General features: G+C 38.3%; 10 protein-coding genes across 35 annotated transcripts; 5 read left to right on the top strand and 5 right to left on the bottom strand.

The window, feature by feature from the left end:
* The first annotated feature begins 9,201 nt into the window (after positions 1 to 9,201).
* LOC112192775 (galactinol synthase 2) lies at positions 9,202 to 10,784 on the top strand. Its single transcript, XM_024332644.2, has 3 exons — positions 9,202 to 9,669; positions 9,768 to 10,223; positions 10,304 to 10,784. The coding sequence occupies exons 1-3, from the start codon at positions 9,340 to 9,342 to the stop codon at positions 10,541 to 10,543; spliced, it is 1,026 nt and encodes a 341-aa protein (XP_024188412.1). The 5' UTR covers positions 9,202 to 9,339; the 3' UTR covers positions 10,544 to 10,784.
* A 9,086-nt stretch (positions 10,785 to 19,870) lies between these two features.
* Positions 19,871 to 20,410, top strand: LOC112194470 (pectinesterase inhibitor 5). The gene has a single exon (XM_024334705.1). The coding sequence runs from the start codon at positions 19,871 to 19,873 to the stop codon at positions 20,408 to 20,410; it is 540 nt and encodes a 179-aa protein (XP_024190473.1).
* Positions 20,411 to 45,243: 24,833 nt separating this feature from the next.
* On the bottom strand, positions 45,244 to 47,412 carry LOC112192938 (ADP-ribosylation factor 2). Its single transcript, XM_024332883.2, has 7 exons — positions 47,255 to 47,412; positions 46,904 to 47,058; positions 46,733 to 46,803; positions 45,964 to 46,083; positions 45,754 to 45,872; positions 45,593 to 45,674; positions 45,244 to 45,507 (listed from the first exon to the last, which is right to left on the bottom strand). Exons 2-7 carry the CDS (start codon positions 47,049 to 47,051, stop codon positions 45,502 to 45,504), a joined length of 546 nt encoding a protein of 181 aa, XP_024188651.1. The 5' UTR covers positions 47,052 to 47,058; positions 47,255 to 47,412; the 3' UTR covers positions 45,244 to 45,501.
* Positions 47,413 to 53,309: 5,897 nt separating this feature from the next.
* LOC112192195 (anthranilate synthase beta subunit 2, chloroplastic) lies at positions 53,310 to 56,251 on the top strand. Its single transcript, XM_024331821.2, has 8 exons — positions 53,310 to 53,465; positions 53,552 to 53,709; positions 54,415 to 54,485; positions 54,642 to 54,679; positions 54,977 to 55,087; positions 55,257 to 55,356; positions 55,681 to 55,816; positions 55,946 to 56,251. The coding sequence occupies exons 1-8, from the start codon at positions 53,345 to 53,347 to the stop codon at positions 56,051 to 56,053; spliced, it is 843 nt and encodes a 280-aa protein (XP_024187589.1). The 5' UTR covers positions 53,310 to 53,344; the 3' UTR covers positions 56,054 to 56,251.
* A 1,769-nt stretch (positions 56,252 to 58,020) lies between these two features.
* Positions 58,021 to 60,074, bottom strand: LOC112192196 (probable xyloglucan endotransglucosylase/hydrolase protein 28). The gene is made up of 2 exons (XM_024331822.2): positions 59,851 to 60,074; positions 58,021 to 58,837 (listed from the first exon to the last, which is right to left on the bottom strand). The coding sequence occupies exons 1-2, from the start codon at positions 60,057 to 60,059 to the stop codon at positions 58,327 to 58,329; spliced, it is 720 nt and encodes a 239-aa protein (XP_024187590.2). The 5' UTR covers positions 60,060 to 60,074; the 3' UTR covers positions 58,021 to 58,326.
* A 1,735-nt stretch (positions 60,075 to 61,809) lies between these two features.
* LOC112192193 (anthranilate synthase beta subunit 2, chloroplastic) lies at positions 61,810 to 76,306 on the bottom strand. 24 transcript variants are annotated; one of them, XM_040516363.1, is made up of 18 exons: positions 76,145 to 76,306; positions 75,821 to 75,957; positions 75,671 to 75,728; positions 74,974 to 75,055; positions 72,730 to 72,813; positions 71,423 to 71,610; positions 70,558 to 70,613; positions 67,567 to 67,653; positions 67,246 to 67,344; positions 65,401 to 65,451; positions 64,502 to 64,672; positions 64,264 to 64,421; positions 63,574 to 63,644; positions 63,380 to 63,417; positions 62,972 to 63,082; positions 62,703 to 62,802; positions 62,245 to 62,380; positions 61,810 to 62,115 (listed from the first exon to the last, which is right to left on the bottom strand). In XM_040516363.1, the coding sequence occupies exons 11-18, from the start codon at positions 64,620 to 64,622 to the stop codon at positions 62,008 to 62,010; spliced, it is 843 nt and encodes a 280-aa protein (XP_040372297.1). In that variant the 5' UTR covers positions 64,623 to 64,672; positions 65,401 to 65,451; positions 67,246 to 67,344; positions 67,567 to 67,653; positions 70,558 to 70,613; positions 71,423 to 71,610; positions 72,730 to 72,813; positions 74,974 to 75,055; positions 75,671 to 75,728; positions 75,821 to 75,957; positions 76,145 to 76,306; the 3' UTR covers positions 61,810 to 62,007. The 24 variants fall into 24 exon arrangements, with proteins under 24 accessions (XP_040372297.1, XP_024187575.1, XP_024187576.1 ...); XM_024331807.2 differs by lacking the exon at positions 65,401 to 65,451 and adding an exon at positions 69,291 to 69,327 and having other exon boundaries at positions 64,502 to 64,715; positions 67,248 to 67,344; XM_024331808.2 differs by lacking the exon at positions 65,401 to 65,451 and adding an exon at positions 69,291 to 69,332 and having other exon boundaries at positions 64,502 to 64,715; positions 67,248 to 67,344.
* Positions 65,546 to 66,484, top strand: LOC121052172 (anthranilate synthase beta subunit 1, chloroplastic-like). Its single transcript, XM_040516367.1, has 2 exons — positions 65,546 to 65,761; positions 65,854 to 66,484. Exons 1-2 carry the CDS (start codon positions 65,641 to 65,643, stop codon positions 66,081 to 66,083), a joined length of 351 nt encoding a protein of 116 aa, XP_040372301.1. The 5' UTR covers positions 65,546 to 65,640; the 3' UTR covers positions 66,084 to 66,484.
* Positions 76,307 to 80,015: 3,709 nt separating the features above from the next.
* LOC112194471 lies at positions 80,016 to 80,741 on the bottom strand. The gene has a single exon (XM_024334706.1). The coding sequence runs from the start codon at positions 80,739 to 80,741 to the stop codon at positions 80,016 to 80,018; it is 726 nt and encodes a 241-aa protein (XP_024190474.1).
* An 8,309-nt stretch (positions 80,742 to 89,050) lies between these two features.
* Positions 89,051 to 92,108, bottom strand: LOC112193242 (nitrogen regulatory protein P-II homolog). Its single transcript, XM_024333313.2, has 8 exons — positions 91,878 to 92,108; positions 91,722 to 91,767; positions 91,541 to 91,568; positions 90,563 to 90,650; positions 90,336 to 90,403; positions 90,163 to 90,232; positions 89,509 to 89,544; positions 89,051 to 89,394 (listed from the first exon to the last, which is right to left on the bottom strand). The coding sequence occupies exons 1-8, from the start codon at positions 92,062 to 92,064 to the stop codon at positions 89,324 to 89,326; spliced, it is 594 nt and encodes a 197-aa protein (XP_024189081.1). The 5' UTR covers positions 92,065 to 92,108; the 3' UTR covers positions 89,051 to 89,323.
* A 128-nt stretch (positions 92,109 to 92,236) lies between these two features.
* Positions 92,237 to 96,141, top strand: LOC112193243. Of its 3 annotated transcripts, XR_002933813.2 has the most exons (5): positions 92,237 to 92,410; positions 92,619 to 92,693; positions 94,426 to 94,555; positions 95,053 to 95,320; positions 95,801 to 96,141. XR_002933813.2 is itself a non-coding variant. In XM_024333314.2 (4 exons), the coding sequence occupies exons 1-4, from the start codon at positions 92,270 to 92,272 to the stop codon at positions 95,085 to 95,087; spliced, it is 381 nt and encodes a 126-aa protein (XP_024189082.1). In that variant the 5' UTR covers positions 92,237 to 92,269; the 3' UTR covers positions 95,088 to 95,509. The 3 variants fall into 3 exon arrangements, 2 of the variants coding, with proteins under 2 accessions (XP_024189082.1, XP_024189083.1); XM_024333314.2 differs by lacking the exon at positions 95,801 to 96,141 and having other exon boundaries at positions 95,053 to 95,509; XM_024333315.2 differs by lacking the exon at positions 95,801 to 96,141 and having other exon boundaries at positions 92,238 to 92,410; positions 95,091 to 95,509.
* The last annotated feature ends 47,609 nt before the right edge of the window (positions 96,142 to 143,750 follow it).

Raw genomic sequence — 143,750 nt, forward strand, 5'->3', positions numbered from 1 at the left:
GAGCCCCGCCAGTACTACATTGAGTCCCGCAGGTTTTCGATCAGCTTGGGCGCTCCTTGCCGACGGCTGAGGTTTACTTGCCCTCTACAACCCTGGCGCTTCACGTACACCAGTTCATAGATATGCAACACCTCCGCCACGGTCGGTCCTTCGCAGCCAGAAAACCTCCACAATGAGTTCAGCGACAGCAGTAACCGCCACATGTTGGGGCACACTTGCCCAAAGGCGATGCCGAACTCGCACAGCAGAATCTGAAGGTTGGGCACCAGCGGGAGGGTCACTCCCTAGCGGAATATGGCCTCGTGCACCGCGGCATGGCCTACTGGCAGAATCGAAGCTTTCTCCTCTACCGACGGCGGACGCAGCTTCACCGCGCCGGGCAACCGGAACACCCGCTTCAGCCGGTTGATGGCAAACGCTGTCATCCCACCTCCCGACTCGTCAACGGGGGTGCCGTCCTCGAACACCCACGCAGACTCGGTATCCTCCCCCGTTCCACCTCCCCCACCAGCGGAACCGCTGGTGGCACTATTACTTTCTAGCCGCTCTTTGTGCAAGGTGTGCGTAGCGGCAGCCTCCCTCGCCCTAGAACTCTCCGGACGCGACGCACGACCCATATCTACGTCCCACGGAATGGTCTGTAGCGGCTCGACTTCTAGCGGTTCTGGTAGTGAGGTTCCTGCACGGGCAAACGGACGCAACGAGTCAATAAAATTCCTATCCGCCGCGCTGAACGACACTTCAGATCCGGAATCCTCACTGCTCGAGATCTCTATGACATCGGCCATCCCAAAACCCTAAAACCCAAATCAGTTAGCTCACACAGGATCTAACCTATCGCTATATCAGTTAGTGCCCAATAACATCAACAATACTCAACCCAGAAAATGCCAAAACAAGAACAAACCGACTAAAACCTAGATTCGACCATCTAGAAAAGCCCTAATTGTCAATCACAACCACCCTTCCCCAAACCCACTCACACCCTCACAGAACGTCGACAAAGAGCATATCACAGAAAAACCCAGAAATCCAACCACGCAGACACCCAATCAAACAGGAAAAAGGCCAGATTACCAACCTTGACAGTGGAGCCTCTGACAGCAATGTGCACACTACTCTTCGCAGTCGGAAATCGTCTGTTCGTCCACGAACAAGAACTCGCCGATATCGCCTTGCCTTTCTTCTCCGATCTCAAACACAGAACACTTGAAGACGACGAGGGTACAGTTCGAAGTTTAGAGCAGTGCCAAATATGCGCCCTTTAAAAAAAACGACATCGACTGCCAGCCGTACGCGTCCGTTTAAAAAAAACGACATCGACTGCCAGCCGTACGCGTGTCCAACAGCTGCAGTTACTCCCCGAATTAACCAAGGCGTCGCCTCGGTTACCAAATCCATCATTACTCGACATTAATGGCGAGGAGACGGCTCGACGAAGGAGACACGCCTCCGCACGCTAACCCTTTAGGGGCTTGCCACGTGTCCACCACCATCAGGCGAAGCGTCCGACAGAAGCCACAACTTTTGGGTAAAAGACTCCAAGTATCGAAGTCCGCTGAGCGAAACCCCGCTAGCGGAACTTCTCGTCATCATCCAAGTATCGAAGTCCGCCGAGCGAAACCCCGCTAGCGGAACTTCTCACTTGTCATCCTCCAAGTATCGAACTCCGCTGAGCGAAACCCCGCTAGCGGAACTTCTCACTTGTCATCCTCTAAGTATCGAAGTCCACTGAGCAAATTCCCGCTAGACTTCCACTTGACAAAAAACAGCCTCGGCTATACATGGCACTGCCGGCAGAGCCCTCTCCATCTTGCAAACCCCGTGCGTTGCTGAGCGCAGTTCCGCTCAGTAACCACGGCCGAACAAGTCTACCAGACGCTGTTTTCCTGCTGCATCCAGCAAGGGGTATCCGCCAGCGGCAGATCCCGAGGCTACGCCTCATTCTGACAACGACCGCCACGAGGCGTCACGGTCAGATCGTCCCTACGGGACACGGGGACCTGTCAACAGTCTACGACGACCCTGATCAGGTACGTTGACCCCCGCCACTTGGGTACTAAGATTGGGCTCGCTACCCAACACCTTCTGCTCCACGCAGCTTCCCCTCAACAAACAATTTGTCGACCATCCGGAGGTCCGTCTTGGCTAGGGAGTGGGGGACTCCCTGGCGGGCCTAGCAGGGGCCCACCCGAAAGGGAATAAAGCGTTTGCTCAGTAAATCCATGGTTGACAACGCACTGACGCTAATTATGCTGTTGCAAGTCTAGCGGAAGTAACGCTTCACACTGCCGATCAACTCCCCAACCAAGATTGCCCTCCTTGACTGGGGACTTGGGGGACTTGTACCTACATGTGCTAGAACGAGCATAATTAGCTATAATGAGCCACGCTCATTGTACCGACGAGGGTACCGAATCTCACCAAGGGGATGACCTGCGAAGTCAAGGCCAGGCGGGCTACCGCTCGAGCCCCGGACCGCCCCCAGATCACGGCTAACGCGCCGCCACGCGCCGCGTCAAGATAGCATCAGAAGCCCCTGACGTTGGGAATCGAAGCACATCAGTCCCACATCGGAAACAAGAGGAAGATCAACCCCTTCCTCTCCTATAAAAGGTTCTCTCCTCTCTCCTCATTAATTACGCAATTACTACTCATTTATTATTATGCTGCGCATATACAGTGACTGACTTAGGCATCGGATAAGTGAAGACCGCCCAACGCGGTCTCCCTCTGACGCCCTGTCTATCGTGTTGCAGTAACAGGAATCACCTAATCCTAGGAGTAGCGGTCCGCCCACCGGACCCGCGTTAAGCAAGAAATCAGCTACCGCCGGACTTGAGCATTAACAGACCAATTACATGACTTACCTCAAATAAAGTAGCTAGATAAGCATAGTGAGAGTGTCCATTTATGCCGTATCACCTAGAAGTAGTGCCACACCTCAAAGGATGTTAGACAATATTCAGTCCATACAACCTCGTCCAGAGGTTTAGGGGATTGATGTCCAAGGTAGTCACTATGCTCTTCTCACTCTCAAGCCATCAACAAACTCTTATGGAATGGTTAACATACACTACATTTTAATAAACTAAACCATGCAACTCAAACATGCATCAACATTTAATTAAATGCGGAAAACCACTAACTAAGTGAGTCCCAAATCCCCTACCTAGATTCTGACATATATTTTACGTCGTCCAAGCGATTTCGATACCTCCATTCCTCGGATAACTGGAGTCCTAATTCGTTAGTAATCCGCCGAATAATATTTAAGTTTCGACAATTAACTAATCATCCGACCAACTTTTCCTAGTTTGACAAGGATTGACCAATCACAATCAATACCCTCTTCGACCAATTACACACCATAACAAATTAATTTCCAACACCGACTTGGTTTGAATTCATCTTAGTTGCCCACACTACTGAGGAAACCCATCAAATTCCAGATTCATACCAAAGCTAATACGAATATTATTTGGTCAGTGTCAATACAAATCTAGTATTTACCAAGTAGTAACAATGCCAATTCTCTTAATTACGAAGTAAATCACTTCCTTAATTGAAACAAAAATCCAGTTTACCATTCCTAGTTGCACGGCTGTAAACATCCACATGAACAACCAACAGTTAAAACGTAAATTTTCATAGTATGATTCCCTAACATTTCCAGGAGAACCTACTGACATTAATGTCGAGCAAAAGCCAAGTAGGAAACCAACAAACTAGCTCCTTTGACGAAGAGCACGTTAAGCCAAGAAATAGAGGATTTGCTCATCTCCACTTCAAATCACCAATTCTGAATTTTTAGCATAACAACCACCAATTATCGTTCCAACCCATAAAATTAAACCAGAAACTACCAAGGAAACGCAGAACCACCACCACAGGCAGTGGTATCGACGGTGGCTGAAACACCTAATTTTCAGTCCGGGCTTTTACCAGGCTTGGGATTTCAAATACTCAAACCCGGTCCAAAGAAAAATAAAACTGGCCGGTCCCGGGCCTTGGAATCAATTGCGAGACGTCTGCTTTAAATCAATTGCGAGACGTCTATAAGGTAGTTCGATTTGTACCTTTGATTATCCTAATTAATTTCTTATATGATTCGTAATAGAGTTATTAGCATCTTCAATATTATAGAAACCTTCGATCCCAAACTCATACCTGAGGCAGTGCTCAACCGCTGATTCTTTATCGCCAGTCACCGAAGAAATTGTTTGAGGATTTGGATGTGTTCAAGCTTCTTTGCGACTTGATGCACAAGATTGATTATGTCACTGGTGGATGACATATTGGACAACGTAACATTGCAGCTTGTGATCGTCAACTATGGATCAGATTGGGAGACTGGAAATAGAAGATTGGGGTCAGAAGAGAAATTAGGGGAAAATGAAGGAGAAGATCGTGCTTTTAGTGTTTGATTGGGCTTGGGTTTATTCCCAGGCTTAAACTGTTTTACTCTTTCTGTCTCTTTTAGCAGACGTTAAAGTTCATAAGCATAATTGACTGCTTCAGCGGCTAGCTCTCGAACTGGTAAGTTAATAGGATTCTACTACTCTTGCTTTTACCTGGGCGTCAAGGATAAGGTACTAGTTTCAATGGAGTTTGCATGAGCTATTGTTTATCAAACTTTTCATCGTCTTGAATGCAATGTAATCAAACTTATGGAAGTTTCCTGAAGTCTTTCCTCAGGAGTCGATTGGGCAGACATCGATAATGGTTCTGTTTTGCTCCGGTAGTGACAAGTTGGAGGCATGGGTACCATGTTCAATGTTGGGTTGGCTCCTTTTATTTTAGTACCATGTTCAGTCGAGTATGGAGATTTTTTATTTTTTTAGTATCATTGTGTGCGGTTTTTCAAATTCTTACATAGGGCAGCCATGTCACGTGTCTGGTACGATTGTCCAATCAAAACTCAAAAATTAGGTGAGACCCAGTTTCTAAAATTTCGATACTATCATTCATTAATTATGTGAAATACCCAAACCACATTCATGCATGTGCACTGATCGGTCAGCCCTACAGACACGTAGCATAAGTGCCCTGCGAAAGAATCTCTCTACTTAAAAATGCTATGTGTACTAGGGCTTTGGGCGTCGAATTGTAAAATTATTTTCTGTCCGTGGTGAAACTTCTTTTTTTTTTTGAGAGAGCACACCCAACCCAAGACCGTGCTGAAATTTGTTATGCCGCTAGATCGACAAACAACCGCTGAGTTTGACAAGGGCAATAGCCATCAAGTTATTGGGAAAGTTTGTCGTAGATCGGAGATCAATGAGTGAACCCTAAAAGAGCGGCAGATCAGAGTTTGTGTTGTGTTTGTGATGGACTTCTTGTACGTTTCCTTGTTTTCTTCAATTATCAATGAAACTCTTGTTTCTTCTAAAAAAAAAAAAAAAAATTAATAATAACAATGGACCCTAATTTATGAAATCGTTTTCAATTTCATATACAACGATTAAGTTTGTGGCTTACATTTTAGTCTTTATAACATTTTTCATGACATACAAATTGTCTTTTCATAGGAACAAAGAAACTTTAAGATGCAAACAACTACAAACAGCATACATTAAATAATAAATAAATAAAAAGTTGTGAATGACTGAATGAAACTTAAACCAGTAGTGCGTAATTCCTAGATGTTCCTAGGGCTGGCATTTTCAGCCGAGACAAACCAACCAGCCGAGTTTGAGCCGAGCCAAGGAAGTCGGTAACCGACATTTTTGGTAGCTGAACTATTGGTACAGTAGTACCGAACCGAGAGAGAGTTGACGGTACGGTATTGGTTTTGATTTTTAGAAAAATACGGTATACGATACTGAACCGTATATAATATATATTATTTATTTTTTTATATATTTTTTATATATATTGATCTGAACCGTTGATTATTAATAGTTTTATTGCATATTAAATTATAACCGTTGGATTAAACTAAAACTTTCCAAACCCTAAGGGTGGAATTCAAAAACATCATTCAGTCCCTCACTCCCTCGAAGCCTTGAACTAAGCCGTCTGGAATCTCTCTCAGACTCAAACCCTCTCCACCTCTCATTGACTTGATCTCTCCTTTGAAGCCCAAACTATCCAAGAATCAAACACAGAAAGTGTTAATCTGTTCATTCAAATCGTGTCTACGGCCGGTGATCGAGTCTTCCCTTTTGGTTACTTTTTGTTTTAATTTTAGTTGGAAGCTCTTGGATTCATTCAATTCATGTTCTAAGTTGAGTGATTTCTAATGTTTTTGCTGTTTTGCATATTGCTTGCTAATGTTGAATCTTAAGTGGAATCGATCTCTGTTGCAGTGTTGCCATTAATCTCAAGTGAAATCGAATCGTTTTGTCAGAATCGATCTCTGCAGGGTCTATCAATTATGTGCTGTTCTAGGTTTTCAGGTTTTGGCGATTAACTAATTCTGGGCTTTGTTTTTTGTTAGGGTCTTTGCTTTTGGATATCAAGTCCCGATTGGCATTGCTCTTCATTATTATAGAGGTGAGGTGAGGTCCAGTTTGTGACTTTGTTACTTTGTTTGATTATTGATTGTTTCTGTCATTCTGTCATTTTTGTTTGATTGTTTCTGTGGTCCAGTTTGATTGTTTGATTAGGTTGCATTTATGTGGTCCATTTTTAATTTAATGTTTGATTACGTTGTAATGTAATTATTATGTGGTCTAGTTATGTGGTCTAGTTTTGATATGTAATGTTTTGTACTATTAATCAGGCATTTTCAAACTTAACATTTCATGCTTCCATCATCATTGATCGAAGGTTAGTCAAACTAAGGAAACTTATAAGTGATGTAGCCTTCTCTTGAGTGTTATTAGATTTTTGGTTCATTGCTGAGCTTCATTGACACCAAATTTCATGTGTTTGGCAGCATTGCAGTTTGGCATATTGCAGATTGCAGATTTTTGGTTCAACTGCTACTGTCTATTTGTTGTTTTGTTTAGAGTTATTATCACAAATGGTACCTGAACTTATCATCTATTTTATCAATGGTACCTGAACTTCAATTTTGATCACAACCAGTACCTGAACTTTTTGATTTCATTTTAAATGGTACCTAAGGCCACCTTCGATCACTATTCTGGCAAAAAAAGCCAAATCTAAAAAAACAAAAAACAAAAAAACAAGTTCAAGGCAAGTCTATTACCAAAAAATCATCACTATATATGATCGCAACTCTCGAAATCATCAAAAATCATCACTATGATCGCCTCTCATGCCGTTTTTAGTCGGAATAGTGATCGGAGGTGGCTCTAGGTACCATTTAAAATGAAATTGAAAAGTTCAGGTACTGGTTGTGATCAAAATTGAAGTTCAGGTACCATCGATAATATTGAGGTATAGTTTAGGTACCATTTGTGATAATAACCCTTTTGTTTAATTCCATTGTTTCTTCATATGAACTTTCAGTTTAGTTATTTAGATTATTGTACATTTGTATGAACTTTCAGTGAAGTGATTTTATGAACTATGAATTGGAATTTCTGAATTTGTATGAAGTATGAAGTATGAAGTATGAAGTATGAAGTATGAACAATTAAGTGATGAAATGAAGCAATGAAGTTGATGTATCATGAATGAGAGTTATATACTTATTTTTCTGATTTTTTTCATTTACTTATTGGTCTGGGCTTTTTAAAATTACAGATGGGTCACATTGGAATTTTGGCCCAATCATAAACTCAGTTAGAGGCCCAACCAACCGATACCAACCAAGTCTCTCATTATACCGATAAAGTTGGTATACCGACTTCGGTGGTCGGTAGTAGTTTGACATTTTATGTACCAAACTAGATCGGTACGGTACATGATTTTGGGCCTGTGACTCTGGTACCGAACCGAGCCCAGCCCTAGATGTTCCTAGAACAATCAAAAATACGAAAACATATGACCTATATGGAATAGACTACGTAGTCAAACGTGGAAACTCCTCAAAAAAAACAAAAGGTGGAAATTTGAAGAATCAAGGTATTCGTTTCAAGTGGAACAAGTGTCACTCCAAGTCTCCAACAACAGATGGCAAAGCCCTCCGGGATTACCAGCCACGAACTTGAACCAATGGGAACCTTTTAGAAGGCCCACAATAAATTTTTCCAATTTCTGACGTACGGGCTTGGGTTCGTAAAGAAGCCACTAGTAATTTCCATGCAAATTTATGAGTCGCATGCAACTGCCAACTAGCACCATTAGCTTCTCCATTTTTCTACTCTCTCTTTTTCTTTCTTTCTGTCTTTCTTTTACCATTCAGCTTTTCTACAACATTTTGTTTCTTTAGACCAAAGGAAGGAATTACTGAAAGCTAGAATTCAGGACTGTGTTACATAGACATTTTTTTTTTCTTTGATGAACCTTATCTTTCAAAAAGGCAGAAAATTGAAATTTATTTTGAAAAAAAAATTTTAAAAAAATTCAAGCATGGTACGTGATGATCAAGGAAGACCAACTTTAGCCTCTGTTGAAAACCTTGGCTACAGTGGATGTCTTGCTATCAAAAGCTCTACTCAAAGAGGCGAAGAGCTACACTGAATGCGACACTGATTTATGGCCATAATAACAGTCAAGTAGAAGAAGATTTTAAGATCTTAATTTACAGTATCAATGAGAAGTCTCTGTATCCTTGGAGAATCAAGTTCTTAATTAAACACAATAAAAAAAATTTAAAGAAAAATCAATCTTATAACAAATGTTCTAATGAATTTTTGACACTCTTTAAATTCGCCTAACTGGTTGCAAAGATTAGCTTCACAAACTCATACCTTAAATTTTTGATAGTTTCAGTGTTGGTTGCAGTAGATCAGTCACCCCTATAACCTTGTTTTATTTTATTGGTAAGTTTGTTTTGAAAAGGAAAATAAGTAAATAACAATTCTATAGCATCCACCCGCTTCCAGTTCTGGTTTCTTTGATTAAATTAGAACCCCACACTTGGCAATACAGCCAATCACATCGGATTTTATACATCTATATTTCTACCTCCTTCCCGAAAATAGACCTTCTAGCGTCTTCTATACCACGGGGCCCTCTCCAGAACTTTCCCTTGACGAGCTTTCCACCACCCGATTACTCATTCCGACACGCGTACGGCCTACATCTCAATTCTCAAGCTAGTGTATCTCCAAATTCCATGCATTTAGCAAGAATTTCGCAAATCTTGAATTTCATTTCTCGCTTATTTAACCCCCCACTTCGAACCAAACACCAAGCAAACCAGCCTGCCCAGTTCTCGGTCAGCTATATCATTCTCTTCCTCTCTTCCCTCTCAGCACCTCCATAGTCTCCCTCAGATAATCGCACCTTCATTAAGTCCTCTCTCTCAGATAATCACATATGGCTCCTGAGCTCGTTCCCTCCGTTCCGAAATCCACGGGCTTCACCCGACCCGCCACCCTTCCGAGGCGTGCGTACGTCACTTTCTTGGCCGGCAACGGCGACTACGTGAAAGGCGTAGTCGGATTGGCCAAGGGCTTGAGGAATGCTAAAACGGCGTACCCTTTAGTCGTTGCGGTCTTGCCCGACGTCCCTGAAGACCACCGCCGCATTCTTGAGTCGCAGGGTTGCATCGTCCGGGAAATCGAACCAGTTTACCCGCCAGAGAACCAGACCCAGTTCGCCATGGCCTATTACGTCATCAACTATTCCAAGCTCCGTATATGGGAGGTACGTCACTCATGTGTCCCTTGTTGTTTGGGTTCTTTGTGCTCCACGTAGGTCAAACTTTTCTTGCTTTGACGAAATAACCCTTGTGTCGTTTGCAGTTTGTGGAATACGACAAGATGGTATACCTGGACGGAGACATTCAGGTGTTCGACAATATAGACCACCTCTTTGACCTGCCGGACGGCAACTTCTACGCCGTGATGGACTGTTTCTGCGAGAAAACGTGGAGCCACACGCCGCAGTACAAGATCGGGTACTGCCAGCAGTGCCCGGAAAGAGTCAAGTGGGACTCCGAGCTGGGCCCACCTCCGTCGCTCTACTTCAACGCCGGGATGTTCGTGTTCGAGCCCAGCGTTTTGACCTACCAAGATCTCTTGAAGACCCTCAAGGTCGCCCCAACGACGCCGTTTGCTGAGCAGGACTTTTTGAACATGTATTTCAGGGATATTTACAAATCAATCCCTCCGGTTTACAATTTGGTCCTGGCCATGTTGTGGCGTCACCCCGAGAATGTTGAGCTCGACAAAGTGAAAGTCGTGCATTACTGTGCAGCAGTGCGTATTAATGTCATATATTTTTGTTAATTTTGTTAATTTTTAGTGTATTAATTTTGGAATGAATCTTTTTAATGCAGGGATCAAAGCCATGGAGGTATACTGGGAAGGAAGAGAACATGCAGAGGGAGGACATCAAGATGTTGGTGCAGAAATGGTGGGACATTTACAACGACGAGTCGTTGGACTACAAGAAGCAGCAGAGCAGTGCTGTGGTTGCGGCGGTTGAGGCTGAGCAAGCGGTGGACATGCAGCCTTTCATTGAGGCTCTATCCGAAGCCGGTGCTTTCCAGTATGTGACTGCCCCTTCTGCGGCTTAGTGAAAGGCAAAAGCGTAAATGTGAGAAGGGGAAGAAGTAGTAGTAAGAAAGTGAGCTTTTGCTTTTAGCTTAATTTGTTTTGGTTTTTAATTTGTACCATACTGGGAGTGCTTGGTTTGTGGAAAGTAAGCGCCGTTGATGTAATCATCTTCTTAATTTTGAAGCAATGGTGCTGAAATGTGAAATACATGGTCCAATAATTAGCTATGACTTGCAGTCTATTTTTGGGTTTGATTTGTTAGATGCATAGTCTGGTTTCCATCATTTTCAGTCAGCTAATTAGAGCTTTCATGCTCGATCACTAAGCATCACTTGCTTGGTGAGGTATTGGGTCTATAGACTGACCCAGTGGACGCACACCCACTAGCTAGAACGTTGCTTCACCGTTAAATCTAAAATAACCTTTTGTTTTGGTAATCGGTTGAATTCAAGCGGTTTGATATAGGGCTGTCTAAGATTTAAAAATAATTGCTTCAGGTTTTGCCAAAGCCTTTGCCATTCGCAGAATTCTGAGTCGTGCATCATCCATTACGTTCTTTCTTGAATTCTGAGAAAATATACGTACATTCCTCGTCCCCGGATTTAGAACCGTGATCATAAGTTTGATCCAAAAGACCAAAACTCTTGCTATCATTGAGCTCGAGTTGACTCATTCAAGCCTCTTGCAACCACATGCATCCAACTTATCGAGAAGACGGGAGATTTGGTGAAGATTGAAAGCTCTTGCACTCTGACCATTGCAAGTGGTCTAGTAGTTTTTGCCTAGTTAGGTGTGTTCTCCAACCTCGGTTCGAACTCCGAAGCTATCAAAGTGGCCAGACACTGTGCTACAATGCACAATTAGAGCATTTCACATTCGCTGAAGGGGTTTATTTTGGGTCTAGGAAGTTTTTGGGTTTCCCTTGACAAAGTTAAAAAAAAAAAAAAAAAAACTCTTGCACTCATATTACTGTAAATGTGAGTAAAATGATGACTCTTTCCACTCAAATACTCAGATAACTATAGGCGAAAATGAGTCATAATCCTAGTATAATTCGTGACTGGGGCCTTGACCTTTCCAATGCCACGTACGGCTGCTGGAGTCCACTTATCTCCAACTCACGGATTTAGTAGGTGCTGGATCTATGTGGTATGGTTCAACAACTACCCCGATTGAATTGTTTGGCCCCATGCACTATCAAGTTCCAAAGGATCTAGCTACAGGAGAACATGGAACGGATCGATCCTCAAGCTATCCGGGTAGCTTGAGGATTAGATCCAGTAACTAGAGGTCTATGGCAAAGTTTTAAATTTATTAGTTCTATGATTCCATTTTTTCTTAAGATATGAAAGAATAAAAAACCTCAATGTCGGTGTTAGCCCAATAGAGTGCTTTCGCCATTGGTGTTTTATGGGGAGATAAAGAAATAGATCGAACAAGTCACTTGTGTGTCAGTCTTCCATTCCAAGAACCCTTCAAGCTCATATCACATTGAGGTACCAAACTGTCTCACGACGTTTTGAATCCAACTCACGTACCGCTTTAATGGGTGATCACCATTATTTCATTTCATTCTTTTTACTAGGAATTTTTGGACTAGAGAAGCCCTTCTTCTACTCGAATTGTATTATTTAAGTGGTTATTACTTGCCAAGGATCCTACCTCTACAATTGGTAGGTCACCGAGTTATTCAAATAAGTTGTTAAAGGTCATATCTAGAATTCAGAGTTTGCCTCAATTTTTCCCACTTCTTGTTCCTGCCCAACCCGCTTTATTCTTCCCCTGGAAAAGTGCCCCATAAGGTATTAAGCAGTGATGTAGCATCAAATCCCAAAGATAGTAAGTCTTCAAACTACTGCTTAATCCATGTGTAGGCAAGAGACAACCTAGCGAACTGAAACATATGCCAAGGGCGGAGCCAGGGGCCGGATGGCTACCCTGTGTTATTATTATTTTTTTTGAAAAAGAGTTCACTAAATCAGTTAACGATTACAATCGTTCCGAATAACATTCCTTATAATTTTGGAAGCTGTGATAAACCCTAGAGCTAAGATAGAACAAACAAGAAGGTGTAATACACCAACAAGTTGTCCATGTACAATAGAACACTACTCTGAAACACTACCAGGGTAACTAGCAAAAACTGAAAGCAAATCTTTAGCCTCCTCAAGATAATTACCAACAACTGCAACATTGTCATGACCTTGAGATTTTTAGATCCAACTATCAGAATCTGCAATCTGGGTATGTAAGATTGGGGACCCAGCCTGTTGAACCAAACGCCGCATTGCAAACCCAAGATTGGGGACAAACCCCAACTCAGATCTACTCCATACCAACTAACGTTGTACAAGAACGCGATCAAAGATGCAATCAACGCCTTCATCATCGCATCTCTGGTACCAGCGGATCCTCAGAAGAGTGTCGTCGTCGCTCACACCCTAGAGTTTGCTTGTTCTGACATTGAGAGTTGTGAATAGTAAAAGAATTTGATAAAAAGAATTATGCTCAATCGGCTACCTTGTGCTATAGCTTAGGTGATATCATGAAATTTTTATATAAATTGTGTATAAAATTTATGAGTTTCTTATATATTTACATATCATGAAGCTTTCTAGTCCCCACGAGAGAAAATTATTCTGCTTCCGCCATTAATAGTTGTTATTGCTTTGTTTGATATGCTTAATTATGGATGCCTTAGACACATCTCTATTTAATTGTTTCCTAGTCTGGTACTAAATTCTTTTCTTATCACCAAAAAAAAAAAAAAAAAATCAAGAAATCACAAATGTAATTCCCCATTTGCAAGACTAAAAGTAAGCGGCTTGCAAACTTCCTGGCTGATAGTCTAGCGTCATTAGGTCATTTTGCTAGACTATCAGCCAAGAAGTTTTCTTATCAGCCGGGTATTGATGTTCCTAGCACTTTCCTGACTTCTTCTCCAAGCGACTGCATGCTTAGAATGGGATTAACTTTCGAGCCAAATCCACCGGTTTCCTTGAGAAATGACTTTATGCTCTCGACGACAGGTGTGGGAGCGACTGTTCAGTTCTACCTTCTCGTCAACAAGTGATGGTTGACCTAATCGATACTATATCAGCACCTATTGGTGTAATCTCGCCGGGTCTTGATGTTCCTGGCACTTTTCTAACTTCTTCTCCAAGCGACTGCATACGCAGAATGGGATTAACTCCGGGAGAAATCCACTAGTTGCCTTGAGAAATGACTTTATGCTCTCGATGACAGGCGTGGGGAGCGACTGTTCAGTTCTACCTTCTTGTCAACACTTGATGGCTGACCTAATCGATACTATATATGAGAGATATAGCAGAGCTTACAACGTAGGGTAAGGTGGCTCGTTTACCCGTGTGTCCAAATTGTGGTTAGCAGCTCCTTGCTTCGAGTTCCCAGGAGGGTGCCACTCTTTGATTCGAGTGGTAAGGGTTGACAGCTCGTTCCTTTGAGTTGTCCAGGAGAGAACTGCTTTGTCACAAGTTTCGGGCGAGGTTTAGACTTCGTAGAGTACTTCGAGGGAGATTCGGGTTTAGCAGTATGCTAAGGTTTTCAAGCACAAGTTTGTATGAGTTGGTTATGTGTATGTGTTGGAAGTTATGAATAATTTAGAATTATGAGAGTTTTATGATTTGAATAACTGTGACATAAAATGACCGTTACAATGGTTACAGGAGTTACAAAATTTGAGTTCTCAATTACTTATGTCTATTGTAATTATTGTAGTTATGGCATTGTCTAATGTAGGCCTATAAGTAGGCTAGTCTAGTTGAGTAAGGTGTAGAGGAGTATTTTGTAGAAGTTTTATTAGAGTAACTTTATTATCAGGTATTTTGAGAGTCTCCTCCATATCTCTCTCTATGAGCTTTGTACATCTCCCATATTGTGTGTCATTCATGCTGTATATCTCCCTACCCAAAATTAGTTTTCAACATTTGTGGTTCCGCTGATATCCAACAAAGTGGTATCAGAGCCGAAGGCTCGATCTTATAGCGTGTTTGGTTGTTGTGGTTATTGTTGCTAGGTGGTAGAAGAAATCTATGGTGTATGAATTATTGGTGATGGGCAACAAAATTGAAGAATGGGTAAAAAAACAGAGGGGAAGACACAAAGAGAGAAAGAGAAAATGAGTGTACGGATGAAAAAAAGAGAGGAGAAAGTGTGAGAGAGGGAGTAAAGAGAAAGGGTGAGAAGAAAGTGAAACATGGAGAAGAGTTTAAGAAGAAGTATCAAAAAGGATGAAAGACCAATGTGATCTTTATGAAAGGGTAAAAGTCTCTCAAAGAAGATGTAGGGTAAATGTCCCTAAAAGAATATGTAGGGTAAAAGTCTCTAAGAGAAGGAAATAAGGCTAGGGTTAAAGTCCCTAAATGAAGGAAGCACATAGGTGCCAAAATGAAATTACGTACTCCCTAGAGGCATAAAGATGCCTAGACGAATCACTTCCTTATGGCATAATGGTACTCAATGAAGAAATGCATCATCAATATTAATGCCCTCTTTGCATTCTCGTGAAGAAGCCAATGAATATTTTTGTTCCTCTCAAAAGAGTGTTTCAAGGATCGGTCAGGAAGCTAAGTTTGCCTGAACCTGCTTTCATAACAACCATTGATGGCTCCTCTTATGCTCCTAGATACAAGTGTGAAATTGACACCAAAGTTGTAAAGCATCCCATCTTCAAAGGACCATGGAAAGTCACCAAGAAAGAAGCTAAAAATGAAGTAGCCTTTGTTGCTTTACAATATCCACAGTTTGAGAAAGAAATCTACATAGTAGATTTTTTACTTTGATGAATTGATCGGCTCAAGGAAAAAGTGACAAAACTTATTGCAGAAAGAATTCTTACGAGAATATATTGACCACCTTGATGGAGTAATAACGAAAAGACAATTTGATATAGTTAAGCTAGAAGTAGAGAAAGAAGAAAGAATTCGCAACAACCAGAATGCAGAAGAAAGTGTGGATCAAAGAAAAGAATGAGTATCAATCGAAAGGAAGAAATTGTCCACATAACCGATGACTAGGATAGAAGAGTCACCTTAATAATTAGAGTGATTCTAAATTAAGGGAGGATGTTGGAAGTTATGAATAATTTAGAATTATGAGAGTTTTATGATTTGAATAATCATGGCACCGTTACAGTGGTTACAGGAGTTACAGAATTTGAGTTGTCTTTATGTATATTGTAATTGTCGTAGTTATGACATTGTCTAGTGTAGGCCTTTATAAGTAGACTAGTCTAGTTGATTAAGGTATACATGAGTATTTTGGAAGTTTTATTAGAGTAGCTTTATTATGAGGTATTTTGAGAGTCTCCTCCATATCTCTCTCTATGAGCTCTGTACATGCATGCCTTATTTTGGGCTATACATCTTCCATATTCAGTGTGATTCATGCAGTATATCTCCCTGCCCAAAATTAATTTTCAACATTTATGCTTCCGCTGATATCCAACAGTATGCTTGTTCGCCCTAGCCCTCTTTACATTGAGGCTGATTCCTTGACCTCCAAGCAAATAATCTCCTTATTTCACCCAAATTCTACTACCAAGAGATTCATTAGAATTCGGTTTCTTGGTAAGAAATCCATCATTGTCTTCTACTTAGAGCTTTAACTTTAATGCTTTCCCAATCAGCCTTGAATCCTTTCTTAAACGAGGAACCCCAGGTCGGCAAAATTCTAGGATTTTCCTCGTTAGACTTTTAATGGGCTTGAGGCAAAAAAATAAAAAGAGGCCTACATTAGAGGAAAAAAATGAAAAGAAAATTGCAAAAAAAATAAAACAAATAAACAACAGCAGGGGATTCAAACCTTTTTTGATCAAAAGAGATCAACCCATTATATAGATTCAACAAGTAGTACAAAAATGAAACACCCCTATGGGGTCGACAGAAAGAATCGTTCCTTAGAGCACCCTAAGATTCCTATTCTAAACAAGAACAAGAACCCAGTATACCCTCAGTACACCCACCTTTTAGAAAGTCGACGCACCATTATTTCAAACAAAGACCTAGGAACTCCAAACCAGTAAAGTAAAATGACCCTCAAAGCTATTGGTCTTTGCGACCAAGATCAAAAACAAATAATCTTTGGAGTAGAGGATGACGTATCACCATCCACTCCATCTTCATTCATCAGAATAGCCTAAGTTGAGGAGCCCCAATCAATCTCAGCCTAACAAGAGACCTAAGCATCCCACAGGGAGCCTACCATCCAAATTTGAGCCCAAAGACCCCAACTATGAGCAAAAGTCCACTCCAAGCCCAACAATCTTGGAACCCAATAACAAACCCTAGCCTCCCTAACAACCAAACAACCGCCCTCCTCTGTAGAACCACCGTCACCACTACTGTCGCAGCCTTTCCCATCACCATCGTAGAAGTCTTTGTCACCGCCACCGAGCTTTCCCATCACCACCGTACAATTCTGGCATGGGAGAGAGAGCTCCATCACCACTGTCACAGTCCAATTGTAACCCAGCAACAATCTTTCCTGTCGAAAAGGAAACCCATTTACCACTGACATCATCATCCTCGACCACTATAAGAGCCGATCGATCCCATTTGATCTGATCTGAACCCAAGTCGACCTAAGCAACATAGCCATCACCAAATCCCCATCCCACAGGATGAGGACGAGGAAACTCACTCTATTGCAGCCAAGATGACTGCCATTAGAGGCTTCCAGGCATAAGAAGACAAACTGATCCAGACATAAATTCAAGGGGCGTCGAAGCCAATCACCGTCGCTACCAAGGAGGGGAGGAGAAAGAGAGTTGTCGGCGCCCTTCCAAATCCAAGGTTCAGAACCACTACGTAGGTGGGAAGCCTCTCTGCCAAGAGTCAGAGAGTTTGTAGCTCCGCTGCCGCCAATCAAAGTCAGTTGCAACCTTAGGGTTGCTCTAGAGAGAAGAGAGAACTTCATTTTTTATTTATCAGGGGATTAGAACCTAAAGTAACACTGACAAAAAGAAATGCAGCTTGCCAACTACACTCATGCTATTTTTAAGTATAAAAGACTTATTTTTTATGCAATTTATAATTTTGCCAAACGACCCCCAATAAAAAGAGAAATAGGGCCGATGAGACATTAGGCTTGAGGTGGCTGCCTCACGGGCCTTACTTCAGATTCAAGTCTAAGAAAAATTTTCCTAAGAAATCCATTTCATTAACCAAATGAGCTGTAAGTTCACCTGCCAAATAACTGAGTATGAAAATTATGCTCATGCATCAATCTTTAGATCTAAGATCTAACGACAAAAAATTAAACAACTCAAACTTAATTTAGTTCTTTTCAACTGTTAGATTTAAGTCTTCATATGATTAAGCTTAATTTATTTGTTTAATTACCGAGCAAATAAACATTACTGCTCAAATGAAACAAGGTCAGTGAACTAGCAATCCAACAACGGGTGGATATGTCTCCAAGCCAAAAAAAAAAAACATTCAAAGAAGAGACCAATTAAAAGTGTGCCAATGGGCAGCTTTATTACATTTACCAAAGACATAATTAAATGTAGTGTTACATTTTCCCACATGATAAAAATTGATTGTGAAAAAAAAAATTCAGATTCTTTTTAAGGTATCTTAGCCAACCACCACATGTCGAGTTGATAAGAGCCTCTAGGTGTGGTACCCTCACATCCGGTTCAAATTCCTCCGATGCTAACAGGAGTTAAATCTCAATCTATTATTAGTGGCTAGGAGGAAGGAAGCGTTCTGACATGACCCTCCGGCATAGATTAGTCTCTAGACTCACAAAATCTTTGGAGATACAGTGTGATTTCGATAAAAAAAAATAAATCCATGCCTATTTAGAAATTTCCCCAATTGTAATAACTCATCCGCCCAGATCCCAAAAAATGGCTCTATCCATCAAGTGACTGGGTTTGAGATTGATAGTTAATAAATAAAAATCCTCATTTGATACCTCATTATCTCTATCTGATCAATTGTCAGGTTTTTGACTGGATCATTATGAGTCAATAGATTGATTCGTCTAATTTCATGGCATCTGACCAGAGTAAAGATTAAGGGCTAAATACTGGTTACTATCCTGTGGTTTAAGTCCAAAATCAATTCAGTCCCTCAATTTCTAATTTCATCAAAAACACCCCTACACTTTCAATTTTGATATAATAGGTCCAATTCATTAATATTCTCATTCATTGAAAAAGTATTTATTTGATAGATTTCTAAAAGTGGAACTCACTCCTAAATTGACTTTGACTATGCAAGTCACCTCAACACCACATCATAAAAAATAGGTTATATATGAGCCACGTCAGCCAGTTAAATGACTCAATTGTTGGAAGACTAACAAATTAGACTTATTAGATCAAAACTGAAAGTGCAGGAATGTTCTTGATGAAATTAGAAGTTCAGGGATTGAATTGATTTTAGACCTAAACTACAGGGTAGTAATCAATATTTAGCCCAAAGATTAATTACAATTGCATTGATAAATTGCTAAAATTATGTGCTAAGAGCATCTTTAGTAGACTCTCTATCTTAACTCCTTAGCTATTTTGGAGAGCATGTTTAGTTTTTTTATCAATTTTAATAGTTGTACCAGACTTCTAATTGGCTCTCTATTTTAACTTTTAGCTATCTCACTTCTAAATATACAGAGCGAGATGAGGCTCTCTATTATTTTTGTTAATTTAGAACGTTTCTTTTAAGTCATAATTCTATTTAATTTATAAATATATTTAATCTATTTTTTCTTCATTCAATAAATAATATAACTTCAAATCTAGCTCAAATAGAGAAAATTAATGCATACGTATTTCTAAATAGCCTAGGTAAAATGACTTTTGAATTACTTTGGCTAAAATTTAACAAAAAAATAGTTAGCATTGTTAAAGATGCTCTAATGAGAAGTTATATTAAGTAATTTGGACCGATGAGTATAGTATGTATAGTATACAGAAATTAAAGCCTCTCTCGGGTACGTACAGCATTTTTTACAATTTTTTTCTATGGTTTTGATATCGTCATCCTATGAAAAATGTTGGGTGTTGCTGATTTCTAACTAATTTTTTCTTGCAATTTTGGTTTTCTAATTGACTAGCTTGTACTCGAGTTCTTATGTAACACTTGATGTAATTAAATTCCAATGGAACGTTGTCCCATGGTAACGCTTCTGGTCATCATGATCAGCTTGCCTAGGCATCTTTTACAATAGAAATCTGAGCGTTTTTGTGCATTATTTACTGCTCCAAATTCTAACCTTGATAGTTTTCTAAACCTTTTCCATGAGAAATTAATTTATAGTAGTTGCTGCAACAATATAAATATCCAACGTACTCACTCTTCATCAGCACGTACGCTAAAATGGCTTCTGACAACCGCAGCTGGTCGATAGTACTGTTTCTTGCTCTCCTTTTGTACTATCACTCAATCGTCGTCACTGCAGCTGATCAAGCCTTGCTTGACAAAATATGCCAGCTGGCTCAGAGTTACGATTTTTGCCTCTCAACACTGCGCAACGACCCACGTACTGGTCAAGCTGACCTTCGTGGCCTTTCCCTAATCTCCATTGCAATAACCATTGATGAAGTACGAGATGTTTCCGATCGACTGCCTAACATTCCTGTACCTAATCATCCCGTCGATCAGCAACGGAAAAAGGCTTGTCAGACTGATTATAGTGACGCATTAACCAGTTTCCAGAAGGCTTACCAGACCTCAGCTAAAGGGGATTACTGGGGTGTGATCGACTTGGTGAGGGTTGGAGCAAACAAAGCTATAGATTGCGAAGACATATACAAGAGAGATCCGATAAGCGTGTCACCAGTCTCTACAGATAACCACAAAGTGATTCAGCTTGCAGAGATCACTTTAATTGTTATTGATTTTCTAACCAGACATTAAATCACTTATTAAGCAAAAAACGATCATGAATGTATTAAGGTCAGACCAGTTTAATGTTTCGTTGAACCTTTGATTTTGGTCCTTTAAGAACTTTTCAAATAAAAAGTGAAAAATTATACTTTTGTCGTTGTCCTATTTTGATCTATATATGCTATGGAAAATACTTGAGATTTCAAACGGCTATTGTCACTGTTGTGTTTTAAATGATTACTCGCAAGTGCACGAATCGATTGTAATATAGTTAGCGTAAGCACGAGGTCATTCCAACAGAGATTGAAATTTGAATTGATTCTAACTCAAATAACCAATTGAACACATAAATAAACAAATATTTAATTGGAAAGATTGTGATAATTGAAACTATAACTAAACAGCTAAGAATAGAAACAAAAGAGTTAAGAGAAGGGTTTTTCAGAAGGTTGAAAACTATGAAAATTGAATGCTAAGACTTTGAATCCACCACCTAGTACTTCTACTCTATTGCTAGCTGACAACCATTGAATTCCCTAGATTTCATGCGAATGATTCCCGTACATAAGCCTTATTGATCCTAGACATATGCCAAAGTTCTTCTAACCTATGAATTCCAACTTATTGATCATGTATAGAACTGCCAAACTATAATTCACTTCACTTAATGATCAGGTTCAAGCAAACATGTTCAACTCCATTAAGCACAAGAGAACAAGAAAATCATGCAAATAAAATATCGACAATGATCAAGCACTTGTATTCTTAATTCACAACTCTTTAATCACAAGATTGAATTATCTTTTGGCCTCCTAGAAAACACCTACTCTTTGATCAAGCCTCATGTTCTCCAACCAAATAACTAATAAACAAAACCTAGGTCTTATCACTACAAAAAAGAATTCAAATGGCCACGGCGCAACGCCGTCGCGGAAAGTCAAATTGCCGTCGCAAAAGACCAATGGCGACGGCTAGGCGACGGCAATTTTGCCGTTGTCGTTGAGGGCGTCGCCATTGCTATTTGCTACGGCAATTACGCCGTAGCTTGCAGTTTGACTACGGCAACTACGCCGTCGCAAAGGTCAATAGCGACGCCACCTACCGCAATGGAATTTTTGCGACGGAAACAATGCCGTCGCAAAATATGAATTATTAATTAAAAAAAAATCTTTTCTTTTTTAACAAAACGCATACAATTGACATTCTGTTCAATTACTTAATTATGCAAACAAGATAATCTATAAGTACAGAGCCAACAAAATTGAAATACAAAGCTTAGATAGATAATATTTGAGGTATGATTATACAGATACAAAAATGCACTAATATTTAAACCTTAGCTAAAACTAGGCAGCTCGCCCATGCGATGCTGCCAGTTTCTGTTTGATTTTCTTAAATTTTATACAGAATCTAAATTTACTAAAATTTCATATCACTCTGGTCTTTGTGCCGAAAGGACTTTCGGGATGGTTGATTTCCAGGATATCCTTTCCCTGAGAAAGTTGAAAAATGTAAATCAGATAACAAATTCAACCATATTATAGAAAACTCTTTAGCCTCTGAACCAGCATCAGAAAGGAAATATTAATTGTAAATTAGAACTCAGCTGAGCTACAATAACAACTTTCCAGATAAAGCAAGATCACACATTCACTTGCAAACAGATAGAAAAAGTAGAGAGTTCATACTAGAAGTGAAGCAAATGATCACAGCAGCCTTAGCTGCCCAATAGTAATCAAATGATGTTTCCTAATTGTTTCAGTTGCTAACACCAGCCAAACAAACAATGTAGACTAAGTATCACATCATATATCAAAACACAGGACCAACAAATCATTCTGCAATCAAATTAAAAAAAATTGTAAACTGAGCTGACCTTTAAGTGCGCAGCGGCTTTGTCCTTGTCAGTGAACACTGGCCAGTAGACTCCAACAACAATATCGGCACCAAACTGACCCCATGGGATCTCCTCTGGGTTTCTGTAACAAACAAATCCCATAATTTATGTAGTACTTGGATCTACAATCCCATACTTAACAGCAACTACAAAATCCACTCTATGTAAACTGTTAGTATAATATTATTGGCAATTCCAAAACACAAAACTATAATCATGTGAAGCCCAAGAAGAATTGTTTAATCATGGTGATTAACTAATTAAATGCAAGTATGGTTCCTATGGTGGTCTTGCTGTCAAGACTTAAGATAAGACTACAGTGGTCTTGCATGGATTATTAAAGTATGGGTTATGTTTTCTAAAGCAATAAAACGAAAAGAGAAGAGAATGTGGGAGACATGCTTTTTAAGCATGAACAACCTTTCTGTTACAAAACAAGGAAAAACAATTGCATTCTATTTTTTTCTCCTTCATGGAGAACTAGCTGTCCATACACAAAAGGTAGAAGAGGACAGTGGCTGTGAATCATTAGCAACAATAACACTTCAGAATGTTAACAACAGTTCCAGAACACTTCAGAATGTTAACAACAGTTCCAGAACACTTCAGAATGTTAACAACAGTTCCAGAACACTTCAGAATGTTAACAACAGTTCCAGGCATCTTATCTTCTGTTATACGAACTGCAAAAACCAATTACTCAAAATGCCAACAGAATGTTGAGACCCGTAATCCCATATTGGCAGCTGGAATATTGAGGGGGAGTGAATAATGTCAAAAGAGAAAGAAAAAAAAACACGCACACGCACATCAGCATTCTACAGTTGAAAGACATACTCTTTCAGCAAGCACAATTTCTCTCCCTTATTGGGGGGTAACAAAACCGATTAAAAGAAATATGTTTCCAAACTTCAAAACTGTATAGTACAATGCAAAACAGATTGATAAATTTGAATCCTACTTTTAGGAGGATCATCAAACACTTGGAGTCTAAGTCTTTCTGTTTTCTAGCTTTGGCTTCTTAAAATTGTACGAATCACCTACACCCAAGTTCTTGTTTCTAATTCAGTCTAGTCTGTAGACGAAATTCTTCTTCTTAGCATAGCCTATACGCCAAAGATTAAAAGCTTACTTTCTTTTTGTATCTATTGTTATCTCACCTACCAAACAAGACCTAAGTGACTCATGTAAACTAAACAATACCCTAAAGTTTATCTTGTGCATGGCCTCAGAACCTGTTGCCCTGAGGCATCAGCAGTGGATTTAAAGTCACCTTTTTTTTTCTTTTTCTTTTTCCTCCTGTACATGACAGAGAAACATTTACAAAACGTCCGTGAGATTTCAAAACATTGATTTATTTCATAGAGGTGCAGAAACGAACAACAAGAACAAAAAATCTATGTTTATTAGATTGTCAAGACCCATACTCCCATTGGCAGCTGTAACTTGTACGGGAAAGAAACTACATCAAGACAACACAAAGAACCACATTCTCCGAAAGCTATACAGGCAAGATTGTTTTGAAACTCTTCAAAAAGCATACTATTGTGGGAGAACGTAATGCCTGTCCCTTATTCAGGTCTAACAAAACCCAGTAAAAGCAAAATGTTTCCTAAATTCCAAGTTGTCTAGCAGAACCAAAACAGAATGACATTTTTATTGTACTTTTTGAAAGGAGCACCAAACACTTGGAGTCCTAGTGTGCTGTTTTCTAGCTTCGGCCTCTTCAGATGATACCTATATCAAACGAGACCTAACTTATCCATGCTTCACATCTGTAAATGCCTAAGCCTAACTAAATTAGTTCAAATCCAACACCAGGTAAATGCTAAACTATGAAAGACAACTAGAGGTGTAGATCTATGCCACACTTACTTACAAAACTGGTTTTCTTTCTTCGGGAATTTGAGAGGAATCAGATGTCCATTCCTTGAGCTGTGTAATCAACAACAATCCACAAGCCTTGCATCCAAATTAAACAAATCCACAGATTAAACCAATCCATAAGCCCCGCACCCAAATTAAGCCAAAATAGCAACCAAAAAAATAAATGAATTGAACTGTGAAGCAAAATAAGAATGAACTTACTATATAAATTTTATTATCTTGGCATTGATATGCAGAAAGAGAATGAAAAATAGGAAGGAGATGGAGTTTGAACAATCGCGGATTGGGTCATGAGAAGAAAATTAGGGAAATCGAGAGTAGGAGAGGGGAGAGTAAAAAGTAAGAGCTCCCCATTGCAGACCCATTTGAAATTGAAAATGGTTTTGATCGAGTAGAAGATGAGCAAAAGCAGTGCTAGCCTTCTTCGTCGGCTACTCGATTGGGATTGATAAATTAGATAGCAATCGAACAATCTGGTGAAGGAGCCAATGGAACGACAGAAACAAAGAACCCAGGTAGAACAATCCTAAAACCCAGGCCAGATTCCTTCTATTTCCCCAAACCAACCCAGATCTTAAACAAGTTTCCACCCCTAACTCAAAAGTTACAGATCTTGACCCCTTTGACCTCACCGAGTTCGATCTGCAACTCCACCAAGCACTCTCCTTTTCTCCTTACTGAATACCAATCCATTGAAAATAGTGGAATGAACGCGAAGCGAACTCAATGTTTCCCAACCCAAAAAACCTAAGAAGACATCTAATACGACGGAAAGAAAATATATAAAATAAAAATATACGACGGCATCAATTACGGTAGCTAAAAGAAGTAAATTTTGGCGACGGAAAGATATTGCCGTAGCAATTAAAGACATATTTATGCGACGGCAACGCCATGCCGTCGCAAATAATTTTTCTCTTTGCGACGCCGTATTTGCCGTAGCGAATTTCTGATCAATGGCGACGGCATTCTGATGTCGACGCTAACTGGTGAAGCCAAATGAATTATTTTTTGTAGTGTATTGATCCCGAGCAAAGATTTTGAATAAAAGTTCTATTGAAATGGTGATTAAGAGTTTAACATAGAAATCCAGAAATTCAATAGCAAACCAACTAAATAAATAGAATAGTCATACTAGGGGCTTCATCTCAGCCCTAGCTTAACAATTTAGCAAAAACAAACGATAAAAATAACTAAGAAAAACATAGTGCAGGAGGAATAAAGATGGAGGTGACTCATCTTGCTCTTATTGCATTCCAATCTGCTCTCCAGGCCACCTCTTGTGTCTCTAGACGTCCTTAGGTTTTCTGCCTTGTATGTCTCTTTTAATTCCTACTTGACTTGGGCTTCTTAGGTCTTCTAGTCCAACTTGGAATAAATTTCTTCTTTCCAAAGAAACACAAGGTTATTATAGTCAATGTAAGAAATTACTCCAAATATGTCAGACATGTTCATACTTGTTCCATTCGTGTGATAAGAACAACAAACTTGGGCCTCACAAGTTTGATTCTGAAAAGATATGCAAGATCAGTCAGATCCGAACTAGGTTAACTTAAATCATCACAACTTGCTCCGCAAGAATGCGAATCCACTTCCGTAAAATTCCTCAGAAAGCTAACATCCGTATCTTTCCAATGGTATATGGCTCTCTGCTAATGCCTTGTGAGAAGGTACAGTTTAATCCTCAAAGTTGACGCTCAACAGAGGAAATTCTGGAAGCTCAAAATAGCAAGCATGCTTTCAATCCTGCACTTGGCTTTAAGCTCGAAATTCTTCTTTTCTCCGATTTAACCTCCGAAACACAAAGACAAAGTAAATGACTTAAAAATGACAAAAACTAAGCCTAGAATCCTACATTTAAGGGTATAAAAATGTATGAAATTATGAACCTATCAAATACCCCCAAACTTAGATTTTGCTAGTCCTCGAGCAAACAAGAAAAGAAAAATAAATATAACTCAAAGCACGGACCTAATATCTCTCCAAAAACTCTAAGAACTTATATTGCCCATAAGTATGGTCAATCAAGATTCAAGCAATCAAAATATCAAATTCACAACTTCACTTAAAAGCTAATCTATTTTGGTAAGCGTCATGCTCAAAATTTAATGCAAGGATAATCAAACCAATGCAACAAAAGAAACCCAACCTCCTCATGTGTCGAACAAGTGTTAACTCAATTTCTCACAAGGATGCACTCAATTTCTTTTCTCTCATGATTTTCTGACTATAGCATAAGCTTATATTTTCACTCGTGTATATGTGAGAGGAGTGATGTATAAAGGCAAATAAATAGCTCACATATGACAACAAGAAAGAAAAGCTCTTTCTGAAATTTTTTTAATTATGATCTCATGAAAAGAATGCCAAAACTCAGATGAAAGGCCAGTGACACCATATGCTCACCCCTCTATAGAAGTCTCCACAAATCGAATGCACAACTTCAAAGATCAAAAAGGTCTTTATTTAGGGTTGTAATGGGGCCAAGGGTTAAGGTTTAAAAAAAGAAAGGATAGGAAATCACAAATATTCTAAAACCTAGTGGAGCATTGTAATGAAGTAAGAGATGAAAGTCTTTGAAGTCCTCAAGGTATAATGTCAAAATATTTGTGAAGTGGGACGAAGGCCGGATTCTTCATGTTGGGCCTTCACTTCTAAATAATCTCCTTTTTCACTTACGGAATCAGATCCAAATAAACTTTGTATTTCTGTTTTTTTTTTTTTCCCTTTCGATTTCAATTTTTTTCTTCACGGTATTTTTTTTTAAGATCATGAATATGATTCCCCTACACTTGCTCTTTATAACAATCACCTTGAACATATGAATCTCTTGAAATATAGCTCCACTAAATATTTAGAGTAAGGATAAATGAGAAACTATACTAGGCGCAAGGATAAGGAATTTGTGGTTGACGAAAGAAAAGGCTGAATATAGGCTCAAAAGGGTTTATCTAGAGGTTTGCACAACTTGTGTACATTTAGGGAAACAGGCTTAATTTGGCTATGGTGGTTAATCCTAGTGCCTTTATCCCTTCCCATCCATCATGCAATTCAACCATACGCTTCGAGAGGCTTTGGGGCAAGTTCTAGCATTTGTCCTTATATAATATGCACGTCAAATTCGAGTCTTAACCAAGATGAATAAAAGATGAGATCATGCAAAATCTACGTTAAGAAAATAGGATGGTCTATTCTAATTCACTCAGAAAGGAAAAACACATATATTGGCTCAAATTCTCACAAGGGTTAAAATCAAGTTTAACTCATCCTAGCATGCATCTATCAAATTTCAATCATTACACCAATCTAACCATCAATCCAAGACAAGCTGAGCACAATAGTCATAAAAATCTATTAGCAATTACTTAAAATCATGAATCAATACATGCTTGCTATCATCTCGTGACCGTAATATTATCCGTAAGAAGTTCATGCTCATCATAGTGTTTGGAAGAACCCTAAGACTTGGACTAACAAACAAAACTAAAAACCTAATGAAAAACATAAATTTTTTATTATTATTAACTTTTTTTTTGTTTTTGTTTTTTTTTTTTTTGGTATAAGGTAAAACAGAACACAAAACACAAACCTAAGAAAAATAAAAAATACGAAATCCCACCCCCAAACTTAAATTGAGCATTGTCCACAATGTGAAGAACAAATCAGTACCAGGATTGAAGTGCATATCGCAATCCCAGAATATAAAACAGTATAATAGCAATAAAAGTAAAGGGTAGAACACGACCAAAACAACTAATGGATGAAAAACAACTACTAAAATAGAAGAAAAGAGTTAGGAAACGTCCCTGGTACGAAGGTAGTAAATGCGAACACGATGGCAAATATGTTCTTCTTTCTATCGCTAAAGACACCTCCATATTCGTTTGAGCTTGCACTTGTTTCTTCCATCAATGTCACTTGATAGATCCAAAACAGCAGCTTCCTTGATATTCCAGCAACAAACAACCTACTCACATGTGAATTTCCAATCTTCCATTCACGTTTAACAATGATTCGCAGCCTCCTCTTTTTTAACTTCTTCCAGTGAGAAGGTCTATTAGTTTGTCTTGCATCATTCTTCAAATATACTGCTTTCAAATGGAAGACATTCTCTTGATAGACTAATCTTCTTTTGTTGGTGCATAAATCCTCCAAACCTTTTGCAAATGCTGGATCTTGCTGAAGTGCTTCTATCAAAGGAAGGCCAATTTGCACCTTTGGAAATAATTCCAAGATTTCAATCATAGGCCGATCTTTCTTTGAATTTTTAAGAAGCTCTTGGTATTGCTAAACATTTGGAAAGTCTCTAATAGGCTTTAAAGTCATTTTTGGATGCCAAGAAGTGTTTGCTTGTGAATCAATTCTTTGTCAGGATTGTTGTTGCAGCTTCGATCCTCCTGCTGAGTCTTTTTCTGCTGATTCATTAATTTTTGGGATAGCAACAGCTTCGTTAATCCCCTGTTCGAATTCTTCTTCATGAATATCTCCTACACTATGAACTTTATTCCCAACTTCTTTTCCACTTCTCAATGTGATCACAGCCATGACGTGCTTGTGCTTCTCAAATTTAACTATCCCGATTTCATCATCTTTTAAAGAATCTTTTGATTTATCCTTAGAGTCCACTTCAAATTGGTGATCCATTTGTGTAGTGCTCCTGAGGGTTATGATGGAGTTGACTTGCTCATGGTACTGAACATGATTTTGCGAAGAGTTGAATTCAAATTCTTCCATTGGATGAGCAATTGGTTGACTCGGAACTCGCCCTTCCTCTGCTTTATTCAAAGTAGCTGCAATGTGACCGAATTGTACCTCCAACTGGCTTATAGCTTTAGCAATTACTTCCTGCTCTTTGTTTGTCTCATAAATAGCTTGAAGCATTTGAACATTAGCCTTTTGAAAGTCCATCTAATTTTGTGCAAGTTGTTACATGGTTTCCTTAAGGGTTGGCTTGTTTGACTCACTGGGCATAGGTGGGCAAGTCGGTTGAATGTCATGAAGTATTTGTTAATTAATAGCATTAATTTGCATGGGTTCTTGTAATGTCTCTTCAAGTAATATCTTCTTTGGCTCGATTGAGATTTCATAGAATGGGGGAATGTTGCCAGCTTGGCGTGGCCATTGTGTAGCTTTGTAACTTTGAGTGTTGAACCATATGAAGTCACTGCAATTTCCCCATTGCAAACTGTAGGAATACAGGTTCTTCTTGTGGCCATGAAGGTACATCCCATGAGCATGGATTATCACCAAGCCTTGAATAGGTATTGTTATATGCTTGCTCGGAATAGTAAGCTGGAAATGCCATGAGTAGAAATTGTTTAGTAAAACAAATAGAAAAAACTGTAAATCTAAAACAAAACACTACGATTAACGAATTGGTAACTAAATTAAAATCAAATTAAATTTCGATCGCTGTCGATGGCGCCAAAAACTTGTTGTGTTTTAAATGATTACCTACAAGTGCACGAATCGATTGTAGTATAGTTAGCGCAAGCACAAGGTTGTTCCAACAAGGATTGAAACTCGAATTGATTCTAACTCAAATAACCAATTGAACACAATAAGCAAATATTTAATTGGAAAGATTGTGATGATTGAAACTATAACTAAACAGCTAAGAATAGAAACAAAAGAGTTAAGAGAAGGGTTTTTCAAAAGCTTGAAAACTATGAGAATTGAATGCTAAGACTTTGAATCCACCACCTAGTACTTCTACTCTATTGCTAGTTGACAACCATTGAATTCCCTAGATTTCATGCTAATGATTTCCGTACATAAGCCTTATTGATCCCGGACATATGCCAAAGTTCTTCTAACTTTTAAATTCCAACTTATTGATCATGTATAGAACTCAAGTAGCCAAACTATAATTTACTCTACTTAATGATCAGGTTCAAGCAAACATGTTCAACTCCATTAAGCACAAAAGAACTAGAAAGTCATGCAAATAAGAATATCGACTATGATCAAGCACTTGTATTCTTAATTCACAACTCTTTAATCACAAGATTGAATTATCTTTTGGCCTCCTAGAAAACACCTACTCTTTGATCAAGCCTCATGTTCTCCAACCAAATAACTAATAAACAAAACCTAGGTCTTATTGATCCCAAGCAAAGATTTTGAATAAAAGTTCTATTGAAACGGTGATTAAGAGTTTAACTTGGAAATCCAGAAATTTAATAGGAGACTAACTAAAAAAATAGACTAGTCATACTAGGGGCTTCATCTTAGCCCTAGCTTAAGAATTTAGCAAAAACAAATGATAAAAATAACTAAGAAAAACATAGTGCAGGAGGAATAAAGATGGAGGTGACTCCTCTTACTCTTACTGAGTCTCAATATGCTCTCCAGGCTGCCTCTTGTGTCTCTAGACATCCCTAGGTTTTCTGCCTTGTATGTCTCTTTAATTCCTACTTGACTTGGGGTTTCTTAAGTCTTCTAGTCCAAGTTGGAATAGATTTCTTCTTTCGAAAGAAACACAAGGTTATTATAGTCAAAGCAAGAAATTACTCCAAATATGTCAAACATGTTCAGTCTTGTTCCATTCGAATGCTAAGAACAACGGACTTGGGCCTCATAAGTTTGATTCCGAAAAGATATGCAATATCCGTCAAAATCTGCCTTACCAAACTAGGTTCACTTGAATCATCATAAATTGCTCCGCAAGAATGCGAATCCACTTCCGTAAAATTCCTCAGAAAGAATATCCATATCTTTCCAATGGTATATGGCTCGCCTGCTAATTCCTTGTGAGAAGGTACAATTTAATCCTCAAAGTTAACGCTCAACAGAGGCAATTCTGGAAGCTCAGGATAGCAAGCATGCTTTCAATCTTGCGTTTGACTTTATGTTCGAAATCCTTCTTTTCTCCAATTTAACCTACAAAACACAAAGACAAAGTAAATAACTCAAAAATGACAAGAACTAAGCCTAGAATACTACATTTAAGGGTATGAAAATGTATGAAATTATGAACTTATCAGTCACCGTACCATTTTCTTAGTTAACCCTACTAACATTTGAATTATTGAAAGACTATATTGCCTGAATGCAATATATTGACCATTTTCTTTGGTCAGTAACAATGCAGCTTGGTCAGCCCCCAACTCTACTAGCTTGGGTGTTTCAATCCGCGACCATATTGGGTCTGTAGTCGGTGTTCTTGCAACCCCGGCCGTCTGTAGCTTGGCTTCTATGGTTGAATCCGAGGCCATACTTACCGGAGTTAGGCTTGCAATCAATTTGAATATGAAAGAAGTAAGGTTTAAGTCAGATTCAAAAGAAGTCATCACATATTTGAAGAGTTCAGCAGCTTGCAGGGATTGGAAAACATTTCCGATCATTGATCAAATTAGAAGACGATGTTCTTACTTTGAATATTTCAGTTGGGACTAGGTTCCCCATAAAGCGAATTGTGCTACCCATTCTGCAGCCCCGCTTGCCATATGAACGGTGAGTCCTTTGAGATGGGCTAACCAGCCACTACCATCCCTTACACAATTGTTGAGAAGCGACGACCTCCCCTGCCCTCACAGGGGGTGGGTTCGGTTCCAAACGGTTTGGTTTTGGACAGAAATCGAGAACCAAACTTGGACTTCGGTTCGATTCGGTTTTGCATTTTTTAAAGTTGAAACTGGAAACCGAACCGACCGGTTCGGTTTGGTACGATCCAGTTCGGTTTTTTATTTTATTTTTTTAATGGCCAGATTCGATTTTTTATTTAATAAAAATTATTTAATATTGGTGTTTTTTTTTCCAAGGCCAATTTATTAGTTAGTTATTTTTCTCTTTGGCTAGACCAATTAGTTATTTTTCCACCTTTTGGCTGACCATTTATGCCCTTTGTTCACCAAAAAACAAAAAATGCATCTGCTAACTAAAATTACTCGAGAAACTAAGAATTAGGAACCAAGGCCATTGGAGCCTTTTCAATAGGAAATTTGGAATCAAGGCCATTAGAGCCTTTTCGATATGAAAAAAAAAAAAAAAAAACGGCAACTCCTGAATACATTATCTAGAAGTATCCTGAATCAGCTACAGATGGAATATAGGTTTTGATAATTGGTTCTTTTTGCCTACAAAGTGAGACAAAAAAGCCAAACACATTGGACAAAAGTGAAGTTGAGACCTAACAGGCTTTAAGAACTATAAGAGCTAGCTTGTTACAAAATTGCTTCTTGAAAAACCAGAACATAAATAATTATAAGAGGGAAAGATTACCTCAAAAACTTTATGATTTATATCACAAGACTTCCATGGTTGAGGTTCCAGCACAAGAATCCCACCTTGCTCTGAAGGAAAATAATAACTCTAACTGTTAGGGAAATTTATCCTCTTGCTGGCTTAATATAAACCACAACCTTCATTAGTGTGCTTCCACTACTCAAACAAATCAAAGTGTGGCCGAGACTTTCCATTCATAAGGTACAAGATTAGGTATTCACAATCAAAGCCCACAAAATGTCATTCAAGCTAGTAAAACAAAACCCATTACCAATCTAATTGAAAAGACAAGTAACAAATATACAATAGCCAATACAATCCAGCAAATAAAACAAGGGATAAAATCTGTTTAGTCCCTATAGTTTGCCTGTCTCATCGTTTCAGTCCTTGACATTCTAATTTAATCTAAAAACTCCCTGACCTCACAATTTCCCTCAAATAGGTCCCTTCCGCGTCAAATTAGGAGTTGGCCTTGGGTGAAATGTCCAATATACCCCTCTGTTATTTCTTTTTTCCTTTTTTTCCTTTTTAATTTCTTTTTTTTTCTTTTTCCTTTTTAATTTTTTTTCCTTTTTAATTTGTTTTTTGCTTTTTCTTCTTTTTTTCTTGTTCCTTTTTAAAAAGAAAAAATAAAAAAAGAAATTAAAAAGGAAAAAGAAAAAAAGGAAAAAAGAAATTAAAAAGGAAAAAAAAATAACATAGGGGTATATTGGACATTTCACCCAAGGCCAACTCCTAATTTGACGTGGAAGAGACCTATTAGAGGGAAATTGTGAGATCATGGAGTTTTTAGATTAAATTAGAATGTTAGGGACTGAAACGATGAGAGAGACAAAGTATAGGGACTAAACAGATTTTATCCCATAAAACAACTTAGAACATTCATGTCACCAATATAAAAACATAATCGTGCAGAGACAAAGAAGGAATCTCCATGAATATAAAAACATACATAACCATACTGATATTTGGAGATAAAAAGATAAAAGAAAAAGGTTGATTCATAAAGCATTTGTAAAAGATCAAGTACCAAGTCTCACACACCGGACCAAGGAATCTCCATGAATTTTCTTTGCAACTCTAAGATCATCATCTAGACATACAGATTAAAACGCACAGATAACTAAAAATGATGGTTTTCAAACCATGGGCAAGATCCTAAATAACAATATGTAGAGAATGCCAGTCTCGAACATGTTAAGGGTATTAGATCAACATCATGAGAAAAAGTTTAATTATTATAGGTATATCTTAAGGGAAAGGACATACCAAAATGCGATGCAACTCCTGCGACCAGTTCTGCCTTTGTTACCCTGCCCCTCATCTTCCTTCTTGCTGTTTCCACTGCTGCCAGAACCCAGAACCAAGCTCTTTGATTAAAGATCAACCACCAGCACATACCCAAACAAAAGATATAGTAAATCACAGATGCAATCACAATAGATCTAATCATAATTGGATTTGAAATTCAGAGAGAACAGATATTACAATCGAGTCATCAACATGCTTTGGAAGTATAATCAAAGTCATCAACATGCATGAAAACCCATGCCCAGAAGATCAAGTATGAGTCTTCATGCATCATCATACCAAATATCTCAGAAAAATAAATCGATCCGGTCCTTGTGGTGGTGGTGAAGGTCATGCTCAGACTTTAACCACCATGGCACCATACTCAAATTTCAAACGAAACCCGATGACCTAGAGAAGAGAATTGATGGAAACAACCGATTTGAACTTGGCCATCTATCTGGTCCTTCTTGATGACAAGAAATTGACAGAGAGGAGAAGAAAAGAAAGAGAGGCGGCCAGAGAAGAGAAGAGAAGAGAAGAGAAGATTGACGAAGAGGCGAGGGGTGAGAGGCGAGAGAGAAACTGAAATGAAGGAGAGAGAATAAAGAAAGGCGACACAGAAAAGTCGTGGAGGGTTTTGGATTTAAATTCAAAACGAAGTAAAACGATGTCGTTTTTGCAAGTTCGGTTTTTAACATACTAAAATTGAAAACCGAACCAAACCAGTTCAGTTTTTTTCACTTCAGTGCGGTGCTTTTCGACTTTGGTTCGGCTTTCGATTCGGTTTTTGGTTTGGCAAACCCACCCCCTACCTCACTGATACGCTAAAAGTAAGCGTATAATTTAACCCTGAAAATGTCATCGTTAGTATATGGTAAATAGAGATCATTCTAACTGGGGATTGAGGGTACACCTGTCATTGTAAAACAAATAAAAAATTAATAAAAGTATAAAGTATAATATTTACAAAAATAAAATAAAGGATATATACAAAATAACAAAATAAAGGGTTTTAACATTAGGGTTTCGAAAAATAAAATAAAGAAAATATAAAAACACATGTACAAGAATGGAACGTAAGAAACAAAGATCAAATCCACAATCATATGAATGAAATCCAATCACAATTCCTATAGTTGATCTTCTATGTCATGAGAAAGAAGTTGACCATGTGAAACGTTAGAAAGCAAACGATTTCCCATTTTTTACTTTCCTTGAATAATTAATCTAAGTGAAAGCACCTAAATCAATCCTATTGAACATGCAATCATAGTCTAGAAAGCTAGCTAATCAAGAACACATTCAACGCATGAAGCATAGAGAAAGGATGTCAAACAAAGTGCACAACCTAGTTATGAATAAGTTCACCTATTTGCAATCCTCCTTAACTGATTTTGACTTTTGTCCAAAGCCTTTACTACTTAAATCTAGCTCCAATTACATGCATATATCCTAAGTTGGCCACCAAACAACACATACATATAAAAGTTTTCTGTAATCCAAAATCAATCAAGCAATCTCACATAAGCAACATATAAATCAATATATAACAATCACAATTTTATTTCAAAACATATAAATGGGCTTTAAACTTTTCCCTTAACGTCATGTTAACTAGAATTCATAACTCTACGAAATCAAACAAAGGAAACAAAAGAAAGTATGAAATACACCGTGAAAGATGGATGACATGGCCTTGAGACGAAGAACTTGAAAATCCTTGAAAGCAAGCAATCTTCTAGGGACGACACAAGGGTGGATGGCGGTTAGGATCTTGATGTATTGCATGACTTCTTCTCCTCCTTGGTTGAGATGCAGAGCTTCTGAAGACTAGAGAATGGAGATAATTTTTCTGATGTTTATTTACTGAGGGAGAGAGGTGTTGTGTGTTGTGGTGTGGTGTATTGGTGTGTAGTGGTGTTTAAACTTCTAGAGAGGAGGCTATATATAGGGGAAGGCAAGGCTTCATGAATTTAATTTCCAAAGAATTTTCTGGGTGCACCACACAGCTTCGACCAATGAATTAATGCCACGTTAACTCTGTTGTGTCATCCAACCAATCAAAAAGCTCCAAAATCAATCCCTAATATTTTGTTGCTGATTTTCCTTTATTCACAATTTTCGGCCAAATATCTAGGCATGAACCTAGACAATGCATCTGGATGGATTTTGGACATTTTCTCCCTTAAATCTCTCCATGGCTTTATCCTTAATGTCCTCTCCTTGATTTCCTCTTGATTTTCACATTAATATTGCAGATTTTAATTCCTTAATTTCGGCCAACATATCTTGAGGGAATTGAGGGATGAATCTGGACTTGTTTTGAGCCTTTTCTTGTTGCACAACCCCTTGAAACTCTCCCTAGAATATCTCCAACGTTTTTCCTTGATTTCTTCTTGCAAAAATCAGATTTAATCTCCCATAATATCTCCCACGTCATCTTCAAGCCATGTGGTCTCCCAATGCCTTCAGGTTTCCTAGCCTCATCAGGATTCCTACGTTGACTGGGATTCCTAGTTGGACCAAGAGAACTCCATTTCTTCATTTCAGCTCATTTCCTTGTCATTTATTCCAATGTACCTAGAAAATAGAAACTAAATTAAAAATTTATTTATTTAAGGAAATAACTAAGTAAAATATGAGAAAATAACTATTAAAACGTTACATAAAAATGCTCCTATCACTCACGCAACACGGCTTTCATTTGAGGCAGCAGTTTTTTTTTTTTTTTGCTGTTTTGAGTTTTTTTCCTTATTCTTGCTAGGTTTGTTTCCTAGGCCTTGACCTTAATGAAGATTTTCACTCTAAAAAAAAAAAAAAAAATAATATCGCCCGAATGTAAGATAACTAATAAGTACATTAATTTTCAATGAAGAAAAGAGAGAAACCCTAGCTGAAGAAAAGAGAAACGCCGAGTGGGAGTTATCCCTGTCCGGCAGCGCGCCCTCCCAGCGTTGTTGCCGGATGAGACAGATGGGACCTTGAGTCGGGTGCAGGGTGGTCCAGTTGGAGTAGAGGTTGCGGAGTGCTGGCATTGCATACTGGAGAGCCTATATGGTTTGACGGAGAAGGGCAGAGGTGGGAAGATGGCAGAATGGCGGAGCCAATGTGGTCTTGGCCTTGGGAGGAGCACGGAGGATCTGCTCGGTGGTTCGAAGTGTTGACACGAGCTCGGAGGTCACCGAATGGTGACAATCGTGTGGGAGCAGCGCCGAGATCCACTGGGTTGAGATCGGATCGGTTGATCCCGATCTAGTTTGGGTGCTTTGGTTCCGACTTGAGGAAGGGCGGTGTGGCAAGTCGGCGGGCAGTAGGGGATGGTGACATGGCGAGATGGTGGGCGGTAGGAGTCTGCGACGTGGCTGGTGGTGGTCCGGCACCGGTAGGATGGGTGCGATGTGTTGGGCTCTGCAACTGTTTACTGAAGCTTGGGCCTGATGATCTTTGGGCTTGGGCTTTGACCCTTGACCCTGTTTTGTTGGTCTGGGCTTTCACCCTTGACCTAATTTTTTTTACTGCTTTGTTTTATTTACTTTTAGTACAACGTGGCTTTATGCCAACAATAAGTCCCTACCACTTTTGGATAGGGCGACGTGGGTTTTGTCCCGGTATGCACACTCAGTGTGCCTTGTCTGGCCTAGCGAGGCGGCGAGCTATTTGCTTGATCAAATGGTCGCAACCTCCTAGAGGCAGGATGAAATTGAGTGTCGCCGGATTTATTTCCGTGCGGCAACATAGTGGGAAAGCTGTGCTATTCGTAATGATGCTTCTTCGTAATAGAGTTATCTTTCCGGTATGTCACCGCTTTGTTAAAGCAAATAGAGTAGCCATTTGTGCACTCTTTGCTAATTGATGCTTGTTAGAATACATAGATTTTATAGAAAGTCTTGGTATTATTTCAGGATTATCTCTTTAAGCTTATTGTAATATGGGGTTTAGGCTTTACGTCCCCCCCTTGTATTATGCAATTTCATTAATTAAGACTTGAGGGCAGCCGCACCAGCCCCTTTAAAAAAAAATAATAATAAGTACATTAATTTTCTAAAATTTAAATCTGTAAAAAAAAATAGGAAGGAAAAAAACTTCCCACTATTTCATATCTCTACACACACATAGGATGTGGACCCTGATATTATCTATGAAAATAACTATTGTTGAAGTACAAAATGTTCCTGATCGAATTACCAACATTCCCACACCTGCTCCAATGGAAAGGCCAACAGAATGCGCTTTTACCCAACAAAAATTGATAACCATGGCATGTTCTATGCTTCAGGTTTGCTGCGTTCTATCAAGAAGCCATAACCATGACCCACATGCTGCGCTAGAACTGAACTGAAGGCAACCCGCTCAACTTCAAGGAAATTGTTAAAGCCCTTGTCGTAATATCCAATGTAGGGCTGTCACTCGGTCAGTTCGAATCCGTTATAGGTATTACCTGTAAAACCTAATTGGACTATCATACAATATCGAACTTCATTAATCACAATATGAGATCATCTTAGGAACAAGAATTAAGGATTACACAATATAATGCAATCCGGATAACTTGCAAATAAGGAAAGTGTGATTATACTCTTTGCAGGTTGAGGAAACCTAATCCTATGTGGACTATAATTAGTTTAATAAGACATGAGCTAAAGTATGCTTTGCAGAGGAGTTGAATCCATGATTCACAAGGAAATCTTTATGGGAAGGTTTAGGAATCATCAACTCCTATATAAAGCAAGGTCCTTGTTCTCACAATTAACCAAGCAATATTGTCTACCCCATTATAGACTGCTAAGGCATTGGAGAGAATAGAAGACTTGTGCTTTCGGCATTGCAATGCTTCTACATCATCAAGTTAGTAATTCTTCATCGAATTATGGTTTGTGTTTCTTGAATGTATATGATGGATGTTTGTTTGTTTGTGTTACTCTTACATTACCAACTTCAAAACCAAAGCTTTCGCCTTCAAAATTGAGATACCAATTACCAACCAAATTTTTTTATTTTTAATCATATCTACCAAATTCGGTATTTTGGTTTTCTGGTATTACCAACTTTAGAAAAACTAATTCTTTGTAGTATAAATTAGAATGAACAAAATTAGGTTTTTCAATTTTATAGCCGTAAACTTCGTATTCATCTACTAATCATAGCTTTCTTTTGTATATATGACATCAAATTTTAGCCATCTTCAATAAAACTAGGTTATTGAACATTTTTTGGCTAGGTTACTCAAAATACGTGTTATTAATGTAATATATTGAGTAATGTTCATACTATTATGAAAATTTTTATGTTTACTTCTTAATATACATGTATGTGTATTGAAAACCACAATATATAAAACAAATATTTAGATAATCGGTAGATTCGGTATTTACCAAAACCAAACTAACTTTTTTGATAATTTTCGAATTCGATTTTATCTGTCTTGGTTACCAAAAAGTTGGTTTACCAAACCTAAAGTATCCGTTGGTATTCGATTAGTTTGGTAATTACAAATTAATCCTAATTGAATTACAAACATTCTAATGCCTTCTCCAATCAATAAGCCAACGGATTCAAGTCTGTCAATTTGATTACCATGATGCATTCAACAAATTTTGAGCGCTTACAATTTTGGGAGAAAACCAAATGTGGGATTGCATAGACTCTTTCTGTTGCAAAAATGGTTGCGACTAATCCCTCATATAGAAATGGTCTTGTTTGGACGCTAAAATTTAAAAAATGACTTATTTTATTATTGAGAGAATTAGCTCCAAAATTCAGTTATCAGGTATGCAAAGTTTGTAGTTAAATAAAATAAAGTCAACACACTCAAATTTTTACTCTTCTGACATGATCGGTGCACAAGTCTCAAGATGCCTACCTACAAAATAATTCGACACTCTCTTCTTAACTTATGAATTTTTTTTTTTTTTTTGATCGGAATGAGAAACTTTCATTAATAAAACTATGGTCAATTACAACCATTGGGGTTAAGGTGGCCTCGTCAAAAACCCTGCTTGATCAGAGTAAGTAAAAAAGAGTACCACCCCCCATACATCAAGAAATTCTATCATTGTCTATGACTTCCTCCAACCATGGGGGTCCAGCTTCCTTCCAAAAACTCCAACCCGTTGCTCTTAGTGCCTGCCTTGCCAAAATGTGTGCAACCTGGTTACAACTTCTATTTATTTTCCTCCATTTCAAATCTTCAAATTCTGGCATCAACATACGTACTTCGTCAAAAATGGCTCCTTCAATACTTAAGTCCAATCCTGATTTGTTCAATGCGAAGATGACATTAGCCGCATCACTCTCCAATTCAACATTCCTACAACCTTCTTGCAAACAGAGCTTCAGACCATGTAAAACCGCTAATGCCTCAATCGCTAATACAGGAGGGTTACCTGGGATTACCTGGTGAGCCGCAAACTTGAGTTGCCCCACTTCATCTCTTAAAGCCATGCCTACCCCTGAGACACCACATTTTCCATCTGTAGCAGCGTCCACATTCAATTTCAAGAATGGTCTATTTGGTGGGGACCATTTTCCAACTTGAACAGGAGCCTTCATTTGACTAAGCGCTGAACAACTTTGAGTAGAAGTCCTTGCTTCCAAATAAATATCCAACCATTCTTTAGCATTCAGGATTACCTGCTGCCCTTCAATCCCTTTATTTTCATGTTTGAAGCTATTACGATTTCTCCAGATCAACCATGCCACCACAGCAAAGAATTGAAGCTCCTCTTTTGTGGACGTAAGAGCCACATGTTGGAACAAATCAATGAAAGCTGGTTCATGCCAACCTTTATAAACACCATTTAAAAAAGAGTGCTTCCATACTTTCTTCGCTGCTGCGCAAGACCATAAACAATGGACAGTTGTCTCATCATCTTTTCCACAACGAAAGCATATAGAGGAGTTTCCAATTCTGCGTTTAGTTAGATTCGCTGCACAGGGCAAAAAGTCATGGCAAGCACGCCATAAAAATAATTTAATCTTGTTTGCAACATTCACCCTCCAGATAGTATCCCAGACCAGACCGTTCGACGCTCTGCAATTACTGCTTCCAACCCCCCCAGTCTTGACCACCTTTAATTCAGAGGCTAGCCAACAACCTGATTTTACAGAGTAATGGCCATCCTTGTTGTAGTGCCAGATAATTGTATCAGTCTTTCTACCTCCCGCTAGGGGAATTGAGAGGATTGTTTCGGCCTCATGAGGTAGAAACAAATTCTTCACCAGCTGATCATTCCACATTCCAGGCTGCATCATTAGATCCTTCACTTTAATGTGTTGATGAGTATGGTGCGGAGGTGTAACGACCTTAAAAGTCCAAGGATTTGGCAGCCATTTATCCCCCCAAACACTAACTCCTTCACCAGTGCCCACTCTCCATCTGACTCCACTAATCAATAAATCACGGCCCCATATTAAGCTACTCCAGATCATGGAGTCACCAGTTCTTGAGAGTGCACCTGCCCAGTTTGTCAATGGGAAATATTTAGCTTTGAGGATCGAATGTACCAGAGAAGTTGGCTCCATGTTAATTCTCCAAACAGTCTTTGCTAATAGAGCTTGGTTGAAATCTTCAAGGTCTCTAAAACCCAGCCCGCCTTGCTTCTTACTCTTGCACAAAAGATTCCATTTGCTCCAATGTATACCTTTCCTGCCATTTGCATTACCCCACCAAAACTTCGCCACCTTTGATTGGAAAGTTTTGCAGATGCCCTTAGGAAGCCTGAAAACATTCATGGTATATGTGGGAATGGCCTGAGCAATAGCTTTAACCAAAACCATCTTCCCTGCTTTCGACAGAAACTTGCTTTGCCATCCACTAAGATGAAAATCCAATTTTTCATTCACCTTCTTGAACATCTCACGCTTATTTTTACCAGAAACTGTTGGGAGGCCCAAGTATCTTTCATGAAAAGGCATTGTTGGAACCCCTAGAAGCTCTTGAATTTCTATCTTGACCGACTCTTGGACTCCCGGACCAAAAGAAATTGCTGACTTTTGAAAGTTAACCTTTTGGCCAGCAGCAGCTTCGTAGAGTAATAAACACTGTTTGAGATTAAGAACTTCTTCAACATTGGCATTTGCAAAAATCAGGCTATCATCCGCAAACAGAAGATGGTTGATTGTTGGCGCTGAATCTGCCACCTGAACTCCATTTACAGAACCCTCTCTACAAGCTTTCTGAAATAGACCAGACAGCCCCTCAGAAACCATCAAGAAAAGATATGGTGATAATGGGTCGCCTTGCCGAATACCTCGAGTAGGCTTGAAGAAACCTACTGCTTGTCCTTGCCATAACACTGAAAAGCTCACCGATTTTACACATCTCATTATCAATTCAACCCATCTTGGAGCAAAACCCAATTTAAGCATTATCTCCTCTAGAAAACTCCATTCCACCCTGTCATAGGCTTTGCTAATGTCTAATTTCAAAACCAATTTAGGCTCATGCACATCAGCTTGAGAACGAATAGAATGAATGAGCTCAAAAGTAGTGATTATGTTATCATGGATATGCCGTCCCGGAACAAAAGCCGATTGGAAGGGGGATATCACCAAAGGCAGAATTCTCTTCATTCTATTGACCAAGGTTTTTGAGATCAACTTATAAAGAATTGTACACAAGCTTATTGGCCTGAAATCAGTAACATTGACTGGAATATCAACTTTAGGAATCAAAGCCAGCAGAGTGTGATTAACTGACGACACATCAGCTCCTTCATTTAGAACTTGAAGACAAAATGCAGTCACCTCATCTCCCACAATATGCCAATACTTCTGAAAAAATAGTGCCGAAAAACCGTCTACTCCTGGTGATTTGTTAGGAGCCATCTGTTTCAAAGTAGTCTCAATGTCTGCTTTACAAAAAGGACTCAACAAGTCATCATTCATCTGAGTAGTCACTACCGAAGAGATACCATTCAACACTAATTCAGAATGATGGCTAATTCCTGTTTGAAATTCTTGGTTGTAATTTTGTAGAATTATGAATTGGTGTCACTTGGTTGTAATTTTGTAGAATTATGAAATTCTTGGTTGTTCATTTTTTATGATTATGAAGTTTTTCCTTTCTAGGCTACACAAGTTTTGAAATAACTATCTTTGATTTGACTACGATTTATCGCATCATGCGGAGTTTTAGTTACAATTTAATGCAATTTGGCTATGATTTGGTACCATTTGATTAATCCAATGCAGCAAAAACATCAACTTAGCCCACTAGCCAAGGTGGCTCAGCCTCAGAAAGGCCCCAACCGTACCACCACCTTTGTCACCCCACCACCTCCGTCATACTACCACACCAACGCACCACTACCCTTTTCAAGCCAAACTCCCCTTGTCACAGTCACCCATTTACCAAGATCAGACTTGGGTCTAGCAACAAATCTAAACATTTCATCGATCCAAAGATCACGTACTCCTTATCTTGCCATCACTGACACACCTAGGAGCGGATCAACTTGAGAGGTTGGTTGGGCTATAACCCAACCCACCCAAAATCCTTCCTATATTTAACTATTATCAGTGCTAGTGTTTTAGAAGGCAACTTGGTTCAGTTGGCAAAATGATAAGTTATTTTTATGGATGATTTTGGTTCGAATCCTGTGAAACGCAATTCATGCCTGTTTTCTTTGCTATTTCCTCATTGGGTATGGCTATTTCCTCATTGGGTATGGCTATTTCCACCCTACAGTCTACTTTGTTCACCCTACATTTAATTTTTGCCACCAAAATTTCCAGTAATGTCCTTATTTGTTAAACTAAAACAGATAACAAAACAAAAACTGCAATGTTGTCTTCTACCATTGTAAAGAAACCATAACGCACCTCTATCGAACCAAACTGCAGCGCTGCCTCTCCTTCTTCTAAATAGATCTCTCTTTAGTTTTATCTAATAGCTAGTAAAGAACTCCGACGTGCTTGCATGACTCCTGATTGATGAAGCAAGAGAAAGGAGGAGGGGGGGGGGGGGGGGCGGAAAGGAAGAAAGGGGATGGAGCCTAGTGTGCAGCAAAGGCAGAAGTGCCACCTATAGAAATTTGGTACTTAGGTTTGGTAAATCATGCATGATGCATTATATGATGAAACACCATGGACCCATATCACCAATGAACATCACAGCTCTGCCCTTTTCTAGGGATCCCTTCTCTTCTGTTCTGATGCCATGGTTTTCTTAAAATCTCACTACCTAGTGTTCTCTTATCTATGTACTCTTTTCAACTTCGATAAGTTGACGACAAGTTGAATTGTGAGGTAGTAATTGGCTTCTTTTAAAGGACTGAATAGAGAATTGAAGGAGCTTGGCAGAGGTACCAGTGGTTGTTGCAATTTTTCATTTTTTTTATATATTAATTTTCTTAATTGGAAGGTTAAAGTTGGAATATTTGAGTGATATTTGTTTTGTAGGGTGAACAAAGTAGACTGTAGGGTGGTAATAGCTGCACCCCTTCTCCTTCTTGGCTTCTTTTGTTGTTTTTTGGTCTTTCCCCATTTTTTCTTTTGTTACTACATGTTCTATTAATTTTTTTTTCAATTTAGTCTCAAAATTATTGGAAGCATTATTGATAGGAAAGATAAGCAAGTCTTAAATTAGCCCACCAGAAATTTGCATCCTGGATCCGCCATTGGACATACCACCACAAAACGACCATTGGAAAAGAAGAGCCTGATCCCATTCCCAAAAATCTCATTCGTTGCATCCACCACACTTCTTAGATCCAACTTTGGTTGACCCAAGAACCACACCAACCCATAGTTCTTCCCACCTGACAGCTTCTCGATTTTGTTTCGATGTTTTGTGTTTTGGAAATGTAAAACCTACCCTTATGGGTTTAGTCCGATTTGTATTGAAATGGGACTTTGGTTGAGAGAGAAATTGAAATTTGATGGCTTATGGGAGTTTGGACCGAATTTTTTCATTTTTTCTCCAAAAAATGTAAGTCTGTGTATTTCCTACTTTATTTATATCTTATATCTTATTAAGAGCATCTCCAACAGTAATAGTTATCATCGTAGCTAAAAGTAGTTAAAAATGATATATATAACTAGTCAGTTTTTAAGTTATGCTCCAACAAGGAAAGTTAAATCTCAAGTTAAATTATTTCTAACATTCAAAATTTAGATAATTATTTAGCTAGAGAATTTAACAAAAGTTAAATTTAACTTTTAGATAATTCTTGTGGAGTACCAGAAAATTACCTAAATTTTAACTTCGTTGAATTAAGTAGTAGTAATTTAGACTTTCTCATATTTAAAAAATTGACCATATGTGGAAAGAAAAGTATGGGCAAAGCCCCCATTTGGTTGCTTCATGTAATGTTATTGGTTGCTGTGGAATGAAAAGACATAACCAAAGAACATATCAAAATAGCGTGTCACCTCTCATGAGATGACCACAACCAAGTGTTGCAGTACGAAGAAATCCCCTTGATTATAGTCGATTTACTTTGTTAATAATGACCACCATTCACAGACCATGCATGCATTATGATCAGACCAGTTTCATGCTTGACTGAATCTATGTTTGAGATCCTGATCTATGTATAAGAGACATGACGTTGTTCCCTTAAAAAAAAAAGAATAAATGATTATTTCCTTTCGCAAAATAAATTGGCAGAAACAAAGCTATTGAGTTAATACCATGACAAAAGATTGAGAATCTATGAATTATTGTTAAACTACAGGTAAAAGACGGGCACAGTTGCAAAAGGAAAACACAAACAAGGAACAAGCACTTTAAGATGGTAGCAAAGGCAGAACACCAAGAATCAAACGTCAACTTTGTGTTGCAGCACTTTCAAAACACAAAATTCAAGTAAGCCATCTAAGCCTGCAATTACAAAAGGAAACCACAATTAGGAAAGTGAAAACCATACCAGAAAATAGAGATATTCTAAATATGAGTATGTATCCACCTTGTTTGCAATGTTGTTTGAGAGCCAGTCTAGTCCCTCATACAGTCCTTCACCAGAAGTAGCACATGTGCTCTGGATATACCTGCAGAAAAAAAATTCATCTAGTCATACAGTGAGGGAGTTTTGTGTGAGCGTGAGTGTAAGAGAGAAGTTTGATTTACCAGTGGCGTTGACGGAGGGAGTGAAGGCCAAGCTTATCAGTTATTTCAGCAGCATTCATTGCATTTGGAAGATCTTGCTTGTTAGCAAATACAAGCAGCACAGCTTCCCTCAACTCATCCTGCCAATGCCACAAAAGTCCAAAAGCACAAGTTTTCAGTATGCTACAAGTTCTCAACATGTGCGTAAGGAACTTTAAAGCTTAAAGGTACCTCATTCAACATTCTGTGCAGCTCATCCCTAGCTTCAACTACACGGTCACGATCGTTGCTATCAACCACAAAAATAAGTCCTTGTGTGTTTTGGAAGTAGTGCCTCCACAAGGGTCGAATCTGGAAGGCAACAAAAAACATTAGTTCAAAAAGCCAGCAGCTATGAAAAGATTCAATTGTAGATGTACTAGATGTAACTAGTAAGAAACATATTGACTCTAGACTTTAGTGAAATTAATTAATAAAAACATCTAATAGGCACACATATTTTATTGCTTGTGATTAAGTACATACATCACACTGTCATCCAAAAATAAAACAAAAAGGAACAAGAAATAGACCACTGCAGTCCATAAGAATAGATAAATCAATTACTAGTAAATATCCAACTTGAGCTCCCACCAATGTGGAACTAGTGTTCACACAACCCCTAACAGGAATTCCTGTTCTACACAAATTCTCAATGCAGATAACGCGGTGTGGAACAATGATAAATCTGGATCATCACACTTTATTTCTTGGTTTAAGGGGCAATCTCATCTTTTTTCCTTCAAGCAGTCTCATATCTTATGTCTGTTAAGGGTAGCCCTATACTTGATACCTGTATGCCTCGTAGCAGCCTAAAAGCTTTACAAGTGAACTAAAGTAATTGGCCCAGTTTCAATTCTGTTTTATCGAACAAACTAAATCAAGAACAAGAATCATCATTTACCCGTAAAAATATATTATCAAAGGGAGTGACATTTTGAAAACAAAAAAAAGGCCATACCTTGTCCTGACCCCCAACATCCCAGACAGTAAAGCTGATGTTCTTATATTCCACAGTCTCCACATTGAATCCTGACCAAAGAATAATTGAAAAACAATTAATACGGAGGAGAAGAACAAGGAGCGGGGGATTAAGGTAGTGAACAAAAAGAGATGGGGGCATGAAAGTTACCAATGGTGGGAATGGTGGTGACGATCTCGCCGAGCTTGAGCTTGTAGAGAATGGTGGTCTTACCAGCGGCATCGAGACCCACCATGAGTATACGCATCTCTTTCTTGGCAAAGAGACGACTGAAAAGCTTGGTGAAAGACAGCCCCATTTTTCACCTAAGGATCCCAAACCAAACAACAACAACAAAAAATGAATCAGATCACAGCCAATTGCACAATCATTTTCATAGAGATCGGATCGCACACGGCAGTGGAATCGAGATCGGAGCGGAACATGAAAAATTGAGGCGAAAGTTGATTTGTGGTGCAGATCTGAGAGGGATTAAGAAGAAAAATGGAGAGGGGAAAGTACCTGAGGAAGAGAGGAATTTGAGATCTACGCCTCTTCCGCTCTGTGTGTGTGTGTCTAAGAAGAGAAGAGAGCTGTCCTTGACACCGATACGTACGCTTTATGAGTATCCCTGTATTTATAGAGCCACAGACACAGAGGGAGGAAGAGTCAGCGAACTAGAAAAACACGTTCCCCGACCCCCTTTTTTTTTTTTTTTAATTTTTTAAAATTTATCTCCACAATGAGTACAACTTTCGCCAACTGGTTAATGCCGTTCATTCGGTGTTTGCCTCAAAGCAACGCGTAGCATAAACAATTATCGATTTTGGTGTTTCAAGAGATTAGAGAAGGGCCGACCAAATTTTTAAAGGACTTGGGTTTTCAAATATAATTAATGATGGGTCTTTTTTGTTTTTTTTTTTTTTTTGTTTCAGAAGGGCAATCAGCCCAGAAAGAAAACTGGGCTACAAACACATTGCTGGCGCTGGCGCCAAAACTTCTAGCTCTAGGAGCTCCAACAATATCATCTAAGAGAGCTTCAGTGACTAAAGCAGGAGGATCATGGAGGGTGCTTTAGCAAGAAGAGTGTTAGAACAATTGGGAGGTTTCCTATAGTTCTCATGGAGCAAGGAATCATACTGAAGATATTTTGCCTTATAAATTTTGTTCCACAATCCCTGGTCATTCTAAGTCACTCTCCAACTAGCCTTTGCAAGCATTGCCTTGTTCATAGTAGTTGTCTTTTTAATCCCCAGACCACCATTACATTTAGGTCTACAAACAAGATCCCAGCTAGAAAGATGGACCTTCCTCTTCTGTTCAGTATCACCCCATAAGAAATCCCTATTTAATTTGTCAAGCTTGTCACATAATTTCATAGGAAGCTTAGTAGTCTGCATAGCATAAATGGGAATAGAAGAATTTACAGATTGAATGAGGGTCAGACGTCCAGCCATGTTTAAAACCTTTCCTTTCCAACTAGCCAGTCTGGACAGCTTTGATCGATCAGTTAACCCGATAATCTGGCTCAGCAAATATTACCGTAGACAGACGCCTCTCTCCGTGTAGATAGAGACTTCCAGATTTACAGAGGGAAGATCGAATCCGAATCGTAGACGCCAACAAACAGTACCACCTTCTTCGCTATCTCTCTCTCTCTCTTTCTCCACCTCTCTGTGCAGCGAAGTTAGCGAAGACACGATAGGACTGAGCAGCAGACCAGGTGTCGAGAAGAAAGACGCGGGAGTTTTGAGACGGTGGACAGGTGTCGGGCAGCAGAGATGAAGCAGGGACAAAATCATCTTTTCATCCATGACCGGCTCACCTGAAGCCGTCACTGTTCATAAGCCAATGAACAGTGCTTAGAAACAGTCCTATGAACAGTACTCCATCTTTAGTATATAGCTGTGAACAGTACTCCATCTTTAGTATATAGGGGGTGTATTGTATATGGAATTAGTGGAACTTTTAAAGAAATCTATGGAATTTAAAAGTCTGGGTATATTCAATATAGACTTTTAGAAGTACATGAAAGTTTTGAGGTATTCAATTAGGATTTTTAAAGACTTCATGAATTCCACCAAAATCTAGGGGTATTCAATTAGGACTTTTAAAAATGAATAAAAGTACAGAGGTATTCAAAATATCATTCATACTTATGGAATTAGAAAATCATGGATAATCATGGACTTTGTAGTGTTAACTATACATATCAAACTCCAATAATTTTCTAGCCTCCAGACCAAAGATTTGAAAAAGTCTATCAAAGTTCTCTCTGCAAAAAAAAAATAATAATATCTATCAAAGTTCTTCTCTCTGCGCACGAAGATGTTGGTCCTTCATCGTCTCTCTTTCTTGATTTTTTTGTCTTTTCTCTAATCTTTTATGCTATCAACGTTTTTTGATACCCAACAAGTTCATTGTAGTTGTTGAATGTGATTTTTTTGTCTTTTAATTGTGATACTTCGAACTCTAATAGCAATAAAAATGATTTATGAAACCCTAAAACCCAAATATTGTGGTCTACCCCTAAAATCTTGAACAGTGTTGCTATGACATACTAAATTCTATCTTATTAATTATTCTCATCGATTTGAATTTATATTATGGTTCAAAGAAAGGTTGAACAATTGAATTTCAATTGATTGATTATAGATCAAGACATTGACCAATATTGTTATGATATATGTTAATCGGCGAAATTAATCATAAACATCAAATGATCTATATTGTATCTTTATGTTGTTGGGAGATTAGGAATGAGAACAAACTAGCTAGACAGAGTAACAATCATTCATTTGAGTCAATTTCTATTAGAAAATACTTGAACATTGAAGAGGTAACGAGTTATTATCTGGTTTTGTATTTGGGCTACATTTGTTTTGTTTTTTGTTTTTATATTTTGTACATGCTAGGAAATCTGTAGAAGTCATTCATAATAAAGTATATAACTTTTCATGAATCAATAAAAGTCTTTTGCTAAAATCAATGATTTTAGGAAATCAATAACAATCAATCAACTTTTTAAAGAGTCTGTGGACTTTTCAAAAAGTCTGTCATTTAAAAAAAGTCTGCACAAATCTAAATACAATACACCCCCCATAGTAAATAGATGCTAAATCCCTCAGTCAATCTTCAGTCTCTCTCTCGAGAACTTCTCTTCAGCCACTCTCTCTCTTCTCTCGCTCTCTCATTCTTATCTTCGTCAATCCTTTCAATTTTTTCATCGCCATAGAAAATTCGAGATCCCCAAGGACTAGATCGATCAAGCTCACGAGGCTAAGGTCTCGGTTGGGTCATGAAGACCAAATCGATGGCCAGGGATCTGAGCGGGATAGTGAAGGAGATTCTCTTGGTCGAAGGCAAGGATCTGTAGGATTTTCATCGTAGATTATCCAAGAGATTTCCGACGGCGATGTTGAGGTGCTGGTATGATTTCAAGCTTTTTCAATTTCAAATCTTGCTGCTCTTGATGCTGGGTTTATATCTTTGTTTCATCGTAGTTTCGTCTTTTTGATAAACCCAGATATGATGAATATTTCTGTTCTTTCGCTTTTGATTAATAGTTCTCTGCTTTTTTAGTACCAATCTTTATATTCGTCAGTGATACATCTTCTGCACCTTGGTATCTCAATGTCGAAAGACCTGTAAGTTGTTCATTTTCTTTTATGATATTGAGTTGATAGTTATGACAAACAAGCCTCAGTGTGAGTTATGATACTGATACATGCTATATTGTTTTGCCTTTTTGTTTGTGGTTTGGTTTGATCCAAAGCTTGAAACATCAAAGGAAATGGAAATCAGATCCAGATTGCTGTTGAAACTGATGATGGTTGGAAAACTGTAAGTCTTCACTTGTGTACGCTTAGCTTTTTCTTTAGCTTTTTATTTTGACGTTTTCTTTAGTTCTTTTTTATTTTGGCAATGTTGTTGGAATGGGATAGAATGATAGATGAGTGTTGTGTGCAAATTGGATACATAATTGCTTTATTGATTGCATAATGGCACTTAACTTTCTTTTCATTTGCTTGGTTCTGGTAGCAATGTTGTTTAAATTGCAAATTTGGTACATAATAGATGGAAATGGCATTTGCTTGGTCTGTGTTTTGTCACTGATGAGTGTTGTCATTGCTTTGTGCAGTATCAAAATTGTCAGATTCTTTTATGTTGGTGGAAGGCTGGAAGCTGCTTTAGCAGAGCATGAAATTTCTGGGTATGGAATGCAAACTTTTGCTCTTACCATCTGGCAGTACAATTACATAATCAACTTAAGCTGGGGAACTTATCAATGGTTCAAAACTGATGCCAGTAAGTTCTACTTTGTTTCCTTTATGTTCTCTTTCTAGTTCAACAAATAAACCTTTGAATACTGCATCTTTGTTCTCTAATTCTAATTGTTTTTGGCAAAGAGCATGCTTATATATTTGTTAGTGCAAAGACATTAATTGTGTGTCTTTCTTCTTTGAATTTGATTTGGAGGCTTAGACTTATTTTTTTTTTTCCTGGTAGGTTAAATTTTCTCTCTATCAACCATTTTGAGATGAAAAAGAATATAGACTTGGCGATTTCAGCTTTTGCCATGCTTCGCACCCTTGAAGGAGATGTGCTTCATGGTCTTAATCTGGCTGAAGCTTCCTTGACAATTGCAGGTAAGTTCCTACTTATTTTCTGTCCAACTGATCTTATTGATCGAGACCTCATATTAACTAGTAGATAAATATTCAAAAGTAGGTTTTGTAGGGACATGTAATTAATTACTAGGTGCTCAATCACCAAGAAGTACGCTCTTACTTGATTCTGTGATTAAGCTTGCCCTTTAGGTCCATTGGTGTCTTGAATGATTCAAGTATTTTGCCAACAAGAACAATGCTTACTGTTCTTGATAACTAATGTGTCCATGAATATTAGTTACTGACCATGATGAACAAGGCTCTTGAATATCATTGCCTTTCTCTGACTCATAAGATCTTTGCTAATATATTTGTTCCTATATTGCGTGGGTCTTATACCTGTATGCATTTTGTCTAATTTTTTTTATGCTGCACTGTTACCTTTTGTCTAATATTTTTTGTGGCTCAGTTTAATCTATTGCTGCAAGCTGCTCTTGGTACGGAGATGTTGCCTTGGGAGAGAATCCACAAGCTCAAGTAGTGAAATTTGTGTTTACATGGTGGAAGAGTGATTTGCTCTGTTTATTTAATTTTTTTTTTTTGTGGTTCTTTCAGTTCTGTATATGGTTAATGGGTTGCTTTTTTTTTATAATAAATAAGGCTCCAATGGCCTTTATTATTGTTGAAAGGAAGGCTCCAATGGCCTTTATTCTTAATTTCTGGATTATAGATGGGATTGATTCGTGGCTCAAATGGATATATATAAATGATTAAAAAAATAAAAAATTAAGAATGAAATTTCTTTATTCAGCTTAAATTATTTATTAAAAAAAAAAACCGAACTTGACCCGACCCGAACCGAACCAAACCGAACAATTCGGTTTGGTTTTCGGTGTTAAATTTTCAAAAACGAAAAACCGAACCGAATTTAAGTTCGGTGCGGTTCTTGATTCTGGCCCAAAACCGAACCGAATAAAACCGACCCCACCCTAGCCTAAAGTCCTAAACTCATCACACTGACTCAAAAAACCCTAAATGAGAAAAAGACACAAACACCCCCAAATTCAAGAATATGCTATCTTGGTCCCCCTTCCCTTCCCTTCCCTCACCTTAAGTTAGAGAGAGAGAGAGAGAGAGAGAGAGGGTTTCACAGCCACCATTTAAGACCCTATAACAATACCAAATGCGTGCTCAATAAGCCAATTCTTCATCTTACACAAAATCACTCCACACACGCGCGCCCAGCACTATTTTCTTGCCAAACCCTAGATCTTACACTCTTCTTCTTATATATAGAAAACCCCACCCTAGTCTCTACGCCACTGAGACTTTCAAACCCCAACAAACGCAGACTCACCCTTTTTTTATCTCACTTTCAATTCCCCACAAACCCCTTTTTTTCCAGATCTGACTTGAGACCTAAACCCACCAAAGCTCCGAGCTTTAACCCCAATTCAGCTTCAAATTTCCACAATTTTGCACGATCGCTGCGGAATTTGAACAATATAAGAGAAACCCATTTCAGGTTTTGCATCGTTTCTTAGAAATTCGCACTCTTTGTTATCGTAAATGTGGTAAAATCAAAGAAAGTTTGAGTCTTTAAGCCAGTTCCTGCTAGATTCTGGGTTTTATTTGGTGGGATCTGCTTGAATTTATAACGTAGCCGTTGTTGGGTCTTTTGGGTGTAGAAGATAGCGATGAATGCTTTATATGTGCTAGTACTGAATCTTGTGTAGTGGGTTCTAATGACAATGCCATCGGGGAATGTGGTTTTATCCGACAAAATGCAGTATCCTAGTGGCGCCGCCGGCGAGATCCACCAGCAGCCTCCTCGGCAGTGGTGGTATCAATAAGCCTCCTCTTCAGGGTGCTATCACTCGCATCCTTTATTTTCTCAGTAAAGCCAATCCTATTTTTCATATAAATCAAACGTCGCCGTCTTCCACCTCTCTAGTCCAAGTAGGATTAACTGGTAATTACGGAGACGCCACACTCTGCTTCAATGGCTGCTGCAGTGACATCTCAGGCCTCTCTGAAACAACCAAAGCTGCTCCCTTTCTCACCCAAAACCCCGCAAAACCCTCGCCCCACTTTAATCTATGTGCCCTCTTTCACGAACTCAAGTAAATCTCCCAAACTTATCTGAGTTTTGATTTTGATTTTGATTTTGATTTTGATTTTGACTCAAAGATCTTATCTTTATGTGCAGAACTGAAATCTGGTCTCAAATTGGGAAATGGGTTCGCTGCAAAAGCTTCAATGGTTGTCAATGAGACCGATTCGAAGTCTTCAGTTTCTGAAAAGAGGGCCAACAGCCCCATCATTGTTATTGACAATTATGATAGCTTCACCTACAATCTCTGCCAGGCTTGTTTCTGTTTTCCTTTTTTCAATTTGTTGGATTTGATAAGCCATGGTTCGTTTGATGTTTGGTGCTAGTAAAATGCATGTGTACAGTGATAAAGATTTGATCTTTCATGGAATTGTGTTCTTCATTTGTCATTTATGTTGTGAATTATAAAAATGTAAGGAATACCATGGAGTTTTGTATTAGATCTGTGACTACAACATTAGATAGGTTAAAGAAAATGAAATGAAACACCTGGTTTAGACCTCTCTGTTTCCTTGTTCTTGTTTTGGACTGAGGGATGTTTTAGTGAAAAGTTGATGTATTTCATTCAAGGAATGGTGAAAGCTGGACAGAGGTGAAGAATGAGAGTAGTGATTAGAACTTTCTTGTAGTTGGATATTTTTGAGTTGATGACACATGCAAAATGAAGATGAAATGTGGGAATGAGGAGTGATACTTGTCAAAGTATCGAGCTTTTGACGAGATTTTATATAACAACTCAAAATTTCTCCTGAATATGTATGCGTTTTAAGTATTTTTCTGTAACGCTTTTATATGATTATTTTCTGTCGTTCTATTAATTAATGATTCCTACAAGTAAAGAAGGCGTAGTATTGATTTCCGTAACGATCCTATATGATTGTTTTCTGTCGTTATATATTTATTGATGGTTCCAACAAGTCAAGAAGGCGTGGTACTAATATCTTACTTATGATATGAAGTATATGGGAGAGCTTGGATGTCACTTTGAAGTTTATCGCAATGATGAATTAACAGTGGATGAACTAAAAAGGTAAGAAGCTATACTTTACGTCTTTACCTGATCGTTGTTTGCCAATCCATCAACATTATTTAATGTGGGTGCAACCAAATATGAACGAGCATGTATCATTCTTAAAATGTCTGATTTTATAAAATGTCTCATCATAACATCTTTCCATTCTTATAGGAAAAATCCTAGAGGAGTCTTGATCTCCCCAGGGCCAGGTTAGTTCTATTGATATTTCCCTTTGATAGATGCTTGAAAACCGAAACAAAGGAGAAACATATAACCAATTGTACTTATAAGGCCTGCTCACCTAAATGACAGTTTTTAAGGGATTGTGAGAGACAAGTGAATCTGATGGCTGAAAATAAATGCAGAGTTTTAAATTGTTATAATTTCTGCTTTTATATTTAATACATGTGGTTGAGATGCATTTGTCCCTCACAGTCCCTTAAAACTGTCTTTTAGGTGAGCAAGCATGTTGTACTTATTAACACATAGTATCCTCCCTTTTGTAGGGGCACCCCAAGATTCTGGAATATCATTGCAAACTGTGTTGGAGTTAGGACCCATTGTCCCCTTGTTTGGTGTGTGTATGGGTCTGCAGTGCATTGGGGAGGCTTTTGGAGGCAAGTCTTCTAAGACGGAATATTTGGTTTATGAATTTGATCATGTTATTACCTAGATCTTCTATGATTTTTCTTTTCATGTCTTGTAAAATTAGCAAATTAAATAATAAAATATCAGTGGAATTATTGGTTCTATTTTGCCTTGTAAGTGATCTTTGTGGTGTTGCAGGGAATGTTGTTCGTTCTCCTTATGGTGTTGTGCATGGGAAGAGCTCTCCCGTGTATTATAATGAGAAGGAGGAAGACAGCTTGTTTGCTGGACTATCAAAGTGAGTTGGTGGATTTACTTCTGTTTTAAACAATCTGGGGTCTTACCTTTTTTCTATAAACTTATCTATGCTTTTGACAGTAGCATATTGGGGGTTTAGTTTGTTGCTAAAAAAATGATGTATGCAAGTGTGGTGGAATTAAATGTCCAAAGTATTTTCCTGTCAAACACACCCAACTTTGTTTGGTATTTTATTGAAAAAAATGAACGGTTTCACCGATTTGCAATTATTTGAAGTTGTACAAATACGTATTAAACACCCTGGGCATTACATGGGCTCTGAATTAATAATGTTATTAACATATTTGTTTTCTTTTCTTTTCAGCCCTTTCACTGCTGGCAGATATCACAGTCTTGTAATTGAAAAGGACAGTTTTCCTAGCGAAGAACTTGAAATTACAGCATGGACCGAGGATGGACTGATAATGGCTGCTCGTCACAAGAAATATAGGTATCTTCAGGTAAGACATTGGCGTCCTTTTTCCATTCTATTTTGTAGAGCGAGACTATTGTGATGTTTGTTTTGTAGAATCTGCACTATAAGCTAAATGTAGTGTTCTTGTTGTAACCCATTGAATTCAAAATTGCAGGGTGTCCAGTTCCATCCTGAAAGTATCATCACTTCCGAAGGCAGGACAATCGTTCGCAACTTTGTAAAACTGATCGAGAAAAGTGAGTCGGAATCTGAGAATAACTAGAGGTTTGGTTTGTCTACACAGTGTAATGTAATGTATCGGATCAATATATATTTATGGGCCTTTAAGTCAGCTCGCTAGTGAATCAGAAGTTGATCATGTTTCTCGTCTACTCTTTCAATGTACTTCATCACATGTAGACATGTAGTATTTCAACTCTATTATAGTATTATCAATCCTTCCATAACTTCCTGAAGATAATCCTTGTTTTTCAATGCCTACTTTATAGTTTTTCCTTCCAAACCAAACCATACAGCATAATTTCGTAAATACTATGATCCATCCTTGTCTGGGGAAATGAGTTAACCTTCTCTCTCAGGCAAGCCTAAATGTCAATGCTCAATCATAACATGCTCAAAGGTCCACAAGGCATTCTATAATGTAATTATCAAAATTTGCTGCGGCAGCCTATCCCATTAAGAACCTAGGCTAGAACAGTTGGTTGTTAACAGCTGCATTAGGGCTGACTTCGCTGCTATTAATAAAAGCTGGAAATGAGCAACATTAAGAAACTGTAACATCTCTGAATAATGAAATGTACAAAAATTGCAGCAACTCGTATTATTAAAACAAAGTTGGGTAAGATTCTATAATTGATTCTTAATGTATTCCTAGTGCATGATGCTACAGACAAGATTAGCTGTGCCAGATGCAAACATGCACCAACAGGAGTCAGCCAAAATGGTCGATTCTTAAGGTTTTTGGGTCGGTTCTGAAGGTTTATTTGTCTCAGAATCTTGACCATTATCTGTTTTCTTCATATTAATCAAACATATTTTCTGATGGGAGTGAAAAGAGGACAGTAAAATTGCATGATACTCTTAGTGTGACTCTGGCTGAAGAGTTCTTACAGTTCTAACTTCCCCATGCCAGATTTAACCCTTTAGGAGTCGCTTTGAACTCGGTCTTGGATGATATGAATGCCAAAAGCAGAGCCTACGTCACTACATTTTAATTGGGCCAAGGTGACTGAGACACTCGGTCGTAAAGAACATTTTGTTGGCAATATGTGAAATATCTTTCCTAGTAAAAAAGACAAAATATCTGCAGATATATCAAAATTTGGGCGAACGGTCCTCCAAGGTTGCACAGAAAAAAGGGTTTTCTTCTCTGTGCAGTTAGGCTGTTAATCATGAGTTGAATGGAGGATAAAGAAAATGTAAGGCTTAGGAGGTTAAACAACTGAACTTATCTTGCTGAGTTGAGTGGTGGCAAGGTGTGGTCTTTCTTTTCCATGGACTATGGAGTATCTCAAAGTTTGGAAAAAGAAGAAACGCACCCTTCATTATTGACACACTTGCTCATCACCTCACCAACTTTGGATTTGTATTAGAGTTTTCCTAGTGCGAGTGTTTTACGGAAATGGTTAGTTAACCACTTACCACATGATGATTACATGAGACACACTACAAATATATTGGCAGCAGCTCATTTCTCTTGTGGTCCAAAACACTTCGATGGGATCTTCATATAGAAAATATGATATATGTGACAGATAATTCAAATTTGTTTATTCCACCAGAAATGAGACTCAGAAAAAGTATTGCAATTGGGTTAAGAACTCCTCCTAGTCTCTTGTTCAGAGTCACGGATGCAAAGTTTGAAAGCCTTTATGAATGAATGAATCCAACCAAACCTAACCTAACCTAACCTGCTTCTGTTGCTACTGCTTCTTCTGCATTCACTGTAAAACTGTGCAAGTGTGAAAGGAAAGTAAGTCCAGTCCAACATAAAAACACTGCCATTTGCTGAACCATTTCCATCACTTGTCACATCTTAATTGTCATTGGATTCCAATTAGCCATTGACAAAGTATATGACACCAGTCTGACTTTATTTATACCGCTGCAAACAGACAATGAATGAATGATAAGGTTTTATTCAACTTGGGTTAAATACTAGGCATAAGTTAAAATGAAGATGCTCCATGATAATAATTTAGTAGAATAATAATGCAAAGAGACAGTACAGAATCCAAGCCTAGTAAACTTCCATATGCTAAAATTTATTGAACCCATGAGGTTGTGTCAAAGTACATAAACCCACCACTAAATTCAATTTATAAAACCAAAAGGACAAGCATGAATAATAAACTGGGAACTAATAAAGGTATGAACTATATACATACCCTCCAACCATATAAAAACTCTATTCACCCACAATAAAATTTATGCTTTTTTTTTTTTTTTTTTTCTGCCCACCCTCTATACACAAAAGTTGATGAATGCCAATGGTGCTCATATGAGAAATTGAATCTGCAACCCTCCCTCTCATTCTCAAACAGAAGTTGTATCCGCTAGGCTTGCTCTGCTGCTGCTCCTGCGGTGATGTTTTCGTTGACGGTGGTGCCCGTGCCCGAATGTAACGGGGTCAAACACGCGGAGTCTTTCAGCTTCTTGGGGATTGATCACACACTCTGGTGGAGCAACCTTGTATCGTATTCTGTCGTAGCAATATGAGTATGTCATCTGCCTCTTCCTGAAACTCTCCATCCTCATTCTTTGTAGGCGCGTAACACCGGTAGGGATATATTCAGAACCTTGGGTTTTATCACATTTCTTTGATACCTGTTCAATTGGATCAACTGCACAGCCATGTAGAACAAGGTCAGAGAACTCGGCCTTGAATGGAGCATACTTGTAGTTGACTCTGTATTTGCCTCCATTGGTGGCCCAATCGGATCCATCCCATATTGTAGCATACAATGACATTGGCTTCGAGGGATAATCACCACCCATCGCCTCCGATTTCTTAACCACTCTAATGGGAATATTGTCAACATAGAATCTGCAGTTAAGAGACACAATTGAAACAAGTACACAGTTAAAATATAAAATTACAGAGTAGATAAGAACTGATGGAGAGCTTCAACAAAGAAAAGAGAGAACTTTTCACGGAAAGAATGCAACCAATTCCATTTATTTAGTTACTCGTAGAAGTCGAGAACTGACTAAGAACAAGAACTGATGGAGAACTTCAACAAAGAAAAGAGAGAACTTTTCACGGAAAGAATGCAACCAATTCCATTTATTTAGTTACTCGTTGAAGTCAAGAAATGACTAGGAACAAGAACTGAAGTCAAGAAATGACTAGGAACAAGAACTGATGGAGAACTTCAACAAAGAAAAGAGAGAACTTTTCATGGAAAGAATGCAATTCCATTTATTTAGTTACTCGTAGAAGTAAAAAAATGACCAAGAACAAGACTATGAATTGAATTGCAGATAATTCTAGTGCTAGTAAGATTTTAGTGTTTCTTGCTTGCATCAACATTCTTGAGTTTTTTTTTTTTTTTTTTCGAAAGGAAATTCTGGAGTCTTAATCACACCCAAGATGTTTTATCTGTCGTTAAACTTAAGAATCTACCATTCGAACTAGAGTTCTCAACCTCTGGTTTTCTTCACTTGCATACCAAACAGGAAACACACTATTCTAGACATGCGAACAGAGGACTGCTGGTTTTGATGAAACCGGGGTCTCGTATAAAGGGATAAAAACAGGGCAAGTTCTGTTCTGTATTCTCCCTAGAGAAGAAGACATAGCCTCTACCCTACAACAGAGCCATCACATCCCAAAAACTGTAAACTCCAGACTTCACAATCTAACATCACTAATCAAAACGGGAAATCTATCTTCTGAAAAAAGCCAACTTCAAACCCGGAAAACAGTAATCTTCAGACTCTAGAATCTTACATTATTAGTGAGAATTGGGAAACAAAATTTGCTTTGACAAAAAGCTGATGCATCAAATTTAACAGAGTAAACCAAATATATTGTGGTGGGTTTCGATTGATGCTTACATGATATGAGAGTCAGTCCAGAGAATACTGTACTGGTGGTAATCCTCAGAAGGATCAAACCAGAGATTGTATCTCTCTTCTCTCCCAGTATCAGTGCTTCCATTGCCATAAACGTTGGTCTGAACCCTCCATTCTTTGCCTCTTATATTACCCAGAAACTCGAAATCGATTTCATCATGGTTCTTGGGGAACATGTCAGCATTCGACATCTGTTTAACACAAAACACAAAAAAAACGGATGAGCATCTCATCTTTTAAAGTCCGGATTAATGAACACGTAACAGAGTAATTTGGGTGTGATTGGTTTGTTTGAAGATTTGAACTTTGGGCCATAAAACGAAGTTTACATTCAAGAAACTAAAGAGTAAACTTCTGGGTATCACAGAAACTGAGACTTTGAAAGCAAAAAAAAAAAAAATACAAGTACTAAACTTGCATTGCCAAATTGAAAGGTGAGATCCAGAGTGTTGAAAACCCACTCCAGAAACAAATTTACAACTGAAATCATCTGGTTCTTATAGTTGGATTACTCAACAGAGCTTAAAAGTGCAATCTTTCAAACTTTGCATCCGTGACTCTGAACAAGAGACTAGGAGGAGTTCTTAACCCAATTGCAATACTTTTTCTGAGTCTCATTTCTGGTGGAATAAACAAATTTGAATTATCTGTCACATATATCATATTTTCTATATGAAGATCCCATCGAAGTGTTTTGGACCACAAGAGAAATGAGCTGCTGCCAATATATTTGTAGTGTGTCTCATGTAATCATCATGTGGTAAGTGGTTAACTAACCATTTCCGTAAAACACTCGCACTAGGAAAACTCTAATACAAATCCAAAGTTGGTGAGGTGATGAGCAAGTGTGTCAATAATGAAGGGTGCGTTTCTTCTTTTTCCAAACTTTGAGATACTCCATAGTCCATGGAAAAGAAAGACCACACCTTGCCACCACTCAACTCAGCAAGATAAGTTCAGTTGTTTAACCTCCTAAGCCTTACATTTTCTTTATCCTCCATTCAACTCATGATTAACAGCCTAACTGCACAGAGAAGAAAACCCTTTTTTCTGTGCAACCTTGGAGGACCGTTCGCCCAAATTTTGATATATCTGCAGATATTTTGTCTTTTTTACTAGGAAAGATATTTCACATATTGCCAACAAAATGTTCTTTACGACCGAGTGTCTCAGTCACCTTGGCCCAATTAAAATGTAGTGACGTAGGCTCTGCTTTTGGCATTCATATCATCCAAGACCGAGTTCAAAGCGACTCCTAAAGGGTTAAATCTGGCATGGGGAAGTTAGAACTGTAAGAACTCTTCAGCCAGAGTCACACTAAGAGTATCATGCAATTTTACTGTCCTCTTTTCACTCCCATCAGAAAATATGTTTGATTAATATGAAGAAAACAGATAATGGTCAAGATTCTGAGACAAATAAACCTTCAGAACCGACCCAAAAACCTTAAGAATCGACCATTTTGGCTGACTCCTGTTGGTGCATGTTTGCATCTGGCACAGCTAATCTTGTCTGTAGCATCATGCACTAGGAATACATTAAGAATCAATTATAGAATCTTACCCAACTTTGTTTTAATAATACGAGTTGCTGCAATTTTTGTACATTTCATTATTCAGAGATGTTACAGTTTCTTAATGTTGCTCATTTCCAGCTTTTATTAATAGCAGCGAAGTCAGCCCTAATGCAGCTGTTAACAACCAACTGTTCTAGCCTAGGTTCTTAATGGGATAGGCTGCCGCAGCAAATTTTGATAATTACATTATAGAATGCCTTGTGGACCTTTGAGCATGTTATGATTGAGCATTGACATTTAGGCTTGCCTGAGAGAGAAGGTTAACTCATTTCCCCAGACAAGGATGGATCATAGTATTTACGAAATTATGCTGTATGGTTTGGTTTGGAAGGAAAAACTATAAAGTAGGCATTGAAAAACAAGGATTATCTTCAGGAAGTTATGGAAGGATTGATAATACTATAATAGAGTTGAAATACTACATGTCTACATGTGATGAAGTACATTGAAAGAGTAGACGAGAAACATGATCAACTTCTGATTCACTAGCGAGCTGACTTAAAGGCCCATAAATATATATTGATCCGATACATTACATTACACTGTGTAGACAAACCAAACCTCTAGTTATTCTCAGATTCCGACTCACTTTTCTCGATCAGTTTTACAAAGTTGCGAACGATTGTCCTGCCTTCGGAAGTGATGATACTTTCAGGATGGAACTGGACACCCTGCAATTTTGAATTCAATGGGTTACAACAAGAACACTACATTTAGCTTATAGTGCAGATTCTACAAAACAAACATCACAATAGTCTCGCTCTACAAAATAGAATGGAAAAAGGACGCCAATGTCTTACCTGAAGATACCTATATTTCTTGTGACGAGCAGCCATTATCAGTCCATCCTCGGTCCATGCTGTAATTTCAAGTTCTTCGCTAGGAAAACTGTCCTTTTCAATTACAAGACTGTGATATCTGCCAGCAGTGAAAGGGCTGAAAAGAAAAGAAAACAAATATGTTAATAACATTATTAATTCAGAGCCCATGTAATGCCCAGGGTGTTTAATACGTATTTGTACAACTTCAAATAATTGCAAATCGGTGAAACCGTTCATTTTTTTCAATAAAATACCAAACAAAGTTGGGTGTGTTTGACAGGAAAATACTTTGGACATTTAATTCCACCACACTTGCATACATCATTTTTTAGCAACAAACTAAACCCCAATATGCTACTGTCAAAAGCATAGATAAGTTTATAGAAAAAAGGTAAGACCCCAGATTGTTTAAAACAGAAGTAAATCCACCAACTCACTTTGATAGTCCAGCAAACAAGCTGTCTTCCTCCTTCTCATTATAATACACGGGAGAGCTCTTCCCATGCACAACACCATAAGGAGAACGAACAACATTCCCTGCAACACCACAAAGATCACTTACAAGGCAAAATAGAACCAATAATTCCACTGATATTTTATTATTTAATTTGCTAATTTTACAAGACATGAAAAGAAAAATCATAGAAGATCTAGGTAATAACATGATCAAATTCATAAACCAAATATTCCGTCTTAGAAGACTTGCCTCCAAAAGCCTCCCCAATGCACTGCAGACCCATACACACACCAAACAAGGGGACAATGGGTCCTAACTCCAACACAGTTTGCAATGATATTCCAGAATCTTGGGGTGCCCCTACAAAAGGGAGGATACTATGTGTTAATAAGTACAACATGCTTGCTCACCTAAGAGACAGTTTTAAGGGACTGTGAGGGACAAATGCATCTCAACCACATGTATTAAATATAAAAGCAGAAATTATAACAATTTAAAACTCTGCATTTATTTTCAGCCATCAGATTCACTTGTCTCTCACAATCCCTTAAAAACTGTCATTTAGGTGAGCAGGCCTTATAAGTACAATTGGTTATATGTTTCTCCTTTGTTTCGGTTTTCAAGCATCTATCAAAGGGAAATATCAATAGAACTAACCTGGCCCTGGGGAGATCAAGACTCCTCTAGGATTTTTCCTATAAGAATGGAAAGATGTTATGATGAGACATTTTATAAAATCAGACATTTTAAGAATGATACATGCTCGTTCATATTTGGTTGCACCCACATTAAATAATGTTGATGGATTGGCAAACAACGATCAGGTAAAGACGTAAAGTATAGCTTCTTACCTTTTTAGTTCATCCACTGTTAATTCATCATTGCGATAAACTTCAAAGTGACATCCAAGCTCTCCCATATACTTCATATCATAAGTAAGATATTAGTACCACGCCTTCTTGACTTGTTGGAACCATCAATAAATATATAACGACAGAAAACAATCATATAGGATCGTTACGGAAATCAATACTACGCCTTCTTTACTTGTAGGAATCATTAATTAATAGAACGACAGAAAATAATCATATAAAAGCGTTACAGAAAAGTATCACTCCTCATTCCCACATTTCATCTTCATTTTGCATGTGTCATCAACTCAAAAATATCCAACTACAAGAAAGTTCTAATCACTACTCTCATTCTTCACCTCTGTCCAGCTTTCACCATTCCTTGAATGAAATACATCAACTTTTCACTAAAACATCCCTCAGTCCAAAACAAGAACAAGGAAACAGAGAGGTCTAAACCAGGTGTTTCATTTCATTTTCTTTAACCTATCTAATGTTGTAGTCACAGATCTAATACAAAACTCCATGGTATTCCTTACATTTTTATAATTCACAACATAAATGACAAATGAAGAACACAATTCCATGAAAGATCAAATCTTTATCACATGCATTTTACTAGCACCAAACATCAAACGAACCATGGCTTATCAAATCCAACAAATTGAAAAAAGGAAAACAGAAACAAACCTGGCAGAGATTGTAGGTGAAGCTATCATAATTGTCAATAACAATGATGGTGCTGTTGGCCCTCTTTTCAGAAACTGAAGACTTCGAATCGGTCTCATTGACAACCATTGAAGCTTTTGCAGCGAACCCATTTCCCAATTTGAGACCAGATTTCAGTTCTGCACATAAAGATAAGATCTTTGAGTCAAAATCAAAATCAAAATCAAAATCAAAACTCAGATAAGTTTGGGAGATTTACTTGAGTTCGTGAAAGAGGGCACATAGATTAAAGTGGGGCGAGGGTTTTGCGGGGTTTTGGGTGAGAAAGGGAGCAGCTTTGGTTGTTTCAGAGAGGCCTGAGATGTCACTGCGGCAGCCATTGAAGCAGAGTGTGGCGTCTCCGTAATTACCAGTTAATCCTACTTGGACTCAGGGGCGGATCCAGGAATTCAACCTTGGTGGGGCTTGAATTTCTTAACAAATGAAAAAAAAAATGGCTCTGCACATCAGCAACATCCATGAACTCCATTCAAGTTTACACACAAATTCAGCAAACCCAACCCAGAAATCAAGTTCACGTTTACACACACAAAATTTCAACAAACCCACAAATTCATGTTTACACAATTTCAGATACCAAAAACAACCCATTACCCAGAAGGTCAGAAATCAAAAAGGGTTTAGCTAATTAGCTTTAACAATTTCAATTTGGGTTTTATGAATTGGTTATCAGAATACCTATTTAACATCGGTGATTAGGTATTTCGATGGACTCACTGATCAAGCCATCAAGGGCCAAAGACAGAGCCAGAGGAGGAGGAGAATAAGAGAAGAGACCTGGAGCAGTAGTCGACTAGTCGGTGGAGTGACTGATCAAGCCATCAACGCATCGAGGGCCGAAGACGGAGAGGAGGAGGAGAAGAAAAGAAGAAACCTGGAGCTTTAGTTTACTGCTGGAGCCTGGAGGCCTAGATCTCGGAGTCGAAGAGGAGTAGAAGAAGACGAGAAGAATCGGTGGTGGGGCTTGAGAAAGGGAAAGAGACTTCAAAAAAAAAAAAAAAACACAGATATATAGACTTAATTTTTTTTTCCTGCCCAAAAATCTCGGTAGGGCTTGAGCCCAACCGAAACATGGCTGGATCCGCCCCTGCTTGGACTAGAGAGGTGGAAGACGGCGACGTTTGATTTATATGAAAAATAGGATTGGCTTTACTGAGAAAATAAAGGATGCGAGTGATAGCACCCTGAAGAGAAAGCGGTCGCATGTGATAGCACCCATCCTTTATTTTCTCAGTAAAGCCAATCCTATTTTTCATATAAATCAAACGTCGCCGTCTTCCACCTCTCTAGTCCAAGTAGGATTAACTGGTAATTACGGAGACGCCACACTCTGCTTCAATGGCTGCCGCAGTGACATCTCAGGCCTCTCTGAAACAACCAAAGCTGCTCCCTTTCTCACCCAAAACCCCGCAAAACCCTCGCCCCACTTTAATCTATGTGCCCTCTTTCACGAACTCAAGTAAATCTCCCAAACTTATCTGAGTTTTGATTTTGATTTTGATTTTGATTTTGATTTTGATTTTGACTCAAAGATCTTATCTTTATGTGCAGAACTGAAATCTGGTCTCAAATTGGGAAATGGGTTCGCTGCAAAAGCTTCAATGGTTGTCAATGAGACCGATTCGAAGTCTTCAGTTTCTGAAAAGAGGGCCAACAGCCCCATCATTGTTATTGACAATTATGATAGCTTCACCTACAATCTCTGCCAGGTTTGTTTCTGTTTTCCTTTTTTCAATTTGTTGGATTTGATAAGCCATGGTTCGTTTGATGTTTGGTGCTAGTAAAATGCATGTGTACAGTGATAAAGATTTGATCTTTCATGGAATTGTGTTCTTCATTTGTCATTTATGTTGTGAATTATAAAAATGTAAGGAATACCATGGAGTTTTGTATTAGATCTGTGACTACAACATTAGATAGGTTAAAGAAAATGAAATGAAACACCTGGTTTAGACCTCTCTGTTTCCTTGTTCTTGTTTTGGACTGAGGGATGTTTTAGTGAAAAGTTGATGTATTTCATTCAAGGAATGGTGAAAGCTGGACAGAGGTGAAGAATGAGAGTAGTGATTAGAACTTTCTTGTAGTTGGATATTTTTGAGTTGATGACACATGCAAAATGAAGATGAAATGTGGGAATGAGGAGTGATACTTGTCAAAGTATCGAGCTTTTGACGAGATTTTATATAACAACTCAAAATTTCTCCTGAATATGTATGCGTTTTAAGTATTTTTCTGTAACGCTTTTATATGATTATTTTCTGTCGTTCTATTAATTAATGATTCCTACAAGTAAAGAAGGCGTAGTATTGACTAGCAACAGTGCCCGCGCTTTTTTTTTTTTTTCACTCCTTAACATGTTCAACAAAAACAAAGACTATCTAAGTTTGAAGTTTACTTAACCCTTGACCCTTGCTTCAAGGTTTTGCTGTAAACATAATAGCATTTATCTTTGGTAGCTGCAATCTTTTTCCATCATAAAAGAAAGTTGTTTATCAATGAAATTAACTTGTTAACAATTTGATCAGTTGATGAACATTAGCATGGAACAAATTGAAACAAAGGAATTAAACACATTGATGAAAAAAACTGACAGTTATGCAGAAGATTGGACAACTGCACTAACTGTAAAGTGGAATCCCTGCTCTAAATCAAGTTTTTTGGACATTTGCCATTATTACTGCAGAAGCTTGATGTATGACCATATTTTGTTCAACTAATACCATGGCTTTGCACTATTTTAGGCATATATTCAAGACAGAAATCATTACGACCAGTAGACTTTTTTCTACTCCAGTGGATGGGTCAACAACCTGTTCTTGACAATTTTGATATCAGTAATTTGAAAACATAGGACAATTGTGACTAATAGATTCAAAACAGGAGGAAAAAAAAGGAGCTAAGACTACTACACTGTGTGCAAGAGGTGTTTTGTCTTTTGACTGTACCTTCTGAACATCAACCTCTTCACGATCACTTTCCTTTTTTACTAAATCCCTCCAAACCCTCTCTTTGTTTTTAACCAACAAAATCCTGAGTCAAAAACTAGAAGACAAAACATCTTCAGACCCTCGATGAAGCTCTAAGCTCTCAATTATTTGGCATAAAAATGTAATCCTTCCTTTTCTGTAAAACCCAAATTTCAAGCTTTTTCTTACCAAAACACGCAGTTCAAATCCTAAAGTATTCTAAGAATGAATCTACTTACACACAGCAATCAAACTCAAAACAGACCAATTGAATTAAAACTTAGGGAGTTTTGCTCACCTGGGTTTTTGTCAAACCCCGGAAATCTACACTCTGATGGAGATTTTCATTTTCCCAACTTCTTCCCACTTGAGGAGGCAAAGAATACTACAAACAAAACAAAACAAAATTGAAGCTTTAAACAATTAATCTAAAGTGAAAAATGAATCACCTAAGAACAGAGGAAAAAGGCAAATTTGCCTCGGGTCATACTCACTGGAAATGAACTTAAAATTGGAACACAGTTACACAGTGATTTTGATTTAATAAACACATATGACCTAGACTAATCTATACCTTTCATCCTTACCATTCATATCTCCACTACATAACAAAACAGTTATCTGCTCAGAACCGAAACTAAGACCATGTAGAGACGGCTCATGGATTGCAGCTCCAAGACATAAGATTGTTTACTGGTTTTAACTAACTTAGTCTTTGCACTGAACATTATGACAAACATAGAAAGAACATTGACGAATTAGATCACTGGTTATTACCCAAAATAACATTGAATCTGACCCATTGCAACAATGCTTCCAGGATTGTGAACAGTTTTAAAATGTAAACACTAAAATTATAAACATGTCACACATCCTTTAACCTTGTTGACCAATACTGGCCCTTTAATTTACGTGGAAAAGCTGATGCAAAAAGCCCTTTATCTGTTTCTGTTACTTTGCCATTTGCTTCTTGATACAATCTTTCATGCCATTTCAAGCATGCATACAATCTTCAAAATTTATATTCGCTTTCACCTCTGTAGCTAAATGAACTTTTGAACACAAATAATTTAAATACCTAGAAATACATTCATTTAATACACACGATTGTAACTGATTTAATCATTTATACTAACAGCTTTAATTGATCATCATATGTATCAAAACTCAACATGAACTGATCATGAACAACTATTTGAATTGCTTTTAATTATCTGAATTAAACATGTTGCTAAAGCTTTGCTTGTCAACAATAAAGCTTAGCCTGTTGGGATAAATAGATATCAATTGATTGCTACCGTCGTTGCTTTTGGTGGAGGAAGATTTTATTCCTTTTCAGTACCACATGATGATAGCAGAAATAATTCAGATTTCGATACCTAATGGCAAACTATCAAGGCTTTGAATGAAGAATACAAACTAAGGGATATAAGCATTAACTCATAAACTATAAAGAAGGTAACAGCTAAGTTAGAAGGGAAATACTAAACTCATCCCTAATAAATTAGGAGAATAAATCCTTATTCCAAACTATAAATAACTTGACTAAAAGGAAGAGAATCTTAATTAAATTTGGAAACAAAAGAAAACAATCCAAACACTGCACTAATTAGCTTAGTCCTTCTACGTTAAGGACAATGAATCCTTAATCCAGACCAAGAGAAAAGAACGGGTCTGACCCCATTGCATTTTGTACATAAACCTCTCTCCTTTATCTCATACTGCAATTGCACTAATCTGAAAACAGCTTAGGAAATTTGGGGATTTTTCTTCAAGTTAAGGAGTTCATCAAATGGCTGCTAATGGAGAACGTACTTGTACAAAACGGCCTCCGAGCCCCTCTCCTGTATATCAAATGGCTACTAATGGGGAACGTACATATCAAAAGCAAGTTTCATTCTAGAATCACATTATACTAAAAGCAGATTCTGTATAGAAAACCCTACTCGCTAATTCATAAAAGCAGATTCTTAATCTGGCACAACAAACTCATAGAAAACAACAAAATTAGAGAAATCATACCTAGATGTTAACAACCTTGGGCTCTAAGATGCTCAGACTTTTCTTCCAAAAACAATATAAGAAAAAAATGAAGAAAACACAAATCAGTATATAATTGATATAAAAGTTAGCATATAATTGATGCTAAAATCTTTCAGAAGACTCCTTAAAGAACATAATTTCTGCACCAAATCCAATTCCCATAAGAAGCATGAACAAAACATAAAAAGGCATAACAGCACCTATCATAAAAAGGCTTAACAGAACCCATCTTGATTGTATTATTTCCTTATGTATTCTCCATTTGACTTATATCGCCAACCTCTCATTTTTCTCTTGCTTTCTTGAGTTAATTAGAGAAGGAAGTATTCTGTCATTTTCATGCTTATTAGCAATCCATAAAGCCATAGACATTACACCGATCACAGCTTTCTCTTTTCCCTATCTCTATCTAAACCCTAATAATTATAATTGGCTGCTAACTTTACCCAAAATTCCACCTTATAATACCTTTGAAGCAAAACAGTAGATCATCTCATCTAATTGGCAATTAACATTAGCAATAACAGTAGCTCATCTCATAAATAGAATGTTAAAAACTCATTGTTGGAAACAGACCACCTCATAATCTTAGTATAGCAGAGAAACCCAAGCACGAAACAATCAAATTCAAGAGATTAAAAGAAAAATAGACACGATTATCTCGATCATAGGACAAAACCCCACACCTGGTTGGTCTAGCACGATTATCTTCAAAACCCAAGCACACCAAAACCTAATCCAGCCCCTTCTATATCGCGTCAAAAAAACCCCTTCTATATCGCGTCAAAAAAACAACACACAGACTTATATCAACATACAGACTAATCTCAATCTACCATTACTGTAAACCAAAATAAAATGGAAAAAGAAAGCGAAAGATTTTCCTGTTTCTTTTCTAATAACAATACCCAGACTTTCCAGAAATAAAATACAGACCCTTGAAGAAAAAAAAAAAAAAAAAAACCATACTAACACCATAATCTTCTCCAGATATACTAACACCCATAGCCACTATTATTTTTAAACTGAACAGAAAATAAATAAAACATGAGAATTTTGGTTACTGGAGGAGCTGGGTTCATTGGCTCTCACCTAATTCTTAATTTTAGAATACCCTAAACGTTGGCTGAGACATGGCATTCACCTAATTCTCCACGGATATGCACTTTATACAGAGAGAGCCAATACAATCAAGATAGTTGAGATATAAATACATACGGAGGAAATAAGAATGTAGATCATTTACCTTTGCAGCTATCAAATATATTGAAGGATTAGGCTTTTACTCTGTCACACCATCACCTACAAACAAAAATGGAAGGATATTTGTGAACTTAAGTGTGAGCCAGGTATGCAAATGGAAAATCTACATGAGTATGACAAAATCACAATTTAACCGAGACTTTTCTAACTACCAAAAGACCATAACCTAGATCTTTATATAGCAAACTCCATTGTGCTATCATGTAGGTACCGAAGATTGAACAGAATAAAAATAAAAAATAAAACATGGGAGGTACAAAATCAGTCAACAAATAATGAAAATATGCTCCCAACATTGCACACAACAGAGAAGTTAGAAATTCAGTGCTAACTCTCCCAGTCCAGTGATCTTTAGGCGGTTAAGCACTCAAAATTAAACCGCCAAACACCCAAAACAGATAAAACCCAGATGATATTCCAGGCTCCGAAGTCCAAATTGGCTCTGAAATTTAATCCCTTTTTTCCCTTTCTTTGTGAATGCGTTGAAAGAGAGACATAAAGAGAGGAGAAAACTCATCGAATTAATTTGGGGAAATAAGGGATCAAACTATTAGATTTCGGTTCTTGATTTCTTCTTCTTTCCCTTTTTTTTTTGGTTTGGGTATCATATCAATGAAACAAACGATAATAAACAAACAAACACTATTATCACAGAAACCAGGAACAACGGAGCAAAAAAACCAAATCAAACAAACAAACCGAAAACCCAATTTCACCAAAAAACAAAACAATGAAAAATTCACAAATCGGAGGCCCCAAGTTTCCATCGAAAGACCACAACTTTAAACAAAACCCACAATATTCACATCCACGTGCAACCAGCCCTGAGAATTAGGCGAGACAATTACCGGATTGAAGATTCAAACTTTTCCTCCGATATATCTCTCTACCTCCTCGTCCGAAGCAAACACACACAACCGCTCTCTCTCTCTCTCTCTCAACAATTGATAAAGATGGTCAGAAGAGTGTAGAAGAAAGAGCAAAACGACGCAAAGATACGATATATCCAGAACCGAGGTAGAGCCGGAAAAAAAATCTGAATCGAGGGCAAAAGAGTCAAATCACTGTTAAATGAACAGTGTAGGAGCTTTAGTATATGTAAAACTAGCAACGGCACCCGCGCTTTGCCGCGGGATTTATATTGCTAATAATTTACAATAATGACAGATATGAATGAAGTACTTGATTCTTGATCAAAATGATAAAATAAGAGAGAAGTTTCGTCTCTCTAAAATTGTTTTGAGTTTAAACAATAATATCCTATCAAAGCATTCTATCGCAACATTAAGCATTGCAGGGAGCAGGGAATGCTAAAGTAAATGAATAGAAATGTTGCAGCAGCTGTCCCAAGAGCCAAGTAAACAAATTTCAGACAACCCTGAGGATATTGAATATGCCAAATTAGCTTTGATTAAAGCTTCCTATCAACAGTTACATACGTTACAAAAGCTTATATCTGAGGATATTCCTTAATGCAGAAATTATACTATTCTAGCAAGTAGATTGAGCTGTGTAGCTAGAAAAATCCAAAATGAATGATGCATGAAAACAGAATTTGGGGACTTGAAGTTGCAAGTTATGCAAAGGGCCAACAAAAGTTTTCACATCAGTTGAGATCAGAACAGTATAACGAATATTTGTTTTGCTTAAGTCTCGTGTTAATTGTGGTTGCAAGCAATAGCTTATGCAAAGGCAATCAATGAATTTCTCTCAAGCAAATGCATTTGTGTTGGTTGCTTTGTCTAAGGAGGTAGAACGAATCTCCTAGAAAAGCTTTTTACTTTTGGTAGCCAAAGTAGGAAGGGAAATTAGTACATTTAACTAAAAATGTTGCTCTTACATAGGTTACACAACAGATTACACAGATTTAAAAGAAGAAAGAATGAGAAGAAGGTTCGTACCATAAGCTTTCTACAAAGCCTACAATCAATTTCAAGGTTGAAAACTCAGAACAAAAACAAAGGCAAGAAACCAAAAACCCAGACTTTTATTTAAAATTAAATCATTAAAATCAAAACATAAAAGAAGATCAGGACATTAAAGAAGAAGAATTTGTGAAAGAGAAAGGGAGAAAACGTGAAACTGAATCTAAAACAGTCCATCAATAGTTCATCCAGCTAATGAATAATTAGTTGGAGTAAATAGTAACACTTACCGGCAGTAATCCAGACCTTAGAAATCAGACCAGTACTCTTAACTGATCTTTTTGTTTGTTGAAAATCCAAGCAAATGCAGAAAACTGAAATTACCACAATGAAACCTAAAAACTGATGAGCACCTCTTTGATAGTACACAGAACTAAACAAATCTCAAATAGTTATTCAATCAACTATTATTAAGATCCTTTCAATATTTTGTAAACAAATATCAGGAAGATGCCAGCAAGCTAGTAGACATGAAGTTTAGTATTCTGTTATCTACATACAACCTTTAATTTGTTCTTTTACGCCATATCATAAGCTGGAGAAGGTACCAAATTCAAATTTCTAACATGTTTTAGGGATTCTAGTTTCTTTAACAGGGTCGATCTGTAATTTTTTAGTCAAGTTCATATGAAACTTGAGTACCAGCTTCGTCATTTTTATTTGTATTATGCTTGAAGCACCTTGAACATACAATTAGAACTGCTTTTGAAAGTGTGATACAGGGAAAAGGCAATCATTTTTAAATTAACACATTAAAAACAATGCCCCTCTTTCTCATCAGCCAACTTTTATTTCTTCATAAATCAAAGCTCTTGAAATTTACACATGGACGTTAAATATACCATGCTTGTAGACTACCACACATATGAACAGTAAGAAACAAAATGCATAGTAACACAGAACCATAGTAGCAGCATAAATGCAGAAAAATGAGGTCAAAATGCAAAATGTTTTTAAGTGTCTCAAAGTGCTAAAAGCAAATAAAATTAAACTCATATAATGAGCCTACAAACTAATACATTCTGATCATTGTTTGATGTATGGAATATATAGACCAGTATACAATAATTCACTCCTCACGTCAAAAATGGCATAAGTTCTTTCATCCTCTTTCTTTTTTATGTATTTCACCACAAATTCTCTAGAATTTTCCTAAATCTTTCTGCTATATACTCCTAAAGAAATGCTTAGTGATCCATAAAGCTGGCAAAAAATACCCATATAAAACTATTAGCTCTCAGTTTTCCTTTCCAGTGTTTAGGTCCCTATGCACATAAATTGAACATTTCCAAAGTTTTTCATCTCCTTCCTAAAGGTTTCTTACATCTTGGATAAGTCATCTAAGCCAACATTATAAAGAGAGCATTAGGATTAGCACTTCTCTTAAGTAGGCAGTGAAATACAGAAACCACCCTACACTATGAACTGCAATATTTCTGTCAACTATGCATTAAATTTATTCTGAAACCAATATATGCAGTTTTCTGCAAACAATGTACGTAGTGTACAGAACCAAACACTATTGAATCCAGTAGTAAAAAAAATCAATCATTCTTCCAAAGAAAGCTACTCAGGAAATCTTGCTGTGAAATCAGAGTTGTATTATAAAATATCAGAGGGAATAGATAGTTCCATCCTAATTAACTGCTAGCTACCAAATGTTTTATAGTTTTTTAAGGGGATTGATCAGGCTACAAATAACAAATAATGAAGGCACTATACAATTGCGTCCTAATTTACACTACTCAATTCGAATCAATATCACCCATTCAACGGCCATGAATCATTATTGGGAAAAAAAAGAGAGGAGGTTCTCAGCTTTGAAAAACATATTAACGCAATTGAGAAACAAAGAGAGAAAAAACAAACCACCAAAACTGATTTGATCTCTTTTCATTACAGTAAACACTGTCACCGATCTAAAAGTAAACATTGATAAAATGAAAACCTTTTATCACCCAGTAATAGAGTGAATTACATTTATATAAACCCTCAAATCAAAACCTGCAAATTCAAATCCAATACATATCCCCCAAATTCAAACAACAAAATCAAGGTTCCCCACAAAAAAAAAAAAAACACTTACCAATTGGAAATTTAGGATTGCAATCAAAACAGATCACTATATCCCCACAAACAGAATATCGAAAACAACAGTCTATGCTATTAGTTATGCGTGATATGTTCTATTCTATCTGCTTGTATTATCAGGGTAGATATACATGGTCAAATTCGATGGTTAGACATGGTTTTGGGATTACCTAGCTCATTGTATTATCCGTGATATCTAGGATTCTATCTGAGAAATAAAGAAAAGTTATGGACAACTTATGCCACTGAGTAAGAGATTCATATGAAGAACACATATTTAGAGAAAAAAGAGGACAATCGTTTAGAAGGCTACTATGATTAGGAATATGAATACATCATTATCACAAAATTGGGAATCATATTAAAATAGCAGAGAACCATACCTAAAGTCTGACCAAGTTATGACCAAAAACTTCGATTGAAAGAAATGTGCTACAGCCTTTGCAAGTATTTGATTATTAAATTCTGTGGAAATTAAACACACAGTGTGATTGCCTTTAATGAAAAACTAAGGCATAAGAATGTTAACACCCAAAAATAGAAGAAATACTGAAGATATTAAACGTATACTCAAAATCTAAGGTCAAGTCCATTTAGAATACAAAAATAGATCATTTAAAGAACCCACTGATTATTCATATATATTACTGAGTATATGTTTGCCTGCTGATAATTTAGTAAACTATCTAATCAGCACCCTACATAGATCCAAGTTAATAAATAAAAATAAAAAAAATAAAACCCAACAAAAACAAATGACATAATTCCAATGTAAGAAAAAGATATCTATGTTTCACAAAACGCACCTAGACCATCAATTAAATAACACATACAACAAAATAAAACTTCTAAATGACCAAATTTCTCCTTTGTCTATATCAATTTTCTCCTGCTTTAATGGTCGAACGAAACGTTAATACTAAGAAACAAAATCAAAGCCTAAAACTTCATTCCAGGAGTATGGAATCTAGCCAATCTGATCCCTCCTCAAGCGATATCAGACAATCCAAATTTAGTTGCAGCACCGATATTAGACAAAAACAAAAGACAGAATCCCTCTTCTTCTTTTTTCTAAATTACCTGCTATTAACCGATCTCTTCATCTCCAACGATATTAACAGTTCTAGCAACGATCTTTCTACAATCAACAGCATAAATGTTACATCGAATCCACAATACAAATTCCCAAATTTCATATCAAATATAGCACATAAACTTTGTAAACCAAACCTTTCCTATTTGTGACCTTCGCACCCAACAGCTTGACCGACACACTTGATACTCTGAAACGGTGAAGATCGATATTACCTTCAAGCCCTCCCAATCAATCACTAAAATCCCAAACTTAGCAAACCTCCTTCCACTTTCTGCAACCCGATTTAAAACAACAAAACAGATAATCAATAATCAACAACCACTCATTGGAAAAGGGCAGATCGTAAGACCAAAAGAGTACCCAATCATACTACAAAGAAAACCACAAAAGAAAGAAAGAAAGAACGAAAGAAGAAGAAGAAGAAGGGAAAAAAAAAAGAATTACACAGGGCTTAATACCTCTCTCTTTCTGCCTGCAACTCTCTGAAGCTCCCTCTTTTTATCCCTAGATCGTTCTCTCTCTCTCTCTCTCTCTCACTATTTATCTCACAATCTAAAACTCTCCCAAAATCCTTCGACTATCTCTCTTTTGATACATCGGACTGAACAAACCAAATACCACAAAAACCCACCGCACAACAACAGTAACCAACAAAACCAAACTGTAATTGAGACAAAAATGAAGGGCAAAAGCGTCATTCAATTCGGATTCTAAGGAACAGTGCTGTGAACAGCTGACGAACATTAGATAATGCTTGAATATCTAATGTTCAACAAAACCAATTAACCATAGTAATTCAAGTACCCAACAGAAAAAAAGAAGAAACAGAGTCTCAACAACATAAAAACAAATATGATTTCAAAGCTAAAAACAACAAATAATCAAAAGAGAATTACAGTATATAAAAATTGAAACAACAATATCAAAAAGACAATTTTGTTAAAGATCAAACCTGCTCTATTTCACTTGAGCACAACTTTCTTTTCTCAGATTTCTCCCAAAACCCGAGTTTCAGAGCTGTTCGAAAAGAAAAATAAAGATTATCATACAGTACAAACTTCAACCAGCCAAACAATTGAATTGAATTTGTTTCAACTAAAAAAAGGGAAAAATAAGAACATGTTTATTGATTTGAATTCAATTGAATTAAATAAAAGCTCAATAGCAGTGAAATTCGAACATACACCCGTGCTGACTTGAATAACAGTGAAATTCTTCCCGTTTCCCTCTTCTTTTTCTTCCTCTTCTTCTTATCAACAAGGCCAGCATAGGTATTTTTTGTGACTCTAGAGTGAATCAAAGGCATACCAAGATAGATACCCAAGTCATCAGTGAAAGGAGAGCCACAGATCATGTTGATTGCTTTTGCAGTGCCACTCTTGATGTTAGGAGAACAATAGACCAAGGACTTATCAAAGTTCACAGTTTGTCCGGAGAGACCACAAAAAATATCCATGCATTGCTTTAAGACCCTGGCTTGCTAGCTTCAAAGAATAAAATGAAGTCATCAGCAAAGAAAAGGTGAGAAACATAAGGGCCAGATTAGGAGGATTGAATTGGTTTCCAACGCTGAACCTCAACATTAGACATGATTAAGTGGGAAAGTTTTTCCATGCAAAGCACAAACAGGTAAGGAGAGAAGGGATCACCCTGCCTAATACCTTTGCCACCCTCGAAAGATTCAGATAATTCACCATTAACTATAATTTGATAACTAGCAGTAGAGACACAGCTCATGATGAGTTTAACCAATTTAACAGGAATATTAACTTCATACAAGACCTGTTCAATAAAAGACCAGCTAAGCTTATCATAAGCCTTTGACAAATCTACCTTCCAAGCCATAAAGCCTTTAGCACCTTTAGAGTTCTTACATTTATGCAAAATTTCCTGAGCAATCATGATGTTATCAGAGATATGCCTACCCGGAACAAAGCTAACCTGATTTGGACTTATCCACTTACCAAGCAGGGGTCTGATTCTGCTAACAATGATCTTAGAGATTATCTTGTAGATAGTGCAACACAAACTAATAGGCCTAAACAGATGCATGTGTTGAGGTGCTTGAGTTTTTGTCACTAAAGTGATGAGAGTGTGATTAAGGCCCTCGGGAATTTTACCAGATTGAAAGGCATTAATAACAACATTGGTGATCTCAGAAGCACAAAGAGACCAGTGTTATTGATAAAATAGAGCAGGGAATCCATCAGCTCCAAGGGCTTTATCTTTCCAATCCTGAACAAGGCATCATGCACATCATTATCAGAGACAGGTCTATTCATTAACCGAAGATCATTTGCATCAACATCAGGAAATAACCAAGGAATAAGAAACCTCAAATCCTGCCCAGTTGCAGCAGAAAATAAATTTTTAAAGAAGCTAACAACAGTCTGCTTCATAATGGTGGGGTTATCAGACCAAATTCCATTAGCATCAAAGAGGCCATCAATCTTATTTCTCCTCCTCCTTATCATTGTGGTTAGGTGGAAAAACTTTGTATTTCTGTCTCCCTCACACAGCCATTTATCTCTAGATTTTTGCTTCCAAAAGAGAGCCTCAGCATCTCTAATTTGTTCATACTTGGCAATCAGTTCCTTCTCAAGATCCAAGAGAAAAGGGATATTTTGTCTTCCCAAGATTTTTTGGATGCCACAAATTCTAGCCAGAAGGATCCTCTTCTGCTTGAAGATATTGCCAAAAACTTCTTTATTCCAGGTGTTTAGAGATCTAGCTAGAGTAGCAGTTTTAGAGAATAAATCCCCAGCACAGCTATTCCAAGTTTCCTTGACCATATCCATATAGTTATCATGCTGCATCCACATCGCTTGAAATCTGAAGGGAGAGTTTCTCCTAATTAAACTCCTGCAATGATTGAGCTTGACTAAAATAGGGCAGTGATCAGACTTCATTCTAGCCAAGTGCACAACACAAGCATCAGGAAAAAGGATCCTCCAATCACAATTACAAAAGCATCTATCAAGTCTTTCTTTAACTGTATTATTCTTCCAAGTATAGTCAGCACCTTGATAACCCATGTCTATTAACCCATTCCTACCAACCAAATCTTGCAAGCCACCAAATTTAAAAAGTTGGGAGACACCAATCTTATCAGAGTAAGACAACAATTCATTAAAGTCTCCCACAATCATTCCAGGGAGATTAACATGTTTATAGAGATTATCTAAATAACTCCATAGAGCACCTCTAGAAGTATTATAGGGGCTAGCATAAATACCAGTAAGCATCCAAGTCTGAGTACCACTCCAAGAGACTTTCACAGAAATACATTGAAAGGTGGTATCAATAATGTCTATAGTAACCTTATTTCTATTCCAGAAGAACCAAAGACCACTAGAGAAACCATTAGCTTCCCTAACTTTGAAATCAGTGAATCCAAGAGAAAGTAACCATTTCTTAGCCTTCTCAAATTGAATACGAGGTTCACAAACAAAAAGCAAGTCAACTTTATGCATCTTAACTAGATCCTGAATAGAGGATCTAAATTTCTCACTAGCAGTTCCACGAGAATTCGAAAACAGGTTGTGATCCATTAGCACTTAGGGAGGAGAGGGTAGAAGCCCCATTTAATTATCAACCACACCTTCCCCAGCTGAGGAAGGCAGGTTATCATCATTAATCAAAATGCTATTAGCAGCAAAGGTCTCTTCAACAAAACAATCAGAGGCACAGTTATTGGACTGTTGTTTGTCAGTACACATAGATATCTCTTCAGGAGGGCAATGACCAAAGATAGCAGAAATTCCATTACCAAACACATTAGTATCAGCATTTTCAAAAGAGAGCTTTTTGAAAATAAGAGACTGGTGTTTAGGATTAGAAGAAATAGTACCTTTGGCTTTCCTTTGATATTGCATAGCCTGCTTTGGAGCATTGCAAGTGTCAACATTGGACACATCTTTCATTGGGACTCTTTGCACAATTTTAATGATTCCAGAGGTGGAGGCACTCAGACCTGAGTCACTGGTTACTGAACGTACTCCAGCCTTGGCAGAGCTAGACTTTGTGAAATTCTTCTTCTTATCCTGGAAACTAGTCCACAATTTTACAATTGGGGGGGGTTGAAGGCTTGATAGTATTCTTAGCAATGGTCTCAGATTCATTAGTAGGCATAACAGCCTCATCCTGCAATATAACAAATCTAGATCCCTTGTTGGTATTTTTCTTTGGTCCTCCACCTTCATTGGTCTTCTTCTTATTTATGAAATTCATCAGCATCCATGGTCCCATGTCCTCCTTAATAATAGAAGGTTTAGCTTGAGAAGTGTCCATATCCTGTTGTAAATCAGCTTTGTCCACAGGACCCATAACCTAGTCAATAGAGTTGCCGACAGTCTCATTAGCTTGAGGATTAGCATTTGGCCTAGCAATTATAATGGGGCATTTATCCTTAGAGTGACCAAAGCAACTGCACTCAAAGCAGATCATTGAAATTCCTTCATAAACAACATGGTAAGCAACAGATTCCACCTCCACAAAAGGACACAAGGGCTTGCTTAGATCAACTTCAATACAAACTCTGGCAAATTTGCCTTTGGCTTGACCAAGAGTAACTTGATCGACCTTAACAACATCACCTATAATGCTGCCAATCTTAGCCACAAAATAATCCTTAAAGTATTTGACAGGGAACCCACAGATTCTAACCCATAAAGCCATTTTCCCAATAAACTCGTTCAGAGGATCAAAATCCGGTCTCCACTTCCTAACAATTAAGGTTTGACCAGCCAAAATCCAGGGACCCCCACACAGCGCGCTATTCATATCATCTTCCAAATTGAATTTGACAATGAAGAAGTCATTAGGAAGGTCAATGAGGTGCCAGCCCCCTTTGACTTGCCATTTCCTTCTCAATCCTTTCAGCATGAAATCGAAGGTGTTTGTAGAATTTGGTTTACCCATGAGCTTAACAACAACAGCACATCGCCAATCAAAGTCAAGTTTATTGTGTACCTTCTCAGAGAACGAGACGTTCTGGCCATGTTTGCCTTGGGTGTAGATGCAATCCTCATTAGTGAATTTGAAGTCCTCCGTCATGGTCTTGCTGTAGCGATCAACCGAGTTTTTCAGTTTGCTCGCATAACTCGCAGCAGGTTGTTGGGTTTGAGTGGTTTGAATGATAGAGTAAGATCTTCCATGCGAAGTGCTTCGAGGTCAGAAGAGATATCACCTCCCTTCTTTGTACGTTTCCACTGCATCTGAAAATCGCGCTCCGCCGCTTCCCGGTGGAAGGGCGGACAACACGAACGCTGGGGTAGCCACCAAAGAAGCTCAGGTAGCCGGAGAAGGCGGAGAGATTTAGAGTTGACAGGCCAATCGGGGAAGAAGATGAGTAGCAGATGGGTTTTGGGGAAGGGGCGTGAGGCGCGTTTAGAAAGCAAAAAACAAAAAAGTCTTCACCTTTTATTTGCAGCCAATAATTTGATGGGTCTTTATTTTTTTTTTTATGGAAGAGAACTCTATATTGGTTGTCAAATTGATTTTTTGGGTTTTTAGATGGCACCAAAACTGATGTTGCAATTTAGTTATGATGATGGTGGTGCCATCTTACTGCTATACAGAAGCTAAACGTTCAAAAGTGATGTAAGTGACATGGGTGATGAAAGAAGAAGGAGAAGATGTTGGTGTCAGAAGAAACCGAATATGTGTGGTGGTTGCGGGGAAGCTAACCAGTGCGGTAGGTGATGGGAAGTAGTTTAGTGCGGTGAGTGGCGGTTTAAAATGATGCAAATTGATTATGAAGTTGATGGTTCTCTGCTGTTTTGGACTTCACCATAGCGGTTTGTGTGTGTTTCTCCAAATGGATGTTTGTTCATGGTAATTGAAGTAGGATAAGAATTAGGTCGGTTTAGCCAGAAAATATAAAATAAAGAAGTGATGTAAAAATCAAGAAGAGTGATTGGTAATTCACTATTTTTTTTTTTGAGTAAAGGACTGGTGCAGCTACCCTTAAGTTTTGATTAATGAAAGTGTTAAATACAAGGGGGTGACATTGAGCCTAAACCCCTGATTACAATAAGCATCTAGAGTATGTCTCGAAATAATATTGGGAATCTCTACAAAATACATGTATTCAAACAAGCACCAACTAGCAAAGAGTGCTCTACTGGCTACTCTATTTGCTTTAACATAATAGTGACATAACAGAAAGACAATTTGATATGTAACCCGATTACAATGTAGCATAATTACCAATTGTATAGCTTTCCTAATATGTTGCCACCAGAGGATAAATCCGACGACACTTAGCTTCACCTTACCACTAGGCGACAACGACAATTTGACGAAACAAGGAATTCGCCGCCTACCTAGAGCAGACACGGCACTTTGAGTGCACACACGGGCACATTGACAGGACCCGACCCAGGAATCACCCAAATTACCTGGATACGAGCCTGCGGGGCCCACGTTAAGCGAAATCCTACCGAAAATTCAGCAGAACCTCCCCTAAATATGGGCTACCCAAAATTTCACAAACCTGGACATGATTACAACTTTAACTTCTACTCAACCTACAATAACTTATTTACAACCCAAGCACATATATTACATTCGGAAATTTCAAATCCCAACATAACCTTCGTAAGCAACCACAATCCGAACAACAACATCCATCAAATTTAAAAGAAAAGGGGTTATCAGAGCAACACTAAAACTAAGCCGATATCATACAAGGTAGGTTAAGTAATAACCTACGGACAAAAACGGAAGTGCTGATTTCCAAAGTCCTTTGAGCCTGGATGTGATCTCTGCTAATCTGAAATATGGGCATTTGAAAATGAAGGGCCCAGGGGAAAACATATAAAATCCATTAGAGTGAGTGGACAAAACCGAAACGAGAATCAAAACAATTTATGGTATGCTTCCCCATTTCTCTTTCCAACAAAACAACCATGTAGCGAGACTTCATAAAAAAAAATATTTCCAACTCACTCTTTTTCCAAGAAACTCATTTGATGACTAGGAAGGACTGCTTCCTAGGCATCTCATGCCATCAGGGAGGGACTGCCACCCGATGACGCATCGGAATGGACTGCCAACCTGAATAGGAGGCGGTGATTAGTTGGGACTGCCGACTAACTACCTCAAGTCATCTGGAAGGGACTGCCAACCAGATGACGCATCAGATGGGACTACCAACCGAGCTGTAGTCTAGAAGGGACTGCCAACCAGACTACTACCTAGAAGGGACTGCCAACTAGGTAAGATACGCATGCGCCAAAATTGGCCTCTTTGTCAACTGCTTTCCTTTTAAATCCTTTATTTTCCACAAAGTCACATTTACTCAAATAATATTCCAATTGAAAACTAAATACCATGCTGCATGTATTATTTAAACAAAATAAAAGTCCACTCACAAGTGAGTCCCGCAGCTACTCCTGCTGCCTGCCTGTGTCCTCCTCACTTGAGGGCTCAGTACGTCCTGTCACAATTGCATAGGATATAATTAACCATAATAAGGAAATACTCTCAAAAACAACTCATTTCCCTCGGAATAGGTATCCGTAGTTCATAAATTGTTATAAAACTTCCACACTTCAATTTGGGATTAAATTCTATAATTCCAAACAATCTCAATGCCCTCCAACTCAAAACAACTCAACCGATTTTTAATTCGATTCCTCAACCATTCAACGACCTCACTTAATCTAAACCTTCACAAGGACCGTTCGATAACTTAATCAATTTTAATTTCACTTCCTTCATCACAATTTACCACCAATTTAATATAAATCCTTTTCCAAAATTTCCACATTCTTTCTTAACTTTCCCTATTTCCAATTCACAATTCCAACTCCAACATTCTCAAATTCTCTCTACTTCCTAACAAATAATTTACAATAGCCCTTTATCAAGAGATTTCACCCAACACTACAAACATGACAATTCCAACAACCATGCTCAACAACAAAATCCAACAAAAACTCAATATCCAACAATATCAAGTTAACACAAAACTCAAAGTTTAAAACCGATACCAAACAACCTATCTATTCCAAAATCAACTCCATAACACACACAACCACCTCTATACCTGCAACAGCCACAAAAAACAAGCAGAAAAAGTCAAAATTCACACCCAAAGAAATTCAAGAACTCGGCGGCACTGTTCATGTCTCCAAACACCCTCAAATCTTCCTCCACCGGCCAACACAAGCTGCAATAGTTAGATATGGTCATCAACAACAACCCAGCGACCCAAGACTCCAAAGAAATCTGGCGGAAATCGCCGGAAAAACCAAATCGGAGCCAAACCCCGATTTTTTCCCTTTTTGTAATTCTCCTCAAATCTCTAAAACCGAAGCTACCCAAGGTGAAAGACTTACATGGCTAGAAGGAGAAGGAAGAGAGGATCACGCCGTGCCCAACGATTCGTCCTAGGGTGGCCGGAGGGCGACGAATTCGCCGAAGGAAGTGCGGCGGCGAAAAAGAAAAGGGGGGGGGGAAATGGCTCGGGTTCGTCCCGTTCTCTCTCCTTTTTTTTTTTCGATTCTTTTACTTTCTCTCTCTTCCCATCTGATTTTAACCCCTCCTTACCACAAATTGAAGCTCACAAAAAGAAAACCATGCCAAAAATAGAAATTTCTATTTTTGGTCATAACTTTTCCGATATAAATCCAATTTAAACAAACTACGTGTCCACGAACTCGATTTTTCGTATTCTACGACAATCTCAAAGAAATTTCCTAATTTACCGGACTAAAGAAAAAGTCACTCCTCAGTCAACCACGGTAAAAAGTAACTAGTAGGTACAGGGCATTACACACATATCTCGACTAGCCCTACACAACAAGAATTAGGACTCATTACTCGCAAAAAGCGCAAACAAACTAAGTAACATAAATAAATAACAACTATAAATAGAATAAAATTTGAGGCAGCGCCCACTAGGTGAACCCAACCCTAAACTCCAACCTAGATTGGGCCCATTGGCATAATTCCAGCCTAATAACTCAAACTAGAAGGTGGGTCTTTTTCAACCAACCCGGCCCAAAGCAGCTGTTGCGTCACCCTGCCACCAATCCTGCCTCCCCTCTACTGGCGCCTGGCCACTGTCGTCGTCCATCCATCGGAGGTCCGCTCCATCCATCACAACTCCCACCAGACACCAACTAGAGAAGAGAAGGTCTGAATCTAGCATCCAAGCATCGCCGTCACACTGTCCACCAAACCATCGATCCCTACCAACCAACCTTCGATCTACTCAGGCCAGCCATCAAGCTCAGCTTGCCGGCCACAGAAAGCCACTAAATGCCACTCCGACTTGCTCTCACTCTGATCCCGAATCACTTCCACGACACAGCCATGCCCTTCGACCAAGAAAGAAAGAAAAAACCACCACCTCCCTAGACATGATCTTCATTGGAAGCCCTTAAAGAGTTAAGGGAAACCGCTGAACACTTGAAATCCGAGTTTGAGATGAAGGATTTTGGGATAACAAGGTTATGTCTCGATTTGGAGCTGAGCATTGTGTTGATAGATGCTTAGACATTTTGATAAGGTCAAACCTTCAAGCACCCCATGATCGTCCGTAGTCTTGTTCCTGAAAAGGATCCTCTTCTTCCAAAGGATGATGACGAAGATGTGTTAGAAGCAGGAGTGCCTTACTTAAGTACAATAGGCTCATTATTGTACCTAGCTCAATGCACAAGACCAGACATTTCATTTGCAGTGAACTTGTTAGCTAAGGTATAGCTCTGTGCCAACGCGACGCCATTGGATTGGTGTAAAAGATATCTTTTGGTACTTGAGATGTACGATTGATATGGGCTTGTTCTATCCCTACAGAGAGATGATGGATTCGGACCCATTACACACCAGGAACGCCGCCAACACTGGCCTGCGTCCTCTAATCCCTATCCCAGGACGACATGTGTTTTGAAAGGTTTTGCTAATGTTGGGTATCTCTTTGACCCACACTAAGGTCATTCCCAAACTGGTTAAGTGTTCACCATGGGTAAAGACCGTGATATCTTGGAGGTCTACAAAACAGACCCTAGTCGCTATATCTTCGAACAATGCAGAGATTATTGCTCTTCATGAAGTGGTTCGTGAATGTATATGGATTGGATCCATATTTAGGCATGTTCGAACAATTGTGATTTGAAGTCTACCACAGATGAGCCTACGAGCATCTAGGATAATGTTGCTTGTTTTGAACAAATGAAGCAAGACTACATTAAAAGCGACAACACCAAGGATAATCAAGAATAACAAACTCTCCTTAAAATCAAAGTGAACTAGGTTCAATCTGAGGACAGTGTGGCATGCTTGCTCACTAAGTCATTGCCTAAATTTCACTTTCGAGAAACATGTTGGTAGCATCGTTTGCGGAAGTTATCTGAACTCCCATGACCGTAGTCATCAGGGGGAGATGCAGACATCAGGGGGAGATGTCTACATGTATGGTCTTAAAACGTCAAGGGTGTGTTGTGCTCTTTTTTCCCTTCGACCGAGGTTATTTTTGGCCCACAGGGTTTTTGTTACTCGACAAGGTTTTTTAATGAGGCAATGAGAGGAGCACCACATTTAGGCGACACAAGGGGGAGTGTTCAAGTAAATCTTTATTTTGTGTCTGGCCCAAACTCTAGGTTACTTGACCTAGTGGTAATAGGGTTATCTCGGAGAATATCTTAGAGATATCCATTCATTGTATGATTATCTTTCCTTGTACAATTCAGATTTTATGCATTGTAATCTTCTATATAAAAGAGACCCCTATTATCAATAAGAACACACAGCAATTCTCTCTCAAATATCGTTTCCCAAAAACAGATTGTTAATTAATATGATTAAATTCAGTTTATTCCCTTGAACTTTAGGGCTAAAATCAGTTTGGTCCATGATTTTTTTTAATCACGATAGTCCCTACGCTTCCGTATTGCCTCACTTTAGTCCAAAATTTGAATTTGGCTCGAAACATGACGTCAGAAGCTAAGTTGGTGCCGACATGGTAGCCTATTTTTCAGACTTTAACCCTTCAAGAAGGGTAAATTCCCAAAATAATTTTTGAGGCTAAATTCATTAAAAAAAAAAAAAAAAAGCTCTTTCTCTTTCTCTCTCTCTCTCACACACACACACATACAAAAACCGAGAAGCCCTTTCTCCTTGACTACTTCATCCTCACCATTTGATTCCTCTTCATCTTCTCTCTCCAGCGCCGCTTCAATTTGTGGTAGGTATTATCGAAGCTATTTTTGACGTCGGTTGTGGTGGTACTGAATTGGGCGACAACGGAGACAACATTTGACAAGAACATTTGGAAAAGAACCACAAAGAAGAGAAACACAACCACAATGCAAAGCCACCAAGAAGAACCAAGAAGAGGGTCTCTCTTCTATGGAGCCCCACTTTCCAAAGAACCTATCTTTAGCTAGCTTCCCATCAATTTCCAATCACCCACATCAAAATCAGAGGCTGTTTCTTGAAACCCGGATCAAAAATAAAAAACCCAATTCAGCAGTGATCTAGGTGATGAATTGGTGCCTGATACCCACCTATCCGAGAGCTTCACGGCGAAAACCAGGCTATGCGCGACAAGAACCGGACATTGAATCGGATTGTAATTGGGTGTAATGTGAGAATTTGATTTGGGTGTTTGCTATTTTGGGTGGAGTAGATGGATTTTGGGGAGGATCCGAGAGAGCTTTTGAGGACGATGGAGGCGAACCAGATTAGGGTGAAGCACTATATTTTCAACCAGGCATGTGCTCTTTCTTTACCATGAGAAGAATAAGAAATTTGAGGAGGCTGAGAAGATGTACCATTTGGGGGTGCAAAAGTGAGTGTTTGACCATTTTTCATAGTTTGTTGTGAATTGTGATTATATGAATGTGATATAAAACCATACTGGATTCATTTCTAGTTCAGCCCCCTTGATAATTTGATCTGTTGCTTGAAGATGCTACCCAACTCTTCTTCCCCTCCCTCATCTTATGCCTCTGCCTCTAGCTTTAAACCCAAATATGGAATTCTTTCTCTTCCATCTTCACCCTCAAAGCTCGCACCTTTAACCTCAAAGCTCTCATCTTTAGCCTCATCCTTGTTGCTTCTGTAAAACCCAATAAGTGTGGAGGTGTGGGGCATGAGCTACCTTCTTTCCATCAAGTACTGCTTGACCAAGAAGCCCAACAGGGCCACATATCCAGAAGGCAGAAGCATCGACTCGGCAAACGACTCAGCCAAATCCTAACAGTGATGTCCATCTCCCCCGGCCTCATGACCCGAACTCACATCGACCCAGACCCAGTTCCTGATAGAAGCTGAAATTCTCGAGTGACTTGAGCTTCTCGAGGTCTTCATCACTCAAAAACAGGTCTCTTGAGCTTCTCCACTGGTTTCAATTTAGTATCGTATTCTTCCTCTTTTTTTTGTGAATTTCAGCCCAAAGGTTAGTTTGGGAATTTAGCCTCTTTAGGGGTTGAAAAGCTAACAAGTGAGGCCCCATGTCGGCTCAACTCAGCAAGTGACGTTACATTTGGAGGAAAATTTGAAATTTGGACTTGGCTGATGCGATTTTGAAGTGCAAGGACCAATGTGATTAAAAAAAAAAAAAAGGGACCAAACTAATTTTCGACTCAAAGTTTGAGGAGATAAACTGAATTTTAATCCATTATACATTCTTATACTTGGGTGAAAGTTGCTAGTCATCTATAGTATCACCATAGACTCACCCACACCCTCTCTCTCCCCCTCTCCTCCACCCCGTCCTCTTCCTTCTTTAACAACTCCATCACAGTTCCGGACTTCGATACCACAAACATCACTAGGATCAGTAGTTGCATGACCAACCTATATTGGATTCTCAATTTCTACTCCATTTTTCTCTGTTTCTTGACACCTAAAAGACAACAAAAGGAAATAAATGACTCGAAGTGATAGGACTTCATTACCACAAACATTGTTTTTCCTCAGAAACCTAATGGGACTTCATTACCACAGAAACCTATATAGATTCTGCATTTTCCTCTGTTTTGTTCTCTTTGCTTCTTGACACCTAAAAGACAACAAAAGAAGACTCGAAATGACAGGGAAATAGCTAAGGAACATAGGATCTGAGTCAATACACTACTGGAGTGCTTGGTCAGGAGAATCTTCCTGGTGATCGTCCTGATCCTTACAATACTTACAGGGAGTTCATCAGCGCTATGATCACACCAATAAGCACCTTGCTTCCTTCACTGTACATGTCGATTACATAGTATCAAGTTCCTGCTATTCATCAGCGTCTTCTCATTCAACCTCTTCATGTCCAGATCCTAATGTCAATTCTTAAAAAGTGAAAACACACTGGGATCTTGACCCACTAAACAAGTGTCTTTTTGAGTTCCAGGTCTAAATTGAGATACAGGCCAAAGTTTGGATGATGAAATTCACAATCCCCCTCTTGATTGATACAATACAGGCTTACCGAAGCTAACTACATTATTGCAACATAACTACGGGATTATATTCCAATGATTGCGTTCTTAGAGAGAAGCTACATGACTAGTATTACACCTTATTTTTCACTTCCAACCACATAACATTGACAAAACAAAAGAATCAGTCTTCTAAGCTTTAATAGACAAGGGAAAAGTGGATACTCAAATGTGATGACTCAGTTTAACCCAAATGGGTCACACAGCAGAGGTAGAGGATGTGTCAGATAGCCCTCCGGTCATCTTCTCCGCCTTCTCTCCGCGCTCCCCTGAAAATTACAAATACAACAAAGAAAATTTATTGAAATTCTTCTGAGAAATTACAATTCAAATGGCCACCCAAATCATCATATAGTTAGACCATCAGAGGCGTAAAACCTTACCAGTGCGAACTCTAATTACGTCTGAGACCGGCACCACTGCACAAGATATGGAACCTTTCAGAAGTTTGACAAAAGATTACACCCCTCCAAGATGTTTAATAGAGATCCAAAGAAGAATGACATGTTCCATGAGTTCAAGGTATTACAAGTAAGAGGCACAGTGATTGCAGATACAAAATATGAATTGCTAAAAATGATCAGCCTTCTCCAAAAATTGCTACTTTTGCTACCAACCTGACTTTTAACCAACACTCCTGTTCAAATTTTAGACAAATATAGTATCTCTAATAAAATCAGGATGTAATATAATCAAGAACATCTGATTGAAGGTTATGGACAACTTTTAACAAATCTGTCGGTGAATATAGTATACAGATGGACATGCTTTAACAAATAGCATGGTGCGAAAAACTGTATGAAAAGAAGGTCATTTATATAAGTTAAATTATAGTTCATCTTCAAAGTATAACATTTCCAACATAAAAACAAACAATTGTAAGTGTGACAAACCAAGTCCTGATCATTTTAAAGTAACAGTTATCAAACCACTCCATATAAGTCATCCTTGACCTGGTAAGGTGTTTACTATCTCAGATTGCAAATTAGTTGTGTCAAAAATGACTTTACAGCTAATAAAGAAGTTTTGAGACTTACAGAAAATCTTGCCATCACCAATTTCTCCAGTTCTTGCCTCCTCAATTATCTTGCTAACTACTGCTTCAACCTGATAAATAATGTCATGCAGGGTTCTGTCACTGATTTTAACAATGAACTTAGCTTCAAGATGTCTCATTTATTGAATAAAATATCATTCAGACTATTCATACCTGGTCTTTGATCACTACAATCTCCATTTTAACTTTAGCAACATAATTGTCTTCAGCAAATTCAGAGCCTTACAATGTAACAGAAAAGAAGATTATGAAATTATAATAGGAAACAAAAAGTTGGAGAACAAATAAGCACCAATAGCTATAATGGGAAGGGAGCATATAGATCTGATACTTCTCACTGAAATGAAGATAGAAAGATCCATGCAAAGACGAAGACATACCACCGTGTCTCTCTTTTGAACCACCTTGAGCACCAAAGCCCCGAACATCAGATATGGTAACACCGCGGATACCGATTTTAAGTAGGGCCTTTGTGTTTCACCAAAGAGTAGGAAAATATAAAGATTAGTCCTTATACTATTTAGCCCTGTTGCTTTATAAATAAGCTAATACAGATCAATAACAAGAGAAACATGTATGCTGAGAGGCATTGCCTAAAGCCATTACTGAAAGGTAGTTGGGATCTTCAATGTGACAAGATTATATGTAAAATGTGGGACAATAGTAATACTACCATATATCATAGCCCAAAGTTCCTTTAAAAAAAATTCATCAGGCATCATTCTCATACAAAGGCCTAATTCTTTCATTTTTTTTTTTTATCATAGTAGTTCTATATTTCTTTCATTCACCAAATGACACTAGCTGTTGCACCACAGACGACCCATTAGCATGGCAGGCCACGGCTGCAATGAACTGAAAAGAACAGTAGCGGCACCAAAATGTTGAGAATAGTATGAACATGACTAGAAGAGTAGTGCTATGGTGCCCACACGGTCAGCAACTGTCTGGTAACAGCAAGATTCTGAAGTGATAATGGGGCTGATTTATAAGCCTTGGTAGGAGGTACAGTTAGACTACCAATTTACTGTAGGGTATGTCACCCAATTATACAAAATCAGGTCCTGGAGTCAATCAATTGAAGGCTCTTCTTGTTTTGGTTCGAAAAAAAGGCTTTATGATGTTAATATCAGACCAATGCATCATTCTCTGAGCAAAATTTTCATAGCTCTGATACTTAAAATATTAACACCCTCCACTATTTATGGTTTGGTTTTTGAACTCATAAGACCTTCCGACAAGTAATTGAGAGTATGTATTCCATACATGCAAGTAGATAGGAACAGACTAGTGCTTCCCGATTTTTATAGTCCTATATGATAAATGCAATGCCAAGTAACAAAGCATAGTGCCCTTACCGCAGAAACCTGCGGAACCCTCCAAGGCCTATCTCGTCCGACAATCAGAACAAACAAAAATTGAAAAGGAATTAGATACAATCAAACCCCATAAGCTCATAAAAACTGACATGCAGAGCTATAAAAAGAATCCAAACAAAAACATATGAATAGAACAAGGAAGAAAGAGTAGTTTCTGCACCTTAGAATTGCTTCCACTTTGTAAAACTGGGAGTCCGGGAAATAATCTAAACGCAAACAACACAGAGTAGATACCCAAATCATATTACGAACAGAATCTGAGAAAACATTTCAAACCCACAAATTATTTTTGGTAAAAGAAATGGGAAACACGAACCAGGGGAGCTCTGGGCTCTTATGACGGGAACAAGCGACGCATTTCTGGCCTGTTTTAGATTCACATTGCGGTGAGAGAACCCAGATTCTCTGAGCTTTAGATGGATCGAGCTCGAATCTAAAAGAGGAAGCTCGTTGAGGTGAGAATTTAGGGTGCAAATGACGCCTGGTTTCATCATTGTAGCCATGTTCCACAGTTTTCTGCACAACAAAGGTTCAATTTTTCCAAGTATATGCGCAGAAAAGTTTCGAGCTTTGAAACCTACCCTGCCAATGTGGGCTGTAATTAAGGCCCAAGATTGTTTCCAAAAGCCCACTTAGCCCAAAGTAAATGCAATGTCTTCTTCTGTCTATTTTCTGCTTCTACTACTCTCATAATTCTGTAATTTAGGGATGGCTGCAAGTGAAGGTGAAGAATATGTGTACAGAATCAGCAGAGGTGAGGAGTGGCAAGAGTTGCAGAGCTCTGGTTCCACTTTTGGTGGAGAGCTTGACAAGAATTCTGGCTTCATTCATCTCAGCAAACTCAATCAGGTCTTTCTCAAATTTTATCTTTCTTACTATTTTCAATCTCATATAATTCTCACCTGAGAGGTAGAGTACTTCGCAAATTATGGACTGGGGCAATCGTACATATCACACCCAGCACCACTGGAACAAACTTTATAGGGTCCAAAAGCTTGGGCTGAATGCAATAGATTGTGGGTGAATTTTGATGGGGCTTATTGGTTTCTCATTTCAGGTACAATCAACATTACAGAATTTTTTCCTGAACACCAAGGTTGATCTTTACCTGCTTCAAATTGACCCCAAAAAGGTATATTATTGTGTATTTACTGTTACTCTGTGTGGTAAGAGTTGGGAAATGAATTATGACCACAAGCCTAGGACCATAGATTTGATGTCTTTTTGGGTGTTGATTAGTTAAGACAACTATAATACCCATTCTCAGACTATTAAACGTGATAGGAAGTACTCGTTTAGTCCCATTTTTGTTTGCCCTGGATAACAGTTCATAGAACAGAAATTTGGTAAGCTAAGCTCACACACTAAAACATTTACACACCATTCAGAAGGTTTACATTAAGATAGATAAAAGTGAAGTTGAGTTCTCTCCTTGAAACTTTTTTATTTTTTATTTTTTTATTTTTTTATTTTTTTTTAAAAAGAGGATCAAAGGGTTTCACTCCTGCCCCCATGGTGACTCGAACCTATGACTTCGTACATAGGTAGTGGGTGCTCTAACCACTGAGCTAACACCACTTCGTCCTCTCCTTGAAACTTGATATCATAACTTTTGCCATGAAAGTTCACTTGTGGTTTATTCATGGAAGTTTGCTTGTGGTTTATTCATGGAACCAAACTTGCAACTGTCCCATGCCTGTACCTATCTGGCTACCTGTAAACTGAGAAGTCATGGAATTAAGTTTTTGAAAGCATGTATAGAGGAATAAATATCCCTTATTAGTTAAGTGAGAAGAACCAAAGTCAGATACTAACTTCTTTTTAGTCGATTGGAGCCGTATTTGGTTACAAGTTACAGAAAACATTCTTTATATTTTGATTCACCATGATGAACATGTACAAGCTTCCCTTGAAACTTTTTAAAAAGAATAAAATTAGGACCAGAACTTAGCAGATAATGAATCCGGAAATCCAGGTCATGAAATAAGTTTTTATGAGTTAGGCAGTGAACTTCTAAATTTGCTGTCCTTTATGCGTCTTTTTGTATCATCTTACAGTTTGAGTCCCATTCATCAACCTCTTGCATGAGCAATTAAAGAGCCAGAAAAGGTGAAATTTGAAATGGCTTTCATTGGCAGTTGTTGAAACAACTTTCCTAAACTCTATGCTAGTCTCAAAAGAAACTCCCCGATTTGACCAAAAATTGAGATTGGTAATCTATATTTATCTGAAAACTATATCCGCATAATCCCTATCCAACCTCCAGTCAATGTTCTAAAACTCGCTAGGCAGTAGGCGAGCAGTGGGAAGGGGCATAGGTTGATTTTTGTTCAATTTTTATTTCTATTATGCTACATATAAATAAGTGCATCTTTAAAACAAAAAACTATATTGTATTGCGAAATGGAAGGATATGTAAAATACCATAATCGATTGAAAACATGGGAAAAACGTTAAGCATATAATGAGTACTTACAAAAAAATATCACTTTTAAGTATTTAAATAAATAAAAAATTATGAACATTTTTTTCTTAAACCTGGCTAGTCCCTTTCCCCAGCTCGCCGAGTCCACCGAGGCGGTTTTCAATTAATCAAGGCGGTCGCCAGAGGGATTTTTAGAACACTGCCTCCAGTTATTTTTCCCATAGTCTCCTTTTGAACACCCATCTGTTGTGACTTTTTCTTAGGTTCTGTTCATGTATCTTTCATTATTGTCTGAACACCCATCTGTTGTGACTTTTCCTTGGGTTTTGTTTATGTATCTTTTTTATCACACTTACAGTATTGTTTGCATTTTCACCCTCTTTCACTTCATAATTTGTAATCTCAAGAAAAATCATTCTATTCTGATGTGTTGTTGCAGCTGGGCAAAGGATTAGTCTATGAAGTTGTTGATGGTTCCAATAGCTTCCCTCATTTCTATGGTCCATCTCGAAGCTTCAGTCCTCTCTCTCTAGATGCTGTTACGAAAGCAGAGAAGCTGTCTCTGTCAGGTGACCGATTTATTTGTAGTATGTTGGAATAAGCCGCTTGAGCTTTTATGTGGTGTTCTTTTGAATTGTCATTCACATATCCCAGCTGCTGCAAGTACTATTTAATACCATATTACCAATATACTGTTGAAGGCTTATGTCCTGCTATTGATACATTGAATGGATGGTTTTTTTTTTAACCACAATTGCGTGCTCCAATCATTACTAAATAGCATTTTGAGAAAGTGTATATGGCTGTTTGGAGCGAAAATTTAACAGGAGAGTTTTAGTCCCATTTAGTTTCCTTGCCCGGTGTAGTTTCCAGCCTTTGCATTGTTTTGGCGGTGTTTGCACAACATTTTGTATTTCTCGTCATGTTTTTGAAGACCATTTGTCGCAATCAGGAAATGGGGAGGGGTTAGAGTTGAATTCTTGTTGCAGATATGAGATATGTGCTACCGCCACTGCAGCATTTAATCTTTTTTTTCTTGTGGATTTCTGTTGCGTTTTGGACACAGCCAATATCACTGCTAATGATAATCGAGCCAACTAGCAGGTTTCCTCAAACTTAAATGAAGAGACTGGCTCACGCCAAGGCAGGCAATCTTATGAGAGATCGTAGGCAATCATGTCTTTGAGAAGGCTTGTGGAAAATTTGAGATACCTGTAGTCAAGTCATGAGCTTGCAAATTTCTGCCGCAATAAATTTCTCAAATCTCGTCATCTGAATGAATTGGAGAGATCAATTGGAGGCAATCAAAGCAGAAAGATCCATCAAGCGCAAATGTTAGTACAAAATTATTTTTATTGGTTTTAGAGCAACTCTAATCCATTTTGTTAATGGTGTTCTGGCAATAGCAGATGAGTCTCATATCTTATATTTGGCAAATGAGTTTCATTGTCAAAGTAATAAAATATGGGTCTTTTTAAATGTACCCAGTAAATATCTAAATACACCCAGCATTCTAGATATTATTCTATATTTCCCGTTTTATCCTTATTTAAATAAACCCAGCAACCTTGTTTAAATAAACCCAGCAAACACAATAGCAAGCTGAGCATCTCTAAGGCCTTGAGGCTGCCCAAAGAGCAAGAATTAACAATTGAACAATTGATTCTTTGGTCAAAGACCATGCTAGGGACTCGTAACTTGGGGTAAAATACAATACAATTCTTCCCATTATGCAGCAACCTGCAGAACAGGAATTAACGTGAGGAGGAATTTATTGTACTTTCAAATTTACTTTAATATGATGCCACTTTCAGGTTGAGATCGTGAGGAGGAATTTGGTATTAGTGTGGAAGAGGAGAGTGCTCAGAGCATTGCAACTGTTCAGGATGCTGCGGATCTTATCGAGAAACTCATCGAGAAGAACGAGGCTTAGAAGAAGTAATGGGAAAACAAGAGTCAAGTAGTGTTTTCACATCCTAGCCTGCTTTAGATAATTATTTGGTTGGTAGACTGGTTATGTATGCAGTCATTTTGTGTGAAATTTGAACCTGATAGTTGTTGAGTGGTTAAATTATGAATGTATGAATTTGAGCTTGTGTGATCAAGCTCCTTTCTTTCCTATATTTCTGATGAAATAGAGAATGGCCTTACAATACCTGATGTCGCATTCGTCTACATTATAATTAATGATATCTTTTTAAGTTCTAGTTATTCCAAGTTTATGGTCACTGGGCATTGAGTTCACTAGTGCAGATTTTGCATAAATTTGAACAGACCAAACTGTGACAGGATGTAAAGGCATCAATCACAAATTCTCAATTCATTAAAGATGATCCAAGAACTTTACTTTCCCAATATGTACATGGTCAGTTTGACGTCCACATTCTTCATGGTTGATCGATTTGTACCATCTCATTGAACCCAAATGAAGATACCGTCTGGATTCATCTGTGCTTTGTTTAGAAAAATCAAAATGTGATTTGTTTTTCTTATTTTGGTGAGGCTGATCTAGATAAGGTGAACGGATGAAGGTTGATATGTACATGAAGGCTGATCTCAGTGGTTTCTTTTGTTCTGGATCGTCGTCGGTAAATACTTGTGGGTTTGTGTATGTTGGGTGTATTACAAATTTACAATGAGGGCAAAATTGGAAAATAAGTGACAATTTATTAGCTGCTGGGTCTATTTAGAAATTTGCTGGGTTCAAATAGAAACACCCTAAAATATTGGTTTAATAGATTGCATCCCACTACATTGTCTATGATTGGTTCATATATAATAAAAGAAATGTATAATTGTCAATTTGCCACTTTAGGTTTTTAAAATTTAAGTTTATGTCAAATTTGCTAATATAGGCTTTTAAACTAAACTAATTTGTTTTCTTAAGTTTTCAAAATCAATCATTTGCTACTCTAGATTTTTAAAGGGGTAAATTCCTTCTATAGTACTTGTTGAGGTATGGCCAATTAGACAATTTGATACCTGATGTATTAAAGGGGACAGTTTGGTACTTGATGTCTTACTCAGTTAGACCTTGTAGTACTTCTATCAATATTGTAGTTAAAATTAGTCATGTGACGCGCACGTGACTAATTTTCAAGACTATTTTCGTAACTCCAGTTCCAACCTTTCAAAACAAAATTTTTTGTACTATTCTCTATGAATCCACTGATTTTCCCTCCAAAACTTGGATTTTCCCTCCTCTTCAACCCTACACTACACATATCTATCTAAAATCAGAGAAGTACAAAATAGAAAAAGGCTTTTGAACACAATGCGATGATATGCAACTGAAAAGTAATTCCACATTCAACTCAAGTAGCAACCTAGTTGATAATGAAAAAAAGATGCAAAATAGTACAAGATAAGAATGACATAAAGATCCTTTCAAAAAAAAAATGACATAAGGATTATGCATTCTGATATACATTAATAGTTGCGTATGTCTCAAAGTACTCCTAAAATAATACCAAATAATCCATAAACAACCTAGTGCATGGAACAATACCGATTCCAAAAGGCCAATTCCATAACTCTCAAAACAAGGCACAAATCAAGCTAACAAACACAATCCAACATGCCTAGCTAGAATAAGTTCACTACATAACAAAATAGATTGACTGATATGTCAATGCTTTTAAATCTTCCCACCCTAAGTAGTCCCATCTTTAACATATGACACTTTGCTTTTCCTAGATGAACCAATAGGTTGAATTGAGGATGAGTGGTTAAGTTGGAAAATAGTTGTGGGAATTGATGGCTGAGATGATGTATGCATAGATTTTGAAGCTGCACTTTGGGAAGATATTGTTTTTGATCCAAATGCTTCACCAACCTTACTTATGTTTCTCCTAACCTGTAACCACAAAGCATATCAATGACAAATCACACATTAACTGATAACTGAAAAAGTTAAATAATGAATTACCATTGCACTGGTACTAAGTAATTGACTGATTTGCTAAACTACCATTCAACATATGTTACTCTTCAAAGATGAGAATCAATAAGGTCATTATAGAATTTGAACTTGGGAATAAAACCCAAACCCAGACTTTGATCGAGTTTTACATCTTACAATACATTCTTTTAGTAAAGAACACTTCCTAAATTTCCAGATTTGTAACCATATCAACTACCAAATAATGTGAATACTTGACTTAATCTGGTCAACTTAACTATTTAAAACTTACTAATAAAGCAAAGAAACAACAGAGGCATTTTCCTGTACAGATTAACCTTCAGTCATAACAACCAAATTATGAACAAGACAGGGAGGACTTATATATGGTCATGTAACTCAATTACTAGGATGCACCAAATAGGGTGATAAAGATCCAATTTGAATCAACTATCTTGGTTCAAATGCATACAAAGTATAAAACTAGCAGCCAAGTCAGATGTACTAAATTATAATGTAGAAAGCAGAAAACATGTGAACTGCCATTTACCAGTTTTATCTAAAATAAAAGAGAGAACTTTAAAAGATGTACTAAATTATTGTGTTCTCTTATATTGTCAATGCCACTTAATTATGTTATCTCATTCGGAACACAAAGACAACATCATTCACATGCAAATGCTAAAACAAGACAAATATTAAAGTGAAGCTACTATCTTCTCAAGCTGTAACAACATAGGGACATAAATACGGCAGACTTTAGCAACAAACACTAGTATTAATACCTGTTTCTTTGCAGCAGCAACTTGCTTGGATTTGACATTAATACTTACATCATTATTGCCTTCATTTTGAACTCTCACATTGACAGTGTTATTTCCTTGAGTGCTCACATTTACGCTTACACTTTCTCGCTCTTCATTTGTCTCCTTCTACACAAAGTGGTAATAGTTAGAAACCTGTGAAGCATTGCTTTAAAAATCTTTAAAAAAATAATAATAAAACTTGTGGAACAAAATCTGTCAGGAATGTCATATGAATTTACCTAACGAGTGGGGCAAGTTCTCATGTTATGCTTTGGATTCCCACAACCAGTGCACTTTCCACCAACATATACAATCCTGGGTGGTTTATTTGATGTTGGTATTGTTGGGTTTGTAGTTGCTGCAGTGGTTGTCCCTTCACTAGCTGGTATGACCTTTCCTACTTCCTTTCTCTTAACCTTCTTTAGCCTCCCTGGCATTCTTCAAAATGGTGGAGGTTGAATGGGATGATGTACCATTTTTCACAAGTGTATTCCGGGAAGGGTATTGATAGGATATGCATATACTTGCAAATAGAACTGCTTGCTATAGTAAGGATGAACATATTGAGTTGGATCATGCTCTTTCACAAAGATACAAGCTATTGCATGAGGACATGGGCCGGATAAAGCCGATCTTCTACAAGTACAAGTCATCATAGCCAAGTTAACTGAGTGTTGTGATTCAAAAATAGTGCCGCTTGTTCCATTTACCTCAAATACATAATCAGATGATCTATTTTCCCTATATGCATGACTTCTACTCACATTTTTGTTCAAAATCTTCTGAATTCTTGGTTCCACTTGTCCCTTTCACTTAAGCCAGCACATCTCCTATTGGCCAACCTTGTCATTGAATCAACCTTCATATACTCCATCATACTTAGAATTAGCTTATCTCTTGCTTCAATAATACTGGCATTGTAGGACTCACATAAGTTATTTAACAACAATTACACTTTGTTTTAGTCCTAAATGCTGATCTTGTCCAGTGACATGGCTTTTCATTTTTCTCAAACCACCTCCATGCATCAGGTGACTCGGCTTTGATATGATCATAATGCTTGATGAACCAAGTTTTAGTTGCATCCCTTGCTGCAGTCCACACCATGTTTTTCAAACGAGGACCAATTTCTTTTTAAAATTATTGTACATGTGTCTAACACAATGTCTGTGTTCAGCTTCAAGAAGTAAGTCTTATCTCAATTGCAAGAAATATAGATTTAAAGGTCCCGAATTCTTTCTTTCTCACTCTAAGACAAACTAGGTCTTGGTTTTTGATCAATCAGAGAGTATAGTACTAAATGAAAAAGAGTCTGATTTTGAAGGGTTGGAAATGAAATTACAAAAGTAGCCCTAAAAATTAGTCATGTGCGCGACACATGGCTAATTTTGACGACAAATATGATAGAGGTACTACAAGGTATAGCGGAGTAGGACATTAGGTACCAAACTGTCCCCTTTAATACATAAGGTATCAAATTGTCTAATTGGCCATCCTCAGTACTATAGAAGGAATTTACCCTTTTTAAAATAACTAAATACTGTTTACTCCCTATACTTCTTATGTCTTAACTTTTCAGTCTCTCACTTTCTAATTTCAACCAAATACTCCTATGGACTCTCAAATCTCACGCACTAGGTCCTCGCTGCTAACTCTGTGTCAAAATCTCAGATCGCTGATGTGGCATCCCTTCCACCCCAAATGTCTATTATACCCTCACTTATTCTTTTTATTTTATTTTATTTTCTTCCTTTTTACCTCTTCTTCTTCCAGCTCTCGCAATTTTTAGGCCTTCTCTTCCTCCTCTATGATCTCTTCTGTCTAATTCGACCTCCGTTTTCTCTAATTCGACTTGCTCTCCCTCCAATTTGACCTCCTCCTCTATGTCTAGTTACACCTCCTCTACCACACCTCTGACCTCGTATTCTTCGTCTCCGACCTACTCTCTCTGCCTTTGCACCTTTTCTCTCTCTTCTTCAACCACTTGCACTACTTCAACCTCCTCTCTCTCCTGTTCAACCTCTTCTCTTTGTGCTTCGGTCGCCATTCCTCTCAACAAAAGTAAAAAATTATGGTCAAGGAAAAGCAAAATTGCTTTATCTAAACAACACAACACATTATCTTCAAAATTAAATAGTTAATCATTAAAACTTAAGAGCTGCCAAGGATACTGATTCATCAAAGAAGTCTTCCTCTTCCCAACCCTGCAAATCAAAAATCAAACAAACGCTTTTACTCTTAAGAAGCATCAACCAACTCAAATTTTGTGTTGATGGAGGGTCTGTGGAGCCCAAGCCAAAGTCAGATCCTTTGGGAGGTAGAGGCAAGAAGTGGCGGAGGAAGAAAGAAGAAGACGATGGTGGTGAAGGGGATGAGGAAGAGGTTGCTGGAGATGGCGTGGAGAGAAAGAGGAGGGCAAGGGTTGTGAAGGCGATGGTGGAGGACGTGTTTGAACCTAAATTTGGCAAGGCCCACGTGGCATACAGTTGGGTTTGGCCCACAAAATATTTTTGCTTGCGTGGCTCACACCATAGCTATTTACATGAATTCAATAAATGAATGAATGAAGTGCATGTGTTGGGACCGTGATTAATTGGTCACAGCACAATGAATGACTGCGGTTGAATAGTTGCGACATAATAGATGACCGCTATTGAATGGTCGCGGCATAATGAATGAGCGCGATTGAATGATGTTAATCAAGTTCATAAAGGTCATTAGATGCAAGCGTTAAAATAATTCAGGATATTCAAAAGCCGCGGAGATCAAAAATTTGAGACAATCATCTTAATAACATAGTTATGAGTTTTAATTCCCAAGTTAGTAGTTACTGCATTCAAATGCATGTAACCGCGCATTGATTCTCAACTTTGGATGCATGTAAGTTACAATCAAGATTATATCTTTTCCTTTATTCAATTGTGTATCGTTCACTATAAAAAGGACCATATGCATCTTTGTTAGAGGTCTCTGACCAAACGCTCTACGCGACTGCACAATTTTTATCTCAATACATTTCAGCGCTTCAACACAATTATCAAATTTTATGTGTTTTATCTTAAAATTTTTCTTTACCGGTATTCATCTATCTATCTTGCACTTTAAAATATCGTTGTTTACAATTCTGCTAGTTATCTTATTCCTTTTATCTTCCTGCTTATTATTTTCTTTCACTTTTACATTCTTGTTCTTTACTTTGCCTGCACTTTTGTGATGCCCGAGAAATTCGTAATTATTTTATGAGGATTTTTTGGAATTTAATTAGTGGTTATTGGACAATTTCGTGGCTCGTGGATGGAGCGGAAGTGTTTCGGATGAATTTTTATTCGGAAAGTATGACTTTAGGGGGTTGCTAAGGTTGAATTTGGATACGTTGAGATTCTCTGAAAACTTCATTCACGAAAGTTGTAGAGTGCGTCGATACGAGTTCGTGGACATGTGGAATGCGATCGGAGTTCGTATGTGAAAGTTATGAGCGTTTGAAAATTTGGAAAGTTACTATAAGTAGGAGTTTCCATTTTCAGAAACTTACTATTTCCATTTTTTCCATTTTCCTTTTCCGGAAACCAAAAACGCTCTGTTTCCTGTCCTCACCCGCGACTGACTCGACCAGAACCCGGAAACCCGACCCGGCTTTTCTGGCCAACTCTGGCGACCTCTTCCGGTGAAACCTTCCAGATCGGTTCGTCATTGTCGTCCGCTCCTCCCTGTGGTGTCCTCTAGCGGCGATTCGCGGTGGTGACGGCGCTAGAAGGCGGCGAAGTTTGGTGTATTCGACCCAGTCGGAAAACGCAGTTCTGGCGACGTCGTGGCTTCATGCTTCCTTGGTTGAGTTCAGAGAAGGCTCCCTGATCGATCTGTGGTGGTTGTTTGGATCGATTTACGTGGAAATCGGTTCAACTCGGATTGAGCAAAAATCCAAAGCTTGTGAGGTAGTTTTCGACCCTTTATGCTTGTTTTTTGACTTCGAGCTAGTTATGAAAATTCACAATCATGCTTAGATGAACAGCTTTGATGTTGAGAGTTTTGTGAAATATTGAGTTTTGGCCTGCGGCGGTGCGCCACCGCCTATGGCGGCGTTCTGTTGGCTTTCCAGCCATGTATGGAACTATTTTTGGTATTATATAGGTTCTAGTCGTTGATACGAGCCTTTCAATATATAATTTGTAAATTTTGGAGTCGTATGGATTTGTTATGATTTTTACAGTTTCGGACAGTTTGATGATTCGATCCGTGAGGATCCGAGCGTCCGATCGACTTGTGGTTTGGATATATCGATCGTGGAAGTATTCCGGAGACATTGGGTGGTCTCAGATGTGGTTTCACCTTGATTGGTTGGTTTAAAGGGAAGATGTCTCCATGTATTTTGTATTAATTGTTGAATGATCGCGCATATATAATTATGAGATTATATATATCGATTTTTATTGTGTTAAAAATCAGGGGCGTGACAACTTTCTTTTATGCTATTAATTTGTTGTCATTTACTTTATGTTATTTACTTTGTGCAAATATTAAGAAAATCATAAAAAGAATCATTGTCACCTCACTTTCACATCAATCACCGAGTTAAACAACACCAAGATTCCGGCTAGTAAGCCGATCTGTGTTAAAGTCCTTGCATTCAAGGCAGAGAGAACCCCTCCATTGAGATCGATCCTTCCTCAGTCCACAATCAATTGAACAAAAGTTAGATCAGTGCAAGATCTAGAAACAAAACAAAACCTCATTTGGTCTCCCGGTTGCAAGTTGGCACGCCCGCGCACATGTTACCACACTAGAAGGACATATGTAAGCCAAAGAAGATCTCAAACCAATAACACGCGGTCGAGATGATTTTTGAGGGAATAGGAGGAGCAGGAGATTTGGACAAAAAAGCAGAGAAAAGCAGCAGCCGCGACGGAGAAGGAAGAGATGACACATGCCTAATCATTAATGAGCACATCAGGAATTTGGGCAGTTTGATCACCACCGTCGAAATTGGTGTCAACCTCAAAGTACTTCGACATGCATCTATGAAGTGTTATTGATCTCTGATACCTCCTCCTCCCTAACCCCTGCTCTTCTCATCGATGCAATTTCTACAATTTGCAATTTTAGGGTTTTGACCCAACCCGCACCAAATCATCAATTAGTGTCACGCCCCTGATTTTTAAACAAATAAAAATCGATATATAATCTCATAATTATACATGCGTGAACGTTCAGTCATCAATAACAAATACCTGAAAACTTTTTCCCTTTAATTTACACACATATTGATGCCCTGAACCTACTATATCAATATTGACCCGCTCCACAGAGTCATATATTCATAAGCTTACGAATTAAATTGTCAACAACAAGGTAAAACGTAAATGCTTCTCAGAGTTTAACTACAACGGAAAACCTTATCAACGGTAAAGTCATAAAAATGGCTTCCTACCGTAAAGCTGCAAAGGCGCTACCTCAGCTTCAGCCCCGATTATCCTAACCTGCAGGATTAACCCCTACACCGTTTGAATAGTGTACCGGGTTGTCACACAACAAACCCGGTAAGCTTTCGCAAGCCCGTATGAGTAACTCAAAATAGTTAACACAACTCACACCAGAAATAAGGAAAACAACTCACGCTTTGATTCCTTAAAACATGAAATAAAGGAGAATAATTCACACTTCAATTTCCTTTCAAATCGAAACAGAGAAAACAACTCACACCTTGAATTCTATCAGTAAAACTTAGAAAACAACTCACACCTTGAATTCTATCAAATGTACCATAAGCGTACCATAGAAAGCGACTCACACCTTGATTTCTATCAATAAAACATAGAAAACAACTCACACCTTGAATTCTATCAGTTATACCATAATCATACCATAGAAAGCAACTCACACCTTGATTTCTATCAAATCGTTAATAAGGAAAACAACTTGCACCTTGTCCCCTTAAAAACCATTAATAAGGAAGCAACTCACACCTTGTTCCCTAAAAATACGTAATGTCATGAGTTATCAATAACTAATTCCCGTTACCCCATGAATTACCTATATGGCAGACAGATTAGAGCTCTAACTGAAAACGTAACCACTCGTCCGACCAAAGACGTGATTACCTGATATTCTGCCCAAGGTCATAGACCTTCGATCCTCGGGCCGCATTGTCCCTTGGAGCAAAACATTAAAGAGTCACACTAGACCCAAAATGTTACACAAATCGCAACGCTTTTGAAAACAATCGAAATCAATATTTCCATAATCATTGTTTTCCGAAAAGCCATAACACAAAACAATAAGGAGCATCAATTCATGCCTATTGTTTTCATACCCAAATCTTAACGCTTTTTCCCAAATCTCAACGCTTTTCAAAACAAATCGAAATCAATCATTTCCACAATCACTTGTTTTCCAAAAGCCACAACCCAAAACAATAAAAAGCATCATTTCATGCATATTGTTTTCATAAATCCACAAACCACCAAAACATATATATTTCACGTAAATATATATCTATATGTAGTCATCCGCTCAGAAATGCCTACTAATACCAACTATAGTTTGCAGTTAATAAATAACTCTCAAAACAATAAGGGTATTCCCGTTCGTGAATGAACTTCGTGAGATTACTCACCTTGAAACTCCCGTTGCGTCTTCTATACAGAACTGAACTAACACTCTCACCAACAACTTGTCCAATTCACCTTTTAGAAGCACCTATTCACCAATGATCTCAAATCAGTAATGATTCACATTTGATTTAAGTTCGAAACCCCTGTTTTGAACTAAAATCCCTAAAGTGGGGCCAATCGAGGCAAAACCACATCCGAGACCTCCCAAAGTCTCCAAAATACGTCCACGATCGATGTGACCAAACCACAAGTCGATCGGACGCTCGAATCCTCACGGATAGAATAAATCGATCGGTATGAAAATGCAAAAATCATAACAATTCCATACGAACTCCAAAATTTGCATATTATATATCGAAACACTCGTATCAATGAGTAGAACATATATAATACCAAAAATAGTTCCTTAAATGGCCGAAACACCGCCGGAACGCCGCCACTGCACCACCGGCCAAAACTCAATATTTCACAAAACTCCCAACATCAAAATTCTTCATCTAAGCATGCTTGTGAACTTTCATAACTAGCTCGAAGCCAGAAAACAAGCATAAAGGGTCGAAAACTACCTCACAAGTCGTGAATAGTAATCCAATCTGAGTTGAACCAAGTTTTACATGAATCGGTCCAAACAACCACCAAGGATCGATCAAGGAGCCTGCTCTGAACTCCCCAAGCTCAACTTGAAGCCCTGCCGACGTAGGAGATCGGAGAACCGATCGAGTCCGAAAACACTCAACTGCACCGCCTTGCAGGAGAATCGGCGCTAGAGGACACCAGAGGGACGACCAGACGGAGGAGACGATCCTATCTGGAAAGTTTCGTCGTCGGAGACCGCCGCAGTTCGCCTGAAAATCCGGGTCGGGTCGGCTGGGTCTGGTTTGGGTCAGTCGGATTATTTTGTTTCTGAAGGTGCAGCCGAGAGAGAGGAAAGAGGAAGTGAGTTTTCCGGAAATGGAAATAATGAAAATAGTAAGTTTCCAACTTGGGAAACTTCTATTTATACCAAAATGGACATTCCTTCCAATGGCCATAACTTTCTCATACGAACTCCGATTCTCGTATTCCACATGTCCACGAACTCGTATCGACGTGCTCTACAACTTTCGTGAAGGAAGTTTTCAGAGAATCCCAACATATAAAAAGTCAACCTTTGGCAACCCCCCTAAAACCATATTCTTCAATTAATTATTTGCCCGAAACACTTCCGCTCCATCCACGAGCCCCGAAACCGTCCAATAACCACAATTTAGATTCCGGAAAATCCTCGGAAAATAAATATGAATTTCCGGGGCCTCACAATTAGGGTTCATGTGGTTCCAAGCCTGGGTTTGTTTTTGGAAGAAGAAGATGGAAATAAATAGAGTTGGAAGAAGAAGAAGAAGAAGAGGTAAAAAGAAAAGAAAATAAATAAATAAATTGAAAAATAGTAAGTGAGGGTAGATAAAACATTTTAATGTGGAATGATTGCCATGTTAGCAATTTAACTGAGATTTTGATGGAAAGTTAACAGTGAGGACCTATTACATGAGATTTGAGAGTCTAAGGAGCATTTGGTTGAAATTAAAAATTAAGAGACTGAAATATTGAGACAGAAGTATAGCGAGTAAATAGTATTTAGTCTATTTTAAAATTAATCAATGTTTGGATGGAGGCTAGGAATGGACAAATTAATATGATGAAAGAGTAGTGCATTGGCTAATATTGAAAACATAGGGTAGCAAATTGGCAAAAATAATACTTAGGATAGTAAATTGGCTAATTATGAAAACTAGGGTAGCAAATGGGCATAAATAAAACAAATGGTAGAAAATTGGCACTATGTTATGACCTTGATTTTCGTTATTTAGTTTTAGTAATTAATAATTGACCAGTTGTATGAATTATTGTTATCATGTTTTATTCGTATGTCGTATGTGAAGTGGAATTGTTTCGTACGACTATTTATTCGAAAAGTATGGTTTTAATGGGGTTACAAAGGTTGAATTTTTGTACGTTGAGATTCTCTAAAAACTTCCTTCACAAAAGTCGTAGAGCGAGTCGATACAAGTTCGTGGACATGCGGCACACGAAAATCGGAGTTCGTACGCCAAAGTTATGGCATTTGGAAGTTTCAGATATTTTTAGAAAATCACTATAAATAGAAATTTGTATTTTCGGAAATTTACTATTTTCATTGTGGAAACTTCTCTTTTCGGAAATTTTTCAAACGCTTTTTTCTCTCTCTCAGCAGAGCAACTCGACCCGAACCTGCGAATCCGACCCAGGTTTTTCTTCGATCTCCGGCAACCTCCAGCCTTGAAACTTGGACAGACTTCTTCGCCTCCATTGTGTACTCCTCCCTATGGCATCCTCTAGCGACGATTTGCACCGTGTGTGGCACTGGAAGGCGGCGACTTTGAGTGCAGTCGGACCTGATCGGAAATCTCAGTTTCAGCAACGATAGCGGCTCAAACTTGGCTTCTTAAGTTCGTAGGAGTCTCCCCTGTCAATCCTTGGTGGTTGTTTGGAGCGATTTACGTCAGAATTTGTTCAACACGAGGTGAACATTGATCCTAGGCTTGTGAGCTTGATTTTGGCCGATCTAGGCTGAGTTGGTTCAAACCCTAGGTATTAAAGTTGTTCTATTTGGTGTTCTTGACATTTTGGACGGTTGGATTAAGATGGATTTAAGTTTTGGCCGGCGTTGATCGAGGTGGTTGTGCCACTGCCTGTGGCAGAGCTTTGGAGGTGTTCCAGCCATGTAAGGGATAGTTTATTGTGTTATTTATCATCTACTCGTTGATACGAGCGTTTTGATATATAATACGTAATTTTTGAAGATCGTATGAATATGTTATGATTTTTACGGTTCTTGACCGTTCGATTATTCTATCTGTGAGGATTCGAGCATTCGATCAACTTGTGGTTTTGACATATCGATCGTAGAAGTATTCCGAAGACTTTAGGAGGTCTCAGATGTGGTTTCGCCTCGATTGGCATCACTTTTGGGGATTTTAGTTCAAAACGGGGGTTTCGAACTTAAATCGCTGGTGATTCGTTACTAAGCTAAGACCGTATGTGATTAGGTACTTGACGTAGTAATCTTGGACGGATATTTTGTGGTTATGCTGCTTTGTTCTGTATAGAAGATGCAGCAAGAATTTCAAGGTGAGTAATCTCACAATGTTCATTTACGAACGGAGTTAGCTTTATCGTTTTGAGAATTATTTATTTAACTGCAGACTATAGTTGGTATTAGTAGACATTTTTGAGTGAATGACTACATATATATATATTTACATGATATGTATATTGATGGGTGGTTTTGTTGATTGAGGGAAACAATATGCATGATTGTGCTCTTTTATTGTTTTGTGTTGTGGCTTTTCGGAAAACAAATGTTGGGGAAATGATTAGTTTCTATTGTTTGAAAAGCGTTGAGATTTGTGAAACATTTTGAGTCCTGTGCGACTTCTTTAGTGTTTTATTCCGAGGCACTGAGAGGTCCGAGGAATTAAGGTCAGATGGTGACCTTATGTAGTATATCGAGTAATCACGTCTTTGGCCGGAAGAGTGGTTACGATTTCAGTTAAAGCTCTAGCACTACTAGAAAAATAGCATCAGAAATCGGCCAAAAACCGATGAGAAAAAGAATCCCGACCGATATCTTAGTGGGTGATGAGAAAGGTCCGGAAAATCTAGACATCGGTTTTTAGCCGATGTCTAGTATCAGTATACACATCGGTTATCTATTATAAATCGATGTAAATACGTTTAAATGATAACAAACTTATATGTTTAACTATTGTTAAACCCTCATTTTATTGCCTTTAATGCTTAAAGAAATATAGATCCTACAGCACAATTATGCATTTTAACATCGCTATTCATTCAAGAAACGATGACTGATACTGTTTCACACATCGATTCTCAAGAAAGAACGATGTTCATTATCTTGTAAAACATCGATTTCTGAAAAAGAGCGATGTCCTTACCACTATGAAACATCGGTTTTTTAGTCTGCATCGATGACCATACTTAAACCAGACATCGATCTCTATTTAAAACTCGATGTGCACCAGTTTGTGACACATCGATTCTAATATAATAATTCGATTACCATTTGTTGATGAGACATCGAGTTTTGTTGTGAAACTGATGTATTCTCTCATAATGGACTTCGTTTTTATAGTTATATACTGATTTGAACTTTATATATATACATCATGGTCTTTAGATGAGGATGACATCCACAAAATATATAGTTGCTGCTATAAAATGCAATCCACATTTGACAAGAGTAATTTGAATATTGGGTATTCTTCAAATTTCTATTCAAAATCATTATCCCTGACAGTTCACAAAATAGGCAAAACAAAACCCCAATTAACCTACTACAAGGCTAGCCTAGCAATTACTATTGCAATATTGTAAACCAAGAGTTTACATTAGCTCTTTGAAGATGTCCTCTTGCTGCGCCAAGGGCTACTTTAAGTCTCCTCATCCAGTTCAACCTAATTCCTGACTTCCCTGCACAGAAAACTTTCTAATATATCACATAAGAACAAATTGAAACAATAAGTAATCCTGGTAATTAAAGTGGGATTCAGTTCCAGGCCTCTCTTCTCTGGTAGAATAGCTAGAGCTAACAAAGCTTAATTTTTAATTTCCGGATTTCAATGATGCCAGATGAGGACTAGAGTGTATCTCTTATATACACTCTAATTGGATGACAAGGCTGAATTCTGCTGATTATTTGCTAATTCTTGGATCATCGGAGATTCTATTCTATCACAGGTCATCAAAATGATTCTATTCTATTCTATTCTTCTAAATGGTACCAAGAAATGAAATTTTTCATGGCAAGGCTATATGTACCTCAAGTGGCTTGAAAGGGTAATTGAGTGGGAAGTGAATGGATACAAGGAAAACACCTCCAGTAAATGGGTTGTCGGCTGGACCCATAATTGTTGCTTGCTAATGGAACATATCCTCAGCAACAGGACCTATTGAAAAAGAAGCTGTAAGTTGTAATCTGTAGCTATGATAACATCTTAGTAAACTTCAGTAGAAAAACTTTAATGCCTCTTTTCCCCTCTGCATAAACAACTGGGTTCTGACGGCATACACATTTGGTCAAATAGCTTAATCATTAATTTAAAATCACAGTTACATCCATCCAATTAACTAGCCAAAAACAGTAACCAATCCTTTTAGGGTGGAATTATATGAAATTTACGAGTAACAGAGTGCTGAATGACAAACACCATTATCTAAAGCAGGATAAGCATCAAATGGCCACATTATTATACCTGCATAGCTGCTGCTGAAGCCAGCAATGCTTCGTACATTCGTCAAGCATGGGTTTTTCTTACACTGCTACAACAAGTTCAGAGACCAGACCATTCAGCCCGTCCACCTGCTCATATAAATATAAAGTTTCAAACCATTAGGTACATTCTTTTGTGAAACTTAAAGCTCACACAAACTTACCCTGCAAACAATAATTAGTCTTGTAGACAGGGAAGCAGGGGTCATTACCCACAGAAGATTGAATAACAACTAAACTAATGAACACAAAACAGATTAACTACTCTGACCAGAAACCAAAACGAAAATAAAGACCTAACCTAAACTGCTCATATATCAATGAAATTTTATAGATATTAAGCTAACATACTAAACTGGATACTGGTAAATTTTTAGGAATTTTGGAGATCATTTGCTATGGTAATTAATTAAAAGAAAACAGAGGACAGAAACCTGCGAAAACAGAAACTAAAGAAATAAACAACAAAATGATTTTGGGGTTTTTGGTTTTGAGAAAACAATCAAAATAAACAAGTTAGAGACAACCTATCCACTCCAAAACAATCAAGCAACAAAGCTTTACAACTTGGTGAATTCTTTTTTGATGTCTTACTTCCCCTACCAGTACCCTACCCAAATCTTGACTTCTCCCTATATACATTCAAGTGTAAAATGATAACTAAGAATTGCATCATGCAGATATTGCATTGCTTACTCTATTTCCTATTATTCAATTCAACAAAATCATTTTCCACATTTTCTACATAACCCTATGGCTCGAAATCTTAACGAAATCTTCATTTACCACCCAATTTGCAAAAAGAAGGAATGCATGAAAACAAAGTAAGTTGGGAATTACCGGTGAGATGTCCTTGTAGCCATCACTTGAAAGGTCTCCACTCTACCAACCTCCCAACACTCCATATATCCAATTTTCTTCTGCATTCAAAAACACAATCAAATCAGAAACCTATGCTTTCACTCAGTTTTGAATTCCTGCTGCTGTTTGTTTGCTGCTAAAACTAATTGAAAATTAAAGAAATAAAAAAATAAAAATAAAAGGAAAGAGTAAGAAGAGGTTGGAAATCCATACTGGGGTGAAGAAAGAGAGAGAGGGGATTGGTAGAAAGGCAAAGTGGGGGAGAAGACAAGGACGGCAAGGATGAGAGAGAGAGTGACCACCACTACGGTGAACATGGGCTTCACTGAAATCACAGCCATTTCATCTCTCGATTGAGATCTCAATCTTGTTTAAGAAGATAACTAAGCCAATCCCATTGTAAAATGAAGCTCTAGACTACAAATCAAGTTTCTTACTTTTTCTATGGACCTATAAGACTGAATTATAATTCTAACAACAAACACTGTAAAAATATATACCAAATCAACTTCCATTCTAAAATTGAGATTCACATTCATATAGAAATTCATGTAATTTTCCTCAACTTGGTTACAGGACACCTCATTAATTTCAGAAGACAAAAGGAACAGAGATTCACAATTACAAAGGAAAAGGGAAGAACCCATTTCCTTTCTCATAAGAATGATTCAATCTTTTCTAGTAAACACAATCCATTGCGAGAGGAGCAGAAATTTAGTGCAATCCAAAAAAAAAAAAAGTGAACTTGGCATGAAAATCCTAACTGGGTACCAAAGTAAAGGCAGTAGCAAACCCCATGAAGCAAATACATCAGATACTATCAATCAGAGAGATACACAACAGTCTACCATATAGCATTACTTCTGAGACCATAGAAATCATTATCTCCTCAAGCAATGACTACTGGTTAGCCCAGGAAATAATAGATGATGATACCATATGATATATATATACCAATCACTACAATCATAACCAGACAACTATACTACACCATATGATATTAATTCATCATAAGCCACTAGGTCCATCCATAATTCCATTACACAATGTAAACATTGGAATTCATGCTATGGTACCGAAAATCAAAGTAGTTCCACGTAATATAGAGTCAGCAATAAAATCAAACAATACAAGATAGAGAATTTGCCCCTACCGGATGGTCATGTGAAATCATTCCCTTGGGATACTACCAAGATTTTGTCCACTGTTTTGTATCTCCCAGCATCAAACTTGAACAAAGGCATATTATTCCTAAATCATAATCATTATTACAAAACATATTGCACCAAATTCAATAACTTTCTTACAGATTAAAAGTCAATAGCTTTGTTAGGAATAAAAAGCGAAAGAATTGAAACCTAGTTGTCCCAGGAGGTGGCGACGAGGTGATTGGCTTTGGGGCTGAAGCTGAGGCTCGAAATGGAGTCGTTTGGAGGTTCAGCGACCTATTGATTGAATCCAAATTACACAAAATTAACAAAAATATATACATTCATGAATCAAATCAAAGAAAATAAAAAAGTTGAATCGAATTTAAACCTCGAAGGACTTGTTGGGATTCGTGTTCTGATTGGTAGCCGGCATGAAACTCGACATCGGAGAAGCTGCTGCTTACTGCGCTCAAACAAAGATTACAGTGACGATTGGTTAAAGGAGAAACACAGAGATGAACAAAGACAGTAGTGATTTGAATCAATTTCAGGGTTGCTGTTTTATAGAGAAAGAGAGAAGCAACTTACAGAAGCTGGTAGTGGCAGTGAAGAGCAAAACCTAGAGAGAGAGAGAGGGGGAACTACTTTTGCTTTGGGGATGGCTAGGGTTTCGTCACAAACCCGGTCCTTGATGGCCTGGACCTGAAGCTCCATGTCCTTCACGGCGGCGTCGACGGCCGACAAATCGGTGACGCTGCTGGCTGGGTACACTGAATCGTTCAATTTCGGAGCTTTAGTGGATGCTATGCTTGTTATCGGAGACGAAATCATAAAAGTAAGGTTGGGTAATCAGGTCGGGTCTTACTGTTTCGCGCAATAACGAGCTCTTGGAGCTCTGAGATCCGACTGTTGAACCCAGCGATCAGCGAATCTAACGACGCCTCTGCTTTCTCCGCTCCCATCTCCGTATCTCTCTTCAGAACAAAAAGACGATGAAACGTCAGACAGAAAATCAGTATTGCTGGTCGGGAGAAAAGAGAGAGGACCTACGCTGGTGGCGGTCGGAGAACGAGCTCGAGGCAGCTCAGGTCTGAGAACGAGACCGGGGCGGGTCAGGTTGGAGAACAAGGTCGACGCAAAGAAGGAGGCGCGCGCTGGAGTCTAGTAATTAGGGTTCGAAAGTTTCAGACAAAGTGAAAAAAGTCTAAGTGTTGGGGGGAATGAATATTTTGGTCCCCCCGCGTTTCTGAAATTTTCAACTTAGTCCCTCCGCATTTTTGAAAAAATTTTGAACGAGAGTTTAGATATCGGTTAATTTGACGACCGATGTTAATAATAACAATAGAAATCGGAAATCTCATCAACTGATGTTAACACGTTTTTTTACATCGCGTGCAATTCCAACCGATTTAACAGTGGTGATGTCTATTGACATAATTCTAGTAGTGTAGTCTGTCTGCCAGTGTATCTCATCGGGTAAGGATCGAGGTTATTTATAACTCATGAGTATGTGTTTTAAGGAATCAAGAAGTGAGTTGCTTTCCTTATTTACGATTTAGAAGAAATCAGGGTGTGAGTTGCTTTCTTTATTTCGTGTTGATTGAAATCAAGGAGTGAGTTGCTTTCTTTTGTTACTTTTGGAAAGGAATCAAAGAGTGAGTTGCTTCCCTTTATTACGTGTTCGTAAGGAATTGAGGTGTGAGTTGTTTCCTTATTTTTAGTATGAGTTGTTTAGTGGTTGTTTTGAGTTACTCATACAAGCTTTCATAAGCTTATTGGGTTCGTTGTATGGCAACCTGGTACACTATTCAATGGTGTATGGGTTAATCCTACAGGTCAAGATAATCGTGGCTGAAGCTGAGGTAGCATGTTTGCAGCTTTACGGTAGGAAGCCATTTTTGTGACTTTACCGTTGATAAGACTTTCGTTGTGTAATAAGCTCTAAGGAGCATTTACATTTTATTTTGTTGTGGCAATTTAATTTATAAACTTATGTAATATATGACTCTATAGAGCGGGTCTGTATTGACATAGTGGGCTCAGGGCATCAGTATGTACTTGGTTTAAAAGGAAAAAGTTTTCCAGGAATTTTGTATTGATGGCTGAACCATCACGCATGTATAATTATGCATGGGATTATATATCGATTTTATTTGTGTTTAAAAATTGGGGCATGACACACTGTAATTAAACCTAGTGTAGCAAATTGTTTATTAAGCATAAGAGAAAAACATAAATGTCATGCAATAGAATAATATAATGTTTGACATAAAGGATGGATGGGAGAAATGTCCAAATAACAACCGCTGGTCGGTAAGTTGTGGATCGTTGCCTATCCAGAAAAACTGACATCGAAGAGATCATATGTTCCAATCTCACTGAAATTATGAGATGGATGCGGTGGGGAAAAAATTGTCATTTTTACTAAGCCTAAAAGAAAAACATAAATGTCATACAATAGAATAATATAATGTTTGACATAAAGGATGGATGGGAGAAGTGTCAAAATAACAACTGTTGGTCAGTAAGTTGTGGATCGTTGCCTATCCCGAAAAACTGACATAGAAGAGATTATATATTCCAATCTCACTGAAATCATAAGATGGATGGGGTTGGAAAAAAATTGTCATTTTTACTAAAAAAAATAAATATCAATGGCCGCCTCAATCTTCAAATTCAAGTTTGACTCATGTTTTTTGACATCTCCATTAGAGACACTCTTAGCAGTTTGCTTTTCAGTAGAGGGCCCATGTTTGCTTTATAGAAAAATTCCACAATTCTCACCCTTCTTCTGGTTTTTGCTTCATCAACTTTATTATTGGTTTATTTGTTACATTTCGTATGATCAGTTGGAATATGGAATTATGCATGACATAAACTTGTCTAAAACTATTACTGAATAAATGAGGGACCATATGAATAATGCATGATACAAACACTTGTTTGAAACTGATGATTATATGAGGGACCATCTAACAATAAAATTACATGTAAAGTCTTTTAAAAAAAAAATTTGAAAAACTAGTTGCAAAGGGAGATGAACCAAACTCAATATTATGGCTAGAGCTATAAATAGGCTCAATACAGCTCGAGTTTGATTCATATTCGACTCGTTTTTAGCTTGTTTGACTCGTGTTTGTAAGATAAATGAACCGATTTTGGGCTCGTGAGTAACTTGTATTTTTCATGAGTAGCTCGAAGTCTCGAATTTGTTAAAACTCGGTTCATGAAAATTTATAGTATTAAAATATAGTTTTTCTAATAAAAATTAATTTTTTCCATTGCCTTCATTTTCAATTGGAACAGAACTTAAGTATAACATATAACAAAAAACAATACTTATGCAGCAATTAAATTAAATGAGTGCGACAATTAAATTAGATGAGTGCGACAATTAAATCAAACTCAAACCTAACAATTTGGATTATTATTGTAGAAAAAATTTCACTTTACGTCCCTGAAGTTTATACCCTAAATCACATGTGTCCATGCACTTTTAATTTCACCACAGGTACCCCGATATTTCCAATTTCAATCAATGTTGTCCAATCCTTAGCCTTTTTACCAACTATTGTGCAATATATTTTAAAATCCTAGTAACTTATAATATAATTTTGCATCTCACGCTAGTGAATCATCATCCTACAATTCGTAGTGTAAAATCAGCGTTGTCTTTTGACGTTGCTGCAGCACCTTTATTCTTTCTTTGTAATTCAGATGCAATTTTTGTATCATTTCCTTTCGCACTGTTTATTTTCTTTATTGATGCTTTTTGGCATCGTATTGTTGTAATATTTCCATTTCAATAAAGGGTTGACCTCAGTTTACTAAAAAATAGGCAAAATAGCCAAATTATCCCCTAACTTTTCTCATGACTGCCGATTTACCCCCTGACATTTCAATTTTGATTATTTACACCCTCACTTTTCTAAATGTTGCCAATTTACACCCTATAGTTAAATTTTAGACTTTCCATCCAATTTCTCCGTTAACTTGGTTAGCATGTGAGGGGCATTTTCATCTCTGCAATTGTCAAAAAAAAAAAAAAAAAAAAACAAGAAAAAAATACAAATTTACTTTGTTAAAAAATAAAAATAAAATTATTGCTATTCATCTCCGACAACTGTTTTTTTCCCCTCATCCTCTCATCTTCTTCTCTATCTATCTCTCAATTATCTTCTTCTCAGCATGACCTCTTCCTCTATGTTCCTTTTATCGAGATCAATATAACACAATTCCAACTTGAATCAATCAAGGTGACCTTCACATGCTTGCTATAATTTTAATTTTCATATTCCATACATATAAATATTTTAGTTTGTTCGTGGTGCGCCTAAAAGTAAGCGCGCAATTTAACCCTGAAATGTCATTAGTAGTATAAAGTAAATAGGGATCGTTCTATTCCGGGGATTGAGGGTACACCTGTCATTGTCAAACAATTAAACAATTAAAATTAAAACAAAGTATAATATTTACAAAAATATAACAAAATATATACATATTTACGAAAAAGGGGGGATTTTTGGTTTTTGGTTTTCTAGTTCGAAAATAAAATCTAAGTAAAGAATAATTAAAATGCAAAAACATAAAAAATACAAATGGGATGTGAGAACAAAGATCAAAGTCGAAACTCATGATTAAAATTGATTCAAGTTCATCATTGTTCATCATAGTCATGCAAGAGGAGTTGATCATGTGAAACGTTCAAAAGCAAACAATTTCCCATATTTTACTTTCAATGCTAATTAACCTAAGCGAAAGCACCTAGATTAATTCTATCAAACATGCAATCAAACCCTAGAAAGCTAGTCAATCATGTCATGTTTAACGCATTAAGCACCTAGAAAGGCTATCAACTCAAATGTGCAACTTAGTATGAAAAAGTCCACCTAATTGCAATCTTCTTTGATTAAATTCGGTTTTTGTACAAAACCTTTACTACTTATCGATTCAAGAACACAAAACCAAAAAGTTGATCCATGTTCTCAAATTCGTAGCAACATTCACATAAAAACCCTAAATGTTTCGAACCATTCAAGATTATCATACAAAAGATTTCTTTCATGCAAATTTAATCAAACACTCACACAAAAGCAACCATAAATCGCAATATATGAATCTGAAAATTAACAATTAATCATAAAATTTCAGAAAACAATATTTGTTCAAACAATTGTGTCAACTAAGGCATAACCAACGAAAATTACAAAGCAAAGGTTACAAGGAGAATCGGATTACACCGTGATGAAGATGAGATGAATGAAGTGATGAATGGTCTCTTGAATTTCGAAAGCAATCTTCAAGGATGGTGATGGATGATGTGCACGGCTTGTCCTCTTCTTCCTTGGCCTTGCTTGAACTTCGTGGTTGCCCTAGAGGATGGAGAAGAGCACGGTTAGCTAGAGAGAGTTTTTCTGATTTTTCTTCAAAGTGTAAACGTAAAAAGAATTGGAACCCCTTGACGTTGAGAATGTGTGAGAATATATAGGGGACGGCCCCTAGGTCTCCATGCCGTCCAAAACCCTAGAGAAACTCACGGCATGTGCTTGCTTCCTCCACATAATTTCCTCCAATGAATTCTTGCCACATAAGCCCTATGAGGTGGTGCAACCAATCACAAATTTCCAATATTAATTCCCTAAACAATTCTTGCCGAAATATATAGATAATTTCTGATTTTCTACACCAATTTCGGCAACAATATGTTTAGAGATTAAAGGGGGATGAATCTAGACTCCTTTTAGAGCTTTTTGTGTTCAACACATATTCTCTTTCCTTCAAAAGCTCCCTAAGAAATCTCCACGAAATCTCTTTTATTTTCTGATTTTTCCTCACGGCAAAACCCTAATTTCTCTCTTCATTATCTTTTGGCCGAATTCTCTAGGGTTTGCACGGCAATCCCTCCTTTTTCTCTTGGCTTGGACGGCTAGGAGTCTTCTAGGGTTTATCTCTTGATTTATTTCCATAAAAATAGCCCTAGAAAATCTCCCTAGAAAATCTCCTTCTAATTTCTGATTTTCCACGTCATTTTCCTTGTTTCTCTCTTCATTTTGGACGGCAAACATCTCTAGGGTTTCTTCATTGCGTCACAAACCCTAATTGCATAGGCTTCATGGGCCTTTGATCCAATTTGCCGAAAATCCAATGAGTCTTGAGAGTTCTTGGGCCTTGTTGCTTCAACTTCAAGCCTTGTCACCTTCCAACGTCATAACACTTCATTTTTCCATTTCTTTTTCATGATAACGTTGGAAACTTCATAGGTAAGCTTTCCTCCTTTTCGCAGGGTTTCCTGGTTGGACCAGGAAAACTTCTTTTCTTCATTTCTGCTCATTTCTGTGGCTCATTGTTCTTCATCTTTGCTCCCCTTGACTTTCGCAAGCTCCTCTTTCCATTTGTGAGTTCATTTCCACTTTTTAGCTCGGAGGTCCTGAAAATAGAAACTAATAAGAAAAATAGAAACTTTCCTAAAATGAAAAATGGTAACTTTCCTAAACTGAAAATGGGAAACTTTCTAAAAAATGAAAAATAGAAACTACAAAAATAGAAACTTTCTATAAATAAGAACTTTCCCAATCAAAGAATGGAAACTTTCCTAAACAGGGTTTTATTAAGGAAATAATGCAGAAAATGTAGGGAAATGCAGTTAAAACGTCGCATTAAAATGCTCCTATCAGTTCGATGGCTTCTCAATCTTATACACAATACAAACCCCTCCAACTGGAAACATGGAAGATCAAATTCTCATATGAATATTTGAAATATTAATCACCGGTCCGGCCTTCAAAGAAAAAGAAAACCAGAAACCTAATTGATCAAAGACTGTTTCTCCTTCAGTGATATGATCATCCAATCATTTGATGTGACTAGCAAATATTAATTAAGCTATCAGTTGCAAGCTAACGACCAATCATGAAATAAAGGGAGTGAAGAAGAAGAAGATAGGGACAAGGAAGAAGCGATAAAGGGCAAGTTTTTTTTTTTTTTCCTTTTTTAACGAAGAATAGTTTTGTATTTTCTTTTTATTTCTTTGACCATGTGTTGGTGTGTTTAAATTTTTTTTTTTGTGATAGTTGAAACGACGAAAAAGCCCCTCACGTGCTAACCAAGTTAACCGAAAATTGGATGGAAAGTCTAAAAAATAACGATAGGGTGTAAATTGGCAACAATTAGAAGAGTGAGGGTGTAGAAAATCAAAATTGAAATGTCAGGGGGTAAATCGGCGGCCATGAGAAAAGTTAGGGGGTAATTCGGCTATTTTGCCAAAAAAATAAAATAAAATTGGAGCACAAAAATAAATCTAATGAAATAAAAAATGCACGGGCACAACTAATTTAAGGTGTAAAGCTTTGGGAAGTAAAATGAAATTAGCCCATTATTTTATTAATTTTCTTTTCTTTTTGTTTATTTAGCGCCAACTAAGCCAAGCCGAGCCTAATTTAAACTCAATCTTCTCCTATTCAAGCCGATCCAAACCAAGCTCGAGCTTCCAAAAAATATAAAAGCCGAGTTGAGCTTGAGCTTGTATTTTTTTTTTTTTTTGGCTTAAGCTCGACTTGAGCTCAATAAGAAGTTATTGAGCTGAGCTTGATCGCTTTGGTATTCGCTTCGACTTGGCTCATTTATACTCCTAAATATGACAAATCAAACGCAACATAATAGCAAGTATTTGACCATTGGAAGTCCAGAAGGCATAACACATGAAGATAAAAGGTATAAAAGAGAAAGAAGAAGGAAGAGTGCTTGGTTTTGATAGATAGCATGTTGTTTGAGTTATAGTAGCTTTCATTGATCTGTATCTTTTACTTTCATTGATGAATGATGATAGTATCTTACATATATAACTAACATTTAAAAGCTATTATCGCAGACAACAAAAGTTACTATTATCAACAAAAGTAAGAGATACAGATTAAATTTTTGAAGCTTCTAATGATGAACTATAATAAAATAAGGTGATATCACACAATCTCGGAGACAAAGAAAAATACTCAACAATGAGTTTCATGGGCGAACTTAAATATCAGAATATTGAAAATAGGAAGAGGCTGAGAGAGACCTCCCTCTTTCTCTTACCTTGGGAGTTTGGTTGGTTCTACTGTATATAAATAGGAAAATAATGCTTGGTTCTATCATTTCTCTACAACTAAGGAAACAATTGGAATAAGTGTCTCAATTAATGTTTTAAAAAAGGCGCCCCAGGTGCGCTTCAAGGCTTAAACATCTTATATTCTCTTATATTTTACCTCTTTTTCGATATCAAGGCATCAAGGCTCAAAAGAAGAATGTCGCTATCTCTTTATCTCTCTAGGGTTAGGATATTGACGCTCTGTGCAAGTTTCAATTGCCTCGTCATGAGTTCTGTTGATGCCATGGCTGCTCGACTCGCATCCTTTCTTGCATTGGCAGAGGGAAAGAAGAAGGTAGATCTCTGTCCATCGCAAGGTAAGGGCTTGCAACAATCTGAAGTCTTTTTAGTTGGGAAACTCCTCACTGCTAGGGAGTTCAAGGTCCATTCCTTCCTAGGTATGTTTCGATTTTCCTGGAGGGTCAATGGGACTCTACAAGTTGAAGAAGCTAAAGGAGGTAGGGTTTTGTTCACTTTTTCGAACCCTGCAGACTGGGCTAGGGTTTAGAGGGGTGCACTGTCACGTCCCGAATTTTGAATAACAAATTCAAATCCGAAACATGAATAATAACCAATGCAAATAACGTCTTGAAATTTTTTTTTCTTAACCAACGTCTGACAAGACATAAAACAAACCTCATAGCAAACTATCTCTCGAGTCAAATATTACAATTCCACCATAAATAAAAGTTACGCTCAAAAGAGTCTATAAAACACACCAAAATAGACCAAGTGCTGACGTCAACCCCGCTGCCCTACTCAGCTCGCTCTCCACCCTGATTATCTTGACCTGCAGGATTATCCGCTGCACCGTTTGAATAGTGTACCGGGATTGCAACAACACAAAACCCGGTAAGCTTTTTGCAAAGCTCGTGAGTAAATAAGAAATGAACGATTGATTTAATAAATCACAATTCTTTTAATTCAAGTAAACAACCAACAATCTCAACAACCACAAAGAAAACGTCAAACCAACTCACGGGAAAACAACAAGGAATACAATCTCAAAATCCTCAAATCACAAATATCACCACTTTGGTCCTATCCCACCACACGTTAGAGCTCTAACCACATCGTCACCTGTCACCTTGGCCTAGGTTCAAGTAAACGACCCAGGTTAACTTGATAACCCTCGAACTTTGGACCTCCTTGTCCTCAGAACAATATACTTCGGTTAACATTAAACCGTCGCTCTTTGGACTTTTCCTCTGTCCTCAGAGCACATACACTCCGGTTATCATTAACCGAACATCCTTAGACCATTCAGTCCTCGGAACCCTACATTCTCTACCTTTTATTCAACTCACAAGATCGTCATGAATATCACAACATTTATCAATAATCATTATCACAATTAATCATGGCAATATCCAAAACAATATCATATCATAACCAAGTTATCACAATTCCACACACACCTCAATGTCACACCATTCCATATATAATCACGTATATATATATATATACACACACGTAATCATCCACTCAGGAATGACCACTAATACCAACTATAGTTCACACGTCAGAAAACCGTGAAATTCATTTTTTTATATATTTAAAAACTCATTTTCTCAAAACCATTTTTCACACATAGCAATTAAATGTAAATAATGAAATTCGGTTCGTAAATGAACCACGTGAGATTTACTCACCTCCAATCCCGCTGCGTCTTCTCAACAGCTTAAAATACGGTTCCCAATCGTCCACCAACTCAAACCGTCAATCACCTAACCAAATACGATAATTAACTTAGCGTACATTTCAAGAACGCACTTATATGAAGATCCAACGGGCGGATCTTCACCCGTGACCACACAAGGTCTTCAGGACAGTCCTACGATCATTATAACAAACTACAAGTCTAACGGACGGTCCGATCTTCACAGTTCACAAATCGAATGATCGAAATCGATCGAAATTGTAAAATTCATAACTAAATCATACGATCTCCAAAAACTCACATGCTATATATCGAAATGATTGTATGAACACGTAGAACATAAAAATGGGCAGAAACTGCCCCTGGGATCCCTGGAGGTGGCCGAAAAAGGCCGCCGGAGTTAGGGACAGATCCGCCGCCGACCACCGCCTATGGTGTCCGGGCCGAGCTTTTCCTCTTCGTTTAATCATTTTGAGCAACTTTCATAACTAGCTCGAAGTCAGAAAATGAACAAAAGTGGTCGAAAATACCTGAATACAGTCCGGTTTGGCTGGAAATTTTCCAGAAACCGGCGAAACTCCGACGAGCGTGAAATCGATCACTTCAGGTGCTTTCCTTCTTAGAGCTTGATCAGGAGGTTGAGGCGAGTTCCACAAGCCAAGAACGTCGAGTTTTGGTAGCCGGTACAAGGAGAAATCGACGTTGAACTCAAAACAAGCTCAAACCGAAACCGTGCTCCCGCCGCCTCTACAAGCCACTAGGAGGCGCAAGGTTGCCACCGGCAGCTGCGCAAGGTCAAGGCGAAGATGACGGAAGAAGTTTGGTAAAGATTGGTGGCCGGAGGAGTGAGAACGGAGCCAGCGAAAATTTGCTCTGTTTTCGGCTCGGGCTCGGGAGAGAGAGAGGTCGGCTGCCCAAAATGGAAACCCTATTTCTGGCAACTTTCCATTTATATATATACCCAATTTGGCAACTTTTCCAAATGCTATAACTTCTTCATACGAACCCCGATTCTTGCGTTCCATATATGCACGAACTCGTATCGACGGGCTCTACAACTTTCATGAATAAAGTTTTCCCAAATTCCGTACGTATTAAAAGTTGATTTTAGTGACCCCCCCTAAATAACGTTTGTTTCGAAAATAAAATCATTCGAAACCAAATTCCTCATACAACGTCATATGACTCAAGCCCACAATTCATAATTCATATAATTAAACAAACATTGAATTACAAAATATTTAACTGAGAATTTCGGGTCTTCATATGCACCATGGGGTTTAACCGTGCTCCTGTGGCCTTGGCTGAATATGATGGTGTTATGCCAATTGAGAAGGTGCCGTTGGTGAAGTCATCCTATTAGATCACACTACATGGTATTCCACCTACGTTCAGATCTGAAAGGGTGATGACAATGATCAGATATACTTTGGGAGAATTTTTGGAGATCGATAAGCAGGGGAAGAAGGTTGGAAAATACCAAATTAGGGTTGAGATTCCTCTGATCAGGCCATTGTCCTTTCAGCGCTGGTATTGGGTAGAGGATACGGTAGAGTTTTTGTGCAAATTCAGGTATGATAAGTTGTTTGGGAGGTGTGGAGTGTGTGGATTGATCACCCATGTTGGGTTACCGTGCTTGGGGCCCGCATTGAACGAAGAGGATGATGCTACAGAGCACATGGTGTTGGGGTCACCAACGATGGCGAAGTCTGGTGCCATGCAGGTTGGGATTAGAGGCTTGAATACGGGTAGGGTTCTGAAGGTTGCAGCCATGCAGCTGCGTTCAATCCTAGGGTTTCTTTTAATGGGCACAGTTTGATATTCAAGACTCAACTCCCTAGGATGATCCTGGAGCAACTCTTGTGCAATCCTACATATTTGGTTCAAAACTACGTCGTATGGTAACCCTTAGAGAGATAGATGAGTCTGATAGGATGGTGAAGTCAATAACAGGCAAGCGTCGCTCTAGGCTTGAGACTGAGCTCACCATCTCTCCAAAGAATCTCAAATTGAGTTTGGCAGTGGGTAAAAAAAATCTGGAGCCTACTGATTTGGGGCTGGTCTCATTGCCACATAATGATCAAGGTATGGTGAAGAAGAAGAGAGGGAGGCCGGTGGGAAGCAAAAATAAAATCCCATCTGGTACTGCTAGAAAGAAGGAGGATTTGAAGGTAGATGGTGCAGGGAAGCGGAAGTCTGCTAAGAAGAGTCTGTTGACCAACCTGAATGGTGCAGATGTTACTGCAAGCTCTAATCCAAAAGGAAAGGAGCTAGATGTGTCATAGATCTTCATTGCCTAGGGTTTCAAGCATGTGTGAGTTGGGAGAGCTTCTATATGTTTTCTAAGACGTTTCTAGTTATTTGCTTCTACCACAATTGCGTGATTGGCAGGTAGGGACTGGTTGAATGATTTCCTTTCCTGAGAAGACGAGGTAATACTTTCTTGTATAGGCTTGCATAAAGTGAACGCTTTTAGAACTTAATTGTTTGCATTTTCTTAGATAGGTTGTACCGGTTGTTACTTGAGGGTTTATAGACTTTGGCCTTTTCATGGCTATTGATAATAATGATATCAATTTCTATTCCAAATAATAATATAAAAAAAAAGGCACCAAGGCTTAAAACACTCACGCCTTTCACACGTTTAGCTACACTTTTCACACCTTTTGAGCCTTCGGCTAAGCTTAGAATTTTTTGTATCATCTTTTTATTTTTTAGAATTAAATACTTGTTACTCCTCAAACTTTTCCTTGAAAAATAGTTTAATTCTTCGCCTTTTAAATTAAACTGGATAGTCTTTATTCTCTCTAATTCTCACACAACAGATCCAAAATGACTATTATACCCTCACTTCCTCTTTTTAAATTATTTTTCTCTATTTTTTTTATTTTTCTGGTTCTCTCTCTCTCTCTCTCTCTCTCTCTCTCTCTCTCTCTCTCTCTCTCTCTCTCTCTCTCTCTCTCTCTCTCTCTCTCTCTCCCCACAACTTCATATCCGACCTCTTGTTCATCCACATTCTCCAATGGGCCACTCCACCCGAACACGCCCCATTCTCCAATGAGTTCATATCTCAAAATTCAAGTAACAAAGCATCACATTTTGAATCTCTTCTCCTTATCTTAGATCTTTTCGTTTCTCCATGTCTAGAAAATCACCCATATCCGTCTCTAGGATGCAGACCCGGACATTCTCAAAGCCTTGGCCAAAACCAAGATCCGGGTTATCATCAGTGTACCCAATAAGCAGCTCATCGCAATTAGGTCCTCCAACACCATCGCCGCTTCCTTGGTAGGTCGAATATTTTGGTGGCTTGAAATTTACACACCAAGGTCAAGATTTTGACTTCGAAGGTAGCCTTTACTTCGGTTCTTGTCAAAAACCGGGTCTCCCCTGATAATGAATTTTTATCCTTACTATGTGTTTAGGCAGAACAATGGTGTGGTGCCTGCTGTAGAGGAAGGAAAGGATTAACTGCAAGAGGTCACACCTTGGAGGCAGCGGATGTGATGACCTGGTTTTCTGTTATTTAATTTTGGTAATTAATAATGGACCAATTGTACGGATATTTGGTATTGTGCTTTATTTTTAAGTTGTATGTGAGATGGAATGATTTTCGTGCATATATTTATTCGGATTTCACAGTTTAGGAGGTTGTGTTTTGAGAAAGTTATGGCTAGCGGAAGAAGTTTCCGTTTTAGTATAAATAGAGAAAAAATCAGAATTTTTTTCATAATTCCATATTTCCATTTCCGGAAATATTTCTTTTCTCTCTATTCTCTCTCGTTTGCACCTTCAGAGTCGAAGTTTTTCGACTGACCCGACCCGACCGGAAAACGCAGCTCCGGTGACTGCACGGCTTCAAGTTTCCTTCTTTGGCTTCGTGGGGGTCGTCTGAGTCGATCTATGGTGTTTGTTTGGATCGATTTATGTGGAAATCGGTTCAACTCGGATTGAGCAAAAATTCAAAGCTTGTGAGGTAGTTTTCGACCCTTTATGCTTATTTTCTGACTTCGAGCTAGTTATGAGAATTCATAAGCATGCTTAGATGAAGCGTTTTGATGTTGGGAGTTTTGTGAAATATTGAGTTTTGGCTGGCGGCGGTGCGCCACCGCCTGTGGAGGTGTTCCGGCAGTGTTTCGGCCATATAAGGGACTGTTTGTGGTATTATATATGTTCTAGTCGTTGATACGAGCGTTTCAATATATTATATGCAAATTTTGGAGTTCGTATGAAATTGTTATGATTTTTACAGTTTCATACCGATCGATTTATTCGATCCGTGAGGATTCGAGCGTCCGATCGACTTGTGGTTTGGTCACATCGATCTTGGACGTATTCTGGAGACTTTGGGAGGTCTCAGATGTGTTTTTGCCTCGATTGGCACCACTTTGGGGATTTTAGTTCAAAACAGAGGTTTCGGACTTAAATCAAATGTGAATCGTCACTAAGTTGGAACCGTATGTGATTAGGTACTTGACGAAGTACAGTGAACGATTATTTGTGAATTGGAGGCTTTGTGCTTTATTGAAGACGCAGCAGGAGTTCGAGGTGAGTAATCTCACAAGGTTCTTTATGAACAGAATTACCATTATTGTTTTGGCGTTAATCATTTAACTGCAAACTATAGTTGGTATTAGTAGGCATTCCTGAGCGAATGACTACGTATATATATATTACGTGAGATATATATATATATATATATATCATTGTGGATGATTGTGATGAATAATAATATGCATGATGGAATTCATATTATTATTAAATGTGACTTTTCAGTAAACAATATTGTGGAAAAAGATGTTTTCTATTGTTTGAAAAGTATTGAGCTTGATGTTACATTTTTGAGTCAAGCGTGACTCATTTTAAATGTATTGGTCCTTGTACCAAGAGTCACAGATGGTGAGCAGGGATTAGGAAAGCCGAAGCTAGATGTTTGTAACGTTTTTAGGTCGGGTGCGACTTACTTAACATTTGACTTTAAGACCAGATAGGGTCTAAGAAGATTACATATCACAGATGGTGACAGGTTGCAGAAGGTGACCTTGATGTTTGATTTCATGACCAGACGGGGTCTGAAGATCATGTGTCACAGATGGTGACAGAGCACAGATGGTGACCTTAGTGTTGATTTTGAGACCAGACGGGGTCTGAAAACCACATGTCACAGATGGTGACAGGTTACAGATGGTGACCAAGGCAGGAAATAGGTAATCACGTCCGTAGTTGGACGAGTGGTTACGATTTCAATAGAGCTATAGTCTGTCTGCCATTATAGATTATGGGGGTAACGATCGAGGTTGCTGTAGACTCATAAGTATGTAGTTAAAGGAGAATTCCTTGAGTATTCTTCTTTTATTGTCTAGATGAGACTTGAACTGCTTCTTGATAGTTAAGTTAGCAAATAGAACATTGTCACAGCGGTGATTTATGTTGTCCTTTAGATGGAAAGGTTTTGGAGTGTTAGAAGGAATCATGGTTGCATGGTTTCCTTTAGCTGATGTGTGTGAGTTGTTGATTGATGTTCATGAGTTACTCATACAAGCTTTCATAAGCTTACCGGGTTTTGTTGTGTGGAAACCCAGTGCACCATTCTTTTGGTGTAGGGGTTAATCCTGCAGGTCAGGGTAATCGTAGCTGAAGCTGAGGTAGCTTGTTGGCAGCTGAACGGGTAGGAAGCAAATTTTGTTGGCTTTGCCATTGTTATGACTTCCGCTATGTAGTAAGCTCTGAGGAACATTTACGCTTTATTTTGTGATGACAATTTAATTCGTAAGTTTTGTAATATATGACTCTGTGGAGCGGGTCAATATTTGAAATTGTGGGTTAAGGGCATCATTATGTACTTGCTGTAAAGGGAAGATGTCTCCATGTACCTTGTATTGATGACTGAACGATCATGCATGTATAATTATGGGATTATATATCAATTTTCATGTGTGTAAAATCAGGGGCGTGACAACGGAGCCTGGACCACCGAGTCCATAGTTTCAAGCCAGTCTAGTTCGATGGTATGACTGGCAAATTCGAAAGGAGAACAAGAATCAATCTTAGAGAGAGAGAGGGAAGCAGAAAGAATATAAAAAAATTTAAAAAAAAGGGGAAAAAAAAAAGAAAAGAAGAAGAAGAGGAATTGACGGGTATAATAGTCATTTTGGACCTGTTGTGTGAGAATCCATGTTCTAAAAAACGACCTAGGCGTCTCGTCACCAACCCAATTTTTCCCTAAGCGATTGATTTAGGCGGAGGCTGCTCAGCGGCCGCCTAGACAGTCTAGACAGTGGCTAAGTGGTCTGGGAGCTGGGCGGGCGATGGATTTTTTTTTTCAGGTCAAAGACGACAATCTTCTCTCCACACTGTTCTCACTTTTCATTCTCTCACTGTTGGACAAAAACCCAAAATTGAAAACCAAGACCTCGATCTCTCTCGAACATTGATGGCAGCGACAACTTGGTTCATGTATGAGAACTGGGTCTTCTAGGTTTCAATGAAGTACTGGTTTTGATAGAGTTGATGTTACCTATTGTTGATTCAGCGGTGATTTGTTGAGAAACGAAGCGGAGGCGAGGTCGGAGAGAGGTCATCTGGGTGTTGAAAAGGGCGGAGTAGACAAGGAAGGTCGAGGCAATGGAGCTTGGAGGCTAAATCCATGGTGAGTTTGTGAGAAAAAAAGGAAATCGAGAATTTGAGGGAGAAGAGAAAGGTGAAGTACGTCTTTTTTCTGTGGGTATGAATACGGGATGGATCTAGAAAAAAGGTATTTAATATTATGGGATGGATCTAGGAAAAGGAGTTTGGCACCTTTAATTATAGGATTAATTTTTCTACTTAGTTGGCTACTAAAATAGACGAACGGAGGTCTCGAACCAAGGTCTGGGTTCAATTACTAATATATGAATAATATTTTTTTTTCTGAATAATCTCATCAATGATCAAGTCATCAAGAACACGATCTAGGCCTAAATAACTCTTGAGAAACTACACTTTATAGGTAATGAATATGAGAAACTACTCTTTATATGTTATAAAAATAAAATAGAAATTAAAAATTAAAAACTGCCTAGTCCCCGCCTAGGCGAGCGCTAGGCCTCGAACTACCGGCCTAGTAGCGCTTAGCGTTTGTTAGAACTATGGTAAGAATTAGAGAAAATAAGGACTATCCAGTTTAATTTAAAAGACGAGGGACTAAATTGTTTTTCAGGGAAAAATTTGAGGAGTAATAAGTATTTAATCCTATTTTTTATAAGGTCAAAATGACGTTGTTTTGGTCTATCCATTTTAGACCAAAGACAACATGTTTCTCATTCTCTCATCTGTTTTGCTTGAACCATTATCTCAATCCCTTCTTTGTGTACTTGAGTGATTCTAGCTTACTTAGCATGCATGAATGACAATAAAGTCTTTTCAACTTATTATTGTACTACGTATATGTTTTTTGGTGCAAGATTTACACTTATGTCTCAAGGCATACGCATTACTAAGGCTCTCCCAAAATAGCTTCGGACTACACCTTAGCGTTTTAAAATAGTGGTCTCAATAGTTGAAGAATAACATATGTGATACGTCCCGAATCTCAAGTTACCGGTTTATTAGTCATTCGGACAGCAAACGACATTTACTTTTATTTTTGAATTTGTTTCGATGCGTTTAGGGGCCCTAATAGTTGACTTTTTGTTTCGTTAGTCATTTGAGAGAATTTTCTTCATGGAAGTTGTAGAGGAAATTAAACCAAGTTTATGGACACGTGGCACGCTTAAATCAGAGTTCGTATACGAAATTTATGATCAAAAACGTGAAATTTACTATTTCATGAAGTTTCTATAAATAGGTGAGACCAAAATGGGAAGTTTCCATTTCATTCCAGAACCCTAACCCCCTTTTCTCTCTCTTCAACCCGGAAACCCGACCCAACTCAGTTTACTTCACTTGCCATCTTCTTCGTCGTCCTGCCACCTCTGGCCGAGCCACATGTGTCGTTCGGACCTCTCCGCCGTCCTCTTGAAGTCCGGACAGGAGATTGGATTTGATTTGGCCCTTGGAAGAAGAATTGAAGCTCGAAACGTTTGCTGCCGAATCGTTTCCTCTTCTAGTCAGTTCGTCGGCCTACTCAGGCCGTGCTACCACCCACATCTTGAAGTCTTATCCTTCATCGTTCGAACCCACCCAGCTACCAGCTTCAATTTGCTTGGAGAAGGAAGGATCGACGATCGGAAGGAATTTTGGGATTTCTAGGGTTCTTCGGCTTTCAAGGTAAATTTCGGCTTTCTCTTTTAAAATTTGACTTTGTGATAGTTGAAGAAGTTGTTTGGAATGTTGTAAGGAACATTTTTATGTAGGTTTGGTGACCCAATTAGGGGTCAGAGTTGGCGGCGCATGGGGCCCAAGCACAACCACTTGTGGTGGCGCGTGGGGACATGGCGACCGACAGTTTCTGGTGGTCTTCCTTGGTATGATGAATAGAGCTTAGTGTTATGAACGTGTCGATATGCTTTTTGTTGGGATTGGTGAAGTTTTGGGAATCAATCGGAATTTTCAAAGTTTTGGATTTTCGGGTTGTGATTGGAGGAGATCCGACTGTTGGATCGTCTTCAATTTTCATTGGGATGTTAGAATAATTAAGTTGGTGAGACCCAAAGAGTTTGGATTGACTTCAATGTGATTTCGGATATTGGACAATTTACTTGTGCCAGGGATTTTTGGGTTTTCTTTTAGAATCGTACTTAATTTAGAATCGTCGTCTACGAAATATAATTTTGTACAGGACGATGTACCGAGCCACTAATCGATGAGGAAATCCTTATGCGTGACCGACAAAGTCGTATTGTGAGTGGACCTTTGATTTTAATTGATACATGCGAATATTTTCTGAATTATTAATTTATTCAATGATCGTTTTATTATCGAGCTTATTATTTTAGTTTCTGATAATATTTAGTTGGATTATAATTTGAGCCTATTGATTCAATTTCATAATTTGATTTTGATTTACCTTCAATGATAAGATATTATGATTTGATCTTTGAATCTACTTTATTTCTCAATTATTTATTGGCTTTCGTTTTGGCATTGGGAATGCTTTAGCGATGATTTCGGTTTTAGGTTATTGTTTATGATTTACAATTTATAATTTAATCTCGCTTATTTGTTATTGATTCTAGAATATTTTTGAGTGTGGGACACGTTGTTGAATTTAATTGATTTATTTTTGAGATTTTTATTTGCCAGATTTTGGGGAAGCTTTATGAGTTTTATGGATTTTACTATTTTCGAATGCTTTTCTTATGTCATACTTGGTGATTATTTTATCACACTAGCATGTTGTCCACCTTTGTGGTGACGTGATTGGATCACGGAAGCCTGTCCGCCTTTGTCGTGCTGGATTGCTGCCTTTGTAGTGGTAACTCTGAAGGTAGTATCCTATCTGCCTCAGTGGCGTAAGGGTACGTACGGGAGTACTTTAGCCTGGGAGGCTCATTCGTATGGCTATCATCTTCCCCTACTTATATTTTATTATTTTTTACCAGCGAGGCCAGTCTAATTTTACTTAACCAGCTGGGCTGGCTTGTTTTTACGAGATTCTCGGATTTAAATATAACTGTTTTATTCACGTTGCATGCATCAAGGTTTTTAAAGGATGAACATGTGGGAAAGTATTAAAACTTTACTTCATTTAAATTATCTTGTTTATTTATTTTTGTCCACTTACACTAACGTTTTTTAACACTTTCCCCTTGCCCTTCTGTTTCAAATGCCCAGTTTGCAGACTAGATTAGTTGAGGTCAAGCGTACATGGAGTCGAGGCATAGTTGTCACTGCTTCCGCATTGTAGAATTTATCGATCATTTACCTTTCTATTTTATTTTCTTGTATATCCTGTGTACTAGATTGCTCTGATTACCTGTGGGCTAAATGTTCTTAAGTTGAGATTTGTGTTGTGTCACAGAGTTTGTTGTGATTTGGGGGAGCATGGTGGCTGTGATGCCCCGGAAATTAATAATTATTTTCTGAAGATTTTCCGGAATCTAATTTTTGCTTGTTGGACGGTTTCGTGACTCGTGGATGGAGCGGAAGTGTTTCAGATGAATTTTTATTCGGAAAGTATGACTTTAGGGGGGGGTTGCAAAGGTTGACTTTTGAAGCGTTGGGATTCTCCAAAAACTTCCTTCACGAAAGTTGTAGAGCGCGTCGATACGAGTTCGTGGACATGTGGAACGCAAGAATCGGAGTTCGTATGAGAAAGTTATGGCCATTGGAAGGAATTTCCATTTTAGTATAAATAGAAGTTTCCCAAGTTGGAAACTTACTATTTTCATAATTTCCTTTTCCGTAAACCATTCCTTTCTCTCTCATCTCTCTCGGCTGCTACCGTCAGAATAGAAGATATCCGGCTGACCCGACCCGTACCCGGTCGATCCGACCCGACTTTTCCGGCGAACTGCGGCGGTCTCTGGCGACGAAACTTTCCAGATCAGTTCGTCTCCTCCGTCTGGTTGTCCTTGTGGTGTCCTCTAGCACCGATTCTCGGTGGTGGCGGAGGCGGTAGAAGGCGGCGCAGTTGGATGATTTCAGACCTGGTCGAAAATTCTTGTTCCGACGTCGGCGAGGCTTCAAGTCTTTTTGGTTGAGCTCAGAGCAGCCTCCTTGATCGATCTTTGGTGGTTGTTTGGGTCAATTCACGTGAAACTTTGATCAACTCGGATTGGATTACTGTTCACGGTTTGTGAGGTAGTTTTCGACCCTTTATGCTTGTTTTCTGACTTTGAGCTAGTTATGAAAGTTCACAAGCATGCTTAGATGAAGAATTTTGTTGTTGGGAGTTTTGTGAAATATTGAGTTTTGGCCGGCGGCGGTGCGCCCCCGCCTGTGGTGGCGTTCCAGCCACTCAAGGAACTGTTTTTGGTATTATATATGTTCTACTCGTTGATACGAGCGTTTCGATATATAATATGCAAGTTTTGGAGTTCGTTTGGAATTGTTATGATTTTTGCCGTTTCATACCGATCGATTTATTCTATTCGTGAGGATTTGAGCGTCCGATCGACTTATGGTTTGATCACATCGATCGTGGACGCATTCCGGAGACTTTGGGAGGTCTCGGATGTGGTTTTGCCTCGATTGGCGCCACTTTGGGGATTTTAGTTCAAAACAAGGGTTTCGGACTTAAATCATTTGTGAATCGTTACTGATTTGAGATCATGGTGATTAGGTGCTTCGAAAGGTGAATTGGACGAGTTGTTGGTGATAGTGTTAGTTTGGTTCTGTATAGAAGACGCAGCGGGATTCTAAGGTGAGTAATCTCACGAAGTTCATTCACGAACGGGAATACCCTTATTGTTTTGAGAGTTATTTATTAACTGCAAACTATAGTTGGTATTAGTAGGCATTCCTGAGCGGATGACTACATATAGATATATATTTGCGTGAAATATATATGTTTTGGGTGGTTTGTGGATTTCTGAAAACAATATGCATGAAATGATGCTTTTTATTGTTTTGGGGTGTGGCTTTTTGAAAACAAATGATTTGTGGAAATGATTGATTTCGATTTGTTTTGAAAAGCGTTGAGATTTGAGAAAAGCGTTGAGATTTGAGAAAAGCGTTAAGATTTGGGTATGAAAACATTATGCATGAATTGATGCTTTTTATTCTTTTGTGTTATGGCTTTTTCGGAAAATAATGATTATGGAAATGTTGATTTCGATTGTTTTCAAAAGCGTTGCGATTTGTGTAACATTTTGGGTCCAGTGTGACTCCTTTAATGTTTTGCTCCAAGGGACAGTGCGGCCCGAGGATCGAAGGTCTAAGACCTTGGGCAGAATATTAGGTGATCACGTCTTTGGCTGGACGAGTGGTTACGTTTTTAGTTAGAGCTCTAATCTGTCTGCCATATAGGTAATTCATGGGGTAACGGGAATTGGTTATTGACAACTCATGACATTACGTATTTTTAGGGAACAAGGTGTGAGTTGCTTCCTTATTAATGGTTTTTAAGGGGACAAGGTGCAAGTTGTTTTCCTTATTAACGATTTGATAGAAATCAAGGTGTGAGTTGCTTTCTATGGTACGTATATGGTACAATTGATAGAATTCAAGGTGTGAGTTGTTTTCTATGTTTTATTGATAGAAATCAAGGTGTGAGTTGCTTTTTATGATACGTTTATGGTACAACTGATATAATTCAAGGTGTGAGTTGTTTTCTATGTTTTATTGATAGAGATCAAGGTGTGAGTTGCTTTCTATGGTACGCTTATGGTACAACTGATAGAATTCAAGGTGTGAGTTGTTTTCTATGTTTTAACTGATAGAATTCAAGTGTGGGTTGTTTTCTATGGTACGATTTTGGTACAAATGATAGGAACCAAAGAGTGAGTTGTTTTCTATGTTTCGATTTGAAAGGAAATTAAAGTGTGAGTTATTCTCCTTTATTTCGTGTTTTAAGGAATCAAAGCATGAGTTGTTTTCCTCGTTTTGGCGTGAGTTGTGCATGTGTATTTTGAGTTACTCATACGGGCTTGCAAAAGCTTACCGGGTTTGTTGTGTGACAACCCGGTACACTATTCAAACGGTGTAGGCGTTAATCCTGCAGGTTAGGATAATCGGGGCTGAAGCTGAGGTAGCGCCTTTGCAGCTTTACGGTAGGAAGCCATTTTTATGATCTTACCATTCATAAGGTTTTCCGTTGTAGTTAAACTCTGAGAGGCATTTACGTTTTATCTTGTTGGTGACAATTTAATTCGTATGCTTGTGTAATATAAAACTCTATGGGTGAGTGTATAGTGTATATTAACTTTGAGGGTTCAGGGCATCAATATGTGTGTAAGTTAAAGGGAAAAAGATTTCAGGTATTTTGATTGATGACTGAACGTTCACGCATGTATAATTATGGGATTATATATATATCGATTTTCATGTGTGTAAAATCAGGGGCGTGACAGTGGCTCCAGGAGAATAAGGGTGAATTGTTTAGAAGTGTCAATGTGTTTTTTACAAGTTTTGGGTAGTCTATTTTTAGGAGTGACGCTGCCCAATTTTCGGTAGAGTTATTCCTAAGGTGAGCCCCAAAGGGCCACCTCGGATTTCAGGGTGAAATGTGGGGCATGTCCTATCAATATGTTAACGTGTGTATTCGGCCTAAATAAATGCCTTACAAAAAAAAAATTTGGGTGGCCCAAAAAATAAGCAATGCATAAATTGACCTTATAAGTTCTCTTTGTTGTAGGGAATCAGAAATTGAGAGATAATCGCTGTGTATTCTCATTGCTAATAGGGGTCTCTTTATATAGACGATTACAATGCATAGAGTTAGAAGCATACAAGGAAAGATAATCTCTAGATTCTTCTAATTAAACTTTATTACCACTAGGTCAAGTAACCTAGAGTTTGGGCCAAACACAAATAGAGATATCCTTAAACACTCCCCCTTGTGTTGTCCAAACACGGTGCTTCTCTCGTTTCTCTCGTTGCCTCGTTAAAAACCTTGCCAAGTAACAAAAACCAAGTGGGACAAAAATAACCTCGGTCGAAGGGGAAAAAGAGCACAACACACCCTTCACGATTTGAGACGAACATGTAGACATCTCCCCCTGATGTCTGTGCCTCCCCCTGATGACTACGATCATGGGAGTTCAGATAATTTCCTCAAGCCAATTCTTGCCACATGTTTCTCGATCGTGGATTTGGGCAATGACTTAGTAAACAAGTCTGCCTCACTGTCCTCAGATTGAACCTAGTTCACTTTGATCTCTAGGAGAGTCTTGTTGCTGATTATGCTTGGTGTTATCGCTTTTGATGTAGCCTTGCCTCATTTGTTCAAAACAAGCAACATTATCCTAACTGCTTGTAGGCTCATCTGTGGTAGACTTCAAACCACAATTGTTCGAATATGCGTAACTATGGATCCAATCCATAAACATTCACGAACCACTTCGTGAAGAGCAATAATCTTTGCATGGTTCGAAGATATAGCGACGGTCTGTTCTGTAGACCTCCAAGATATCATGGTCTTTTCCCATGGTGAACATTTAACCAGTTTGGGAGCGACCTTTGTGTGGGTTAGAGAGGTACCCAGCATCAGCAAAATCTTCCAAAACACTTATATCGTTTTGGGATGGGGATAGAGAACGCAGGCCAGCGTTGGCGGCGTTCCTGGTGTGTGATAGGTCCGAATCCATCATCTCTTTGTAGGGAGAGAATGAGCCCATATCAATCGTACATCTCAAGTACTGAAGGATATTTTTTACACCAATCTAATGGCATCGCGTTGGCGCAGAGCTATATCTTAGCTAACAAGTTCATGGTAAATGAGATGTCCGGTATTGTGCATTGAGCTAGGTACAATAATGCGCCTATTGTACTTAACTAGGGCATTTCTGCCCCTAGCGCATCTTCGTCATCATCCTTCGAACGAAGAGGATCCTTTTCAGGATCAAGACTACGGGCGATCATGGGGGTGCTTGAAGGCTTGACCGTGTCAAAATGCCTAAGCATCTATCAACACAATGCTCAAGTTCCAAACCGAGACATAATCGTGTTTTCCCATAATCTTTCATCTCAAAATCGGATTTCAAATGTTCAGCGGTTTCCCTTAACTCTTTAAGGGCTTCTAATGAAGATCATGTCCAACATGAACCGCGATAGAATCGGAAACTTGTTATGGAAACGCGTGGGCATATCCTTTCCCAATCAAGTAGTCACTTTAGTGAGCGTTTCAATCTTATTGTAAACGTGCTCCATGGTCTAGAGCCTCTTGACTTGGGTAAATGAAGTTCACCATGAACCTTCATGTATATTCCGTATCTAGATCCCCATAGAGATACGTAGTGACCACATTTGTAAGCTGCATGTTCAGTTATTCGGAAACTACCAAACTGACAAAGTAGTGGAGTGCAATGACATCCATTACGAGAATATGTCTCATCGTAGTCGATTCCAGGGCGTTTTGTGAGAAGCCTTACGCCATAAGGCGAGATAACCATCTCTTTTTCTCACTACGCTTTCTAATGAAGACCCATTAGTCAACAGGTTTTATGTTAGGAGGTGTTGGCATCTCTAGCTCGAAAACCTTCCTCTTAATTAGAGAATCCATCTTAACCTGGATCGCATCTTTCCATTTAGGCCAAATTTCTCTACGTTGGCATTCATTCATCAACGGAGCATGGTTCGATATCATTTGACTCAACAAACTCATGTGCAACAAAATGTGCAACTACATCATCAATCATGATGGAGTTTCTATCCCACGTCTCATCTACACTAGTGTAATTTTCATAGAGCTCTATATTCTCAGAAATAGGTTTTGACGTTGAGGCGTCCCCCAACGATAACCATAACCTGGAAGATTCTCATGAGACTGATTTTGAGTGTCGATGATTCAAGGATTGGTTTGTGCCAATGTATCCTTCGAACCCACGGGCCTCCCATGCATCATAGCTAGGGCCATGGCCTATAACGCCAGAGTGCCACTCTCTTTGGCTTTGGCACCATGCCTACCTCCGTGTAGGGTGGCGCTACGTCCTCTCGTAGGGACGTCCTTCCTTGCAGGCATGTTTGCAGCATATTTGTGTGATCTCGTCACTTTAATAGGGATCAAGATGACATAGTAGGGACAGGCGACGACAATTTCTATCGTTCCTACTGAATATCCGTGTTCTTATCTCCCCCTAACGACAGGAAGACTGTCTCATCAAAGTGACAACCCGTAAATCTAGCGGTAATGAGATTGCCTTGCAAGGGCATTAAGTGGCGGACGATTGTTGGAGTCTCAAATCCAACTGAGTGGCCCATTCGTCTGTAAGGACCTATTATAGTGTGCTGTGGCGGCGCAATGGGCACATAAATGGCTCACTCAAATGTGCGTAAGTACAAAATATGTGTACCCAGTCACTAGCTATAACGCAAAGGTACATTGAGTAGCGGTAGGCCGTAGACGAATTAGCATAGCTGCATGCAATATTGCATCACCCCAAGCGGATGTAAGAAGATTGGTGCGCATTACCAATGTTTGAACTACCATCGCAGTCATTTCCGCGAGACCAATTGGGTGTGTTCATGGGAATATAATGTCCAACATTAGTCCTAATGCAATAACCATCAAAAGTCTTCGATGTAAACACTCTAGCACAGTCAAATCCAATTGATTGAATATGATGATCTGGGAAGTGAGCCCATTGTCATATGATATGTGCTAGGAGTGTAGCATAAGCAACATTTATAGGTGAACAATGCCACAACACGTGACCGACGTGTTTGCGTGGCAACCAACATCATGAAATATTTAAGCGTCCAGCAAGTTGGTTGAATCAATGCACAGAATCCCTATGGATTCTATGTAAGAACATAATGAGTATTGTCATATCCTTTGCATATGACGGTCTCAGTCCTAATTTCCCTAAGGAACAGGCTTTGTAAAACCAGCGAGAAGCTTTAGAAGCAACCAGTGAGAATTTTGGTTGGGCCTGAGCGTCTTAAACGCTATTCGAAGCAAGTTGGTGATTGCAGCATCACCTAGGCCGCCATCACAATGATGGACGCCATCCATGGCCTCATGGATAGGGACTGCGCCAGCCCTAGGCTAGTGGTGGACGGAGGCAGTGCCCTAGGCAGCAGCGTCGGTCACACTTAGTCCAGGAATCAACTTTTGATTCATGCTTCATTTCTCTCAGAGAAAGGATGTCCATGTGAAGTCTTTGGTAGACGGATCATCATATCATGACTAGGATGATCTATCCTGTCGTGATAAAGCCAATATGTGTCTAAATCCAAGAGATCTTCTCTCATAACTTTTATTGGATTAATAGATAGAATAGTGACATAGAGTCCACTAGAGAGACACATAAACTTCTCTACGATGCATCTTTGTTCGCAATCATTAAAGGTATTGCAAAGGAACTCATTTCTGTTCTCTATATGCATTTTCGCATGGAATTCGTTGGCTATTCATAGGGTACGATTTGCCCTAAGAGCGTAGAGAGTTTCTGTGACAGCTGTAATCAAGGTGCCATTTGGCAAGTGGAACTTGGGCTATTCCATGTCCTTGAATTAATACTGATGGCCCAGCCATCGTAGTCACAAAAGTCATATGCTCAGAATCAAAATGGAGTCATAAAGAACTCGAAATTTTATTCATAAGCCAACAGAGTACATCATTGTCTCTTAACCATTAGGAGAATCTAATTCAAATGCTAGCTAATGCAAAACAATGGTAGTCGTCTAACTTCTTTCAGTAATTCTAAAATAAATGTGACCAGGTGAGTGGAGAGATGTCGGTGGAGCAAGGCTCGCTTAAGTACCACTAATCTCAGAACCTTCCTAGACATCACACTTACTTTGGGTGAGCCTACTTTGAAGAAAGACTACACCATTGGCATTTACTACAAAGTATATATGTGGCAATTGCCTATTACATCTCTTGGAAAAATAAAGACTTAAACAGAATTGGAGATCTATTAATCCCAGCCAAATTTGTAATCTTTGACCCTTCACTCTAGATCATCTTCATGATCTTCTTGTTCCATATAGTGAGTTTCTCTTGCTTCACAATATGCTTTGTAGGTAGTGATGATTTCTTCACGAGCTCTACAAATGTGTGCCCAATGATTGGATACTCCACATCGAGAACATACATCTCTTCTCTCAAACTCCATTGATTGAGGCGCTTTGAAAGCGTCATTTAGATGGCTCCTAATGTTGGTGGCGCCACCAACATGGCCAGAGGCGTTGCCTCCCTCTCTCTTTCCATGTTTACCTCTTCGGTTCCGTGTTCGCCTATTTTGGCAGTTACCTTCCCAAGTAGAGCAATTATGTGGACCAGAATGTCCAGAAGTATCCCTAAGATTAGGGTTTCGCTCTTGGCGCCCTCTCTTAGAGGTGCAACTATAATTGGATTCCGGAATATGCTATGTTTCCACAGATCTCGAATTATAGTTCTTCACAAGGATATTGTCATGCTTTTCAGTGACATTCATAGCTCCAATGAGCTCATGAAACCTTGTGATCTGTCTTGCATTAACATTGATTCGATAGTTCTTAGTAACCATCAATGCAGAGACGGGGAGGTAGAGAGAGTCTTCTCAATCAACATCACATCTGTGATCTCTTTACCACAGAATTCCATTAAGGATTTAATGCGAAGTGCTTCCGAGTTATAGTCAAGAACTGACTTGAAATCACAGAAGTGGAGGCAATGCCATCTCACTTCTAGGTCAGGAAGCAAGGAGTCACGGACGTTGCCAAATCTTTCTTCGAGTGAGACTCACAGCCTTCTAGGGTATTCTTCGTTCATATACTCGTACTGGAGCGAATCATCCATATGACTAGTCATTAGGATGATGGCTTTCGCCTTATTTGCCTCTAAGGCTGCTCTAGTTGCTTCCAAAGCTTGAGCTTGCTCAATAGTTAGCACGTCCTGGCTAGGCTCGAGAATCATATCCAGGATTCTATCAGCCTTGAGATGCTGGCGGATATCACGAACCCACCTATGATATCCAGAGCCAGTTGTTCCCAATGGAGCAAAGTTCAATTTGTTCAGGTTACTCATTCTAAAAGAGAACAAGAAATTAGGGTTAGTTTCGGAGCGAAATAGGCTACCACGAGAACATATGAAATTTCTGAGCGTAATCGCTTCCAAGAAATTAGGAATTTCCGAGCGTAGTCGCTTCCAAGATATTCGATTCCAAGAGATATTGGATTAGATCGTAACAATGATGTAAGTGGTTGATCATAAGTTCTCTACAAACTCTAAGTTTGGAGATCTCAACAAGCTCTAAGCTTGGAGTGAGCACGAATCCCCATAGTTCGGCTTAATTTGGTCTCCCCTATAATGAAGAAAGGGGGGTAGAAGAAGGGAGGTTGCAAGTCCTCGAAAAAGAAGAGAAATTGAATTTAAAAACTCTAAAAAAAAACGGGAACGTTTAGTAAAAAATACCTCGAAATAGGTCGCCGGAAATTTGGCAGGAAAAAGTGCCTGGAAAATGGCCCGTGGCGGCAGGAATGGTAGCCAGAAAGTTGACTGGAAACGGTCAACCGGTGTTGACCAGTGCTGACGTGGCGCTGTCCGCTGCTGACGTGGCTGCTGACTGCTTGCTGACGTGGCTTGCGTCAGTGGGTCGCGGCTTGGGCTGCCTCTTCCCCTTTTTTTTTCTTTTCTTTCCATATGCCGGTTTTTCTACCGGACATTTAGTCGGCCGGTTCAGCAAGTTTTAGGTCTGTTTTCAGGGAATTTCTTCCGGTTCTAGATTTCTGGGTTTGATATGCTACTGCTGGAAAAATTTGGTAGCAATTGGAAGTCCAGAAGGTGGTGAACCGGTGAAATATTTACTGCAAGTTGTATGGAGCTTCCAGTGGCTGGTTAGGTGGGTTTCCGGCCGGTTCTTGGGGTGGGGTCGCCGGTTCTGGACTCCTGGGATCGAGTTCTTCAAGGTGTGAGGTGGAGGCAGAAAATGCTCCAAGGTTTTGTATTCGGATTCAAGGTTTTTAGGTTCTTGAATCAGGGTTTGGCTATTTGTTTCAGGGTTAGGGCTTTGTGCTGATAACGTGTTGTAGGGAATCAGAAATTGAGAGATAATCGCTGTGTATTCTCATTGATAATAGGGGCCTCTTTATATAGAGGATTACAATGCATAGAGTTAGAAGCATACAAGGAAAGATAATCTCTAGATTCTTCTAATTAAACTCTATTACCACTAGGTCAAGTAACCTAGAGTTTGGGCCAAACACAAATAGAGATATCCTTAAACACTCTTAGTATTCTATCTACAATTGTTTGGTTTTTTTATGGTCTTCTTTTGCATACAGGGAACTAGCTTCCTTTTGCTTATTGTTGGGTTTGGTATTGGTATAGTCCGCAGTATCCATTTTATACAAGTTCACTTATTATTTAACTAGATGGACCCCACATACTATGTGTATAAAAAATATTATTTTTTATTAGGGAGGGGGAAGTTTTCTATAGGAGTGGGTAGTTTTTCATGGAAGTTGGTAGTTTTTTCTAAGCACTTATCTGTTTCTCACTTTCACTATTCTTTTTGCTTTTTTCTATTTTCTGTTTATTTTGTAATTTGACTATGTTACCCATGTACCGCTATCTATTTTATGAGTTATAAATTTTTTTAATATTTCAGAGTTGTTTATGTAATCGGAGAGAAAGACCTAGCTCACTCTCCTCGAGAAAACCCTAAAGGCCCGTCTTCACCCTACGAGATCATCCTCGTCCGGCGACGCACGGGCTGGCCGTTGGGCCTTGCCACCGTCATGAGGTCAGTTGTCGGATGGGTATTGGATAACTATTGCTCATGGGGTGCCATCGAATGGGGTGTTGCTCGGTGCTTGTCAGATGGGTCTGGCTGGGATTAATGGTGTGTAATGCCCCAGAAATTCGTATTTATTTTCCGAGGATTTTCCAGAATTTGAATTATGGGTATCATGCCGTTTCGTGGCTCGTGGACGGAGCGGAAGTGTTTCGGACGAATTTTTATTCATAAAGTGTGACTTTAGGGGGGGTTCAAGGTTGACTTTTGATACGTTGGGATTCTCTGAAAACTTCCTTCACGAAAGTCGTATAGCGCATCAATACGAGTTCGTGGACATACGGAAAGCGAGAATCGGAGTTCGTATGAAGAAGTTATGGGCTTCGGAATAACTTTCCATTTTGGTATAAAAGGACGAAATTTTCCGGAAATTGCAAAGAAGGCCAGATTTCCAAAAACGGAAACCCAGCCCTCTCCCGAGCCCCCGCGCGGCCTCCACTTCGCCGGCGTCGTTCTCGCTCCTCCGGCCACCATTTGCTTCGATTCAAGAGTGGGTTTTGCTCGCCTCAATCCCCTCTTGATGTCTGTGGAAGGATTGAAGAGAGATTCGAGCCGTGGAGGGAGTTACATCGACTGGAAGTGGCTGCTTCGGGGATGAAATCGCCTTGATCGAAGTCGGAGATTCCGGCCACCTTTACGGGTGATTCTTGAGGGCTTTTGGAGCTTGGAGTTCGTTGATGCTTCCCACAAGGTGGCTTGCATCGATTCAACTCATGGAGGTCGAATTTTGGAACTGAAATTCTAGGGTTTCAATCGAGCTGTTTTGTTCTAAGGTAAAATTCGATCGATTGGTTCATATTTGAACTTTGTTGTAGTTATGAAAGTTGAAATTGGGGTTGATATGAAGAACTTTGGTGTTGGGAGTTTTGTCAAATTCTGACTTTGGTCCGGCGGTGGTGTCGCCACTATGGTGGTGTTTTTCCGGCGGTTTCCGGCCACCTCAGGGATAGTTTCTGTTCCTGAGTTCGATCTACTCATCGATACGAGCATTTTGATATATTGTTTGTAATTTTTGGAGATCGTATGAGCATGTTGTGATTTTTA

Source organism: Rosa chinensis, chromosome 3, assembly GCF_002994745.2.
Source record: "Rosa chinensis cultivar Old Blush chromosome 3, RchiOBHm-V2, whole genome shotgun sequence".
Classification (NCBI taxonomy): domain Eukaryota; kingdom Viridiplantae; phylum Streptophyta; class Magnoliopsida; order Rosales; family Rosaceae; genus Rosa; species Rosa chinensis.

Bases quoted from the DNA above. Each gene is read 5' to 3' on its own strand.
- LOC112193243 (XM_024333314.2), top strand. From the start codon at position 92,270: ATGGCTGCAAGTGAAGGTGAAGAATATGTGTACAGAATCAGCAGAGGT. The intron at 92,411-92,618 runs GTCTTTCTCAAA...TTCTCATTTCAG, and splicing joins ATCTCAGCAAACTCAATCAG to GTACAATCAACATTACAGAA. The intron at 92,694-94,425 runs GTATATTATTGT...GTGTTGTTGCAG, and splicing joins TTCAAATTGACCCCAAAAAG to CTGGGCAAAGGATTAGTCTA.
- LOC112192195 (XM_024331821.2), top strand. From the start codon at position 53,345: ATGGCTGCTGCAGTGACATCTCAGGCCTCTCTGAAACAACCAAAGCTG. The intron at 53,466-53,551 runs GTAAATCTCCCA...CTTTATGTGCAG, and splicing joins GCCCTCTTTCACGAACTCAA to AACTGAAATCTGGTCTCAAA. The intron at 54,680-54,976 runs GTTAGTTCTATT...TCCCTTTTGTAG, and splicing joins CTTGATCTCCCCAGGGCCAG to GGGCACCCCAAGATTCTGGA.
- LOC112194470 (XM_024334705.1), top strand. From the start codon at position 19,871: ATGGCTTCTGACAACCGCAGCTGGTCGATAGTACTGTTTCTTGCTCTC.
- LOC112194471 (XM_024334706.1), bottom strand. From the start codon at position 80,741: ATGACGGAGGACTTCAAATTCACTAATGAGGATTGCATCTACACCCAA.
- LOC112192938 (XM_024332883.2), bottom strand. From the start codon at position 47,051: ATGGGGCTGTCTTTCACCAAGCTTTTCAGTCGTCTCTTTGCCAAGAAA. The intron at 46,804-46,903 runs GTAACTTTCATG...TTCTTTGGTCAG, and splicing joins CACCACCATTCCCACCATTG to GATTCAATGTGGAGACTGTG. The intron at 45,873-45,963 runs GTACCTTTAAGC...TGGCATTGGCAG, and splicing joins TGCACAGAATGTTGAATGAG to GATGAGTTGAGGGAAGCTGT.
- LOC112193242 (XM_024333313.2), bottom strand. From the start codon at position 92,064: ATGGCTACAATGATGAAACCAGGCGTCATTTGCACCCTAAATTCTCAC. The intron at 91,768-91,877 runs GTTCGTGTTTCC...GTTTGCGTTTAG, and splicing joins AAGAGCCCAGAGCTCCCCTG to ATTATTTCCCGGACTCCCAG. The intron at 90,651-91,540 runs GTAAGGGCACTA...TGAAACACAAAG, and splicing joins GGGTTCCGCAGGTTTCTGCG to GCCCTACTTAAAATCGGTAT.
- LOC112192775 (XM_024332644.2), top strand. From the start codon at position 9,340: ATGGCTCCTGAGCTCGTTCCCTCCGTTCCGAAATCCACGGGCTTCACC. The intron at 9,670-9,767 runs GTACGTCACTCA...TGTCGTTTGCAG, and splicing joins CCAAGCTCCGTATATGGGAG to TTTGTGGAATACGACAAGAT. The intron at 10,224-10,303 runs GTGCGTATTAAT...TTTTTAATGCAG, and splicing joins TCGTGCATTACTGTGCAGCA to GGATCAAAGCCATGGAGGTA.
- LOC112192196 (XM_024331822.2), bottom strand. From the start codon at position 60,059: ATGTCGAATGCTGACATGTTCCCCAAGAACCATGATGAAATCGATTTC. The intron at 58,838-59,850 runs GTAAGCATCAAT...TCTTAACTGCAG, and splicing joins TGGACTGACTCTCATATCAT to ATTCTATGTTGACAATATTC.
- LOC112192193 (XM_024331816.2), bottom strand. From the start codon at position 64,622: ATGGCTGCCGCAGTGACATCTCAGGCCTCTCTGAAACAACCAAAGCTG. The intron at 63,418-63,573 runs GTAAGAAGCTAT...CCATTCTTATAG, and splicing joins ACAGTGGATGAACTAAAAAG to GAAAAATCCTAGAGGAGTCT. The intron at 62,381-62,702 runs GTGAGTTGGTGG...TTTTCTTTTCAG, and splicing joins TTGTTTGCTGGACTATCAAA to CCCTTTCACTGCTGGCAGAT.
- LOC121052172 (XM_040516367.1), top strand. From the start codon at position 65,641: ATGGCTGCCGCAGTGACATCTCAGGCCTCTCTGAAACAACCAAAGCTG. The intron at 65,762-65,853 runs GTAAATCTCCCA...CTTTATGTGCAG, and splicing joins GCCCTCTTTCACGAACTCAA to AACTGAAATCTGGTCTCAAA.